Source organism: Hemicordylus capensis, chromosome 5 (genome assembly GCF_027244095.1).
Source record: "Hemicordylus capensis ecotype Gifberg chromosome 5, rHemCap1.1.pri, whole genome shotgun sequence".
Classification (NCBI taxonomy): Eukaryota; Metazoa; Chordata; class Lepidosauria; order Squamata; family Cordylidae; genus Hemicordylus; species Hemicordylus capensis.
The window spans coordinates 7,404,393-7,548,571 of NC_069661.1; the positions used below are offsets into that span (position 1 = coordinate 7,404,393).

The 144,179-nt window shown below is 45.9% G+C and overlaps 1 protein-coding gene across 6 annotated transcripts; it reads right to left on the bottom strand.

Moving 5' to 3' along the window:
* Window positions 1-9,441: 9,441 nt before the first annotated feature.
* On the bottom strand, window positions 9,442-110,982 carry RNF24 (ring finger protein 24). 6 transcript variants are annotated; one of them, XM_053257369.1, is made up of 6 exons: window positions 110,818-110,982; window positions 35,673-35,822; window positions 25,772-25,814; window positions 23,785-23,826; window positions 17,141-17,220; window positions 9,442-13,878 (listed from the first exon to the last, which is right to left on the bottom strand). In XM_053257369.1, exons 2-6 carry the CDS (start codon window positions 35,813-35,815, stop codon window positions 13,737-13,739), a joined length of 450 nt encoding a protein of 149 aa, XP_053113344.1. In that variant the 5' UTR covers window positions 35,816-35,822; window positions 110,818-110,982; the 3' UTR covers window positions 9,442-13,736. The 6 variants fall into 6 exon arrangements, with proteins under 6 accessions (XP_053113344.1, XP_053113345.1, XP_053113342.1 ...); XM_053257370.1 differs by lacking the exon at window positions 110,818-110,982 and adding an exon at window positions 91,177-91,219; XM_053257367.1 differs by lacking the exon at window positions 110,818-110,982 and adding an exon at window positions 91,051-91,188.
* Window positions 110,983-144,179: the final 33,197 nt, after the last annotated feature.

Here is a 144,179-nt window from a genome sequence, read left to right on the forward strand (position 1 = left end):
CTAAGTCAGGCAGTCAAACCAAACCTGCACTAAAACCAGAACAAACTTTTATTTTCCCTTGAACCAGATCAGAAGCCAAACCCTAATCTGAACCTGAACTGGAACAGAACAAGCAGCAAAAATCCAAGTTACTGGTTCAGAATAAGGGTTTGATCAAACACAGCACCTGATATGACATCCTCTTTGGCTCCCTTGCTCTACCAGAACCAGAATAAGCTCATAAATAAAAATAATATATGGGAGAAGTTCTAAATTTTTGATTTGTACAGGCTCCTAGACTCCACCCTCTTCAAGGGCTGGATCAGGGAAATGTTAGGTAGGGGCTGGACCAAGGGATGTGACAAGGGTTTGGTCAACCTACAGTTTTTGCCTGTAACAGTTATCTCTGAGTAGACATTTAAACAGTATACATTTTTTAAAAGCCTTTGTTTGCTAAGGCCTTAGAAATTATTCAATAGTTTTTTAAAAACCTGTTTAAGAGCAGAGTTAAGGCTAACTCAATCTGGCTCATGTTTGAGAAAGCCAGGAAATTGGAACCTAAGGCTGACGCCTTACCAGATGTGCCACATGATCAGTCATGTTGTGCAACGCCACAAATTGTGCTCACTTACAACTTGCCCTCCGTGCACCCACACTTTTCCTTGGTCTTTGAGGCCCAAATCAAGATGGAGCAAAGATGCCCCATGACATCCATGAGGGTGCATCAAAGAAAAGTTGTAAGCGAGAACCATCTGTGATGTTGCACAACATCATTGCTGGACATGTGCCCCTTTAATCTTTTGTTTCATGCAGGTTTCCGTGTACTTCGTACCCATCTAGCCTAGTAATGTACACAGTCGCTGACATACTGCACAAGAGTATGTCAGCCTAGTAACGTTCTATTGTGCAAGAACAAAAATTGCATCACACAAGAGTAAGCCTGTTATTTCCAATGGGTTTACCCATGTGTAACGCAGTTTCCACAAATTGTACAATGGAATGTTACTAGGCTAACGCGCTCTTGAATGATCTGTCAGCCAGTTTTCCAAATGTGGATACATCATAGATGTATATAAAAGGATTATGACAGAGGAACTCCCATCTCCTGCCCCATGCAAACCAAACCAAACCAAAGTAAAATCGTTTGCAGTGGTGTAGCAATCCTAAAGTTAGGAGTTCCCAACCTTGGGTCCCCAGATATTATTGGACTTCAACTCCCAGCCTCCCCACCCCCAATGACCTTCACCCATTGTGGTTGGGGAGGATGGGAGTTGTAGTTCAACATCATTTGGAGACCCTCCAACCTAAAAATCTTGCAGGGCGTGTGTGTGTGTGTGTGTGTGGTGGAGACAGATTATATGGCAACAGCCAAAGACCCTACCCTCTTTGCAGCTCATAAGTCATGCCATTGTACATTGTAACACCCCAGGTCGGAGCATCACAGCAATGGTGTAAGCTGTGCATCATGTCCGCCAGTATTACTGTTACCAAAAATATTTATATACCACTCAACAACAAAAAAAATTCTGAAAGCAGTTTACATGGCTCCCTGTCCCCAAAGGGCTCACAGCCTAAAAAGAAACACAAGGTAGACACCAGCAGCCATTGGCGGGATGCTGTGCTGGGATTGGCTTGGAATCCTAACACGCACACACACACACCCCCCGGCTAAAAAGGGGCAGATTAACAGATAGGCAAAGTAGGCACTTGCCTATGGTGGCAAAATTTGAGGGGTGGCAAATTTCGCCACCTCTCTCTGGGGGTGGCGGCGGCAGCGCAGCAGCCATGGGGAGGCAAGGGGAAAACCCCCCTTTACCTTTTTAAAAATGCTGCTGCATGCAGTCTGAACAACATAAGGCTTTATTGCAGAACAGTTGCATTGATAAACAAACGTATGGCGATCCGTTTGCTACTCTATCAGATCTTGGAAATGGCTATATGATGGGACTTAAGGTGAAGATTACATACCTGATCTTTGATACAGCTGAATTTACCACAAATTCCATCAAATACAGATGGGCTTTACTTTTTTGGCATTATCCTTTCTCTGAAGTTAAAAAGATATGGATTCATATGTTTTTAGATTCAAAATAAGTCTTAACTGCATGTCCCCCCCCCCTTTTTCTTCAGCTTTTATTGGATTACTAATTGGACTGATTTATTGACAACGTTTTTGATATTTTATGTTATGGTTTCTGTATTTTTTAAAATTATTTTTTATTTTTTACTGCATTACCAATTGGCTTGGCCTGTTGATGAAGTTTTGATAGATAGATACTTTGTTTACAGCCAATGGCCAAAACAGATGAAGTTTTGATAAAAGGCCCTCCTTTTACTCTATCATGGATTACTATATTGTTCTAGTTTATCAGCTTCCCCCCCTTCTTTATTAGGAAGTAAGTTTCCAATACTTTTTAACTGGTAACTGGAACACCTTGGTTGCTTTTTTGTTCTGGCATTTTTAAATTTTTATTTTAGATTTCATTGAGTCTTTCAATGGCTTAAAACAATTGAAGTGGCCTACAGACAAATTTTTTAAACTTATTTTTAGTAGTCCCTTTCTTTTTATTATTTTAAAATTTCAATTAATTGGAGAAAAATGTATTTTATAATAAGAAGCATAGATTACTCTATTGTTGTAATCTATAGTCTATTATGTCATTGGTTATTTTTTCAAATACTTATTAGTTGCTAACCTGTATATTTCTGGAATTTATCTGTTTTTGTACTTTTTTGTTTTTACTTTGGATCTTTATGAGGGTTTTTGTTAATGGTATTCCAACTAATTTGATTGGCTGCTATACAAAGTTTTTGATACATTTTTGGTAGTCTTTTTTTAATTCTTACAGTAAATTGATTAGAGAAAACCTGTACTTAATTACAGATTACTTTACTCCACTGCTTTCCTTTATCTTTTTTCTTCTCAGTTTGCCTTGAAGCAGTCATAGAATACTTTTGGGTAGATAAAATGCTGGGCACCCAAACGATATATAAGCCAGTGAGATTCAGGTTAAATTTGATGCTCACAAGTACAGGGTTGCCACTTTTCCATTATCATACCTTTTGCTTTGGACTTTACTTAGAAAGGTTGTTCGGTCAGATTAGATAACTTTGATGATAAGATTGTACTTTATTTGTGGATAAGCAGTTTGCAAAATAAGTTTGTAAAACTGTTCTTATTTGTTGTTATTGTAAGTTTGGAGATGCACTCTATTCTTTGATTTTATACTATTCCTTTTTCTTACTTTTGTATCTTTGTATTTTGAAAATCAATAAAATCTATTTTTTAAAAAATAAAATAAAAATGCCACTGTGTGATGGGATGGGGTGGCGAGAGCTCCTTCCAGCCTCCAAAATGACTGCACGGGCCGCTCTGCAACGCATGTTGGGCCTTTCTCCGCATGCATGCACGTACAAACTAGGCTGCAGACTGGCCCGTGCAGTCATTTGAGAGCCAGGAGGGGAGCCGGAAGAAGCTCTTGCCGCCCTCACTACCCCATCCTGCCGCACAGCAACGTTTTTTAAAAAGGTAAAGTGGGGGGCCATTCCCCTTGCCTCCCTTCCCTGCAGCCGCTGCGGCCACCCCTGCCCCCAGAGAAGGTCGGCAAATGCTTGTCAGCCTGTGGGTGGCAAAAAGCTTACTCTGCCCCTGCCACGAAATATAAGAAAATTGCTCCTTTAAAAGGTGCCTCTTTGCCTAAGAACTGTATTCTTTGAATAAATAATATTAATACCATTACTAAGAATAAATGGGAACGGTGGGGATCAGCAGCAAAACAGGTGCAAAGGGCAGCTGTTGTCCAACCAGTATCTCCCCACCCGTGCCCCCCAGCCCCACTGTCCCTGCTGGCCCCCACGGTGCAAGGGCACAGGTGTCCCTGCGTGGCTTCTGTGGCGGTGGGTAGGAAGAGAGCCCCCTTACGCTGCTCTGCAGCCTTGAAGCTTCAAGTCCCGATGGCCATCTTGAGGGCAAGTGGGGGAGAGTAAGAATGTGTGCCCTTTCCCTCTTGCCTCTGAGATGGTTGTTCAGCACAGTATGCAAGGAGCTGTATTTGCAGAAGGGTGAAGTGTGACTGGGAAGAAAGGGCACCTCTGTTATTGGGGAATGGGGCCCTCACGCTAAGCCTTGAGTCCACCTGCTGCAAAATGAGCCATAATAGTGACTTGCTTCAAGAAGATGGTTATTGTGACATCAAAGTCCAGGAAAGACAATGTTATCTAAAAGATAAAAGCTAGGATAGTCACCTGGCAGTGGAGGCAGAACCCCCCCCTTGCAATAAATGAGAGAAGGATCCAATTTTGGTGTGTGCAAACAGTTACTCCCCGCTCACGTGATGACTTTAGATTGCCAGATAAGCCGGAGGCCTGGCTCCCACCGCTTCTTCCTCCACTGCCTGCCATCTGCTCCTGCTGTGCTGGTTAGAAGCACCCCAGGTGGGTCACACAGCAGCCAGACACAGGGGCAGACAGCCCTCCAACACACTCCGGGAAAGAACAGGGCTGAGAATCTGCCCCGCCTGCCTCTTCTGCGGAATGGGGAGTGCGGTCGAGTGCTGGTGCAAAACTCCAAGCTCCAATAGGGCAACCCTGTGTATAAACCAGCCTGGATTTGAGAGCATGCCAGTTTGGGAAGAAGCTGGAACATGACAACAGACATGCAATGTTGTGGAAAAAACAAATGTGGAATCCAGCCTCCTCTCATTTCTCTGAATAGTTTGCAGCATGTAAGTGACTGCCAAGAGTTGTCACCCTTTGGGGAAAAAGAGACTCATTGCCTTTAAGAGCAACATGGTGGGCAGAAATCTGGCAGGTAATGCTTCCCCATCACTTGAGCTCTATGCTGGGACAAATGGAATGGGGCCATGGCTCAAAGGTAGAGCATCTGCTTGCAGGCAGAACGTCCCAGTGAAGGAGAATGGGGCATTATTCAATATATACACACATATATCTCATATATACCATCGGGTTATGTTATCTCAATATGTAATCACTTTATCACGTTATTTCAATCATATTTTTCACATAAGGAGATCCTATGCTTTTAATACAGAATCCATATATGGATTAATATCATATATGGAGACTGCTTCATACTGACTGTTGCTAACAAATTGCTGACAGGTTCTTTTGAAAATCGTTTGGCAAGCTTTATAAAAAGGGGAGTTAGACTAGCTATGGATCAGATAGACAAATTTAGATGGGTACAGGTCAGTTAGGCAAATTAGATACTGTAGATAGCTTATTTTCTAATGGAAAATACCACAAGAACACAGATGGGTTTTTTAATGCTAAGAACCGGCCATCTGGTCCTAGTCAACTGACTGGTGAGGTCACTTAATCCAAATATATATTTGCAAACGATGCAACAGTCAGCAATTCATAATACTCGCAAACAAGGCAATACTAATCAATTTTTAATCATATGCTATAATGATGTCTTTTTGATTAAGATGGGTGTTATCTTCTAATTAGAAGTGGCCTATCAAAACTTAACAAGTATCCCAAAACCATCCCCTTGGGAAGCTACGACCTTCCCCTGAGACAAGGCACTATAGAAGTTTAAGCGATGGATTTTATTTTGGGATTCTTTCTCTCCCTTTTGGGGATTTCCCCCTCTTTTTCTCCATTTTTCTTCACTTTGAGCTACAAACTTTAGCTATACTAATTTGTCTTTTTCTTTTAATTTTTGATTGGGTCTCCTATTTGGGGTTCTTTTTGCTGCTCAGACTGATTTGCAGACTGATTCGGCAGGATTGGTGAGACGCCTACTGAATTCTTTAATATTTTATACTTTTTAAGAATAACTGCTATCCTAAATGTAACCCAAATAAAATGTTAACTTGATTTATGGAGTTTGTGCTTCATTTTCTGGGCAGCGGGCAAGCAGCTGGTCAGGACCCAATAACCCCATAGCTAAAATTTGGCTACTGGGGAATATTAGTAACCAAAATTCTAACACTAGGTTTAATCCTGGCACAGCATTTCCAGACAGCACTAGAAGAGACTCCTGCCTGAAACTTTGGAGAGTTGCTGCCCGCCTGCATAGACAATGCTGAGCTAGATGGACCAAGGGTCATCTGATTTGGTATACGGCAGTGTAATGTGTTCCTAAAGCTTCATCTGTTGAATCTTGCCTGCCACTGCAGGGCTTGAAGGCCCAAGGACCCGATCCATGAGCAGACGCAACCCTCCATCGGAACAGACCCATCCATGTGCTGCTACAGACACAGCAGTATTCTCTCCCACAAAGAAAGTGGCAATTTTCTTGCTGGCTTTGCACTTTGCCATTCCTGCCCCCCCCTCCCCTAAGTGGGAAAAATGTTCCTTTTTTACTTGGGACTCTGCATTGCAGTGTTAATGAGCTGGGACAAGAGAGTTTCTGTCCACTACTAACTGGGCAAAAAAGCACCTTTTTAACATGGTGATTCTCTTTATTGAGCAGGGGGAGAGTAACTGGCCCTATCCACCCCCAGCACAGGACCTCTAGTGACTGTTAGGGATGTGCACAAAACCGGTTTGCTCGGTTCGGTTCGAACCAGGAGGGGGTGGTTCGATTTTGGTTTTGCTCGAACCTCCCCCTGGTTCGGTTCGAATCGGAACCATTTCAGACATCCAAAAATGGGTAGGGTGGTATCTGGCACCCAGGGGTACCTGCCATCCAAACCCCAAAGCAATCAGACACTCGTACAATTTTTTTATGAATTTTTGAAATTTATTCCCCCCCATAGGGTATAATGGGACTTGAACCAGCCCATTATTCCCTATTTCAAATATTCATAAAAAACCATAGGAGTGTCCGATTGCTTTGGGTGGTTATGGGTGCTCCACAATAGGGAATAATGGGCTGGTTTGAGTCCCATTATATCCTATGAGGAAAAAATAAAAATAATTTTCAAAAATTCATAAAAAAATTGTACGAATGTCCAATTGCTTTGGGGTTTGGGTGGTAGGTACCCATGGGTGCCAGATACCACCCCACCCAATTTTGGATGTTCGAAGCAGTTCAATCCGGTTCAAATCGGACCACCCCGTTTGGTTCGAATTTGAACCTGCAGCTCGAACCTGATGGCTGGGCTGGTTCGAATTTGAACCACCCTGGTTCAAATTCAAACCAGTTCGCACATCCCTAGTGACTGTTGCTGGTGTCTATCTTGCGTTTCTTTTTAGACTGTGAGCCTTTTGGGGAGAGGGATCCATCTTATTTATTTATTATTTATCTCTGTAAAACTGCTTTGGAAACTTTTGTTGAAAAGCAATATATAAATATGTTGTTGTTGTCTAGGCCAGTGGTCTGTCTCCAACAGTGGACAGCCCAATGCCTTTGGGGAAGCTCACCAGCAGAGCATGAAGGCCGTAGCCCCCTCCTCAGCATTATTCTCCAGCTTCTGGTAATTTGATTAGCCAAATTATATAACCCACACCCAAGTATAACCCACACCCAAATATTCCCCATTGAGCGGGGGCGAGGTGGCCTGATTATCCGCACCTGGGTAAAAACCATGGGGAATATGCTAAGGAGCCACCTCCCCTGCCCTGGCAATGGAACCCGTTGCTGCGCCCGAGACCAGGGGATGTCTTGGGGATGCAGTTTGGGGAAATCTTAAGGGAGAGGGGGGGAGGATCTCCATCCATCTCCCCCTCTGCTTTGCCTTTTGCCCTCAGGGCTCCCCCCTATTGATGATCACATACTGAATGCAAGTGGTGGTGCTGCAGGGGGAGATGAATCCCGTGGCGGTGGTGACAAGGTTTCTGTATTTTAAAAGTTATATAGCCCACATCCACTCAGATCCCCACACCCCACAGGTTGTATGCGCAAAAATATGGTAAATAGAAATGGGGGACTTCTCTCTGGGATGCCCAAGTTGCCTTTGCCCTTAGGTTCCCCTTTGGAGTGGAAAAGAGCACAAACGATCACCCTGCTTCTGGGTGAGTTCTGGTATTCTGCGAGTGGCACCTGCTCGCATCCTACCAATCTCAGAAAGCAATCCCTGCAGGGAAGCAGGGCGGTCTGCAAAGAGGGTGCAGGGTTCTGCTGCTTGGTAGCATCAGGAGTGATCGCAGAATCCATTGCAGAATTGCAGCTGATGTAGAGACAGAGCAGATTCCAATCAGCCTCCCAACTCTCTGGTGGCAGTAAAGCTGGAAGACCAGCGCACAGAAACCCACACAGAGATGCCTGGGCAATGCACGGAGTAGGGCTATTGGGTGTTGAGGAGTTTTTTCAACCGTCTGTGGGTCTGAGTGAATGCAACAGGAGGAGGCAACTCCTTTGCCTTTTGATATGAGGTGTCCAAAGGGGCATTTCAGCCGTTCCAAACTCACAGCGCAGCCACACTTGAAATTCTGTGCACAGTTCTGGTTGCTCGCTGTGTCTCAAAAAACAAGATTGTAGAGCTGGAAGGGGAGTAGAAAAGGGCCGATCAAATGATCAAAGCGTTGGAGCACCATCCATATGAGTAAAGTGGGCAGCTGGGGCATTTTGGTTTACAAAAAGGGAACTAAAGCAGGGGAGCAGAACTGAGGGCTGTAAAATTATGCATGGTATGAAAAAAGTGGAGATAACCCCCCCACCCACCCCCGCATCTGAAGAGCCTCAGATTGGTCACCGCTGCTTTAGAAAGCTGGTTGGTCACTGTGGGGAACAGGATGTTGGACAAGACGTACCTTTGCTCTGATTCAGCTGGGCAGTCATGTTCGGAAGCACTTTTCTCACTTCTGCACAGCAAGCTGGACCAGCAACGGCACCCCAGTTTAAATAAACCACATAGCTAAACGGATCGGGTGCACTGTCAGTGGGCATGTCTGCCAAGGCTACTGCTTGCAGACTCTTCTGTCACTTCCCACCGACCCTCACCACAACCCTCCTGGAGGAATCTTTGAGGAATCTTTAAAGACCGTGAGCCCACGGAGTACCTGGAGAGCTGGAGTTATGGGACAACTTGTCTTGCCTGCAGAAGGGCCCGCTGACCCCTGAGATCATCTCTGCGCCCACAGACTTTTGGTATACTGAAGCCAGAGCTCTTACAAGCAACACCGACTTGTGCTTTACTGTTTTGTTTTATGTTCATTTTTAAACTTTTAAAATTGATGTATTTTTATATTTGAATTTAAAATTTGTGCGTTTGTGTATTGTGTTAATTATCTTGTAATCCACTTTGGGATTATTTTTAATGAAAAGTGATATATAAATTCAACAACAAGCAGCCAGCCAGCTATGGAGGTTTCAAAAACAGAAGCCTGTATTTACTACAAGCTCCCCTCACCCCTTCTGCTGAGTTTATCTGCTTTGGGGAGTAAATTGGCAAACTTGCCCCTTTTCTGGAAATCTCTATGCATTGTGGTTTGATCCCATCCCTCTCTCTACAACTATAGCAAGATGATCCCTAAATTATTCCCCAAAGCCGGTGCTGACTTTGCAAACAGACATATAGATTAGTAGATAGCAGATTCCACACACAGAGCTGTATTTTGAAAATCTGCCTTTATTTACATTTCAAGTCAAATCACATGCAAACTTTCTCTCCCCCCTCCCACGTTTTAAGAATAGTGTGATTAGCAAAAAAGATGCATTAGAATTTTAAAATAGCAATTAAATATACAAAAATATAGCTTACAAAATAAAAACCCAGCAAATGTTTTCTTTGTCCTTAAAAAAAAAATTCTGCTGCAGAATTAATTAATTTATTTTAGTGTACAAACGTGTCTATGAATCCGAGAGGATCCCCAAGGTTCATAAACATTCTTGAGAGTCGTACGCTATTTACAAGTACATTACAGAGGGGGAAGGGAGAAGGGGGAGAGAAGGGAACAGACTGATCCTACATGGCCTAGAACAGTAAGAGACCCTCTTAAGCCTAGAGACTGCCGCTACTGAAATGCATGCCACACTGTCAATTGACCACAGGAAAGTAACTCCATACTAAAAGGGCTGAGAAGAACAGTCTGTGCCAATGCTAGAATTTTTTTTTACACTGTACAATGTAATACTGAAAACAAATTCCCTTCCCGGTTTCCTTTGAATCACCACCAACATAAATAAAAACAGCCCCACAAAGGAAATAAAGGTTGGGGCATCCTGTCTCTTTCACATACACTGAAATGACGATACACCCAGATAAATTTTGACCAAAGATCTCCACCAATGTTTTTTTCTGGAACAATGAGGGCTTGCAACTTGAACTTATTTTTAAAAAGCAAGTTGATATTTTCAGGAAGCCAAAGTCAGAGAGAAGGGCAAACTGAGTTCTAATCTGTCCCAAGAAAGAGAGAACCCAGGAATATTTTTTAGAGACTACAGCTAACACAAGGTGTCTCCCCTCCTTTTTGTGAAGGGGCAAGAATAAAAGTGCCTAAATCCGATGCATTTCTACCTTTTTTGAACTTGCCAAATTAGATTCCAATATTACTAATGAGAGCCTTGACATTTTGTGACATTCAGATTTGGGGTCAGGAAACTGAAACGTCAATAAGATCAAAGGTTTTGCCCTAAAATTCATATTTGCTCATCTTGATTTGACAAATGAATTCTGCCAATATAACCAGCATTTACTATTACAAACATTTCAAATTTCAGGGCTCTAATATACATCATTTAGATGGTTTTAAAATGTCAGACCTATGTTAAGGTGTGCAAATTCCTAATTCCCAGCACCAAATGCTCAGGTGCTGAGATTTTTCTTTAGCCCTGTGGGTCTTTCAGCCCTAGGGGAGATATTGCTCATATGTTTTCAAAGCTTTCTGCTGCAACCCAGAAGGACTAAATACTTTAGTGCTATTTTGGAAAAACAAGATTATGTATGCCAACTCAACCTTGTTAGAATTATACTGGCTTTTAGACCTCACCTTTGGCTGAGGCCACCCTTTCCATCAATGTGAGGAAAACCACGGAGATAGCTAATTGCTCTACAAGAGTCCAGAAGGAGAGGGATATATGCCAGCTCTAGAACAGAAACATCCTTCAATGAAATAAAAAAATATTGGCAAAAATAAATCTGAGGGTGGCCTGGTCAAAAGATGTAGGGAGGAGATAGCATCCAAACACTCTGCTCCAGAGGTTTCCAACCTTGAATCCCCAGAGGTTTAAGACTATAACTCCCATCCTCTTTGGCCATTGTGGCTGTGGATGATGGGAGTTGTAGTCCTAAACCATCCAGGGAACCAAGGCTGGGGACCTCTGCTCTCCTCCACTGGCCAGTGGGGAAATGGAGCATGGAAAAGTGATGGCGAAGTTGGAGCAACATGATATAAGCGATTACTTTCTAGTCTTTGGCCTGTTGATCTTAACAGTGGAGACATGGGGCAAATGCAAGTGACTAGAGCAGAGTTGGGTGATGTGTGGCCCTCCAGATGTTGATGAAATGCCATCATCCCAGCCAAGTGAAACACCCAAGGCTGAAAACAGACATCCCATCTGAGAGAGCTGAAATTGGCTTCCGGGAGAACGAGGCTTCCCATGGGGGTACAGAGAGATTTCCACTGTCACTTCTAGTTAGACAGCTTTTGCAGGTTTACAATCCAAATTCCTGCACAACTTGTTTGTGAAAGGAAGGAGGAGCACACACACACACCAAGGCAGAATAGCACCCCACACACTTCTTCCTTGGCTTTATCTAGAAACAGAGTGCTTTCCTTATATTTAGCCCTGCAGTTCCGTTCTCCCACTTGTAGGCTCAGGTTGTACAGTCCAAAAAGGGCCCTCCCACCCCAACTGCCATCTGTGTCGCCTTTTGTGCTGACGAGGCAGGTCTCCACACTGACAGTCATCTAAGAGGAACACCCGGCCTTTGGCTAACTTCTGCCTTCTGCAAGCAGAACCAGAACTTGACCCTGTCACCACATGACTTTGTATCCAATCTGTTCAAGCCCCCCAGCAGGCTCCAGCTCCTTGGAGCGATAGATTTTTGCAAACTGCAGAGTAACACAGAACAAGTATTTGTAGGAATCTGAGTAGGACTCCATAGAGAACTTCACTGCGGAGAGGTCCTCAACTCCAGTTTCAAGACGGACACTATTATTCAGAACTTGTGAGATCGACAGCACTTGGAAGCATCTTCTTCACTAGAGAGATCCACTTTTTTCGCCAAGGTAAGCCAAATCCTGTAGCGAGAAAAGCTGTACTATGCCCCAAATAAGTTATGCAAGTTCAGAAATTTGTTGCTGAGAACTTAACCTCATCCCTATTTTTTTCTTCCCAGCCAATTCTGAGAATTCACTACAGACGACCAATATACTGTCTAGCTTCTTCCTACAGCAACGAGGGCTAGGAAGTTGTTTTCTTTTCTAAAAAGGAAAGAGAATGTGGAGTTCTGCACCAGATTTAAACAACAACAAAAAAAATCCTAACCTACTTGCCTTGCTCAGTGTGCAATTGCCCCAGTTCTGCGCTGGGGGAAAACAAAACTTTTCTGGCTTGCAAGTAATTTAGGCCTGGCATAAAGCAGCAGCAACATGACTGGATTGCGGGGAATTCAAGGCCTCCCTCGACACTGAAAACACTAAAGCAGAGAGCTGGAAAGTTCTTACATGGAGGAGCAAAAAACCTAAGGGCATTTTCACATGTGAGGCTCGTTCGAGCCTGTTGGACAATCTGTCTGAAGTGATTGGAAGAGAGCTGGAGGAGGAGTGGCATTTGTAACACAAATGAGCCTTCTAGCCAATGTAGATTTTAACACCCACATCGCAAACCCAATCGAAGCAAGAGCCACTTCATGAGTGAGAACGCCCTTTGTGCTGGCACGTGGCTCAAAAAGAATTCATACTGCAAGATGACTAGCAACGCTCCAGTGCCGAATCCGAGTCACTGATCATCAGCCCTTCCCACTGGAAGCTGAGAGGGGCTGGTTGTTTCCTTTGCTTCCCGTGGATGAGGAAGTTGTTTGTTAGGGTGACAGTCAACTGTGAGATTTTTCCCCCTGCTTCTTGTTTCCAGGGGCACTTAAAGGATCATTTTCCAAGGCAGGAATTCAGCAGCGGTGGGAGTCAGGTGCTCAACGGTACCAAACAGGCCACTGGCAGATAAACGGGGCTTGCTCTTTAACCGAGCAAGCTCTGTGCCTCCTTGCAGGAAGCCCAAACCTCGCTCTCTAGGCACTCCGTCTTCCTCAGAGGCTGGAGTGGGTTCTGCTAGTGCTCTCCAAGCGGAGAGAGAGAGAGACACAGAGAGTTGTTGGACGCCCTGGAGAACCCTACAACAGGGTCAGGATTTGGCCTCGCTGTTCTTAATCCCGGACGCCACAGGCAATACGGTATGAGGTAACCAGGGGGTGGGTGGGTGGGTGTGGAATTGCAGGGCCCAGTTTTCCCAAGGAGCGTGCAGAGTCTCTTCATCCACAGACAAGAAGATGCCCACCTGCCCTCCCCGGGCTGTGCCTCTCGGCTCTCTACTTTGGGCTTCCTCTCTCTCTCCTGCACCGTCTGTGTCCAGCTCAAGTCAAAAGACAGGCAGGCACTCAACCGGTGCACAGCCTTTGTAAAGTGCTCTGCTGAAAAGGAAACTCATAAAAGCCAAAGCACATTGGCTTGCCTTCTTGTTGCACGGGCGGGCGTGGCACCACGGATGTTTCTGCCAGCCCAGCACCTGGGCCGCCTCCTCGTCCTCCTCCTCCTCCTCCAGGGGCATCTTGGGAGCTCTTCAAGAGACAAAGGGCATCCTGGCGAAGGCTCCAAGGCCATAAGCAGCACGGTCACAGAATGGCGAGCCTCTGCAGGGGTCTGTCAGGCTACGGGTTGTGTTGGAGAAGCGGAAGGCCCATGGGGAGCTATACGATGTTGGCTGCCCCGGGGAGGGGCTCTTGGGAGGGCCCGTGATGGTCCTGCTTGCTGTGAAGCTGGGCCAGCTGGAGAACCGGCATGTTGCAGAGCGGGCAGACTTTCCGCACCTCCAGCCACTTGATGAGGCACCTGGGAAGGAGGCAAAACGGCAGGCTGAGTGAGGTGGTCCGTGGAAGAAGCCCGAGAAGTCGGGCCTGCCAGCCCCACGGAAAAACAGAGAGGCCAGAAAGCAGGAGATCTGGGGGTGCGGGGGTGGCCACAGCTTACTTGCAGGGCACTGGTTTTGCATGCAGAAGGTCCCAAGTGCCACCCCTGGCAGCATCTCCAGGGAGGAGTGGGAACGGCTTCTGCATGGTACCTTGGAGAGCTGCTGCCAGCCAGTGCAGACAACTCTGAGCTAGATGGATCAGTGGTCTGACTCAGTAGAAGGCAGCTTCCTGTGTTCCTCAGTGCTGGAGCACCTGCTTTGCCTACAGAAGGCCCCAGGCACCATCCCAGGTAGGGCTGAGAAAGACCCCTCTCCCTGCAAGTATGAAACCCTGGAGAATGGCTGCCAGTCAATACTGAGCTAGATGGACCAACCGTCTGACCCAGTAGTAGGCAGCGTTGGGGCCGGAGGTCAGGGGAAGAGCATCTTCTCTGTAGGCAGGGAGGCTGCAGGTGCCATCCCTGGCTGCGACTCCAAGCAGGGCTTGGACAGACCCCTGAGTCTGAAACCCGGGAGAAGCTGCAGCCAGTCAGTGTAGAGCGAGATGGACCGATGACCTGGCATGGAACAAGGCAGTTCCCTATGTTTATGTGCAAGTTAACAACAAGGAGCTGAAAGCAATTCACAATGAAGGAAGGGGGAACGAGTAATAAAAGAGCCACACACACAGACACACACACATAAGGACGGACAGACGGACGGACAGTGCAGGGTCAGTTACAGGGTTCACTCCCCACCCCCCGCCAATCTGTGTGTGGAATGAGTTTTGTTCTGGGCAGCAGTATCAAGGCAGTGTCTGCACCATGTGCCTTCAGAACGGGGCTTTCTTGATTCAACCTGAGCGGGATCTAAAATGAACTGAGCAATCATCAAAAAAACCTGTGAATGTGCGGCGTGCCTTAGAAGGAACACTGGTCAGTTAGGGCCTTCCAACGACTCTATCTGTAGGTGTTGTCTACTGTGGGAGAATCATTCTCTCAGCTGGCTCTCCTCTGCCAGGCCCAGAATTCCCGCTTCTGCAGGCCACCTCAGCAGAGGCTTGAAAGACAAATTCATGGGTAAGAGATTTGGCAGGAGCACGTGAAGTTGCCTTAAACAGAGCCAGACCACTGAGCCAGCTAGATCAGAATTGCTGACTCTGCCTGGCAGCCACCCCCCAGGGTCTGAGGCACTTATGACATAGGAAGCTGCCTTATACAGAGTCAAACCATTGCTCCATCTGGCCCAGTATTGTCTGCACTGACTGGCAGCAGCCAGCCTCTCCCAGCCCTACCTGGAGATGCTGCCAGGGATTGAATCTGGGACCTCAGAGCTGGTCTGGTGGGAGCAAGCATGACTTGTCCCCTTAGCTAAGCAGGGTCCGCCCTGGTTGCATCTGAATGGGAGACTTGATGTGTGAGCACTGAGAGATATTCCCCTCAGGGGATGGAGCTGCTCTGGGAAGAGCAGAAGGTTCCAAGTTCCCTCCCTGGCAGCATCTCCAAGGTAGGACTAAGAGAGATTCCTGCCTGCAACCTTGGAGAAGCCGCCACCAGTCTGTGAAGACAATACTGAGCTAGGCGGACCAAGGGTCTGACTCAGTATATGGCAGCTTCCTATGTTCCTACCTTCTGCATGCAAAGCAGATGTTCTGCCACTGAGCAACGTCCCCATCTCCTAAGGGGAATATCTTACAGTGCTCACATGTAGTCTCTCATCCAAATGCAAACCAAACTGGACCCTGCTTAGCAAAGGGGACAATCCATGCCTTCTGCCACAAAAGCAGCTCCTCTGGTCTTTCTACTCATATCTTAAGAAGGATACTGTAGAACTGGAAAGGGCAGAAGAGGGCAACCAACATGAGCAGGGGCCTGGAGCACTTTCCTCATGATGCAACACCTGGGGCTTTTAAATTTAGAAAAAAGACCACTGTGGGGAGACATGATAGAGGTCTATTAAATTATGCATGGAGTGGAGAGGGGGGACAGAGATAATTTTCTCCCTCTCTCACCACACTAGAACCAGGGGTCACCCCATGAAACGGAAGGTTGGGAAATTTAGGACCGACAAGAGGAAGTACTTTTTCATACAGCACATAATTAATCTATGGAATTCCTTGCCATAGGATGTGGTGATGGCCACCAGCTTGGATAGCTTTAAAAGGGGTTTAGACACATTCATGGTGGACAGGCCTATCAATGGCTACTAGTCTGATGGCTGTGGGCCACCTCCAGCCTCAGAGGCACGATGCCTCTCAATACCAGTTGCAGGGGAGTAACAGCAAGAGAGAGGGCATGCCCTCAACTCCTGCCTGTGGCTTCCAGCAGCATCTGGTGGGCCACTGTGTGAAACAGGGAGCTGGACAAGATAGGCCTTGGGCCTGACCTTATGTACCCCCAATCCTTTAACTAAGGGATTCTCAAACTTGGGTTCCCAGATGATGTTGGAGTACTTTATCCTTTGGCCAATGGGTCTGGGGATTATGGGAATTGTAAGCCAATGACATCTGATGATCCAAGGCTGGGAATTCCTATGATAAGCTGAAGTCTACACATAGCGATAGAGGCACATGACCTGCCCCACATCCCTTATGCCTGCTCCCACCAAGTCACTGGGAGCAGGCCATGTGTGTCTATTGCAGGCTTTTTCCTGAAGCCCCCATGCTCATGGGACTTGGCCGTTAGAAACATAGGAAGCGGCCATATACTGAGTCAGGCCACTGGTCCATCTAGCTCAGTACTGTCTACACAGACTGGCAGTGGCTTCTCCAAGGTTACAGGCAGGAGTCTCTTCCAGCCCCATCTGGAGATACTAGGGAGGGAACTTGGAACCTTCTGCATGCAAGCAGGCAGATGCTCTTCCCAGAGCAGCCCCACCCCCTAAGGGGAATATCTTACAGTGCTCATATGTAGTCTCCCATCCAGGTGCAAACCAGGGTGGACACTACTTAGCAAAGGGGACAATGCATGCCTGCTACCACAGGACCAGCTATCCTCCTCAGTTGTGAGTGCGATGATTCTTGGAGAAGAAGGAGCCACTAGCCTCACAACTAAACCCCATCTGCCCAGATGCTCCTCTGCCTCCATTTTGGCTGTCCACAGGATTCCAACTGCAGAGAATGTCCAGGGTTTCCAGGAGAGGCCCAAGGGCTCTGCAAACATGCAGCCCTGATCTTTTATGCTGACCAACAGCATTGGCACTTACTTTCTGTGGAAGGCATGCTTGCATGGACAGATTCCCAGCTCATCTTTGGGCTTGAATTCCTCCAAACAAACAGCACAGATCTGGAAAAGTAGGGGATGAAAAGAAAAGAAAAGAACAGTCAGATGCACACAGAAAAATCATTTTGCTTTCATGATACACTGGATTAGATCTCAAAAGGGGTGTGTGTGTGTATTTCACATTATTGCCAGTAATAGAGCAATATTGCTATAAATGCAGCTAACAGGGTACTTCTTTGGGAAACTGCCCCTGCTAAGCTGAATTCTTTTCTGCATAGCAATAAACTACAGGAAGTTAAATACTCTTGCAAGTTTTGCAAGACTAAAGAACCTACCAGATATAAGCAACAGGTGAAACATTAAAAAGCCTCTTTAAAAGATGCCTCTATTTACCCAGGCTTTTAATGAAATATTGCTTAAAAGGTTTTAACATTGTTTAAAATGTTCTAAGGTTTGCATTGTTGTAGTGTTTTAACTTTTGTTGTATCATTTACTTTGTTTTAACTGCTGTTTTAATTTTTGTTGTCATTTATTTTAACTAATGTTTTAACTTTTTCTGTTTGCTTTGTTGTAAACTGCCCAGAGACGTGAGTTTTGGACGGTATATATAAAAAGAGTTAAATAAATAAATAGATAGATAAATAAGATGTGTTTTTAGTTGTTTTTTAAAAAACACTGAGGGAGGGAGCATATGCATGGATGACTGTGGCCAGGTCCTGTTTTCCCAAGAAGGGTCACAGATGGCACACCAGACAAAGATCGTTAAAAGGCTTCACGCTACAAACGACACTTGTGCACCTATCTGCAAATCTGCGTCAGGCAGCACCCCCAGTGGTGACCTGCATGTGAATGGGCCACAGATCTAACCTGTAAGGGGAGGAGAGCTGGTCTTGTGGTCGCAAGCAGGAATCGTCCCTTTTGCTAAGCAGGGTCCACCATGGTTTGCATTTGGATGAGTGGCTATATTTGAGCGCTGTAAGATATTCCCTTTAGGAGATGGGGCCAAAGCTCAGTGGAAGAGCGTCTGCACGCTTGCATGCATGTAGACTATACTGAGCTGAATGGATCAATGGTCTTATATTGGTCCCATATTGCCTCCCATGCGATGGTGTTCCTGGAAGTTGGCTCACATACGTAGCTGCACATCACAGAGAGCTGAATATCAGGTGGAGCATATGCACTGGTCCTTCGAGACCTAAACCAGTAAATGCAAATAAACGTGCCTAGGCAAGGAAAATGAAGCAGTTGACAAAAGGTTCTTGGATCCACCAGTGGCCAAGTGTGTTGGCCACTGCCAGAGGTTTCTAGAGGACTGGTCAGACTCAAAGAAAAACATACACTTGGAGAAAGGCCCCAAGGATACACTGTCACCCCCAGAAACCAGGCCAGCAAAATGGGGAATCCATGGTCATTCCTAACTCTCCATTTGTTTTTTTAAAGGGAGCCACATATTGGCTACACCCCTAAACACCCCCCACCCCTATGGCAGGGGAGAAAACCTTGCAAAGGACTCCGCATTCTTTGCAAAATGCCTGTTTATGCAGTCGGGCATGCCTGCAACAGCTAAAAACACGTTCAGCTCTCATTTTTATCAGAGGAAAGAGCAAAAATTCCAGATAGAGGCTTGGAAACTTAGAATCTTGTACATGCTGCCATTAGATAAGGACTGTTCCATCTACAAATGCAGTATTTCTAGTTCGCCCCTGGGTCAATCCGTATAATTAGCTCAAGTGATAAGCATGTTCAGAATTTTGAATGGTGGGGAGGAGTTTAAATGCTGTTTATGAAAGGAGCTAGTTACTGAAGTCTTGTTATTCCTTTGGTTAGCTAAGGGCCAGACTACAAGTTTTGATAAAAAATCTGCAGTTTGGCCCTGAGTGGTTTCTTTTTTAAGCTAAAGAGCAGCCAGCCACCAGGCAGAAGGATATTAGGATCAGGGCTATGGCATGCAGGGAGAAAGCAGTTTGATCCTTTCTGAGGTCCCATGGTCCCAACAAGAACTATGCCCCCCCCTTTCCCAAAGGAGCTTCTGTTTGAGGGAAGCTTCCACTAGCTATGTACTCTTGGATATTTCCTGTTATTTCAATGATACGTTCTCTGTGCATTTTGTTCTACATTAATTAGCAAGGTGCGTGTTTCCTGCCTCCAACACTAAAATCTCTCATGCCGACTCTATTCCAGGACCTCAAATGGCAACTTTAAAAGCCATAAGGTCGAAAAGCAGTTTGTGAATTAGACCCGGAAGCTTTTCCAAGAGGAACATAGGAAGCTGCCATATACTGAGTCAGATCATTGGTCCACCTAGCTCAGTATTGTCTGCACTGACTGGCAGCAGCTTCTCCAAGGCTGCAGGCAGGAGTCCTTCCCAGCGCTCCCTGGAGACGCTGCCAGGGACTGAACCTGGGACCTCCGGCATCCAAAGCAGATGCTCTACCAGTGAGCTACGGCCCCAGCACGGAGGGAAATGGCACCAGAATATGCTAACCCCACCCCCACCGTGACTTTCACTTTGGAAAAACTCATACCTAGTTCCCAAGGAGCATTTTGAACCTCGGAGGAGTGTAAAGCCATTTGGGGGTTGCTCGGGACCCCCTTCTGAAAAGGCACAGGAACGCCATGCCCTCGGGCCGACGTCTGCCCGGATCTCATGGTCCAGACACAGTTTCTTCACTAATAAACTGTACTAGAGGGAAACCTGTGCCTAGATACAGCCAAGAGGAGAGCTGGTCTTGTGGGAGCAAGCATGAATTGCCCCCTTTGCTAAACAGGGTCCACCCTGGTTTGCATTTGGATGGGAGACTACATGTGTGAGCACTGTGGGATATCCCCCTTAGGGGATGGGGGCCACTCTGGGAAGAGCACCTGCCTGCTTGCATGCAGAAGGTTTATTATTCATTTAAAATATTTATACCCCGCCCCTCCAGTGCACTACTGCTTGGGGTGGTTCAAAACAATAAAATAGATACAAGATACAATAAAAATAATAAAATTAAGCAAATTGAACAAACAAGTTAAAAGTCAGATTAAAAACCACAACCATTATTAGGTTTAAATTAAAAGTTACTTTAAAAGCTAAAAACTGAAAATTATAAAAAGCTAAAGAACCTACCAGATATAACCAAAGATGGAGCATTAAAAAGCTTTCTTAAAAAGGTGTGTTCTAAGTTGTTTTTTAAAAACACTGAGGGAGGGAGCATGGCGAAGCTCTTTAAGGAGGGCGTAGCAAAGCCGAGGGGCCACAACTGAAAAGGCCCTGTCTCTAGTCCCCGCCAAACGGATCTCTGTTAGTGGCGGGGCCATGAGCAGGGCCTGAGACGATGAGCGGAGGGCCCTGGCAGATTCATATCGGCAGATGTGGTCCGACAAGTACCCCGGCCCCAAGGCGTGTAGGGCTTTAAAGGCCAAGATCAGCACCTTGAATCTAGCCCGGAAGCGGACCGGTAACCAATGAAGGTTCCAAGTTCCCTCCTGGCAGCATCTCCAGATAGGGTTGGGAGAGACTCCTGCCTGCAACCTTGGAGAAGCCGCTGCCAGTCTGTGTAGACAATACTGAGTTAGATGGGCCAAGGGTCTGACTCAGTAGAAGGCCGCTTCCTATAATCCAATTCCTCTGAGTCCGGTACAACTCCTTAGCAGCCCTTGCTGAGGCCCTCTAGGCCTCCTCGCCCCATGTCTCTACACCCTGGGAAGGATTTATAGCATATATAAATAGCCTCTTTGTCCATGTGACTCCTGGCAAGGGCAACCATGGCCCAGTTGCTTAATCAACGTTCCCCGCCTTCGCCTCCTCGGAGCAGGCTTATCACGGTGTCAGGTTCGTGCTGATGAAGGTACAGGGTTTCAAGCTCCCGCAGTCAGGAACAGCTCTCCCCTCTTTCCCTGCCTCTCCAGTGCCCCAAAGTTTAAATTTAGAGTTCCTGGGAACACTGTTGGCGCCGCAGTAATTCATAAGGGCTTGACTTGGCTCCCCGCCTTGCAAATGACACAAACAAACAGACCCACAACTTTGCAGATTTCAAGAGCTACAGCCCTCAGTGTTTTTAAAAGACACTTAAGAACACATCTTTTTAAAAGAGGCTTTTAAAAGTTTTATCTGCCGCTTATATCTGGTAGGCTTTTTCGTTCTTATAGTTCTCAGTTTTTAGCTTTTTATTAAAAAATCCCTTTTAATTTGAAACTTTTTAAAGATTTGTAATTTTAAATGTGGTTTTAGCCTGGTCTTTTCACTTGTTTAGCTTTATTAATCTTGTATCTGTCCCGAGTAGTAGTGTACTGGGTATAAATATTTTAAATAAAATAATAAAGTACAACACCCAGAACTTGACAGAGTATTCCAGATGACCTCTGACTAGTGCAGAATAAAGAGGAACTATTATTTCCTGTGACTTGAGAACTACGTTTCTATTTATACAGCCTAAATATCACATTAGCTTTTTTTGCAGCGGCATCATGCTACTGATTCACATTCAGCTTATAATCAACTGCAGTCCCAAGATCCTTTTCACACACGCCTACTGCCATGCCGGGTATTCCTCATTCCATTCCCCATCATTATGTTTATAGCTGCTAACTGAGCAAAGAGGCACCTTTTTTAAAGTGGTGATTCTCTTATATTTAGCAGGGGGAGAGCAACTGGCCCCATCCAACCCCAGCACAGCATCCCTCCAGTGGCTGTTGCTGGTATCTGCCTTGTCTTTCTTTTTAGACTGTGAGCCCTTTGGGGACAGGAGACCATCTTATTTATGTATTATTTATTTTTCTATGTAAACTGCTTTGAGAACTTTGTCAAAAAGCAGTATATAAATATTCACTTGTTTGTTTTTTGAACTACTGATATTGTGTTTATGGCTGATATGTTTGGATCTGTGTTGTGAGGGTAGTATATTGTGAGCCACTTTGAGAGCAACTTTGGTGGAAAAGTAGTATATACACTGGATTTTCAGTCTATTTGGGGCTTATTCAGATCAAAAGCAATGACAAAAGCAGCTGCATGAGAAGGGTAATTATTCCCAATGTGTTTCGAAGGCAATCCATCTCAAGGGGAATTCCTGAGTAGTGTGCATAGGAGTTTGAGAGCTAAGCATCCGTTCCAAGCAGTCTAGTAAGGAATTCTGTTTTTGTCTTTGCTATTATGGTGATCTTTAGCCAATACTGATCCTCCATTTCGTATTAGAGCACCAGACATTCAGAAAGGATTCTTCATTTATTTATATATACTGATATACATTCATCCTAAGATCCCAAGGCGGTTAGCAGCAAGAGAAAAAGAATCCAATCAAAACAAACACAGAACAAGTACAACTAAAAACTTGAGAAGTATGTCGCTTGGGAGTGCTCCTGGATCCAAAACTCTCTCTGGTTTCTCAGGCTGAGGTAATGGCCAGGGGTGCTTTTTACCAGCTTTGGCTGATATGTCAGCTATGCCCATCTCTGGAGGAAAACTTTATTTATTTGTTTGTTTGTTAGCCACCCCATAACATAGTGTGCTCTAAAACTAGCTTAAAACAGTGGTACATATGCTGGTAACCTCCAGGCTTGACTACTGTAATGCACTCTATGTGGGGCTGCCTTTGTATGTGGCCCAGAAACTACCGTTGGTGCTGAATGCGGCAGCCACGCTGGTCTCCGGGATAACCAGAAGAGACCATATAACACAGATCTTAAAAGAACTGCACTGGCTGCCAATATATTTCTGAGTGAAATGCAAAGTGCTGGTTATTACCTATAAAGCCCTGAACAGCTTGGGTCATGAACCCTCCCGCCTATTAAGATCATCTGGGGAAATCCGGTTATGGCTACCACCGGCTCATTTGGTGGCTTCTTGGGACCAGGTCATCTCTCTGTGGCTGCTCTGGAATGCACTCCCTGTTAAAACCAGAGGTTCTCCATCTCTGGCTGTTAAAGTGCACCTGTTTTCTCAGGCTTTTAGTTAATTTTAATTGGTTTTATATCATAGTTGTTTTAAGCATTTTATCTTGTTTTAATATCTGTTGTATTTTAACTTATGTACACCACCTAGGGATGCACATGTCCGGCAGTACAGAAATAGGATAAATAAGTAAATAGAGCAAAGGATAGCTCATTAGCCAAAAGCCTGGATAAAAAGGGGCAGTTTTCACTTTCCTCCTAAAGGCTGGGAGAGAGGGACCCATGTGGGTCCCAATAGAGAGCAGGTTCCACAGCCTGGGGGCAACAACTGAGAAGGCCCTGTCCCATGTGCTCGACAAACTGGTCTCAGCAGGTGTCGGTACATGGAGCAATGCGCTCTCAGCTGATCTAGTCAGGTGGGCAGATTCAGCTGGGTGCAGGTGGTCCCTAAGGTACCCGGGGTCCAAGCCATCTTTGTCTCGGTTTGGTTTTTATTCTTCTTTGCTTCGGTTCTGAGCTCAAGTAATACTCACGTGATCAGAGGGGAGGACAAGCAAATTTAAAAGCCAAGGGAAGAGTCTCTAGATCTCCCTATCCCCATTTTTGATGCAAGCCTACATATAGATGATCATTTCTGAAAAGCTATAACAAATGAACTTCTTCCTTAATGATACTGCGGTGCTGGAAGCTTGCAAACTCTACACAAATAATGGGGTGGGTGGGTATTTTGCCCACTGTTGGAGGAAACAGCTGCCTTACCTCGTGTAAGTTGAGTTCTTTGACTTTTTCCTTTAGAATAACCTGTAAGGAAAGAAACACAAGTGAACAGGAGTGGGACTATACCAGTGCAGAAAACTGAATTACAAATACATACACACAGCTTGACTTTTGGCAAGAAGCAGGAGGCTGGAGAAAAACAGAGCTTACACCTTTGCTCAAAAGCCTCGGGCCACAGCCATTTCAAAACAGCTTCAGATAGCGACAGCATGACTGTATTATAATGTTAGCACTGGGCAGGCTAAAAGGAGCCCAAAAGCTTGGCTAAAAGGGGTCCAGACCCACATTTCCTGTAACAGGGATTCCCAGATGATGTTGATGTTGACTACAATTCCCATTACTAATTATTATTTCTTGCTTACACAGTCAGACAGGTGTTATTGACTGGTTTGTTTTATCCAGAGATCGAGTCCTTCCCAAGGACCTGGGATGCCTGAATTTTATTATCAATATTGTTGTTGTTATTATAGGTATCATTGCAAAATGTAGGCTGTTCCCAGTAAAGCTGCTTTCTGTAATTGGCTGATGGTGATTTCTGTGGCCCCTATGGTGTTGAGGTGCTCTTCAAGGTCTTTTGGAATTGCACCTAGGGCGCCAGTTACTACTAGGATTATTTTGGTCTTCTTCTGCCATAGCCTTTCAATTTCAATTTGTAGATCTTTGTATTTTGTTATTGTTTCTCTTTCTTCTGTTCTGAAAAGTTGTAGAAAATGAAGATGCAAAAATATTATGGGACTTTCGACTACAAGCAAACGAACATCTGCCACACAATGCACCAGATATAACTGTAGTCGAGAAGAAAAACAAGTCAAAATAATTGACATAGATATTAATTATTATTATTATTATTCATTAATAATACTAATAATAAATCTATAATATAATATCTATAATAATAACAGCAACAACATTGATAATAAAATTCAGCCATCCCAGGTCCTTGGGAAGGACTCGATGTCTGGATAAAACAAACCAATCAATAACACCTGTCTGACTGTGTAAACAACAACAACAACAACAACATTTATATCCATCCCTCTGGTACAATACTGCTCAGGGTGGCTCACAACAGTAAAAGTAATAGAAAATTTAACACAATGTAGAATAAAAACAATCAAAACAAATCCGATTAATATTAAACACTCACCAGGCTGTAATAAAACACATTAAAAAGCCTCTCTGAACAAGCAGGCTTTAATTTTTTTTAAAAAACCCAACCCCTACAGAAGGGAGCATGGCGAAGCTCTTCAGGGAGGGCATTCCAGAGCCGAGGGGCCACAACTGCAAAGGCCACTGGATGATAGGAGTGGTTGTACTCAACTACATCTGGGAATCCTTGCTATGGGGGAACACTGGTCCAAAACATATCTGATCTATAAAACCTAAGACTTGTTCAGTGCATGGAGTGGCTTCTGAGGGACTCTGCAAGAGAGGCAAAGCACACAAGTTACGTTGCCTGGCATTGGCTATATCATCACAGGAATGGGCAAACATCCATTGCTCTGCTAATCAAGGAAAAGATATGAAGCTGCCTTGTACAGCTGGAGAACTGGTCCAGCATCTAGGCTGCAGGTTTCCAACCTTGGGTCCCCAGGTGTTGTTGGATTACAACTCCCATCTTCCCCAGCCAAAACAGCCAAAAGCTGGAGATGATGGGAGTTGTAATCCAACAACCTCTGGGGACTCACGGTTGGGAAATCCTGATCTAGGCCACTGTCATCTGTTCTGACTGACAGCAGCTCCAAAAACGCTAAGGGAGAGTGTCTTTCCCAGCTGTGCTATCTGAGCTCTGCTCCACCATCCTTTAAACAGGATTCAAACCTTGGACTTTCCACATGGGAAGCATGCGCTCCACACCATGGTGTGTGCGCTTGTCTCTCCAGCCTGCAAGTCCCAAGATGTCTTCTCAGTCCTATTTAAAGTGTCGGGAACAAACCTAAAAATAGGGAGAGAGGCAGGCACGACTCACCTGTTTGTAGGCGTAGAGCTCTTTATGGGCTTGATGTCGGAGCCTAAAAGCCAAGAACAAAATATGAAGGAGGTAGACATGAACAAAACAATACCGCCAAAGAAAGCCACACTCCAGAAACAACACCCCAGGGAAGATGATACACCAGCAAGCAGCTCTTAGACCTGGTCTACTCAGACAGCCGACGACATGGTGAAATGTTCCTGCATTGTACCATTTCAAACTGAAGGTGGGGGAATGGCAACATTGAATGTTTCCCCCATTGTTTTAAAAGCCTCCTTGCACATAGAAAATTAGATGCTAGGAAGAAACATTCCAGTTTAGACCTTCTCCTTGACATGCTGGCTTTCCGACTACAAGGATTGTTGCCCCCCCCCCCCGAGGAGCATTTGAATATGCAACTCTCCCCAACATTCTAAGGTAGTATAGTCCAGGAAACAGTTTATCACAGGATTGATACAATTTTATCAATTGTTTTATCACAGGAAACATTTTATCACAGGAGTATAGTCCAGGAAGAGTTTTATCACAGGATTGGTTGTTTTGCACAAATTGGGCCTTATTTTCAGTACAATTAGACAACAAGCTCTTGCATTGTTTGTGACAGGAAGGGGGGGGGGGACGACATTTAATAAAGCAGTACCCAGTTTCCAAGGAGTCACCACCATGACACTTTACAAAACACTGCAAGAATATATGTCTATAATATATAATATAGTATATATAATATAGTATATATTAGTATATAGTATATAATAATTGTCTATATCTTGGCTTTTAAAATGCTTTATAACTAAGGACCGGCTATCCCTTTGGTCACTAAAAAGATGCTTGCCAAAGTCTTCAGTAGGGTGGCAAAGCCATTCCCAGCAGATTGCTTTTAACAGCCAAAATACTACATTGGCTGCTGCAAACCTTACTTTCGAAGGATATCACAACATCCGTCCTAATGGTTTCGCTTTTATTCCAACTGGAAGTTACGGTAGGTAGGAAAACGAACATTTGCGAATTACTAATGGTAAGAAGATGTAGAGCGGGGCGGGGGGTGGGGGGACAACATTTGTTATAGATTTACCTCCATTAATTGTACCCTTAACCTCTCTGAGTTCAAAGACAGAAATCTGTAAAACAGGCAGCATACTCTAGTCTAGAAGAAAAAACCTAGTCAAAATCTGGCTGTTTGCAAGAGAGGCTCCGTGGGGCAGGGGAAGAGTTACAAGCATCCTCGGGAGCTGAGTTTGCCCTCCGCCTTCTGTTTCAGTAATCTAACACTTGGGGGGCAGCTCACCCACCCGGAAATGCATTTGGCCCCTCCTGTGCCTCTCCTTCTCATTTGTTTCTGGTACTGCCACTGTTTAAAGGTGCAGTATCTCTGTCTCAGCAGGCTACACCCCAGTCCCAGGATGGAAATGAGTCCTTTCTTGATCACCATGCAAAGCAGCCCCTAGGCTTTTTCTTTCCTTTTCTAAAAACGCTGCTATTATTTGTTCTGCCCTTTGAGTCACTGGCTCTTGAGCAGGCAAGATTTTTGAAAACCCAATGTACCCTTTTAAAGGCCATGGACCCGTTTGGCTATAAAAATACCTTCTGCTATTTAAAAACCTGTGAACATTCTATGAGTTATCCCCTGCTAACGGAGCAAAGAGGTGCTTTTTAAAGTGGCGATTCTCTTATGTTTAGTAGTGGGAGAGCAATTGATTCTATCTAACCACAGTACAACATCCCTTGGGTGGCTGTTGCTGGCGTCCACCTTATGTTTCTTTTTAGACTGTGAGCCCTTTGGGGTCAAGGGAACTATCTTATTTATTTACTTTAATTTTCTATGTAAACCGCTTTGAGAACTTCTGTTGAGAAGCAGGATATAAATAGTAATAGTAGTAGTAGTAGTAGTAGTTCTTTCTCATAACTGGGCAGGCAGGATGCTAACCCAGTTAGAGGAGTTAAATTCAGTGGTTGCCATCCAGGCTAACTTAGTGAATAGTACTACTCACGGAGTAGTTTAAACGACTACTTAATTTCAGCAGGACTACTCAGGAGTAGCTCAGTCTGGTGGTCAGCCAGTATTTTTATTCCAGGTAAGGGAAATCCATATTCTCATACCCCCTTTACCCACCCAGAGCCTGGGGTAGAAGCTGCAAACTAAGAGACTAGAGGAGGCCATGAGTGTGTGTGTGTGTGTGTGTGTGTGTGTGTGTGTGTGTGTGTGTGTGTGTGTAACTCCCCAAGTCAGGAGCGTCCACAAATAATGTGAGGTCCTGGAATTCCCTGCTGGGTGGTGGACTGACTCTCAAGTTTCCCCCCCAGAGATAGTCTTCCCTGTTAAGACTCTGAGAAGGATTCCCGCTGCAGCTTCAACAGAAAAAGGGTGCTGCATTATACACACACACACACACACACACACACACACACACACACACACACACACACACACCCTTCCCCCCGGGCACCACTTGCAGGCAATCTGTACTTCCTACGCAGGCAGGCAGACGTTTTTACCTGTCAAAACATAACATGGATATGATGCTTTAACATGGCAGTTAAAGGATGAACAATCCCAACAGCACCTCCAGTTAGAGGAGGAGGGCTGGGGAAGGTTTTACCAGAGCCCCTAGAGAGCCCTGCCAGCTAGCACTGACAGCACGAGACTAAAAAAAGGGTTGAGAGGAGGGGTACCCAACCTTGGGTCTGCAGATGTTGTTGGACATCTCCTCCTGGTGGGCAGAGGTGCACGGAGAGGAGAGCTGGCCTTGTGGTAGCAAGCATGACTTGTCCCCCTAGCTAAGCAGGGTCTGCCCTGCTTGCATCTGAATGGGAGACTTGATGTGTGAGCACTGGAAGATCTTCCCCTCAGGGGATGGAGCCACTCTGGGAAGAGCAGGAGGTTCCAAGTTCCCTCCCTGGCAGCATCTCCAAGATAGGGCTGAGAGAGACTCCTGCCTGCAACCTCGGAGAAGCCGCTGCCAGTCTGTGAAGACAATACTGAGTTAGATAGACCAATGGTCTGACTCTGCATATGGCAGCTTCCTATGTTCCTATGTACCTAGGTAAACTTTTGGTGGTGGGACAGACCTCAGAAGGTACACAGGGGAGATCACCCATGCCAGAATCTGCTTCCATATATTCTGTATGTAAGCAAGGTCACCTTAAGTGGTGCAGCAGAGAAATGCTTGATTAACAAGCCAGCGTGGTGTAGTGGTTAGAGTGCTGGACTAGGACTGGGGAGACCCGAGTTCCAATCCCCATTCAGCCATGATCCTTGATGGGTGACTCTGAGCCAGTCACTTCTCTCTCAGCCTAACCTACTTCACAGGGTTGTTGCGAGGAGAAACCTAAGTATGTAGTACACCGCTCTGGGCTCCTTGGAGGAAGAGCGGGATATAAAATGTAAATTTTAAAAAAAACAACAAGCAAAAGGTTGCCAGTTCGAATCCCCAATGCTACTATATCAGGCAGCAGCGATATAGGAAGATGCTGAAAGGCATCATCTCATACTGCGCGGGAGGAGGCAATGGTAAACCCCTCCTGTATTCTACCAAAGAAAACCACAGGGAGACTGCAACACAAGCGTGTGTACACACACATACACACACACATCTATCTATCTATCTGAGGAATATTTATATACCACTTTTCAACAAAAGTTCTCAAAGCAGTTTACATATAAATAAATAAATAAATAAGCAAGCAAGCTCCTTGTCCCCAAAGGGCTCACAATCTGAAAAAGAAACATAAGGTAGACATCAACAGCAGCCACTGGAGGGATGCTGTGCTGGGGATGGATAGGGCCAGTTGCTCTCCTCCTGCTCAATAAAGGAAGTCACCACTTTAAAATAGGTGCCTCTTTGCTCAGTTAGCAGGGATCAGTTAGTAATCTCTGATATACCCTTCAAGGTGGTACAGTCCTGAGCAGACTGTACAATGCACCTTTTCTTGAATGTCCAAGAAGGCTGATGCAAACCTATTCACAATCCATGAAGGAAAATGCTACTGAACAAGCCTACTACACACTTTGGAATGAAGACCTCTGTAGTATTTTAAACCAGACACACTCTTTTCTGTGTGAACGAAGAGAATGCCATCTTTGTGGAAGGAGTCAGACCTCAGTGCAATAGCAGCACATCTGCCGAAGAACTTGATTAACAGTGAAAGGGAAATTACATCAACGTACCATGTGGGGCGAAGAGATATTGCATCTTTAGCTTTGCAAAACGAACAATGAATGACTTGTTTAGTCTGAACATGGTTTAAATTAGAAAGAAATCAGCTCTCTAAACAGCTCTATGTTCTAATGTGCAGTTGGCTGAGCTTCAGCAAGAGATATCCGATGCAAAATGAGAATGTCTTCAAACTGTAGCAGTGCCTGGTTATCATGGTGGAGAAATGAAAGAAACAGTCTGAAGATTAAAATATTTCCCCCTTCACGCATTTCCCCCTTTTCGGAGAGAGGGATCTAACGCCTCAAAGCACTTCAAGTTCAGTCATCCTGCAGAGAAACCTAGGTCAAATGAACCTAACATAAGAGAACATGGCCACCTTAAAGTGAGCTCCAATGCATTGAGACATGGAGTCCTGGTCTGGTCCAGTAACTTCTGCATACCTTCTAGAATCTCCTGTGCAACATCAACCTTGAAAGCATGGGCTATTAAATGGACACAATTAGATGATGAAGTTTCTAAAATAAGGCCACTTATTAGACTTATGAATAGTTCTAAGGGCAAACTATGACATCCGCCCTGTTCTCAGAAAATTTCTATTTGTCAAAGAAATGGGACAGGGACAGGGCAGGATGGGGCCTTCTCTGTTGCTGCACCCAGACGTTGGAATGCTCTCCCAGTGGCTATTTGCTCCTCGGTCTCCATCATGGCTTTTAGAAAACATGTGAAGACTTGGCTTTTTACTCAGGCTTTTATGTGATTGTCTCCATTGCTGCTTCTTTGTATATTGTATGTTATTTTTATGTATGTATTTAAATTTTTTTAATTAGATCTGTTTTTATATTTTTAGCATATTTCAATTGTGTAATTTTAATAGTCTTTTAAAACTTTTTCTATGTGAACTGCCTTGTGATTATTTTAATGAAAGGCGGTATATAAATTTAACAATAAATAAAATAAATAAATAAGAAGTGTGCTTTCCCCCCCTGGCAAGCAGCACTTCTGGAGATATGTCTGGAAGGCTTTATGATCTAGAGCAGAGATTCTCAACGTTGGGTCCCCAGATGTTATTGGACTTCAACTCCCATAATCCCCAACCAAAGGCCACAGGGGCGGGGGATTATGGGAGTTGAAGTCCAATAACATCTGGAGACCCAACATTGAGATTCCCTGATCTCAGAGGCTTTCCCATCAGTTGTCCTGCATCAGGCGCTGAATCCAACTAAACTATGGGTTTGTCTACATTAGAGATGCAAGCTGGTTAAGCAGTCAGGGTCTCTCTCCTGGGAACAATCCTTAATATTCTTAAATTTTAAAAATTGTAATGTGTTTTTATTTATTATGCTTTTGATCTTTTTTAAATGAATTTTTAATGTCTTATACTTTATATTATGTTTTAATTCTGAACCCTGCCTAGAGATTTCTATATATTAGGCGGTATATAAATTCAATAAATAAATAAATAAATAAATAATATCCTTAGCAGGTAATTCTTAGCAACCTTACCAATTATAATTCCTGGAAGCCACAGCACTTAAAGTGGTATAAAACCCAGTATATTTGTACAGTGCAGAAATGCCCTTTAAAGTGTCTCTCTCCTCTTTTTAATCCTATATCAAGAGGATAAGCCCATAAACATTTTGCCCTACGCTAACCTGCAGCATCATAAAGGTAAAGTGTGCCGTCGGGTTGGTTTTGACTCCTGGCAACCACAGAGCCCTGTGCTTGTCTTTGGTAGAATACAGGAGGGGTTGACCATTGCAGTCTCCCGTGCAGTATGAGATGATGCCTTTCAGCATCTTCCTATATCGCTGCTGCCTGATATAGATGTTCTCCATAGTCTGGGAAACATAACAGCAGGGATTCGAACCGGCAACCTCTTGCTTGCTAGTCAAGTCATTTCCCTGCACGCCATTATGTGGCTCATTTCCCGCCATTATGTGGCTCATTTCCCTGCACACCATTATGTGGCATATGTAAAGAGAAACCTTGTAGAGTGGTGGCCTTCTTAGATTTAGCAGGAAGAGAGCAACTGTCTCTATTCAACAGCATCTCTCCAGTGGCTGTTGCTGGTATTGTCTATTGTGTGTGTTTAAGACTGAGAGTCTTTTGGAGACAGGAAACCGTTTTCTCATACCTTTTGATATTTAAATACAGTAGCTTTCAGAACCATTTTTTAAAGTTGAAAAGCATAATATACAATTTTAAAAGAAGAAGAAGAAGAAGATGTTAATAATAATAAAAACCTTCATTCATCTAACATAATGAGTACCCAGAATGTTGGGGGCAATATGCTAAATCATTGTAAACCGCTTAGAGAGCTCCAGCTATAGAGCGGTATATAAATGTAAGTGCTATTGCTATTGCTATAGTAGGCTGCTTCCTAGCTGAAGGCTGCACGATGCCTTCACCGGCCTTCATTTATTTCCCCCACTAAACTCCACCATCTTTGTGATCCACAATATCTAAGGCTACAGCACAAAACCTTTTTGGCATGGGGCCCAGCCAGTGTGTCATGGCGTGACCTCACAGCATGATGTGTGTAGAACTCAGGAACTGCTTCAGCCCCACCCTCTTTTGGGAGAACCGGGTGTCATTTCCCCTTGGAATTCCTAAGCCAGATGTGTCCTTTCCAAGGGTGACACAGAACTGCTTCCTTCCTGTCCTGAGTGAGTTTATAGTCGTGGAACCTTACAATGAATTTCTGATGCTACAAGTTCCTTGGAATGTGGATGACCAAGAATGAACACAACAGAAGTAGCTGCAGCAGGATTCTCCAGAGGGACATCAACAGCTCCATTGTTTGAATGCCTTTTGTATTAAAAACTATGAATATTTATATTATTACATCTACTCTCTCCCACGCTTATTACTTTCCATAGAAATAAAGTGCAATCTGTTTTGATTTTGGTACAACCCTTGCTAATAAATATCAATCCATACTCCAATGGAAGCATAACTTTTTACTGGAATTCTAAAAATTCCAGTGACCAGCTGCACCAAATCTGTGATCAGAAAAGTGCAATTTAAGAGGGAGACAATAGAACAATTATATATTGTGAAAGCTAGTTAGAAGTAACTCCACTACTGTTTTCCGAGCATAATCTCTATGTGCTATGTCTAGACCACAGGGGCACATTTATAGATATGTGTTAGCTGTCCGACAGTCATGGAATTCCTTTCCACTGGAGACTTGCCACACTGAACATTTTCCAGAACGGTTGCAAGAGAATCTGGCTCTAGATGGTTTTTCATGGCAGAGACAAGGCCATCTTAAATCCACAGATTATTTGCATTAATTGTTATTTTAGTTTAATCGCTTTTAGAGGAATTGCTATCTTCATGGGATTGAATGTCTCAAATGCACAAAAAATAACAAAAATCTCAAATGATGTAGTACTTAAGCACATGTGAAAAATAATAATTGATTCATAGGTGACTGAAGAGTAAAGTGTTTTGTCATGAAATCACTGTGTTCTATCTACTACATAGTTCATGAGAGTGAATGACCAAGGGATTTCTTCAAGCCATTTCCCTGCTTAAAAATAAAAAAAGCCTCCCTTTTAAAATATTGACACTTTCCAAGCAGGATACGTCTTACAGACGTTTAAGTTTAATTAATTAAATTAAATTAAATTAAATTAAATTAATTAAGTGCTCTCCCCCACTTAATTCAGATTCACAGGTCAAGGCTGCTTCATGCACTTCTAGACTGTGCTGCTGAGTGAGCATTTTGTGTATAACAGCACACGAGGGATGGAAGGAAAGATACCAACAATTTCTTAAACTAGGGTTCTCAAACTTGGGTCCCCAGATGTTGTTGGACTACAACTCCCATCAGCCCCAGTCACAATGGCCAAAGTCTGAGGATGATGGGAGTTGTAGTCCATGAACATCTGGGGAACCACATTTGAGAACCACTGTTTTAAGCACAAAATAGGAGTGCCATTCACTGGAGGGATAGATGCCACATGTGAAACCAACACACAGAGGTTGTTTGTGGACCAACTGGTAGCCTTCTAAAAAGGCCACATAAAAAGAAATCAAATGAAAACCACCACCACTCCCATACATTGGAGAAAGCAAAAAGAGGAGGAGGAGGAGGAGGTGGCAGAGGAGAAGGAGGAGGAGAGAAAAAAAGACCCATCTACTTAAAAATGCAACATCGGTACAATGGAATTGCTTTTCTGAACAAGGCAACCTAAGATCACTACTTTGAACACCAAAGTAGTTACTGCACCTGCTCTGGGTAGATCTAATCTTTCAAAACAACAAAGAAGGAATCTAGATGAATCATTCTGCTTCAAAAATGGGGTTGGGGGTGGGGTGGGTTAAAACAATTTCTCAAGTGTCAAAACAGAACAGAAACCAGGGATCGAAATGCAAACTGTGAAAGGCTAATGCAATCAGCTGTAACTCTCAAGCCCTATTCATGGACTTCCATGGAGAGCAGCACACAGTAAACAGTTTGTGTGTGTGTGTGTGTGTGTGTGTGTGTGTGTGACTGTGTGTGTCAGGAACAAAATCCTTTCCAGTAAAATCATGAGGACAGTTACTTATCAAGGATATGCAATCATATCCTGATTAATGCCATTGAAGATGACCTGCACTGGGTTGAAATGTGTTTGGTTGGACCAAAGTGATTTTCCATATGAGACATCACAAGACAGCTGAGCCACTTAGAGACTTTTTTCTGTCTGGATAAAGCGCTTCTACATTTCCCCCTTGGGACATTATAAGGCAGTTGGACTGACCTAAAATCTTGGAAGCTATTCTTGATGTTGTCTCCTTTTCTGAGAATGGTTATTAGATACTGGTAATTTTATCTTTATTATCATATGAGAGTTTTATTTGAGTATTATATATTTGTCTGCATACATACAATTTTAGCTTTTTCATATTTAACTTTTATATTTGGTGAGAGTATGTATGGACAAACCTGTAGAGTTTTACCTGGATACAATCTGTAATTCAAATATACTACTATAGGAGACTTGGATCATCTCTGGATGATCTCTATGTTCAATGCACCTACCATCTGTGTACAGGGTACAGATGTACAGTTATTCACATTAGTGCATGCACAGTAGTATATTTCCTATCTGTGCTCATGCATTTGAGGAAGCCCTGCACCCAGGTCCACTTTTAAAACAAACACAGATACAGTCATCCACACAAAAGCACATACATGTGTACAGACATGTACACATCCCCTTTCCACAAATGAACACTTCATTTCTTCTGTGCACTTCCCCTCTTAATTTTGCAATACCTTGGCCAAGAAAATGTGTGAGGTCCTCTCTCTCCATGTAGTCTTCACACTCCAGAAAAGTTATTGGGGGATGTTGATGCAAAAGCTGCATTAGCATCTGCATACATAATTTACATTATTATTTTTGTTTCTAAATATGACAGGAAAGTACAGCACCCGCAGTCCTAAGAAGAGCAAGTGTGTGGGAAACGGAAACAAAAAGGGACAGAGACAAACCCTTAATTTATGAAGCTTGCCAGCCCCTTAAGAAAATGTGAGACCAAGGGTCCATCTGGCCCAACATTCTGCATCCAACTGCAGGAAGCTCAAAGGCAGGGCATAGACTTGTATTGGGTCACGAATCTGAACATGTGTACAAGATCATCCACACACTGACTGCAAAAGCCATCTTGCGGTGGAGGAGAAAAAACAATTGCGTGAATCAACCCAGCCCAGACCTGGGTTTGCTTCAGGTAGGAAGAAGAGGGGTTCTTACCTGATTAGGTAGCAGCAGAAGAGTAAACTAAGGATGAACACAAAAATGGCAGTGCCAAAGACCACAATGTATATGTTGAGAGGCAGATTCTGGAATCCAATGTTTGGCATCCTGAAACTGTAATGCTGGAAATCTGAGCTCATGGATGGTCTGCCAGGAAACAAGGGAGAAGAACAAAGGGTAATGGTGAGAACTCTACTGAAAACATGTATTAAGACATTATACACCCCACCTTTTAATTCAATGAACCCTTAAAGTGGCTAACACCAAAGCTGACTAAAAACAGTTATTGAAATTAAAGGGCACACACCACAAAAGCAGTGGAAACAACCAGAAGGATATTTGTTATGTCAACAGGAGCAAGATGCAACTAGAGCAGGGATAGGCAACACTGGCTCTCCAGCTGTTGATGGATGACAACATTCATCATCCTCAGCCCAAATTTTGTGGCTGGGAGTGATGGAAATTATCGCTCAACAACAGTTGGAGAGCCAAGGTTGTCTACCCCTGGACTAGGGCTTACAAAAATTGGGACGCGTCAAATGCCCTCCAAAAGAATAGTTCTTCTGTGTTGGATTAGGACCAGGAAGACCCGAGTTCAAATCCCCATTCAGCCATGAAGCTCACTGGGTGACTCTGGGCCAGTCATGTATCTCTTAGCCTAAGCTGCCTCGCAGGGTTGTTGTGAGGATAAACATAACCATGAGCTCCTCAGAGGAAAAGCGGGATATAAATGTAAAAATATATATAATATAAAATATATATAACACCAACAGGGAAAGAATGCAGAGCAGGCAAGCATCCCTAGGGCTACAATGATGATGCCGACCCTCTCCCAAATAACCACCCACTGTATCCTCAATGGTGGGATACCTGGAGCAGGGTGTATTATTATTATTTTATTATTATTTATTACATTTCTATAATGCCCCATCCAAAGGTTCTGGGTGGTATACAACAAGTAAAATACTACAACGAACAGCATTTAAAACAAACAGGTTAAAATAGTATAAACACAAATCTAAAACAATTCAGAGCCATTTAAAAATACTTAAAAGCAATTTAAAAACCTGGTTCTGAGTCGCCACCTGACATACTGGTGATAACTGGAGATGGACCTCTCCAAATGAACTCAACGGGATCATACAGAAGAAGGCGCTCTCTAAGGTAACCTGGACCTAAGCCATTTAGGGCTTTAAAGGTAATAACCAGCACTTTGTATTTTGCTCAGAAACATATCAGCAGCCAATGCAGCTGTTTGAGAACAAGCATAATATGGTCTCTTCGGGATACCCCAGAGATCAGTTTGTCTGCTGCATTTTGAACCAACTGAAGTTTCCGAACGACATACAAGTGCATTGCAATAATCAAACCTGGAGGTTACCAGCGGATGCACCACTGTTTTGAGATCGTTCTCTTTAAGGAATGGAGGCAGCTGTTGAATTAACCAAAGCTGATGGAAAGCGCTCCTGGCCATGGCTTCCACCTGGGATACCAGAGTGAGGCCTGGATCCAAGAGCACTCCCAAGCTGCATATCTGTTCCTTCTGGGAGAGTGTAACCCCATCCAGGACAGGGAGATGTAACTCATCCGGATCCCCCACAATAAGCACCTCAATCTTGCCTGGATTCAGCTTCAATTTGTTGTCCCTAATCCAGCCCATTACCGCCTGTAGGCAGGCATTTAGGGAGTGAATGCCATTCCATTCCATTCCATGATGATGATGATAATAAGGAAAAATAGATTTGGGTGTCATCAGCATACTGATAAAACCCTAAACCAAATCTCCCGATGACCTCACCTAGCGGTTTCAGATCATATGAAGATGACCTTAACGTGCATACAGGAGAAGGCAGTCCTTCAAGTATCTTGGGCCAAAACCAGAAAGAGAGCCCAAGGAGCACAACAACATTTACTTTTTAATATAATTTAGGAGGTTATTGAACCATCCTCAATTGTAGGAGGGAATGCTACTTAACAGAGTTGCAAGCAGCTGCGGGAGAAGGCGGCTGTTCACTCACTCCTCCCTGTTCCCCCATGCTGTGCGGAATGAGATCCCACGTGGTGGCCAGAGTCCCTTTGAAGAGAGTGCAAAGCACCCCCAAGTTTCATTTTAGGAACTAAAACACAAAACCAGGCTTACAAATAGTTGCCAGCAGCAAATAATGACAACCTGCTTCAACTACCAGGCAGCGAAACTTCGATATCCATATACCAATTTTCAACAAAGAAGTTCTTAAAACAGTTTCCATGGCAAAATAATTTAAAAAAAAAAAGGCTCCCTGTCCCTATGCGGCTGACAATCCAAAAAAGAAACACAAAGGCGACATCATGCTAGGGCTGGATAGGGGCAGTTGCTCTCCACCTGTTAGATGTAAGAGAGCCACTATGAAAGGTGCCTCTTAGTCCAGCTAGCAGGAGTTATAAGAACTGGATCTCTCTCCTCCACACCCCATGCCACTAATGAGACAGATGGGAGCAGGCAAGTTAGATAACAATTGTACACTTATTTGTGAGCAAAAGAAAAATGCAAAGAAATGCTGTCACACTGCAGAAATCACTTAAGCCAGGGGTTCTCAAACTTGGGTCGGGTCCCCAGCTGCTGGACTACAGCTCCCATCATCCCCAGCCAAAATGGCCAACAGTCATTGTGGTTGGGGATGATGGGAGTTGTAGGCCAACTACTTCTGGGGACCCCCGGCTGAAGTGGCACCTCTTGCTGACCTAAACTTCTGAAATCCAGGAACAGAGGTTTCCGTTCTGACCCAGAGTTCGGCAGCGATCCAACAACATCTGAGAACCCATTCCTAGAGGCATAGACTACAACTTCCATCAATGGCCTTTGGCCACTGTGACTGGGGATGATAGCACTTGTTTAGTCTAACAGCATCTGGGGACCCCAGCCCTAGGACATCCCTTCTGCCCAGAGGAACAATTGGTCGGGCACTTCTGCCTCAAGAGACTTTTATCTAAAAATAACCAGCAACAGATGGCCCTTCAGCACCGTAAGAAACAAGCGTTTGGGGTCCCTTCCAAGGGAAAGGCCTGGATGCAGGATATTTCACAGCTCGCCCCATCTGTATTCCATTATTTAAAGCACAATGGGAGATACATGTGATAAAGTGCCGTAGTCCAACGCACACATTTTGCATGCAGAAAGTATAGTCTTAGGTTCAGTGCTAGCATTTCCTGCTAAAGGGATCTCAGGGCGGCCTTTGCCCATGATTCTCAAGAGCTGCTCCTAGCTACAGCAGACAGCACTGGGTTAGATGGACCCATGGTCCAGCTTAGTATCAGTTAGTCACTCTGTGTTGTTATTGGGGAGAGTCAATAGCAGAGGAGAGGCTTTGCTTATAGAAGGTCCAGGGTTCGATCCTCGGCTACAGTACCTCGTGCAGCAGGGCTTGGAAAATACCTTTAAGAGTAGCCACAATCAAAGCAGACAATGCTGACTAGAAGGACCAATTGGTCCACTTCATATGCTCATATGAGTGCAATGCAAATTCAGTTCTTTGTTTTGTTTTTAAAGCAAAATGCACCAACAATGAGAGGGAAGGACTGGGACAAGATCAAAAAGAAAAGCAAAACAGGTTTGTCTACCTTCCCACCTGAGGGAGCAATGCCCTACTCAGAAATTCAGAGACAAGCCAGGCATTACTGAAACGCACAGAAAACAAACCCATTTGCAATGAGAAATAACTGAACCCGAGACCGTCTGTATGCAAAGAAGCTGTGCTCTGCCAGTGAGCTGAGCTTCTTCTTTTAACATTTTCCTTTCTAGACTTCCATGCAAGCACTTTGAAAGAAAGCAAGAGTGGAGAATGAAAGAGGAGGCTATTGAAAAGAATCACTGCAGAATCAGACTTACATGCTGTGAGGCATGGTGGCGATGGCAAAGGGCTGTCAATACCAAAAAATAAATAAAACTTACAAAGCGCAAAGAAACAAATCCCCACTAGGGTGAGAAACTTTGTTCTCGAAGTTGCAAGGAACGGCCTCTCCTCCGGCAGAAACTCCCTTCGGCAAGCGTCAACTTCCCTGCTCTCCAGGACTGCCAAAGCCTCTGAAACGATCCCTGGTTTGGCCAGCTTGAAAGGTCCTATAGGCAGAGAGCACTTTCCCTTTTGTTCCCAGGCGTGGTTTCCTTATCGTATGAATTGCAGATGGGGGAGGAGGAGGAGATTTCCACCAGCCATGTGGCGGAGCCAAAGGAAAATTACAAGCATCTTAACAGTGGGATTTTACAACTTTCACACGGCTCTCCCAAGCGGAGGGCTGCACAGCTGCTCAGCAGGTTTTCAGCAGCATTCCTCCCTCCTCAGCTCCTATCTAAGCCTGCTTAACTCCAGCGGGCCGCCTGCCCAAGGTGCTGCGTTTCCTCTCTCTGGGGCCTGTTGCACAGGTCGTGGGCGCCAGGTGGGAGGGCATTTTGCTCCACGAGGAGAGAGATTCACACACAGAAACTTGCCACGTGCGTTGGCTGCGGCCACACCTTTTGTTTCCACACCACCCCAAACACAATCCTGCCAGATTTGACTGAACCATTACCAGGGTTGTTGTGGCTGCTGCTAAAGAATTATTATAAGTCTCTTACATACCACCCCCTCCAAAGACTAGGCGGAGAACAACAAAAATACCAATAACAATTTCAAAAAGAATTAAAGAGCAAACGCCTGGCGAAAAAGGTAGGTCTTAAGAAGGGCCTTAAAAGCAACTGAGGAGGGGACTGAAGGAATCTGGGGGTGGGGAAAGAGTTTCCAAAGAAGAGGGGCAACCACAGAGAAGGCCCCCCTATGGGCCCAGACACTACACACACTACACCAGGGCCCGGGACACTAAAGAGGGCCAACTGAGCAGACCTCACAGGCTGGGATACAACTGGCCGAGAGGCGACCCCAGAGATATACAGGTGCTAAGCCCACAAGGGTTTTGTAGGTGAGAACCAGCACTTTGAATTGGACCCGGGAGCGAACAGGCAACCAGTGCAGCGACCGTAAAAAAGGTGTGACACTATCAAATCTACAGATAGCCACCCATGAGGAGGCGGGCTGCTGCATTCTGGACTAGTTGAAGCTTCCGAATTGTTTTCAAAAGGCAACCCTAGGTAGAGTGCATTACAGGAATCCAAGCGAGAGGCAACAAAGGCATGAGTTACCGTTGCCAGGGCCTGCTGGTCGAGAAAAGGCTGTAACCCGTGAACCAGCCGAAGCTAGACAAAGGCACCCCTGGCTACAGCCTCTGCCTGCTGTCCCAGCAGCAGCCGCAAGTCCAGAAGGACCCCCAGATCACAAACCATCTCAAGGGAAGCGCAACCCCGTCAAGAGATCAACTCACACACGGTAGTTGGCCAGATCGCAGATTGAACAAGAGCAACTCGGTCTGGGAGGGATTGAGCCTGAGCTTGTTTTGGCCCATCCTGGTCTGCCTTCCATGCGGACAGGACTCTGTAACATACCATGTTAGCTACCGTGGGCCAGGTTATGGAGTTTCCCACTAGTGAGCCTGAGCGGAGAAGCGGCATTGGAGAAGGGGAAGGATCTGGTTTGATTAATCATTCCCTCCTCTTTTAAAATAAGCTACAGAAGCATCCCAATTAAATTGGACATTTTTTTTTTTAAAAAATGTTAATTATTTCTAATTTAAGTAGCTATCAAAGAGACAACAGGCTGTTCTAGATGAACAATGGCCCCGCAGCAGCCCTACACGAGTTAATGTCAGAGCTACAGTCCAAGTGCACCTGCCCTGATGTCATTCAAGGATGTGCCAATGTGATCTTGACTCATCCTTTAATTGCATCTGAGGGGTGATCATCTGAACCGTTTCATCCAAATCTTGGCATGTGATTAAAGGACGTGCTGAGATCCCGTTGGCATGTCTTGAGTGATTTCAGGTTGAGTGTGTTCGTACGCTGGCCCCGACATCATCAAGTGTAAGGCTGCTACGGGGCGGTTGTTCATCAGAACTGGCTCACTGTCTTAAAAAGAGGTATTTCCCCACAAACTCTCATCAAAGGAAGACCTCTTCAAAGGCAGCATCTTCTGCAACAAATATACATACCACCTAAAAACAAAAATAAAATTTCTTTGCAAATGTATACAGATTTAGTTAATTAAAACTAATTTGATTGACTATGATCACAGCCTTAGAATGAATTATGCAATCCAAGCCATCCTTGTGGCTACCACTTCCATCTCTCTTGGCTGCAACACAAAGGCCCCATCTAATCCACGCGTGGGGTTTTCGGTGGCAATCACTGCAGTAACTCACAGGAACATTTTGTGATAACATCAAGAGAGAAAAGCAAAAACTGCTGGACAGTCCATGTTATGCTTGTGGTGCAGAGTGGCTGGCCTTTTTGATGATATTTCAAGCAGTCGCCAGCATGGTAGCCACTATGAGTTATGTAAACCTCAGGTTAAATGGGGAGAATGGTGATAGCCACCCACCAAGACGAAGCAATAAAGAACTAGGCCCCGAACTTGTCTTTTATTTATTCTTCCTAATTGCATAAATGGAGCACACACACAGCCTCCCACGTTGGCAAAGCAGAAAACCAATGACAACAGCTATTATCTTAACAAGACACTGAAAGTCAGATTGGATGATGAACCCTTTTTGAAAGAATGGTTAAGACATTACAGTTGGGGGTCGTCACCCGGAAGACCAGCAACCTACAGGCACTATAAGAACCAGCCTGTTCATGGGAAGGAAGCATTTTGTAATCATAAAAAGGGGAAGATGATTATGTGGTATCCATGAAATCACTGCAGAAGTTTTCTTTCCAATTTGTGGCAAAATAAATATCAGACAAATGATCACAAGTGTTTTGAAATTCACAGAGAGTCACAGAGAGCTTTAAAGCAAGCTCTAGTAATGAAAATCAAGGAGCACAGTGAAAAAACAAAACTACGACTAAATTTAAAGAAGACTAAACTAATGACAACGGGTACAGCAACCAGCCTCAGAATTGATAATGAAGACATTGAATTGGTGGATAGCTTCTGCCTTTTAGGATTGACCATCAACAGTAAACGGCCCAGCAGTCAAGAAATATGCTGCAGACTAGCACTTGGTAGGGTTGCAAGGAAGGCCTTGGAAAGGATATTTAGATGCTGTGATGTGTCTACACCTACAAAGATTAGAATCGTTCAGACAATGGTTTTTCCCATGACACTCTATGGATGCGAAAGCAGGACTTTGAAGAAGCAAGATAGAAAAAGCATTGAGGCTTTTGAACTTTGGTGCTGGAGAAGACTTTTGAGGATACCATGGACAGCCAAGAAAACAAACAAATGGATCATAGAACAAATCAATCCAGAATTTTCACTCAAGGCACAAATGACCAGGCTCAAATATCATACTTTGGACACAATATGCAAAAACCCAGCTCCCATGAGAAGTCCATAATGCTGGGAAAAGTGGAAGGAAAGAGAAGAAGAAGACGACCAACAGCAAGGTGGATGGACTCGATCACGACAACAATGAATGCACCACTGAGAGACCTTAAAGGCCAAGTTGAAGACAGATCATGCTGGAGAGAATCTATCTATGTGGTCACTGAGAGTCGACACCGACTTGATGGCACTTAATTAAACAATCAATCAGGCAACCTTGGCTCTCCAGCTGTTGTTGAATACAACTCCCATCATCCCCAGCCACAATTTACTGTGGCTGAGGATGATGGAAATTGTGGTTCAGCAACAGCTGGAGAGCCAAGTTTGCCTACTCGTGATTTAAATGTTTTGAGAATTGTGAATCTCACCTTGAAAAGCTGTGCACTTGTATACATTTTAGCCAAGACACTAAATTGACCTGCACGCTTCCAGCTGAAAGGAGGAAAAGCGGCATTTCGCATACCTGCCAAAAAAACTGTTGGCCAACATGCCTAGAGTAATTCTTTATTCCTGAAGCTCACTCCTCTGCAATTTCTAGGAGCCTTTCCTGAAAGGGTTTATCTGGCAGAGCGCCTGTAAACAGCTCTGCAACATGCAGACAACTGGCAGGTGAATCTTCCCCAGGCACTGCATGTGACCTCCAGGAAAAGCTTCACACTTTTCTGCATAAGCACACAGGAGGGGAAAGCACCACACTCACATATAGGAAGGAAAGAAGCAGGAACGATGCAGTAGCAGTTTACTGAAGAGTAGATCCCGACACATTTCGAGTAAAGACTCTTCTTCAGGGGAAGTGGTCCACAAAACAGAATATCTGCAAGTAGCTTAGCGTCAGGCTCAACTCTTTAATAAACTGCTACTGCAGCATTCCAGCTTCAATCCGTCCAAACTTTCCACCATGTGGGAAAGCTGTTAAAGTCAAAGCAGCCTTGCTGGGGCGGCGGGGGGCGGGGGGGGGGGGGAGGGAAAGAAAGAAAGAAACTGGCAACATTATTCCCAGACTCATTTCTGCAATGAAGAGGGAGGTAATTGACAGCTGAACAGAATCTTTTTCCAGTTTTAATTTTCAAGCAGAAAAAATTGTGGCAGGGGAGAAGTTATTCTCAAAATGTGCTTAAGAACATAAGAACAGCCCAGCTGGATCAAACTCAAGGCCTATCTAGTCCAGCACCCTGTTTCCCACAGTGGCCCACCACAGTTTCCCACCAGGGCACTTTCCAGGCAAGCTGCTCAACAGCAGCAAAATGCCTCTGTTCTGGCAAGTTGCATTCGAAACGTAAACAGCAGGGGGAGCAATCTCGCAGGAACTAACAACCTGAAAAAAATAGCAACTTCTTTACATCGGATATATATCCTAGCTCTATTTTGCAGTGATTAAATTTAAGACAAGGCATTGGAAATGTGAACAGCACCCTGCTGTCCGTGTAGGGACTGCGGTGTCACAACGCAGGAAGTGTGGAAGCGCACTTCAGAGATACGATGCGACCCCGTTGCAGGGTCTAATCTGGAAAGCGCCCAGATGCCTCTGGGAAACCTCAACCTGGAGATGAAAGCATGCCTCCTCTCCTGCTGTTGCTCCCCTGCAACTGAGAGCCATCTTGCCTGTGAGGATGTAGGTAGCCTATAGCCACTAGACTAGTCGCCTTTGAGAGACCTGTCTTCCATGAGTTTGTCTAAGCCCCTTTTAAAGCCATCCAGGCTAGACCACATCCTCTGGCAGTGAATTCCACAGACTAATGCCATAGACTAAAAGTACTTCCTTTTGTTGGTCCTGAATTTCCTGACAACCAGTTTCATGGGATGACCTCTGGTTCTTATGTGAGAAAGGGAGAAATTTTTTCTCTCTCCCACCCACTTTCTACACACCATGCATAATTTTATAAACCTTTATCATGTCTCCCTTTAGCAGACTTTTCTCTACACTAGAAAGCCCCAAATGTAGTAGCCTTATTTTGTAAGGAACTCTAGACAGGGGGGGTAGAGAGCTTGGTTGCGACCAGAGGACAAAGTCCTCTGGCAACTCCCCTGCCCGCTAGGCACGGACTCAGATGCAAGGGGCGGGGCCAATGCTTCTCAAGAATGCAGGGGGAGGAGCTCCCTGCAAACGATTCCACAAACCACTGACTGGGAAGGAAAGCTCTACCGGGGCTGACAAGCCCCGTCCTCAGCATTGGCCCCACCCTCTTGAGTCTGACATCAGATGCAGGGGGTGCAGCCAACACCCCTCCCATCAGTGTTTCACTGAAATGCTGTCTGGATGGGCTTTCCCCCCAGCACAGCCAGCATTTCAGTGAAACACTGATTGGGGAGAAGCGGGGCGTGCCTTGTGTTCCCAGGCGGTGAGCACTTGGTTTGCTGGCAGGGCGCGGGCGGGGTCTTGGTGGCTCCCGCCCCCAGACCCTGGCAGCCGGGGAATGATGGTCCCTTATGCCCCTGACTCTAAAATCTTGTTTGGTGCCTGTTTAATGCTGTTTGCCATGTCCTTCTACCTAGATTCGCCACACAGATGGTCCTATGCAGTCAGAGGTCATCGAGTGAGCTACAGGATAGCACAACACTACACAGTCAATCTGATCTGGCTACACAATGGAGCCACTATCAACAGGGCACTATAAAACAAGAAAGCCTACATTCCACAACGCATGCTGAAAAACTCCCAGGGGGAGGAATTTGATGGCACTGCGGAAAAGGTTTGTTGAAAGCTTTCAGTGGTTTTGCTCTCACCCACAGAGGATCCAGGTCCCACTCCACCTGCTTAATCTTGTGTGCATATAATCACATTTTCCCAAGATGCAAACCACAGTATTTATTACTGAGAAAATGAGATTCCCAACACCCCAACTCTACCCAAGCAAGCTGTTACACCCACTGCAATCACAAATTCTATGAGAAATGTGACTGCATGAGTGCCATAAGCACCGACTGGATAGTGTCTGTAACATCAAATGCGATCTCTCCTGCATCCCTTGCTTGCACCATTTTGCAATACATACTCCTGTGCCAAACCCCTCTACAGCAAGGAGTAGGGGGTGCTACCCGTACTGGATGAGAGTTAGCACAACTATAAATAGTGCAGAGAGAGAGAGAGAGAGAGAGAGAGAGAGAGAGAGAGAGAGAGAGAGAAGACATGGGATGAACATCCCTTAAAATAAAAAAGGCTTAAAATCAAAAAGGTTGCAGAGTAGCTTTTAAAATGACACCTGCAAGCTGGGCAGTATCCAGTTCGGCAGATGACATCCCTTAAGGTGCAAGGGTGTAAATGCGTCAGATAAACTAGAAGGGGACAGAGTAGAATCAGATAAAGAGCAAAGAGAAAGATGTGCTAGCTAGTCAAAGAGATCAAATGGCCATTAGAAAGATAGCACATACCAATTAAGAGATCCAGCATATAGGTGATTATATGCCAAATCCAGAAGCCTCCGAGCCAAGATGGGCGAGCTGGAGTGCTTGGTTGCTAACGCAGAAATAGATATAGCGGGCATAACGGAAACCTGGTGAAATGGTGAGAACCAGTGGGACACTATTATTCCTGGATAGAAACCCTATAGAAAGGACAGGGAGGGGGAATTATTATTATTATTAATTTATTCGGTTTCTATACCGCCCTTCCAAAAATGGCTCAGGGCGGTTTATACAGACAAATAATAAATAAATAAGATAAGATGGATCCCTGTCCCCAAAGGGCTCACAAACTAAAAAGACACATCAGATAGACACCAGCAACAGCCACTGGAGATACTGTGCTGGGGTTGGATAGGGCCAGTTACTCTCCCCCTGCTAAATAAAGAGAATCACCACATTAAAAGGTGCCTCTTGGCCAAGTTATTGGGAGTGGAGTAGCACTGTATGTTAAAGTAAGGATAGAATCCAAAAAGCTAGAAAACCCAGGAGGACTCGAGTCCTCCACAGAAACTTTGTGGGTGACAATACAAGGCGTGAAAGGAAATGTGCTACTAGGAATGTACTATCACCCTCCGGACCAAAATGCTGGCAGTGACTGGGAGTTGCAGCAGGAAATCAGGGAGGCAAAGAGAGTTAGAGCTGTAATGATGGGTGACATTATTAGTGAGATTGATGGAAAACATTCTCAAGGATAAAACTGTTACGCATATAGAAGAACAGGCCTTGCTGAAGGAGAACCAGCATGGCTTCTGCAAAAGTAAATCTTGCCTCACCAACCTTTTGGAGTTCTTTGAGAGTGTCAATAGGCTTGTGGATAAAGGTGATCCAGTTGACATAGTCTACTTGGACTTCCAAAAAGCTTTCGACAAAATTCCTCATCAAATGGTCTTGAGAAAACTTAGCAGTCATGGGATAAGGGGACAGGTTCATATGTGGGTTGGTAACTGGTTGAAGGACAGAAAACAAAGGGTAGGAATGAACTGACAGTTCTCTAAATGGAGGGAAGTAAGAAGTGGGGTCCCACAGGGGTCTGTACTGGGACCAGTGCTTTTTAATTTAATTTATTCATAAATGATCTAGAACTTGGGGTAAGCAGCGAGGTGGCCAGATTTGCAGATGACACCACACTATTTAGGATAGTGAAATCCACAACAGATTGTGAGGAGTCCCAAAGGATTTCTCCAAACTGGGAAAGTGAGCAACAAAATGGCAAATGTGGCTTAATGTTAGCAAGTGTAAAGTGATGCATATTGGGGCAAAAAAAACCCCAACCACATATATACTGCTAGGGTTTGAACTGTTGGTGACTAAATAAAGGTACATAGGAAGCTGCCTTATACCAAGTCAGACCATTGGTCCATCTAGCTCAGTATTGTCTACACAGACTGGCAGCAGCTTCTCCAAGGTTGCAAGCAGGAGTCTCTCTCAGCCTTATCTTGGAGATGCCAGGGTGGGAACTTGGAACCTTCTGCATGCAAGCAGGCAGGTGCTCTTTCCAGAACAGCCCCATTCCCTGAGAGGAATATCTTACAGTGTTCACACATGTCTCCCATTCAAATGCAAACCATTGCAGGCCCTGCTTAGCAAAGGGGACAATTTGTGCTTGTTACCACAAGACCAGCTCTCCTGGTCTTGTAGTATCATGGGGTCGTGGTAAACAGCTCACTGAAAGTGTCGACTCAGCTGTAAAAAAGGCCAATTCCATTCTTGGAATCATTAGGAAGGGCTTGAAAATCAAACTGATAACATACCACCTTCACTGCACAAAGGAGTTCCTCTGCCATCCTGAAATTTCTCCAGGCCAACTGAGGCCACTACATCCCTGCGGCACTCAAATTATTTGAAGCCAAGCCACTGGCACAGTTCCTTTATGGTGCACAATTAGGCCCCTCAATAACTTTGCCTCCTTGGAACTGGTGCAATCCAAATTTTTAAGAGCTGCCCTCCAAGTCCCATGATGCGTGTCGAATGCCACTCTGCGACTAGAGACAGGAATGATGAAAGGGGAGGCTAGAGAATGGCTGGCCACCCTTATCTACGGAGTTAAACTAGCTCGCCTTCCTCATGGACCAGCCCCCTGACTCTATAGGGACTCCTTCCTATCCTCTTGGGAAAGAGCTATCCAGACCAAACTGTGAAGCTTGGGATTCTCCCTTTGCCTTTTACTAGTTATGGGATATGACCAGGCCAAATCTGTGATTAAACAAAGGATAATGGACACAGAGCGCCAAAAAGACGTAGGGAGGGTCCCAGACTTGCCCACACTGGAAAGTCTGAGATACCTCCCGTCTCCCGCTGTGTACCTGTCACTGCTGGAGATCCCAGCCCACAGGAGGACCCACACTTTGGCACGTTGCCATGCCCTCCCGTCAGCTGTTCTAGAAGGCAGGTTCAGGAAGATTCCACCTGTGGAGAGACTATGTCCTTGTGACACAGGGCAGGTCAAAACCACTGTGCATGTACTCCTTTTCTGCCCCTTTTACAGAGATAGTCGCGCCAACCTCATCCTGCCAGTACTCCTCCAGTATCCTGGCCGCTCAAGAAAATTTTATACCTTGCTTCTGCTCTTGGATGAAGATCCCACCATCATGAACAGTACTGCAAAGTCCTGTGATGCAGCATGCAGAATATGCAGGGCCATGACAGCTCCCACCTAGAGGGACTGTGGGCTGAGCCTACAAAATCCACTCCCTAACAATTCCCTAATTTAAAAACAAAACAAAACCAACAACTATGGTGCAGCCACATTTGGAATACTGTGTACAGTTCTGGTCACCATACTGGAAAAAGTTCTCTGGTTCTATACAAGGACATTATATAACTGGAGAAGGAGCAGAAGAGGACAACCAAGATGATTAGGGCCCTAGAGCACCTTCCTTATGAGGCAAGGCTACAAGTCCTGGGGCTTTTTAGTTTAAAAAAAGGTGACTGAGGGGAGACATGATAGAGGTCTATAAAATTATGCATAGTGTGGAGAAAGTTGAGAAAGATGCGAAACAGAGAAATTTCTCCCTCTTTCTCTCATAACGATATTGGCGATATTGGGCTGGATGAGAGATAACAGGCTGAAGCTGAAATCAAACAAGATGGAAGTACTGCCTGTAGAGGGTCAGGATCCGAGAGGTGGTTTAGATCTGCTTGTTCTGGATGGGGTTACAATCACCCTAAAAGATCAGGTTCGCAGTCTGGAAATGCTCCTGGATCCTAAACTCTCCCTGGTTTCTAAGGTTGAGGCTGTGGCCAGGAGTGTTTTTTATCAGCATTGGCTGATACACCAGATACGCCCATTTCTAGAGACAAATGACCTTAAAAAGATGGTTCATATGCTGGTAACCTCTAGGCTTGACTACTGCAATGCGCTCTACGTGGGGCTGCCTTTGTATGTAGTTTGGAAACTACAATTGGTACAGAATGCGGCAACCAGATTGGTCTCTGAGTTTACCCGAAGGGACCATATAACACTGATTCTAAAAGAACTGCAATGGCTATGTTTCTGTCGATTAGAACTGCCAATATGTTTCTAAAAGAAATACAAAATACTGGTTATCCTCTATAATAATTCCCTAGAGTGTGTGCCCGTGCTGCCCATGTCTTTTTTGGCAGTTCTGAGCATGCGCGGAGCGCATGCTCAGAACTGCCAAAAAAGATACGGCCACCCAGACAAGGGCGGCCATTTGGCTAAGATTAACGGCCAAATCGGCCCATGTATTTGCCCCCGCGGCCCCGCCCGCCCTCCCAGCTGTTTTTTGCTCCAACCCCTACCCTCGATTAAGGGCCAAATCAGCCCAGGCACTTGCCCCCGCGGCTTCCGCCGCCAACCGCCCTCCCTCCCAGCTGCCGAGACCTCCTTACCCATAGCCCCGGACCACGTCCTTCGCTTGATCGCATTTTCAATTTACAGAAGGAGAGAAGAGCTCGCATGCAGAGCTCCTCTCTCTTTAAAGCCTCTTCCCTAACTGGCGCTATGGAAGCAAAGGACGCAATAGGCGTCCTTTGCGCCCAAAGCGCCAGTTCGGGAAGAGACTTTAAAGGGAAAGGAGCTCTGCATGCGAGCTCCTCTCTCCTTCTGTAAATTGAAAATGCGATCAAGCGAAGGACATGGACTGGGGCTGTGGAGGTCTTGCCAGCTGGGAGGGCGGGTGATTGGTCGGCGGCGGAAGCCGCGGGGGCAAGTGCCTGGGCCGATTTGGCCCTTAAACGGGGGGGGGGGGCGGCCCTGGATCACAAAGCAGCTGGGAGGGCAGGTGGCCGGTCAGCGGAGGGAGGGGGAATGGCGGCGGGGGGCCAGGAGCGCTGTTACTAGCGCCCGTTATTCAACGGGCCGAAATTCACTTGTCACCTATAAAGCCCTTAATGGCTTAGATCCAGTGTACTTTCTCTGTTGTGAACCCTGTCGCCTATTAAAATCATCAGGAGAGTTCCAGTTACAGCTGCTGCCAACTTATTTGGTGGCAACTTGGGACCAGGCCTTCTCTGTGGCTGCCCCAGGGCTTTGGAACGTGCTCCCTGCTGAAATAAGAGCATCTCCTCCTCTGTTTGATTTTAGGAGGACCCTGAAGATGTACCTATTTTCCCAGGCTTTTAAATGAAACCAAATTAAAAAAAAATTTAAAAAAATTTATTAATTATTATTAATTATTAGTTATTATTATTTCTTATTTACACAGTCAGACAGCTGTTATTGACTGGTTTGTTTTATCCAGACATCGAGTCCTTCCCAAGGACCTGGGATGGATGAATTTTATTGTCAATTGTTATAGATATCGTCACAGAATATAGAATGTTCCCAGTAAAGCTGCTATTTGTAAATGGCTGATGGTGATTTCTGTGGCCCCGATGGTGTTGAGGTGCTCTTCAAGGTCTTTTGGAACTGCACCCAGGGCGCCAATTACCACTGGGATTATTTTGGTCTTTTTCTGCCAGTCTTTCCGTTTCGATTTGTAGATCTTTGTATTTGGAGATGTTTTCTATTTCTTTTTCTTCTATTCTGCTATCCCCTGGTATTGCTATGTCGATTATTTTGACTTGTTTTTCTTTCTTCTCGACTACAGTTATATCTGGTGTATTGTGTGGCAGATGTTTGTCTGTTTGTAGTCGGGAGTCCCATAATATTTTTACATCTTCATTTTCTTCAACTTTTTCAATTTTATGGTCCCACCAATGTTTGGCTACAGGTAGCTTGTATTTTTTGCAGATGTTCCAGTGTCTCATCCCTGCTACCTTCTCATGCCTTTGTTCGTAGTCAGTCTGTGCGATCTTTTTACAACAGCTGATTACGTGGTCCACTGTTTCATCTGCTTCTTTACAAAGGTAGCACTTGCTGTTTGTGGTGGATTTTTCGACTTTGGCTCTTATTGCATTTGTTCTTAGTGCCTATTCTTGTGCAGCCAGTATTAAACCCTCTGTTTCTTTCTTCAAGTTGCCATTCTTAAGCCATTGCCAGGTCTTGGTGATGTCTGATTTTCCACTTATATTGTGCAAATATTGACCATGCAGGGGCTTCTTTTTCCATTTTTCTGCTCGGTTCTTGACTTGTTCTTTCTTGTAAGTTGACTTGTTCTTGTAACTTGACTTGTTCTTTCATTGGTGTTGAATAGTTTCGCATTATTGACCATTTGAAGTGCATCTTCTTCACTGTCCTTGATATATTCTTCAAGGCCTCTTTTCTCCTCCTCTACTGTTTGATGGACTTGCAGCATTCCTCTTCCACCTGAGCTGCGAGGGAGGTATAGCCTATCTACATTACTGTGGGGGTGCAGAGCATGATTGATGGTCATTATTTTCCTGGTCTTACGATCCAGCGTCTCTAGCTCTGCCTGGGTCCAGTCTATTATTCCTGCAGTGTATCTGATAACAGGTATAGCCCAGCTGTTTATGGCTTGTATGGTGTTCCCGCCATTGAGTTTGGACTTGAGGATTTTTCTAACTCTCCTGATGTATTCACTTCCAATTTTTCTTTTAACTTCAGTGTGTGCGATGTTATCAGCCTGGAGAATGCCCAAGTATTTGTAATGTTCTTTCTCTTCCAGGTTCTTGATGTTGCTTCCATTGGGCAGTTCTATTCCTTCTGTTTTTGTTATTTTTCCTCTGTTCATTATTAATGCAGCACACTTGTCTAGTCCAAACTCCAATGCTATATCGCTACTGAATATACGGACAGTGTTTAGCAGTGATTCGATTTGTGACTGGGACTTTCCATACAACTTCAGATCGTCCATGCACAGCAGATGGTTGATTTGACTTGATGTTTTAGATGTTTGGTATCCGAGGCCTGTTCTGTTTAGTATTTGTGAAAGTGGGGTCATGGCGATTACAAACAACAGAGGGGGTAATGAGTCCCCTTGGAAAATGCCTCTTCTAATGCTAACCTGTCCAAGTGTCTCGCCATTGATTGTTAACTGTGTACTCCACATGCTCATTGCTTTTTTAATAAATATCTGAATGTTTTTGCTGACACCAGTTGTTTCTAAACATTTTAGTATCCATGTGTGAGGCAATGAATCGAAGGCTTTCTTGTAGTCAATCCATGCAACACTTAGATTGGTTTTTCTTCTCTTGCAGTTTTCTAAAATCATTTTGTCAATCAGCAGCTGGTCTTTTGTGCCTCTGGTGTTCGGGCAATTTCCTTTCTGTTCAACTGGAAGCTGTTTGTTAGTTAATAAGTGTTGCATCACTTCATCTGCTATTATTCCAGTTAATAATTTGAACATGGTTGGCAGGCAGGTTACCGGTCTATAATTACTTGGAACTGCACCTTTTGCTGGGTCTTTCATGATGAGATGAGTTTTCCCAGTTGTTAGCCATTGTTCAATATCACCTCCTTGCAAAATGTGATTGAACTGTTTTGATAGTTGTTTATGAAGGCTTGTTAGGTGTTTAAGCCAAAAGCCATGCAGTTCATTGTCGCCTGGAGCAGTCCAATTTTTAATTTTCTTTGCTCTTTCACTTATTAATTCTGGTGTTATTATTAGATCTTGCATTTGTTGGTTACATTTTTGACCTCTTTCATCCAGCCTGCTTTTTTTATTATAATCTATTGGATTGTCCCATAATTTCCCCCGGAATTGCACTGTTTTTTCTTTATTTGGTGTTTCTACGTTTCTTGTAGTTTCTTCCTCTATGCTTTGGTAGAAACGTCTCTGATTCAACTGGAATTGGAGATTCTGCCTGTGTTGTGTAATTCTGGCTTCATATCTGCTAATCTTCTTTGACACTGCTGTTATTTGCTGCTTTATTATTTCCAGGACTTCTCTAATTTTCCTTGAATCTAGGTGGTATTTTTTGATCACATACTGTTTGGTGTTTTCATTCTTCAGCTTCTTGTCTTTCATATCTTTCAATTTACTAGCATCTGATCTAAGCCTGGAGATTTTATTTTCTAATCTAATCTTCCATTTAGGTGATGTACTACTTTCTTTTTTTACAGGTCCATTGATCTTATATCCGAGCTCTTGTGTTTTTATTGTTGCTGCACTGTACATTATTTGGTTTATTTCTTGCAAATTATTGGTTGTTATTTCTGCAAGTGCAGCATTGACATCTTTTAATGCCTGAGCAAGTTGTTTTTTGGCAACTGTTTTTAGAGCTGGAAGTCGAACTCTGGTGGTTGTTTGGTTCATGTGCTCAGTTATTTTTTGCTTTAGTTCTTGTTGCTTTTCTGTTAAATGGCATTTGGGTTTTTGAAGTGAAGGCAAAGGGGAGGTTGCCTGGTTTTGATTTTGAAACAGTTCAGCAACAGTGGCATCCTCGATTTCCGACACCTCCTCCACCTGCGCCTGAGCAACTGCTTCAGTTGGTGGTAATTCTTCTCCCATATCTTGCGCCTGTGTTACTCTTTGCAGTTCTTCCAGCTCAACTCCTGTGAATAGTTTATTTCTTATTATGAATCTTCTCTGGTCTGCTAGCCTTTGTTCTGTTATTTCTGTATCTGGATGCTTCTCTTTCCAAAGTTGGTACATTCTTTTTAAATAACCTCTTCTAGTTGGACTAGACTTGTAATAGCAGATCATTATTTCCTTGTTGGCATTTTTTGTATATTTTTTTCGGTTAAGCGACGTTTCTTCCAATAACTTTGCTGTCTTCAGCCCTGGTTGCTCAACTGAAGATCCTGAGTCCTGTTGCCCACTTGCCACCAGATGTTCAGGGACTCCAGCACCCGGCGCGGTCCTTGTTGACCCGGGCGATGACCGATCCGGTATAGATTTATTAAAGTTATGTCTCACCATATTGTTGATGGGAGAGGCACTCTTTGTCTGGCTCCTCTGGTGAGACCTGTCCAGTATGGTTGGACCTCTGGCATAGCTCTCACCTTCCTCAGAGCACACAAGCCCCACAACCAGTCCAAGGTAGTGCCTCACTGGGGAGGGGGGTTGTTGTTGTTATTATTATTATTATTATTATTTTAAATGTTTTATATTCTGTATTGTGTTTTAATTCTGTACACCGCCTAGAGATTTCTATATTAGGCATATAATATTAGGTATATAAATTCAACAAAGAAAAAAATAAAATAAAATAAAATAAAACTAGAACCAGGGGTCATCTCATGAAACTGATTGCCAAGAAATTTAGGACTGACAAAAAGAAGTACTTTTTCACACAATGCATAATTAACCTATGGAATTCTCTGCCACCAGATGTAGTAACAGCCACCAGCTTGGAAGGCTTTAAGAAGGGCTTAGACAAATTCATGGGGACAGGTCTATCAATGACTATTAGTCTGGTGGCTAAAGGCCACCTCCAGCCTCAGAGGCAGGATACCTCTCTGTACCAGTTGCAGGGGAGCAACAGCAAGAGAGAAGGCATGCCTTCCCTTCTTGCCTGTGGGCTCCTAGGAGGCATCTGGTGGGCCACTGTGTGAAACAGGATGCTGGACTAGATGGGTCTTGTGGGGGCCTGATCCAGCAGGGCCGTTCTTACGAGGGGGGAGGGGGAAGTGTCAAATCCAACCAGTTTGGGTTAAGTCGATTATGCATCTATTGATGTTTTGCCGGGTAATATGTCTAAATCTAAACTGGATCACAGGGATGTTGTTGAAAACACTTTATAATCAGCAGTGAGAAGGCTATGGATGTGTTATGGAAGGTTAATTAAACGGAGCAGTCAGGAAGAAGCACCTCCCTCCCACATATTACCTCCCTCAGATATTGTTTGGGTCAACAATCCGCAGCTGAAACACGAAGCCATTGCATATTCACGGCAATCAGGTGCCATGAACTGCATTATCTGCTGTTGTGATTAGTCCTACATTTAAAGATGTAGCCATTTCCTTTTTCAAGGAGTCTTAGTATCATAATTCCTCTCTCCACTTTGATTTCAGTTTCCATTGTTAGTCAGGCATTCCTACAGACACAGAATAGAGATTATATCCTGACAAACCCCCCACCCCCCGCCCTTCTCTCCCCACTATCAAATTTTCATTAGTAAGCTCTTTGGGGCAGGTTCTCTTTTTCCTGACCTTTTTTGCTTGCTCTATTGCAGGACTGGCCAACCTGAGGTTCTCCCACTGCTCTCACCAACCTGAGGTTCTCCCACAACTCTCACCAACCTGAGGTTCTCCCACAACTCTCACCAACACCAGCCACTGGGGATGATGGGATTTGTAGTGCAAAAACATCCAGAGAGCCTCAGGTTGGCTACTCTTGCTACAGAACATGCCATACCCATTGTAGGTGTTGCATTAATAATGGACAGAATTTGAGTCGACTTCTGGAGGGGCGTTTGCAGGATTGATACAGAGCTGGCATCCGCTCTGACCTCAGTTCAGAATTCTCCTCCAACCCCACTGAACTTGTTCAAGAGAACAGCTTGGAAATATCCCTAAGGATTGGTGATGCACTGCTCACATATTAAGAAGAAAAATGATGCCACTTCCAGGGAAATCAAAATTAGGTCTTAAACTCTGCTTGTGCATTTCCCATTTGTGACCTGGCTACTTTTCTGCTGCTTTTATACACACCGGTGTTTGGTCATTGGGGCTGAGATTGAAGGGGATTGGTAGCCCAGCAACATCTGGGGAGCCAAGTTTGAGAACCCCGGGCTTAAACCACCACACACCAGCGATTCTCTCTTGGCAGGCACTTTCGGAAGGACTGCGACAGAACAAGACATTTGGACTTGGAGGAAAATCTGATGTTTAATCCTCCTGCTCAGCTTTCAGTGCCTGGGCAAGCTTCCTAGGTTAACCCAACATGATCAGGAGGATGAATGAAGTAAGAATTATAAATGCATCCTCATCAATCAATAATAAAAGCACATACTTGTGTGAGAGAATGCACATGTGTTTTCTCGGCTGGAGCCATTTTTTTCAGAAGCCCCAAACAGAAAAATGATGACGACTCAGAGCTTACCTCCTTTGATGAGGCTACTGGGTGGAGACCCCTGCCTACAAATTCAAGATCCAGCTTGTGTACTTTTAAGCACAGCATAGTAAATGTGCCCTGTCCATTTAAATAAGTGCAGTTTAGCCTCCCCTCACTTCCCTTGGCCTAGGAAAAACCCTAGCAAAGGCCCATATTAGGAGCCCTGCCCAGGAGCTGCATATAATCCTGTTAAATAAATCAGCTAAAGCCACCAACTTCTGAATTCAATAGTCAATGTTCAACAGACACTCTCAGCTGTCCTAGAAAATAGTTCAAGAGGCTGTGTTTCAGTTCATGTGGCTTCACCAGAACACACGTTTCAGTCTTTGGAGGCTTCAACGACTTACATTTGTATCTCATTATTCCTCCTAACATGCTCAATGGGAGTACATGGGGTTACCCTACTTGGTACTCCATGAGGTGGAGAGCCGAGTTCAAGTTCAGACAGTGAAATTAACGGCCGAGCTGGAATTTCAACCCAGCCCTGTCCACTACAACCCACTAGCTCTACGACTGCAACAAATATTTGTATACTGCTTTTCAACAGAAGTGCTCAAAGTGATATACATAGAAAAATAAATATTGGTTCTATACTAGTAAGTGTGTGTCACGGTCTGTTCTGTCCTTTACTGGGCCAACTATTTTATTTTGCTTTGTTTTCCTTACAAACTGCCTTGTCCAATTTCAGGTGAAAAGGCAGGAGGATAGAAGTCACATATAAATACAGTATATAAAATAAACTTCAGTCGCTTAAAAACGTTTTGCAAGTTTGCAGCCCCTCAGTAAGCATTGAATCCAGCAAAGAAAAACCTCCAAACACAGCGCATAATTAATATATGGAATTCTTGGCCATGGGATGTGGTGATGGCCACCAGCTTGGATGGCTTTAAAAGGGGCTTAGACAGATTCATGGAGGACAGGTGTATCAATGGCTACTAGTCTGGTGGCTATAGGCCACCTCCAGCGTCAGAGCCAGGATGCCTCTCAATACCAGTTGCAGGGGAGCAACAGCAGGAGAGAGAGGGCATGCACATACCTCTTGTCTGTGGGCTCCCCAGAGGCATCTGGTGGGCCACTGTGTGAAACAGGATGCTGGACTAGATGGGCCTCCTTGGGCCTGATCCAGCAGAGCTGTTCTTATGTCACTGAATGGGTCTTGGAAGGTACAAATATTTATTTTTCAGATGTATATGCTGCCTGAAATAAAAATCTCTAGGCGGTTTACATAGTTATGTGATGTGATAAATGTAAGGCTAATCAAGGCTACGAACAGCATCTCTCAGGGCTTCCGAAACTTGGGTGCCCAGATGTTGTTGGACGACAGCTTCTCTCATCCCCAGCCACAATGGTCTTTGGGGGATGATGAGAGTTGTAGTCCAACGACATCTGGTGACCCAAGGTTGCAAACTCCTGGTAGGGCTTGCCTCTGAGTGGCTGCTTGGGCATTTCAGGTAAAATAACTGGCCTCTAGGAACACAAAAGGCTGCCTTTTACTGAGTCAGACCACTGGTCCATCTCGTTCAGTACTGTCTACACTGACTGGCAGCAGCTCTCCCAGGTTTCAGGCAAGAGTCTCTCCCAGCACGACCTGGAAATGCTGCCAGGGATCGAACCTGGTACCTTCTGCATGCAAGCAGATGCTTACCCCTGAGCTAGAGCCCCATCCCTTAAGGGGAATGTCTTACAGCAGACAATGCTTAGCTGTGGTCACTCATCCAAATGCAAACCAAGGTGAACCCTGCTTAGCAACAGGGGCAATCCATGCCTGCTGCTTCAAGACTGGCTCACCATCACCACAGGGAAAGAGAAGGAAGTCAAGCAAGGAGTGTGTTTTATGTGCATATATGTGCTTGTTTGCCAACACATCCCACGCAGCCTTATCTTTTATGAAGTGGGACGTTAGGAAGACCGTCAGAGGGAGGAGCAGGCAGTGAGAGGGCGAGTGCAAGCAAGTGTGGAGACACATAAGACCACGGAGCTAGGAGGGGTCCGGGAGGCCATCTAGTCCAGCCCCCCGATCAATGCAGAACATCCAAAGCTAGAGCACCCCCAGTAGATGCCTGCCTAGCCTCTGCTGGAAATCCTCCAGTGAGGGAGAGACCACCACCCAGTTAGCTTCCATTTCATTAAGAGGTTGCTCTTCACGCTCGACTCAAACCTGCCTTCCTGTAACTTAAGCCCCTTAGACCCAGTCCTCTTCTCTGGGGCTACACAGAACAAATCCCGGCCCTCTTGGAGTCAGATATCCGGAGACGGCCACCACATCCCCCCTCAGTCTTCCCTTCTCCAGGCCAGACACACCCAGTTCCTCCAACCTCACAGGGCAGGGATCTTTGCTATTTTCCAAGCAGGGGCCACATGGGCGCCCCTCGAGCCCCCTGGGCTGACCAGTCCTGCACTTTCCTTAGTGCTGGGAGAGCCCTTTAAGAGAGATGGCGCCATCTTGGAAGAGCTCTATGGGGGAAGTGCTGGGGAGGGAGACCCTGGCACTTCCAAGATGGTGCAGGGGTTCAAGAGGCTTCGCTCCCCTTATAAGAAGCCCCCTCCTCGACCTGGGCAAAGTGCAGCACAGCACAGTGGGAGGGCCAGCTCCACATGGCGCCTCTACAGAATATTCAGGTCTGAAGCTTCACACAGGCCCAATAAACCTGGGGCTGACGCGCTCGGGCTTTCCCAAATCTGGGTGCCTAATTTGCATATTATGCAAATTGGCTTGAAAATAATTTCTGAACAGAATAGCGACTGCACGTTTTGCTCCATAACTCCGCTTCTTCAAAGGCTAGAGCGTAGCTTTTTAAAAAAAAAAATAATAATAATAAAGGAAAGAAAGGTGAAATCCGGGCAAATCTGGGAGGGGTAAGCAATTTGGGTGAGGTGCTTAAAATCTGGGTGAAACCCAGAATTTCGGGGGGCATGGGAACTCTAAATAAACCGTTAGAGGGCAGCACTTATTTATTTATTTGAAACATTTAATATACTGCCCACTCCGAAGACTCTGGGCGGTGTACAAAAACATGTAAAGATAGCGAGCATTAAAATTACATTCTAAATTAAAAACTAAAGTAACTAACCAAAAGAAAAAACCAAATAGGTAAACTACAGGGCAAAAGCCTGGCCAAAAAAAAAAAAAGTCTTCAATAGAGATTTAAAAATCAATAAGGAAGGAGCTAAATGAAGGGGAAGGGAGTTCCAGAGAACTGGGGCAGCAACCGAAAAGGTCCTTTCACCAGATCCCCAGAGTTGCAGAGCTCCGAGGAGGAGGGCTGACAAGTGCGGGTTAAGAACATAAAGAGCATAAGAACAGCCTTGCTGGATCAGGCCCAAGGAGGCCCATCTAGTCCAGCATCCTGTTTCTCAAGTGACCCATCAGATGCTGCTGGAAGCCTACAGGCAGGAGTTGAAGGCATGCCCTCTCTCCTGCTGTTACTCCCCTGCAGCTGGTCCTTAGAGGCATCCTGCCTTTGAGTCTGGAGGTGGCCTATAGCCCTCCGACTAACAGCCGATGATAGACCTCTTCTCCATGAAGTTATCCAAACCCCTCTTAAAGCCATCCAGGTTGTTGGCTGTCACCACATCTCGTGGCAAAGAATTGCACAAGTGGATTATGCATTGTGTGAAAAAGTACTTCCGTTTGTTGGTCCTAGATTTCCCGGCAATCAATTTCATGGAGTGACCCCTGGTTCTAGTGTGATGTGAGAGGGAGAAGAATGTCTCTCTGTCCACTTTCTCCACTCCATGCATGGTTTTATAGTCCTCTATCATGTCTCCCTGCAGTCGTCCTTTTTCTAAACTAAATAGCCCCAGGTTGCTCCGCGTCTGCGGGCTTTAAGGAGCTTTTGTCATGGCTGGGGTGAGGCGTCCTCCTCCAGGTTAGAGTCCATGTACAGGTAAGTCACCAAAGCAGCTCTCTGGGTTTCAAGGCAGGGCTCTTCCCCAGCCCTACCTGCCCCTGCATTAATGCAAGGAGGAAAAACACAGGACTGAGAAGCCCATGTTTGCTGCACAACATGCAACTCTGCCCTCAGGCCCCATATGATCTGGCAGCCCTTCTCAGCCCCAACCTGCAGGGCACGAATACCGATTCTGACCACCTTCCATGGCAGGGTGGCCGTGCAGCAGATTCCCGAGACGATGTGTATGAGGCACTCCAAAGTGCCACAAAAATGCTAAGAGAATTATTATTCAATGGAAACGCAGCAGCTGCTAACAAAACAAAACTTGAAAATGAAACTCCATTCAGCTACTTTGTGAATTGCGGGGTTTGCCAGAATCACGTCGACGACTGAATGAGTGGACTTAAACAGGGCTTAAAACTACACCGGCAGAATTTGCCCTGGAATGAATGAGCACTTGTCAAGATTTATTACAGCTTCACATTATGGTCCTTGTTATCTTGCAATGCAGGCAGTCAGCAGTCCTTCTTGCGGGAGGAAAGGTCCACAGAGACCATCCCTCCGCTTGCTTAAGTACTGTAACTACTTCTTAATTATACTCTGGAAGCTGCAGAAGAAGCACTCGAAGCACGTATTCTCTCACATATTCTCTTGTGAGCTCAAGGAGCATTCTTTTGCAAAGCACGTTCTTGCATTGAAAAGAAAGATGACTATTGGAGCATATTTGGGGAATAATTCCGACCTCCACCAATAAGCTCATTGGCAGATAACATTGAACAGCAGCATGAAAATGCCCTGAGCCGGTGGTGATGGGGACAGACGTTTCTGTGACAATTGTAAAGAGGAACCAGTTGACCAAAGGCAAGTTTATGAGCAATGTGCCAACTATCTAATGCAAGGGGAGAATTTCCACACACTGAAGTGACACTGAATGGAAGTGTATCGCCATTAAGAGACTGTCTGTACTGTGAAATTAAGAATGTTTCCCCTTTAATTAAAAGACAACCCTCTTATATTTTAATTGTACCCCACTTTTCTGCCAGGAAAGACCCCCAAAGTGGCGTAAGATCTGAATAATGAATTTTAAAAGGTACAATAGGGCTAGGCAAGTTTCTTTGATGGAACACAGGGACATAGGAAGCTGCCATATACCGAGTCAGACCATAGGTCCATCTCACTCAGTATTGTCTACACAGACTGGCAGCAGCTTCTCCAAGGTTGCAGGCAGGAATCTCTCTCAGCCCTATCCTGGAGATGCTGCCAGGGAGGGAACTTGGAACCTCCTGCTCTTCCCAGAGCGGCTCCATCCCCTGAGGGGAATATCTTGCAGTGCTCACACTTCTAGTCTCCCATTCACATGCAACCAGGGCAGACCCTGCTTAGCTAAGGGGACAAGTCATGCTTGCTACCACAAGACCAGCTCTCTAGGATGCTAGGAGCTAGCCCAAAAATTTAGAACCCAGACTGCCCTCAGCTCCATGAAGCGGGGAAGAGACTCACCACTCCCCTCTTTATTGAGCCGGTGGAGAGCTACTGTCCCTATCCATCCCCAGCACAGCATCCCTCCAGTGGCTGTTGCTGGTGTCTATCTTTTGTTTCTTTTTAAGACTGTGAGTCCTTTGGGGACAGGGAACCATTTTATTTATATCTATGTAAACTGCTTTGGGAACTTTTGTTGAAAAATGGTATATAAATATTCAGCGTCACATTCGTAAACACTTCTCCCCTTCATATTCTTCAGTTTGCAGAGAGCATTGAATTCCTATAGGTCAGCTGGGTAAAGTGACCTGAAGTGGAACACCAAACTGAAGGATAAACACAGGTTTGTTTTCTACAAAACGCACGGCGTAAGTTCTTATGATGCTACACTGAACCACGAGAACTGCGCTGGTGGACCACGACCTGCCTACAGGATGGCAGCAAGCCACTCTGGGGAGGGGGGGGTTTTGTTCTCTTTGCTAAGCAGGGCTTACCTTGGTTTGCATTTGGATGGGCGACTACATGTGAGCACTGTCAGGTATTCCTCTCAGGGGAGGGGCCCACTGCTCAGTGGCAGAATATCAGCTTTGCACTCAGGGGCCCCCAGGTTCATGCCCTGGCATCTCCAAGTAGGGCTGGGAGAGATTCCTGCCTGGATCCCAGGAGGGCTGTTGCCCAACAGGGTAGACAATACTGAGTCAAATGAACCAATGGTCTGGATCGGTCGGTCTAAGGCAGCTTCCTGTGTTTTATCGTTTTTAGATTCTTGGCCCCCACCATCTATGGCAAAGAACCGTGCAGTGCTCAGTTGCCTCCCCTCGGCACGCACAATGCACTAAGCAGCCTTGCTTGCCACCTCCTCTCCCTGCCCCAGAACTCCTTCCCAAGCTGCAAGCGCACCAAGCAGCTATCTCTGCCCGCCTGCCCCGCCCCCTGTGTCACAGCCCAGATCATCACCGGCCTTGCCTTCTCTGGCAGCATCCTCGCCCTCCACTTCAGTCTCCCACTCTAGGAATAGAAAGGAGCAGAAGCGTATTGAGATCAGTAGAATGCTTGCCTTAACAGACTTCTCTGAAGTGGCAACAGCCAGGAGGAGGAACGGTGGTGGTGGGCAGGCAAGCAAGCGCAGGCAGCTGGGGGGTACCTCTTCTGGGGCCCCCGATGCCTCTGGACCCTGCACAGGAGGTCTGGCACCATCCCTCGTGGCCAGCTAGATGTTCTCCAGAAGTGTCCACCCTTTGTTTCTCTGCTACCTTCTTTGTCTCCCCACTCCTCTCTCCCCATTTCTCTGCCTTTTTGTCCTTTGCTTTTCTAGCACCTGCCCTGTGGCAACGGTTTCAGGGCAAGAGGGGCATGTCAACATGAATCAGGGCTGGTGAAAACTGACCACCCTCCTAGGTACAGCTGGAGGGATTCACAACTTGTTTAGGGAAAGTTACAACCCTTGGAAGGAAGATAAAACTTAAGACACTCGTGGCAGGAAGGGAAGCCAGCAGAACAGGGAGAAAATGCCAAAGAGCGCAACAGCAAGGAAAAGTACAGGGGGCTGTTCTGAAAGGGTGCTTATTTGGAAGCAAATTCCAGATTGGCCATGAGAAATATTGCACACTATGCAGCTTCAAATGAATTGTTTGCAGACACAGAAGCACGGCACGAAAGACAACTGAAGGGAACATCAAGAACGCATGCTGAAGAATTCAGCTCTTTGCACACTGATTCACTGAGGTTTCTTTCAAACGTCCGATATCGGGTTTAAGTTTAACATAAGAACAGCCCTGCTGGATCAGGCCCAAGGCCCATCTAATCCAGCATCCTGTTTCACACAGTGGCCCACCAGATGCCTCTGGGATGCCCACAGGCAAGAGGTGAAAGCATGCCCTCTCTCTTGCAGTTGCTCCCCTGCAACAGAGGCATCGTGCCTCTGAGGCTGGAGATGGCCCACAGCCACCAGACTAGTAGCCACTGATAAACCTGTCCACCATGAATCTATCTAAGCCCCCTTTAGAGCCATCCAAGCGGGTGGCCATCACCGCATCCCATGTCAAAGAACCCACAGATTAATGGTGCACTGTGTGAAAAAGTACTTCCTCTTGTCGGTCCTAAATTTCCCGACCTTCAGTTTCATGGAGTGACCCCTGGTTCTAGTGTGGTGAGAGAGGGAGAGAAATTTCTCTCTGTCCACCCTCTCCACTCCATACATAATTTTATACACCTTGATCATGTCTCCCCTTAGGTAAAGAGCCCCAGATGCATGGTTCCACTTTGTTAGGTGTTGTACTATCGTACTGCAAGCCTTGGTCACTCCACCTAAACACAGATCTCTGTGAATTCTGTGCAACCTGTTTTTTCCAGTCTTTACAATTCCCAGAGATCTGAGAGTTCATGTCTCAGTGCAGACTAGCATCTCTTATACTTTGGTCCACTTAAAGAATCTTATACATAAGGGACCATCACAATCTCTGTCCATTCACCACCTCCATAAAGTCTCCTCATTAGAGCTCCCTCCTCTCCTAAAGCAAGATTTTAAAACCTCTTTTAATGCATAGGTAAAACAAATAAAAACAAAGAAGATCTTACAAACTTGAGCCAACACGTTCCAATGTTAAAACATCATTGTCAAGGCTCTGTCTCAGACAGCTGGAAACTCTTGAGAATAAATTCAGCAACTGAAACTAAATAACCAATCTAAATAACCAACTAAATTGGTTACTTAGTTTCAGTTGCTACATTTAGTCTCAAGAGTTTCCAGCTGTCTGAGACAGAGCATTGACAATGATGTTTTAACATTGAAACACATTTACTCAGATTTGTAAGATCTTTTCATTTGTTTTATCTACACATTAAAAGAGGTCTTAAAATCTTGTCTGGAGTAAGGGAGAATGCGTATGCTATCGCCCCATATCACCTTTCTCCTAAAGCAGAGAAAAGTGATTTGAATATATGCAAATATGGATCTGTCCATTTGGAGGCAACAGTAAGGAAAGGAAAAAACACACACAAACAAACACACACACCCCCATAATGCAATTCCACAGCTATGAGTCAACCCTGTCATTTGAATTGCCATCAGTCCAACTTTGGGGGAAATTACCTGCTTTATCCGCTCTGCTCCTGGATTTGTGAGTGGAAGAAATATCACTTGCTTCTGGGGAGGGCTTGTTCATTTAAAATATTTATACCCCACCCCTCCACTGTTCAGGGTGGCTCACAACAGTAAATGTAAATAGTAAAAGTATATGAAATTTAACACAATTTTTAAAAATGTAGACCAAAAACAAAACAAACCCAATTAAAATTAAAAACCCACCAGGCAGTAAACATACAAACACACACACTAAGGGAGAGAGTCTTCTGGGAGGGCATTCCAGAGCCAAGAGGCCACAACTGAGAAAGTCCTGTCTGTCTCTTGTCCCCACTAACCGAATCTCAGTCAATGGTGGGGCCGCCCGCCGTGCGTGATATGACAAGCGAAGGGCCCTGTCAGATTCACATGGGCGAATGCGGTCCAACAGAAACCCCACTTCAGCCAAGGCTTGCTCTTTGCCTCAGTGCCCAAACACTGCAACAGTGAGAACCCAAGAAGGCATCAGACAAAGAGCAAGGAAGCCTCTTGCTTTGCTCCAGCGTGGAGGATGGACATGCTGATGACCACCCTTGCCAATACTGTGAGCAACCTCATTCCAACATGTTTGCAAGCTACCTTGAGACCCAGGTTCAAATCCCCACTCGGTAGTCCTGGGCTGAGCTCAGCCTACTTCAAAGGGTTGTTGTGAGGATCCAAGGGAGAGGGGGTGGGGAAGATCCATGGACACTGCCCTGGGCTCCTTGGAGGAAGGGTGACATAGAAGTGCATCAATAATAGTGGCAGCCAGGATATACGTCTGTTCAATCAATCAAAAGCCCAATTTCCTCTGGGAAGCTCGGAGGTGGATTAAGACCAACTATGCCACAGGTCAAACAAAATCAGCATCCTGATCTCAACTGTAATAAAGGGCCCCGCCTATGAACCAAAATATTATTAGCACTTTTCTAAGCATTGTGGAAAACCAAGGAAGGAACCAATGCCACTGGGTTTCAAGATTCAAAGAGGTCCAAGAAAGCCACCTTTGCCCTAAGGAATGAAAATTTCCACATAGGATTTCCTCAGACTTTTATCACAGGCCACAGAGAAGGTGGCCTATCATATAAGAAAAATATTATGGCGGGGAGAGGCGGGGGGTGGAGAGAGAAATTCGAGTCTGAAGAAAAATAAAGTGTTCGGGCTGAAAGAGGACTCTTTGAAACAGACGAAAGCTGTAACAGAAAATTTTCTACACACGTGTGCGCGCGTGCATGTGCAATTGCTTGCTTCCAAGAAATGCCAAATCAAGGGCCAAGAACGCACTACAAGTGTTATTTAAAGAAGAAGAAGAAGAAGAAGGGGAAAGTTCAGAGGCCCAGCTCCAGCTGGTAGCAATTTCTGAGTAACTATTTCTTAACTTGAACCAAGGAGCATTGCCCAGAGGGTTGGAGTGTGTGTTGGGGTGGTGAGTGGGAGGGGAAAGAAGAGCAGCGACAGTAAAACATTTACTCCTGTCAAGTTTTAAATATACTTAAGATTTATAAACAGGGCCTGGAAACAAACACATACACACACACTCTCTCTCTCTCTCTTAAAGGAATCATGACAACATGAAGTCTCTACTTGGTGCACACATGCAGATTGCTGCTACCAGATGAAATAGCCGCCTAGGACACATCTGAGAATATCTCATCCAGGACTGGCCAAGAGGTTACTTTACGTTCCCATCAGTCAGTGCCAAATCCTGGATTCTGTCCTCTCTCAAGGGAGAGGGAGATGACGAGGGAGTCTCATAGCAAGGTCTTACAAAATGAGAGTTGAAGCAATAATCGAAGAAATTACAGAGAACCATGGAGGTGAAAAACAGGTCTTGACAAGCGTCGAATCTAGGAGCCAGCCCCTAAATGAGGGAGCCAGACAGTGAACATTTGACAAAATTACCAGACTTAAGTGGCAGACACTGCAGAGGGGAAGGTTTAATGAGCTTTCCTTTATCCCCTTTACAAATAATGTACTTAGAAGCAGAGCTGCCCGGGACAAATAATAAATATTGTATTAAATAACTCTGTCTCTGAATATCTTAGTCTAGGCACCACGGTTAAATTTGTAGGCACCGTGGTTCCCTGGCACCTGGGATTTGTCAAGCCCTGGGGTAGAAGTATAAATCTACAAGCAAAGATCAGTATAAGCTGGTGGATGTGTTTGCTGATCATGAAATAACTTCTCTGCGACCATTACCCCATTCAATCGCTTGTACCCTTTCTATTAAGCTCACACCTTTTAATAAACATCCCACAACATCTTAACAGAATAATCCCTATCCTGGAGTCAGAGCTCTTACAATACAGCAGCTATGAAGGTTTCAGAAACTGCAGACTATTCAGCTCAGCAGTTCCCTCTTCAATTATATAGTTAGATATACAGTTAGTCTGGTGGCTATAGGCCACTTCCAGCCTCAGAGGCACGATGCCTCTGAGTAGTACCAGTTGCAGAAGAGCAACAGCAGGAGAGAGGGCATGCACATACCCCTTGCCTGTGGCGACCCCAGAGGCGTCTGGTGGGTCACTGTGTGAAACAGGATGCTGGACTAGATAGGCCTTGGGCCTGATCCAGCAGGGTGGTTCTTATGTTATGTTAGATAATTTGTGGGTAGACCAACCACTTTCCTGAAAGACTGAATCTTCTATGCTTTCATCAGATACCTTACTTGTGTCTCTAAAGTAAAGTGTGCTGTCAAGTCTATTTCGACTCCTGGCGCCCACAGAGCCCTGTGGTTGTCTTTTGGTAGAATACAGGAGGGGTTGACCATTGCCTCCTCCCCCACAGTATGAGATGATGCCTTTCAGCAACTTCCTATACTGCTGGTGCTCAATACAGTACCAGCGGGGATTCGATCCGGCAACCTTCTGCCTGTGAGTCAAGCATTTCCCCACAGTGACCACTTTAGGTCCACAAAAAAATCAAGCACGGACTGCCAAGCACAGAGGGCTAAGCCATTGCTGGGGATGCAAGCATTACAAACATCTGCACGGACATGGGTTGCCGGGAAATGCATGAATTAAAGGCACCCTGAGACCTTTTTGATCCCAGAGCAGCCTTGCGGGGTGGGGGTGGGGGTGGAGTCCAGAAAAACTGCCCTGCCCGTCCACCCACATAGCTGCTATCTTTGCCACTCCTGATCAGGGGAAGCATTAAGCAGCTAGCACGTAAGAAGCTTCCCGTTATCAGCTGGCTGATGTGGAAACTGCACGGCAAAGTTGCAACACTGTAGGTGGCAGTGATGAAATGCAAAGAACGAGTGACAGGGAGGGAGAGACCTCTGCACACATCCTGCACAAAAGGGGCATCACCATCTCCACCCCAGGATGAGCTCCGAGGTCATCTACAGGTCTAGGCCGCTCTGGTTCTGTGGGAAGCAGGTCTTTACCCTCTCTATTTGTGGTCCCACGGTGGCCTTTTGAAATGCACAGCATATAAACCCACCAGCCATTCATTCTGATGGGTGGGGGTGGTGGACACAGTTCGATTCCAAGGCAAGTGAAATGTGATCACAATAATTCTGCAAGTCAAGCAATTCTGCAAACTAATTGGCTTATTTCCTGCAAAACTTTTCACTCAGTATACTTCATTCTCAGCCTAGTATTAAGATTTTTTCATTTACTGGAATTTGGGAAATCTTTTACTTACTAAATAAAATTTATATGCTATCTTTCACTATAAATATTCTCAGGGAACAAGAGCGGGAAGGGGCCACTACCTTTGAGCACAGCCTTTGAGCATCCCAAAGGCACCTGGTTCTTGGCCACTGGAGAAAGCAGGGGGCTGCTGGGCTTTTCCCATCTAATGCAGCAGGGTGCGTCTTAGGACTCCCTAGACTGGAGACTTAAGGGACAGAGAGATGTTTCCTCCCACCGACAATTTAAAGTGAGCAAAAACATTACTAGAATTTTTACACTGCTTTCTTTTTACTAGGATTGCTTTCGGGTAAATTTTCACAGCCCTCCCTAATACAAAGCTGATTTTCTTTACACAGACACACGTCCATGTGGAAGGCATTCAATCCTGGGAAAGCCCTTCAGTACAAGTATCTTAACACCATCCGCCTTTAAACATGTGAACCCTTCAGAACAGAAATGCTGGTGCAGATGGCCAGGTCTGTGCCCAGAAACAGGTTTCAAGGGGCGCAGGAGCAGCTGCCTCAAAGGAAAGCCAAGCACTAGAAGCCTCCAACTATTCTAGGAACAGTGGGAGGTTCCTTCTACCATTGGTCCATCTGGCTCAGTACAGTCCCGTTCCGGGAAAACCTCATGGTTGGCAAATTCGCGGTTGGCAAGCAATTGAAATGTATTGGAAACAGGGGGTTAGGGGAATCGCAGTTGCAAACCCCCCCCCCCAAAATTAAATACCTGGAATAACTAAATCAGCAGCAGTTAGCAAGAGGAGTGAGGGGAAACCCCCAGAAATCACCCCTGAACCAGAAATCACCCCTTGAACCACCAGAAACCACACAAAAAAGCCCCAAATTATCAAGAAATTTCACCAAATCACAGATACTCGGGTCACGGTTGGTGAGACCTGTCACAACCTCCCAGTTGTGGATACTCAAAACCACGATTGGGAAAACCACAGGTGGCAAGGGATGACTGAATTGCCTACACAGACTGGCAGCGGCAAGGTTGCAGGCAGGAGTCTCTCTGAGCCCTATCTTGGAGATGCGTGGACCTAAGCTATTCAGGGCTTTGAAAAGGTAGTAACCAGAACTTTGTACTTCCCTTTTTTGCACTCCCCTTTTAGAAGGAAAGGTAGTTAATTTTAATACTAAGTTTTAAATGGACTAGTTATGTTAACTGCAATTATCTTTGTTTACAGATTAAACAGATACTGATTAAAGTGAACACGTTAAATATAGATAGAACGCTTGACTATGGCTTATTTCCTCTTAACCACAGTCAAACATTGAGGTGCTTCACATGATCAAAGCGAAGCGTCTCAAGGTGGTGTGCGGAGAGAGCGAGCTTCGCTCTGATGCTCACTAGAAACTAGGCTGGTCTCCCTTAGCCCGGTTTCTAGTGATCGTCAGAATAGCTTCATTATGTCTGAACAACTAAACAAAGGTTAAAGATTGGATGCAAACCATGGCTTCCTGGTTTGCAATCGATCTGCACCACGCAAACCATGCTCAAAGCATTTAATGTTTAAGAATCCAATATGCAGATATAATGCTAAACTATAATTTAGGATTGTAAGAACCAGCAGGCATGAGCTTCGCCTCATGTAGTCCCTCCTCCCCAGGATCAAACCCTGGTTTGCAACCCTAGCTAGTAAGTACAAACCATAGTTTGGCCATTCAGACACACTGTGGTTTGCTACGAAACCAGGATAAGAAGTTTCATAGTTTGGCATTAACGTCTAAATGGCCCCAGTCTGTCCCGGCTCTGGAGTAAGAAATCCCCGAAGACATCTGATCAGAGAGCTCTCTTTTTTGTTTCTTTATTTTCTGGCCCTTGGTTGGAAAGGAGGCGATTAGCACTGTTTTGTTTTCATCTCTCTCAGGCCTGGCAAGAAACTGAACAGCTCACGCCATTTATAATAAATCAGGGTTGATACTAGCAATTAGAACTGGGAAATGAACACTTCCAGAGTGGTCTGCACAATCAGAAGTTCACCACTGCTGGACCTACGGCACACTGGGAAGTTACATAACACCACAATTCCTTTGTACAACTTCGCTTCCTTTTTGAAAACAAGTTTATTCTTTCTCTTTAAATAAAGGAAAGGTGGGACCCAGCACATGGTTTGGGAGCATCTGGGGCTACAGCTTTGCTGAACCTAAGCAGGTTTGGATCTGATCAGCTGCATGGGTAGGAAACCACTAAAACTTCCACATATTACCAGGATATAACATGTTTTAAAAATCATGGCCGACAGAAGACTGAGCATCAAGGACCATTTACGGAGGAGAGCTGGTCTAGCCATGCCTTGTGGCATGAATGGTTCCGTCTGTTAAGCAGGGTCCACTCTGGTTAGCATTTGATGGGAGACTACATGAGTGAGCACTATAAGATATTCCCCTTAGGGGATGGGGCTGCTCTGGGAAGAGCACCTGCATGCTTGCATGCAGGAGGTTTCAAGTTTCCTCCCTGGCAGCATCTCCAAGATAGGGCTGAGAGAGATTCCTGCCTGCAACCTTGGTGAAGTCGCTGCCAGTCTGTGAAGACAATACTGAGCTAGATGGACCAAGGGTCTGAATCAGTATACGGCAGCTTCCTATGTTCCCATGACCCACGTGGGCTACTCTGCACCTTAAAGGCAGCCCTGACAGTGCAGAGACATGACTTTAAAGTGCCTCTGGTCAACAGTGCAGAACACCTTTCCATTGGAAACAATGACCAAAAACCATCGTCGCAGGGGATGATGGAAGTTGCAGTCCAACAACATCTGGGGACCTAAGGTAGGGACCCCCTGAACTATCTAATGAAGGCAGGGGGAGGATAAAGGACCATATGTTTAGGATTTTCATAGTTCTATCAGACAAAAATTGAGAAGTCCCTGCTCTCAAGAAGCTTACCATCTATAAAAACAACAATAGGTTAGAAAGCACGAAAAGGAGAGATGGTCTTGTGAGAAAGGAAAGGAAAGAAAGATTCGACATCAAATCGGCGTCGACACCTGGAGACCACAGAGCCATGTGGTTTACTTGGTAGAATACAGAAGTGATTTACCATTGCCTTCTTCCCGCGCAATATGAGATGTTGCCTTTGCCGTTGTCACTGAAGAGAGCATCTGCCTCCAGCATCAAGAAAGCATGAATGGTCCCCTTTGCTAAGCAGTGTCTGCCCTGGTTGGCATTTGGACGGGTGACTACATGTGAGCACTGTAAGAAATTCCCCTCGGGGGATGAGGCTGCTCTGAGAAGAGCACCTGCAGGTTCCAGGTTCCCTCCCTGGCATCTCCAGGTAGGGCTGAGAGAGACTCCTGCCTGCAACCTTGGAGAAGCTGCTGCCAGACCTGTAGACAATACCGAACTAGATGGACCAATGGTCTGACTCAGTATATGGCAGCTTCCTCTGTTCCTATGAGGGGAGGGAAAGGCAAGGATAGCACAGAGTGGACGTGAACCAACGTACGTATTTAACCTTGGCTGCGACCGGCAGTGAGGATTAAGGGATGAAGCCAAAGGCCAAAGAGAAGGAGGTGGAGTTTGAGGAGGGATCGGAAGGGAGAGAGAGAATTGGTCTCTTGGCATGGAGAGCTGGCTGGGAGTCCAAACATTAACTCCTCTGTACGGAGTAACTAGATTAAGTTACGTGCAGATGTTTTTTCTCCCCATCCTGCCTCCCTTGAAACACCAATTATGTTGACCTAGTGAGAAAATATTAACTTACGCCCTAAACAAATTGGCAAACAATTCAGTCCCAGAGAGGCACTTGGGAAGCTGTTTGGTGTGGATGCAACGGCTGCACCACGGACCCCTATGCCCATTCAACCGGCTAAGGAACTGGCTGACCATCTCAAATGAACCACTGTTATTTGCCTGCATTTCAAAGATGAGAAAAAGCGGAAAACGGAAGGCAAAATCCGGTGGGATATGGAAGATCTATGGCCAGATCTCCTGAAGTCTTTTGTTCAGGCTTAAAAGCGAGGGGGCAGGGAGGTTGGACAGAGCCCCCTGCCCTGGGGGAGGGTTTTTAAAAATTAGTCTCTCAGTTTATAACAGTTGCAGGGGGGCAACGTGAGATTGGGGGGGCATGACCCCAATCTCACGTGCACATCCCTCTGGTTGCTTTTAATCCTTTAAATTAAAATAAGCCATCACAGAAAGCAACTCTGGAGTGAGTGCACATGCGTACATGGCACATCCAGCCAAAGCTCAGCTCTGGGAAGAGGCAGCTGGACATCATGGCTGACACACGGAGCATGGAACGAGCACTATTACGCTACCACAAGAGGCTGGGCTTAGCGGCTCTAAAATCAGCGACTGCACAAGCGTGCTATTTCACTATAGTGCCCTTGCACAAAAGTTCCTGTAGAGACGGCAGGGAATGGAGAGCTAATCTGGGCACACAGGCTTCAGACATCAGGGTTACCAGCTAGTGCCACGGTCCTTCAACAAGCTGTTCACTGCTCTGGGTGTCAGCCATTGACCTGATTCATATGTACCTACAACCTACATTCTAGGAACTTCAGAACTGTATTAGGATCCAGACCAGCGATGTGGCATTTAGAGAAAATACGAACAGCTTGCTTCAGTCAGCATTTGGTTGCTCAAAGAAACATCCTATGCACATGGATCTCTGAAGGGCCGCCTTCTACCACAAGGTTGCCTGACCCTTGAATTCAACACCGGAGATGCTCTTCCATGTCCCCTTGCCAGCTGAACTTAGGCAGAATTTATTTATTTACTTACTTATTAATTTATTTTACATAATTTTATACTGCCCAAAACTTACGTCTCTGGGCGGTTTACAAGAGGATAAAAACAACATTAAAACAACAGTCAAAAACAAAAACAAGAAATTTAAAATATGACAATTTAAAACCACAATTTAAATTTTTTTAAAAAATATTCTAAAACAACAGTAAAAACAATCAAAACAGTATCAGTTAAAAGCCTGGGTGAACAGGTGCTCCTTTAAAGACTTTAAAAAAATTGTCAGAGATGGGGAGGCTCTTATTTCACTAGGGAGTGCATTCCCAAGGCAGAAGGTGCTCAGCGATGGGGTCTTCTTGGTCATGGCACCCTGCATCTGGAATGCCTTCCCCAAAGAAGTCTGCCTGTGCCCAGCATTGACCCTGACATCTGTTTAGCACCAGGTGAAGACTTGTTTATTCTCCCAGGCACCCAGCACCTCGTGTAATTAGTTATAGTTACCATTTTACTGACTATGCGGCTGATGAGCACTGCTATTTCAAAATAGAGCTCTTTGTGTTGTTCCATTGTTTTAGTATATATCCCAGGAGTTGTGTCCTGAAGAGTGGCTTACACATTTTGAACACACAAAAATAAAATAAAATGGAAACAGGCAGGGACACATGGACATCCACGTTCATGGATCAGGAGGCAAAGGAAGAAGTGTTGTATAATTTAAAGTACAGAGCTATCAAAAAGATTAGAAGAAATTCTATGGAGATTCAAAAACTTAAGAAGAGCCGGGGCCATCACTGAGAAGGCTCACCCATGCATCACCAACAACTGTGCTTCAGAAACCGCTTTGGGAATTTTTGGTGAAAGTGGTATATAATTATTTGTCATATATGCTGATGACACCCAAATCTATTTCTCCTTGTGAACTTCATCAGGAGAAGGCATATCCTCCCTGAATGCCTGCCTGGAGGCGGTAATGGGCTCAATGAGGGATAACAAACTGAGACTGAATCCAGACAAGACGGAAGTACTTCTTGTGCGTGCTTGTTGCTCGGGAAATGATATTGACCTGCCTATTCTAGATAGGGTCACACTTTCTCAGAAGGAACAGGGTATGCAGTTTGGGAGTGCTTCTGGATTCACGCCTCTCCCTGGTTTCTCAGGTTGAGGCAGTGGCCAGAAGTGCTTTTTATCAGCTTTGGTTGATACGCCAGCTGCATCTATTTCTTGAGATTCATGACCTCAGAACAGTAGTACGTTTGCTGGTAACCTACAGACTTGATTACTGCAATGCGCTCTATGTGGGGCTGCCTTGTACGTAGTCCGAAAACTACAATTAGTACAGAAGGCAGCAGCCAGGTTGGTCTCCGGGTCATCTCGAAGAGACCATGTTACTCCTATATTACAGGAGTTACACAGGCTGCCAATAGGTTTCCGGGCCAAATACAAAGTGCTGCTTATAACCTATAAAGCCCTAAACAGCTTAGGCCCACGGTATTTAAGAGAGCGTCTTCTTCTGCACAATCCCTATCGTCCACTGCATTTGTCAGGGGAGGCCCGTCTGTGGCTACCTTCAAGTCATTTGGTGGCCACTCAGGGACGGGCCTTCTCAGTTGTCGCTCCAAGACTTTGGAATGCACTTCCCGCTGACATAAGACTCTCCCCATCTCTAGTGGTTTTTAAAAGATCTTTGAAGACTCATTTTTTAACCAGGCCTTTTAGCTTTTGTAATTTTAAATATTGTAAATTGTTCTCATTTTAGGCAGCTTTTTGGAGTTCTAATTGATTTTAAAGTTTTTTTTATTTGCATTGTTTTATTATTGTGAACTGCCCTGAGACTTTGGTTTGGGGTGGTATAAAAATCCTCTAAATAAATAAATAAATAAATAAATAAATAAATTTCAACCAGTTGAGGCATGGTAGAGACTGCACGGGAAATAGGTAAGCAACAGAATTATGTAATGAGCGTCTCTATGCCTCTCGGTCATGTTTCATGCCAAATGTCGCTCTTGGCTCATAAGTTAAAATGCAGGTGGAAAAAAGTGTCAGGCAGATAAACTGTCTCTACTCAGGTTTCCCACAAGGCACCACCTGCAAGCCAGCTGCTTCATTTACCTAACTGGGATCATACTTTGTATATGTTGAAAAGATCCCCTGAACTGACCATTGCCACTGCAGATCAAAGTTCTGTACGAGCATATGAAGCTGTCCTCTACAGAGTCAGACCACTGCACCATCAAGCTCACTACTCTCTGCCAGAATTCCCTCTAAGGCGTGCACACATGCGCACGCTCACACATTTTTTGATGTCCGCTCAGTTAATTTTAGATCCCGCTCAGGTTAAATCAGGAAGGCCCCACACTGATTGCATGTGTGCACACACTGCCTTGATACTGCTGCCCAGAACAAAACGCATTCCGCACGCAGATGAAAAGAATGAGAGAGAACACTGCTGTCTACACTGACCGGCAGTGGCTCTCCAAAGAAAAGTCTTCCCAGTCCTACCTGGAGATGCTGCCAGGCATTAAACTCGGGACCTTCTGCAGGCGTAGAAGATGTTCCCCACAAGCTAAGGCTCCACTATATCAGTACTGAAACTATATCAAGAGAGGTTGCAACAAGACATAAACCTGTACTTAAAAATCATTTTGAAGCATAATTAAAACCAAACAAGCTAATTTATTTCAGGAACAGACCCTAGTTCGTAAATACCATCGGAGCCACGCAGACTTGGCAATAAACAGGAAAAGTCCCCAATGTACAAACTGGAGTCAATCAGAACCACTGTAGTAATGAAGGAGATAATTAGCCACGGGGTGAAAATTTGCTTCAGTTTCCTTTTACTAAAATGCAGGTCAACTGAAATTAAACTTTAAAAGCTGTAGATGAAGCGGTTAGGGAGGGAAAATTGAAAGGAAAGGAAAGGATGCAGATAAGCTTTATGGGCTACCTGCTTACCTATGGGCTTTATTCTGCTTTTAACAGAATTTTTTTTCTGTTTTGCTTTATGGTCCCAGGACCTGGTGTGAAGGTAGGCGGTCTTGCTGAAGCTCAGCAGGATTAAGTCCAGCCTTAATCTTCCCGTATGCTGCCTTGAATTCCATCAAGGAAGCAAGGCAGGAGATTCATCTAATAAATAAGGTAGACAGAGATTGGTGGCTATCTTCACAAAAGTGGGTATGATCGTGAATTGGGAGTCAAATCTCACCCCCAGCAACAAGCTACTAGGGGGCAGGCTGCTGTTCAATCAGCCTGATTTGGGGAGGAGAGCTGGTCTCGTGGTAAAAGGTGAAGTGTGCCCTCCAGTTGGTGTCGGCTCCTGGCGGCCACAGAGCCATGTGGTTTTCTTTGGCAGAATACAGGAGGGGTTTACCATTGCCATCTCCCACGCAGTATGAGATGATGCCTTTCAGCACCTTCCTAAATCACTGCCGCCCAATATAGGTGTTTCCCCATAGTCTGGGAAACATACCAGCGGGGATTCGAACCAGCAACCTCTTGCTCCCTAGGCAAGTTACTTCCCCGCTGCCCCATTAGGGTCTTGTGGTAGCAAGCACGAATTGTCCCCTTTGCTAAGCAGGGTCTGCCCTGGTTTGATTTTGGATGGGAGACTACATGTGTGAGCACTGTAAGATTACAGTGCCCATCCTTAGGGGATGGGGCCGCTCTGGGAAGAGCACCTGCATGCTTGCATAGAGAAGTCTCCATGTTCCCTCCCTGGCATCTCCAAAATAGGGGTGAGAGAGACTCCTGCTTAAAACTTTGGAAACACTGCCAGTCTGTGTAGACAATGCTGAGCTAGATGGACCAATGGTCTGACTCTGTAGAAGGCAGCTTCCTATGTTCTAGTCTCACCACCTTCCTTATAGGGGTGTTAGGATTAATAGATATAGCTCTGAAATACTACATCTGTATGTCCAGAGGGTCAGGAAATGACTGGGGAGACCTGAGTTCACTGAAGCTCACGTGTGACCATGAGCCAATCACGATCTCTGTTTAATCTACCTCGCAGGGTTGTTGTGAGGCTCAAATGGTGGCAAGAAGCCCCATCCATGTTGCCCTGAGTTCCTTTGATAAGCATGCGATCAAAATGCAACAAGCTATAGCAAAGTTTAAAATTACAAACAATTTACATGCATAGCCAGAATTCTAAAATGCAGTTTTCCACATCCAAAAGTTCATTTTCTGCCACTGAAGGAGAAAGTTCGTTTGTTCACATTTCTGTACCACATCAGTAAGCACACAGCGTGCCATGCAATTGAAATAGCATCTTATCCTCCCAACAGTCCTACAAATTAGGTTCAAATGATTTATATGCACATGCATGCACACAAACACACACACTTATTGACTTGGTGAGTTGTTCCTGGATTTCCCCACCTCTCTAATCACACTGATCCAGAAGAAGTACACCCTGATCAGTATCACAAACCTTTCCGAGGTACGTGAGCACATAAGCATTACATAAAAGAGACTGACCTTGCGCACAACAGGTCTGAAAGTTCCCGCCTTGTCACTCCGCTGTGCTCTTCGATACTGCGGCGTTGGCCTGAAGAAGCCAACGTCGCATCTGTTAATGCAGGCGTTTCCGTGATTGGGAGGCAGGGTAGGCCAGCCTCACGATCACGAAAATGTCCACATTCACATATCCACAAGTGCCGTGGTGATGGGGGTGAGTGACAGGGCCAGGGCACAACTTTCAGCACTGTTTTTGGTTTAGACGCTGTACGCGAGTACAGCAACTTTTATTTAACATCTGAAGAGGGTTATTAAGCGAGCACAAGCTGGCATGAAGCTACCAACAACTCCAATGAGAAATGAGTCTTGTACAGTGACTATTTTTATAGTCCGTCCTCACAGAGTTGCACGTAACCAGAAACCTGAAATACTGGAAGGCAGAACAGTATTACTGGGACTAGTAACCAACATGCCAGAGGCAGCGCGATCTTGCTTTAAAGGTCAAGGCAGCATATGAATCTGCGCTCAAGTAGTAATACAAGCTTTTAATGCAGGCTCCTCGTAAAGGATACTTTACGAGGAGCCGTTTGTCAAAGTGCACCAGCCTGTCAGCATTCTCAAAGCACGGTGTTCCTCTTCTACAACAGCCTAGTTCTCACAAACAACAGCTGAGGCGGCAACCATGCGTCGGGGGGGGGGGGGGGGCTGAAGCACTTCAGACCGTCGCGGAAAGCTCACGATGGAACGGTTTTGCAAACAAAAAATTCCCTGCAGAGAGAAGGCTTGCGTGCCCCAAGGAAGGGTTCCAGCTTAGATTTCCCCGGGACATGCAGGTTTTATAAGCAGAGGGTGAAATTTGCGGCACAGATGTACCCCTGAGCCCAGGACAAGCAAAACATTATTGCGACCTACAATGTGGGTTTTGGAAGCTTCCACGTTAAAGAGACACAGGGAGAATTCAGTGCGCGAGAGTAGATGAATGGCAACCCTTCGGGCGAGGAGGCCGGCACCTCCCCTCGCTTGGATAATGCTGGTGCGGTGTCTATTTTGGAAAACGAAACAAAGTTTTTTTAAAAGCTGCTTGGCATCAGACTGGCAATTCAGCCCTAGTGCGAGGGCATATCTGCAATCGGAACTCAACTTGTGGAACAAGCCAGCTAAAAATACCTTTGTGGAAACTATTGGCACGGGTCCACCTGACTTTGCACAAACCTGTATACAAAAGAGAACATCTCATGCCCTAAAACGTGCATCCGCTTTTTATATGTACATTAAAAACGCACACACACCCATACACACAACCAACAGGATGGGCAGGTTTGGATTTTTTCTTCTTCATTAGCCAGCAAAATTCAACGTTCCGATAGGCAGAGCAGGTACACAGCCTTCTAAACTTCTGCTTGCTTTATATCTTCATTCTCTGGGCAGAGTTTCACACCCTTGTTCCCATTTAAATCACTTTTACATGGGGACTGGATAGACCAGGGCTGCACAAGTGGGCAAAAAGACAGGGAGGACCCCAAAACAAATCTCACCTGTTGGGGTATTGGCCATGCCTCAGTAGATGCAGATGAGTGAGAGATTTAAACTATCTCTCACTCATCTGCATCTACTGAGAGATTTAATACTGAGAACCTCAGTATTCGTGGGGGTTCCGTTCTCCGCAATGACTGTAGATAAGGAAACAGCAAATACTGACTAATTGAGTCTAAGAGATTGCAGGGGTTAGGTTCCCGGAAGTTTAGAAAAATGCCCCAAATGGGTTAAATTGCTCTAAAATCATGGGGGAAAGTGCCCTACCATGCTCAGTCTGTCCCCAGCTGTCCAGCAATGCACTCCCAAATGCTGCAATTGGCAGGTTTTTTGTTTCTGCAAAAAATGACGTTCCCTCACCCCAAAGAAATGAGCCAGAAAATGGTTCCCTCACACAAAACAGCAGCCAGAAAGACCTCAGAGATCATTTCCGCCCACCCCGACCTGAGGATATGTGAAAATTAACCCTTTTCTTGCTGTCTCTCTCCCCACCCCCCATATACTGAAGTCAGGTGCCAATTACCCAACCTCAGATATGCGAAACCACAAATGTCGGGTCTGCGATTAACAAGGTTCTCCTATAAAGTTTAATGTATGTAGTCTGCACCACGAAACTCAAGGGAACTCGCAAATCTCTCTAACCAACAGAAACAGTGAGATTCTTAATTCCCTGTTTCCCCAAGTTTCAGCCCATCCAAACTGTGTTTCTTCTACAAAATTAGAACTCATTTTTTATACCAATAAGCCATCAATATCTATATCTATCTATATAACACAACATCTACTGGGTGCTTTCCAGATTAGGCCCTGCAACGGAGTCACGATGAATCTCTGAAGAGTTCTTCCACATTTCCTGCGTCATGACACCGCAGTCCCTACGCGGACACGACGGTGTCATTCACATTTCCAATGCCTTGTTGCAGATTTAATCGCTGCGATATAGAGCGAGGACGCCGTATATCCGGCATAAAGTAGTTGCTGTTTCTTCAAGTTGTTCGTTTCGGTGAGACTGCTCCCCCGGCTGTTTACGTTTCAAATGTGACTTGCCGGAATGGAGGCATTTTGCTGCTGTTGAGCAGCTAGACTGGAAGGCACCCCGGTCTATTCTGCCACATCTCTCCCCCACAACCACTCTTACGGCAACCAAAATGTGCTACCTTGCAGCAGCTACTACTGCCTACTCAGAAGTGTGTGTTTGTGGGGGGGTGGGAACCAAACACCCACAGTGCACCACAATGATTGTACATGCATGCATTTCACTGCACGTACACATCCACCCTTCTTTTCATTCTCTCTCACCCTCTTGTACCAGAACTGCCGCACTTCTCAGCCCTAGCTCCCTCTTTGCCTTCGGAGGGATGCAAGTCACGGTTCTTAAACAGAAGCGCAAAACCTTGCAGTGTGGGCAGGAGCAGTGCTGGGCAGATCTGAAATGTGTCTCCAGGGGGTTTAAACAAACAGATGCCTCTCACCCTTTGATGCTACAACTGAAGCAAGAATCTCCCGTCAGCTTCAATGCCTGGAATTATCAAGAGAGGAACTAATACCAGTTCAACGGAAGCGTTGCCACCTTGGCTGTGCAGGTGGGGTGGAGAGGAGCGGAGAAGAGGGAGGTTCTTTGTCCTTGAAGCAGCTCCAGTTGTACCTTACTGAAGGCTTTCAACAACAGCACCGAAGAACACGCGGGCCTTCAAGCATGCAAATGAGGTCTGAGAAATAGACGGGCATCCTCAAGCACCCATGAGAATATGAAGCTGCTTTATACCACATCGGTCTATTGGTCCCTCTAGCTCAGTATTGTCTATATTGGTTGCAGGTGGCTCCTATAAGGAGTCTTCCCCAGTCCCGCTACTCAAGCTCCTTTTCAGCTGGAGATGCTTAAGACTGAACTTGGGACCATCAGCATGCAGAAGAGGTGCTTTACCACAAAGCTATAGCTTGCCATGCATGACCTCATCCTCTGGTTACATCAGGCAATATCACGACCAGCGCAGGTGGAAGCAATGCTTCCAGTCCACAGAAGTACCATCATACTGAGAGTGAGGGAAACTATCATGCAACAGCTCCATAAGGCGACAGGCAAGCTGCTGACCTAAGCCAGTTCAGAGTGACAGCAAACGACTACCAATATTAATGCACGTCTGAAGTCAAATCAAATAACTGTCCTCATCCAGCCTTGCATACGGGGCAGTCCCTTCATGAGGCTAGATGAGGTGGTTGCCTCAGGCAGTAGATTAGTGGGATGCCGGCAAGGTGCCCCCTGCTCCCACTGGAGCAGCAGTTCAGGACCAGTCAGACCCCCACAAGCTTTGCAAGGAGTGGCTCACGCTTCTTACAAGGTTTGCAAGAAGCACAAGGAGAGAAGAGGAGGCCGCCAGCAATCTTCCCTCCTCCCACCCTTCACATCACTTTCAAAGCTTGCAGGGATCGTTTTTTCAAAGGGGGCTACCTCCTACCAGGGGCACATTTGGAGCTCTGCCTCAGGCACCACAACTCCTTGAGCTGGTATTTCAGAAGACAGCCAGACAGCCTGCCACCCCCATTCCACATCTCTGAGATCTCTCTCTCTCCATTCCAGTTGTGGTCTCCAATGAACCTGGCTGAGCAGTTTAAAGCCAGACCTGGAACATAGGAAGCTGCCTCCTGTCGAGTCAGACCATTAATCCATCCAGCTCAGTATTGTCTACACTGACTGGCAGCAGCTTCTCCTCCCAGGTTTCAGGCAGTAATCTCTCTCAGGCCTACCCTGGAGATTCTGCCATGGATTGAACCTGAGATCTTCTGCATGCAAGCAGATGCTCTACCACTGATCTACAACCACATCCCCTTAGGGCAAGGGTTCCCAAACTGTGGTACACCAGATGTTGCTGAACTACAACTTCCATCATAGGAACATAGGAAGCTGCCATATACTGAGTCAGACCATGGGTCCATCTAGCTCAGTATTGTCTTCACAGACTGGCAGCGGCTTCTCCAAGGTTGCAGGCAGGAGTCTCTCTCAGCCCTATCTTGGAGATGCTGTCAGGGAGGGAACTTAGAACCTTCTGCTCTTCTGCCTCATCTCCTGAGGGGAATATCTTGCAGTGCTCACACTAGTGCTCCCATTCATATGCAACCAGGGCGGACCCTGCTTAGCTAAGGGGACAAGTCATGTTTGCGACCACAAGACCTGGGTTTCAGAAGGTCTACTAAAAATTTTCAGGGAGGTGCCATGCCTCAATCAGGGGTTCCCAACCTCAGGTCCCCAGGACTTCAACTCCCCTCAGGCGTTGTAGTTGTCAGACCACAACTCCTATCACCCCCACTTTGTGGCTGGGGCTGATGGGAGTTGAAGTCCAACAACATTTAGGGACTTGAGCTTGGGAACTGCTGCCTAGACACTTGGGCCTTCCTGCAGAAGGGTCTCAGATAAAGTACAGTTGGTTTTGCAAAGCAAAATCCTAGTTTCACTAAGACTGAAATTTTATTTCATTACATGCATCTCCCGTCCCGCCTCTCTCTAACTGAACTCTTTGCATTCTCCCATCCACGCTCAGACTTGCTTGGGTTTAGCAAGGTTGTTTGGACTGGGCCCTGGGATTGAATCCTTGTGAAATGCTGGCTCCCTGCAGTGCGCTGAGGACATTCTTGTGGCGTGTTTTCTTCTAAGAAATCGCCCTAATGACGCTAGAGAGGTTCTCATGCTACCTCACATATGGCAGGAATTCATCTAGGGTGCATTCCTGGATGTGTCTGTTCCCTGCCACCCCCACTCCCCCGCCCCCCATTTCTGGACTGAGCTCAGAAGCGATGCTGGTGTGCAGGTTTGTTGCATGCCAGTAATTTAAGGAAGGGTGTGGGGGTGGGTAGGAGGTAATTCTCTGCCTTGAATAAATTTCTGGGCGTTGCATCTGATACCCAAAATAACCAGCCTTACTATTCCAGAATGGTAGCCCTGTTAAGATCTGCTAAAAGTAAATAAGAAATTTGGTGGCACCTTATTTATCGTAGCCTAAGTTTATGCATCTGATGAAATTTAGTCCATTTCATCAGATGCATAAAGCATAATCCACATGTGCGCATCTAATTAAAAAGAAATGAAAATGAGGGAGCCAAAGGGTAAGAAATGCAAGAGACATGAGCTGTATCCGCATGTTATGCTTAACACTCATACAATCTGTTTACACTGTATGTAGGTACCGATCTGTATGCAGGTACAGTTATTCGCATGTTATGTTATGGTGTACTGCTGTACCTGCATTCAACATAACATGTGAATAAATGGATGTGCATACAGAAGAGAACCTGTCGCCCAGATGTGCACTGATCATATCTAGACCTGCTTAGCTTTGGCATGGTGGCTGCATCATTTGATTGATTGACTGACTGATAATTTTTATACTGCCTATTACAAAAGTCTCGAGGCAGTTCACAAACAAAAACAGCCAAAAATTTAAAAGCAAACATGAAAACATATACAAAATTAAATTTAAAACAATGTCAGTAAAAATTCAACTAAAAGCCTGACTGAACAGGCGCGTCTTCAGTAGTCCCCGAAAAGCCACCACGGATGGAGCAACACTGATTTCAACTGGAAGAGTGTCCCACAACCCCAGGGTGACCATAGAGAAGGCTCACCTCTGAGTTGCCACCAGACAAACCTCTACTACAAAACGAGCTGGTTCTGGGCAGCAAGCATGAATTTCTCCCTTTAATAAGCAGGGTCCACCCTGGTTTGCATGTAGTCTCCCAATCAGTGGGAATGGGAAGAGCATCTTCATTCTTGCATGCAGAAGGTTCCAAGTTCTCTCCCTGGCATCTCCAAATAGGGCTGAGAGAGGCTCGTGCCTGCAACCTTGGAGATGCCGCTGCCAGTCTGTGTAGACAATACTGAGCTAGATGGACTCATGGTCTGACTCGGTAGAAGGCAGCTTCCGATGTTCCTCATTTATTTATTTATTTTATTTTATTTTATCTGATTTATTTGATTTGATTTCCCAAATTTGTAGACCGCTCCAAACTTCTGGGTGGCTTACCATCTTTGACAATCTTAATAGGCAGTGGGGTTCATAACAAAGACGGCGCTCTCTTAAATTGCCTGGGCCCAAGCTGTTAAGGGCGTTATAGGTCCTACCGTGCCCTGAGTTTGGCATCTCTCGTAGAACACTCTGAGTGGTCTCGCCACACTACAGTTCCCAAGATCCTTTGGGGGAAGCCATGCCCCAAAACTAGCATAATGGTTTAGCTAGCATAAAACCAATAGATAGTTGGTAATGTAGATGAAATCGAATTAATAAGAAGAAGAAGAAGAAGTCACCACCCTCATGCAAAAGTGGCAGGGGGTGTTACATGGACAGCTTAGTCTGCAGGGACTGCATTCCACTTTATCGTGCAGTGTTATCCCTTATCATGCTTCTGAGTAGGGATGTGCACGGAATCGTGGAGCTGCGGTCCAGCACTGGGGTGGGGGATCCTTTAAGTGTGGGGGGAGGGTGCACTTACCCCTCCCGCCGCTTTCCCTCCGCCGGCACGCGTATTTTAGTAAGCATTTGGTGCGGCAGGGTACCTCCCTGCTGCCCCTTCCCCCGGTCATCTGCAAAAGGCTTCAGAAAGCCTTTTGCGCATGCGCACGTTGCACGTCTCCGCGTCACACGCATGTCGTGGAGACGTAGCACGTGCATGACATGCACACGCTTAAAAGGCTTTCTGAAGCCTTTTGCAAACGACCGGGGGAAGGGGCAGCAGGGAGGTACCCTGCCGCCCCAAATGCTTACTAAAATACACGAGCCAGCGGGGGGGAAGCGGCGGGAGGGGTCAGTGCACCCTCCCCTCGGCGCCAAACCGCCAAATGTCCGGACCGGTCCGGTGGCCTTTAGAATGGCCTCCGGACCGGTTCATGCACATCACTACTTCTGAGCATGCCTCTAAAGTACTAGCCTGGAGTAAGGGGAAGTGGCTTGGTGGCCTTGCCTTTCTGCAGAAGGGCGGTCTGGAGCTCTTTCAAGCATCGCCAGATGAGGGTTCTTCCGCTGTGGTTGTCCTGTTGATTTATGAGAAGGTTCTGAGGGAGGTTACTTACTTCTTGGCTGAAAACTTCCTCTTTATTTTTATTTTTTATTTTGGCAAAAAGGTAAGAAGGGCTCTAATCCCTTACAATGAGATCAAGGGATTAGCAGCTTAGAATGTTTAGAAAATTGCAAGGATTAACACAGGCCCATCCCCTCGTCCCTATGTAATAACCCACCCACCCCTACTTAAAATTTGATTCCCGCCCCCCCCCCTTTCAAATCTGTCAGCATGATGCTGCCGGTGCAGATAAACCAGCTGTGTTCCTTATGGGGCTAGACATGCAAATTCTGCTGGCCTGTGGTAACGGTTCCCACCGTACCCCCACAGCGAGCAGACAAAATAACAAACTCTGATCGCACCCTCTCTGTCCATTCCTGCCACAGGACTACACAAGGGATTTAAAGCTGGGACCGGCAGCATGAACTCTGCCCACAGGGCAGCAGTTTGAAATGTGGAAACCCACAGAAACACTGTCGGTTGTGTGGTCGGCTTGTGTTGCTCGGCACCGTGCCTCTCTGGGTTTCGCAACACGGCTTCCTTTTCAGCTGTACGTGCAGCGGCACTGAAATGTGAGGCATAGCCCTGGATCTTTGAAGGACCAGGAGCAGAACTGTGTAAGCGGCACATATAAAGCTAGGAATATGGAGTTGCCAGGCGAGCTGGTGCTTACACCAGGAGGAGAGCTGGTCTTGCAGTAGCGATCATGAATTTGCTGAGCACGGTCTCCCCTGGTTTGCATTTGGATGGGTGATTACATGTGAGCAGTATCTGCTCTAAGATATTCTCCTGAGGGCAGGGGTTCCCCACCTGTGGTACTCGAGATGTTGCTGAACTACAACTCCCATCCTCCCCAGCTCCAGTTTATTGTGGGAGGAGAGCTGGTCTTGGGGGAGCAAGCATGACTTGTCCCTTTAGCCAAGCAGGGTCCGCCCTGGTTGCATTTGAATGGGAGACTCCATGTGTGAGCTCTGTAAGATATTCCCCTTAGGATAGGGCTGAGCGATATTCCTGGAAGATATTCCCCAAGCTAGGGCTGAGAGAGATTCCAGGTCCTGACAGCCTCTAGGCACTGAGCCAGCATATGGGACGGCATCACCTGTTTTTATCATGAGTGAACGGAAAGAGTTTTGTTCTTGGTGGCAGTGTGCACATATAACTCTCTCTCACACACAAGGGAAGAAGTAATGCGCTGTGCAATGCGTGGCATAAAAATTTTTTAACCCCACCTGCCCCCGCCAGTGTTCCCCCAATGTGTCCCCCCTAATTTTCATAGGTGAGTTCTCTTATGGGTGGCCAAACACTTCCCCACTCTTTTCCTCAGGAATGCCTCACATGCTTCCGTGTAAGTGTGTGTGTGTCACACACACACTCCCCACTTCTGTCCCCACCATTCTATTAAAACAGTGATTAGCAGCACCCAACAGAACTTCATGGTTCAAGTGTCCAAAAAATGCAAACTGCAAATAACTGCATCTATGCATATAATAATCAAAACCAGATTAAAACAGAAAAATAGAGCACTTGTTTCCAAATCTAAAGTTGCGATCAGGCAGATAACGCTGGCTGTCATTAACAATAATTACTTAAATTAATTCCAGCGAGAGGCCAGCCACTGTCAAAACAACTAGAAATAGCCTAATTGGACTGGGGGCAGGGGAGGTGGTGTGTGTGTGGAGGGGAGAGGACCTCAAAATATATTTCAGAGTGTGGAAGAAGCTGGTTGGAGAGGAGAGCTGGTCTTGTGGTAGCAAGCATGACTTGTCCCCATAGCTGAGCAGGGTCCACCCTGGTTGCATCTGAATGGGAGACTTGATGTGTGAGCACTGCAAGATATTCCCCTCAGGGGATGGAGCCGCTCTGGGAAGAGCATCTAGGTTCCCAGTTCCTCCCCTGGCAGCATCTCCAAGATAGGACAAGATTTTATTTTTTTAATAGGACAAGATTTTTTTATTGAACCAACAAACTACCAAAGCATACAGTACGTTGCCAAAGCACAATTATATACAAAGTGGTGGTTTGTACATGATATATCTACAAAGATTTGCTGGTCAATGACCGAATAAACTTATAACTAACTCTACAGAGATTTACACACAATGATTTGGAAACCCACAAGGTTATGAAGTATATGCAGGTAGTACTGTAACTCGGGGGTGGGGGATTTCAAGGCACATCAGGTAATTGGGGGGGGGGGTTTACATCTGACATTCATTTCCACAATTTGTCCCATTGCTGTTTAGAAGAGATACTCTTGTCTTTTTGCACATAACCATACAAACTTTTCCAGGATAGGGCTGAGAGAGACTCCTGCCTGCAACCTCAGAGAAGCCACTGCCAGTCTGTGAAGACAATACTGAGCTAGATAGACCAATGGTCTGACTCAGTATATGGCAGCTTCCTATGTTCCTAAGCTTTTCCAATGCCTTGCCTACACAGCAGAGACTTCTAGATTTCACAAGCAGGCGGCCTTTCCCTTTTCCTTCCCCCTACTGCTTGATGCAAGCTCTGGGTGTGTGTGTGTGCAGCATTTCTTTCTTCCTTTTCCAAAAAACTAGCTCTCTGCCCAACCGTTTCGCGCACACTCATTGCCGCCTTCCCCCCAACTGCCACCACCACCACGTTGTTACCGGGAGGAGAAGGGAGACTGTTCACTCCCCACAGCTGCCCCCTTGCCCCATAGGGAGATCTGTTGGGAGTGGGGTGGGGAAGGGGTGACAGGGGACCCACCTGCCTCTGGCTGCCAGGGAAGGAGCTGGAGGGAGGGAAGGAGCGAAGCGCAGAGGAGCAGGGAGAGGAGGAGTCAGAGTCTGTGCAGCTGCTATCATCAGCGGCACGGAGGGCTGCCGTTTTGTGCGCACAGGCGCACTTTAGAGGGAAGCCTGGTCCGCCATCCTGCCCAGCCCAGCCCACCACCAGCTCTTTCAGCCTCTGCCCGCCCCAAGCGCAAGAAGAGAGAGATTTTTTTTTTTTAATCGTTTTACATGAGCGGCAACATTATTTATCTTGGGATTGTTTTTAATGAAAGGCGGTATATAAATCTAACAAGAAATAAATAAATTAAATGAGAATTGTCACACTGTGATTTGAACCATCCACACCACAAAGCCCTGCAACGTGTTAAAAAATGGGGCAAGTCCCCTAAAAATGGGAAAATACAGCTACTTTTCTGCAATGCATTTACAACGTGGTAGGGATGCAACACAGCAATAAAATCCGAAACAGGGCATTGGGAAATATGGACGGCACCTTGCTGACAGCACAGTGAGCACGATGTCAAAACACTGGCAATAGGGAGGGGCACTTATGGGACACGTTGCGAATCTGTGGCAGCGTGTAATCTGGAAAACGCCCAGGAAGGGCTGGGAAAGACTCCTGCCTGAAAACCTTGGAGAGCCACTGCCAGTCATTGCAAACAACACTGAGCTAGATAGACCAGTGTTCTGACTCAGTATACAGCAGCTTGCTATGTTCCTAATTCAGCATTAATATTCAGAAAGAAGCACGCCTTGGCTATTAGAAGTTTGGGGACTTTACAGATTATGTCTGAAAAAAGTCTTATGATGCCCTTATGTTTTTCGGTAATGCATTTTTATAAAAACACAAAATCGCATATGCCCACAATACTTGTTCTAACTTCCATAAGAGAGAGATATGAAACAAACAAGTGTCACCAAACCAAATCTCATGAACTAAAATTATCGCCCCGATAGAAACCGCAACATCCTCTTATTTTCTACTCACAACCCAGAGAATTGCGTAAGTGAAGGAAGCACACACAATGAATCAGTCAATCATCTGGACATCGGAATCCCGGATGGAACAATAAGTTTCATTTCCTTAGTGTAACAGACTTGCGTATTGCCAAATGACATCATTCCATAGTCCACATGCCAATCAGAGGTGGATACAGCAATTTACACCCTTGTAGAACTAGCCTCTTTGCAGCCAAAACTCATCTATTCCAGACAGCATGGTCATCAGTGAAGTCCCAGCTGGCCAGGATGAGGCCAAAACACCACCACATGAGTAGGCAGAGGAGCAACAGACTGCTAAACTAGATTAACTCATGCATTAACTTCATCCCCAAAGGTGGACACAACACTACAAGACCACATCATGCGGCTAAAAGGTGCCCTAGCCCAACTTACATTGCCAACAAGTCTGTCATGCATTTGTCAAATAACCATGACAGTATCCAATAAACATGAAAACTGGCTGTTTTGAGAACTACATACCCTACAACATGTGCCAGGATAAAAAGAGATCTGCTAGTTTTATGTTAAGGAACCCAGGGCTTCAAGCTGTGGAGTGAGCAACCCAGCCAAGAAACCTCTCTGGAATTTGGCAACAAACTCTACCTAGGATTTTTGGAAATACAGACATTGATCCAGGGAGCTCAATTAGGATGCTTAGTAGAATCATAAATACCCATAACTGGAGAACTGTAGAGCTCAGGTAGTTGGGAGAGCGCAAAATAGGAGCATACAGGTTTTGTTGGTGATCATGGCAAGATACAGGATGACATTTCCTCCAGTCTATTACCTCCCTCTGGTGACTTGCCAGTCCGTGACGCCAATATAGAAGCCCACAACTAGACGATACATGACTTCAGTTGTGCCCCTTATAAACCTCAGAAGTCACACACTTCCCCTCCATGGCTGGTTTTCTTTTTCACACAGAAGCAGTCTTGCAACCGATGATTATGATTCAGTTTTAAAGTTATGTTGATTACAGATTTTAACACATTTGTGTCTGATTCAGATTTTAAATTAGCTTACTTTTCAAAGAGCAACACTGTAATGGACCTTGCTTAAAAATCCAGTTCGATTTTAAAATTGTTACAGATTTTTATTCAACCGTCTAAGCACAAAATGTTTCATAATTCAGGATACTAGCAAAGATGTGCAATCCAGTTTTCAAAATGCACAATACTGTGCCAGTCAAACTAAGAACAAATACCAGGTAGACGCTAGCATTCAGTATGGTACTAAAAAGCAACTGGAAACAGAGGTAAAGATAGAGGCCAACCAGACTTGCTAAATCAGTGCAGCTGGAGAGTCTGCAACCACAAAAGCTTCAACTATTCTACATTCTGTGAGATTATTGAGAAGAGCAGCATGTTAAACCTGATTCTTCTCGCTCTATAATCCACACTCGCCTCTATTCTTTGCAACTAAGATTGAGAGAGGTTTGCAATTATACAATATTTTAAGCCAGCCACCCCAAATAAATCCAGACACACACACACACACACACACACACACACCACCCCAAGATCTGTTGGATCCCCAAAAGCCAGCTTCTCTTGCTCTTTCCAGTGCAACTCCAGCAACCTTTTCCTTTGGTCCTCCCTGTATTTGAGTAAAGATCACAGGACAACTTACAGGAGGTTGGAGATCTGAATGGAGATGGACATCTGTAAAGGTTAGCAAAACAAAAACAAGAAAACCCTAAAAGCTCAAGAAGCACAAAACAATAGCAGCAAACATCAAAGAAAGAGCTCCACTAACCCCGAATCCCACTGGCCGCAAGAAGACAGCTGCGGTGAAGAGGCTGGCAATTAATACAGGCGACAGGGAAAGGGTCTGTAATTGACAGGCCCATCTGCTCTGAGCCAGGGTCACGGCCAGCTGACCGGAAACAGGACGCGGTGGGGATTTTCCAGCACCACTGCTTGTATTCTCAGGATACTCTCCTAGAAACCATCAGCCCTTGATCAACTTGAAAAGCTACGATACCCTCCCCTACAAAGGGCAGAATAAGAGCACTGAAAGCCAAGGGGCTGCTTATTATTATTTCTTGTTTACACAGTCAGACAGGTGTTATTGACTGGTTTGTTTTATCCAGACATCGAGTCCTTCCCAAGGACCTGGGATGGCTGAATTTGATTGTCAATGTTGTTGCTGTTATTATCATAGATATCATCGCAGAATATAGGCTGTTCCCAGTAAAGTTGCTTTTTGTAATTGGCTGATGGTGATTTATGTGGCCCCTATGGTGTTGAGGTGCTCTTCAAGGTCTTTTGGAACTGCACCCAGGGCGCCAATTACCACTCGGATTATTTGGGTCTTTTTCTGCCACAGCCTTTCCATTTCAATTTGTAGATTTTTGTATTTGGTGATTTTTTTCTATTTCTTTTTCTTCTATTCTGCTATCCCCTGGTATTGCTATGTCGATTATTTTGACTTGTTTTTCTTTCTTCTCGACTACAGTTATATCTGGTGTATTGTGTGGCAGATGTTTGTCTGTTTGTAGTCGGAAGTCCCATAATATTTTTGCATCTTCATTTTCTACAACTTTTTCAATTGTATGGTCCCACCAATTTTTGGCTACAGGTAGCTTAAATTTTTTGCAGATGTTCCAGTGTATCATCCCTGCTACTTCATCATGCCTTTGTTTGTAGTCAGTCTGTGTGATCTTTTTACAGCAGCTGATTACGTGGTCCACTGTTTCATCTGCTTCTTTACAAAGGTGGCACTTGCTGTTTGTTGTGGATTTTTCGACTTTTGCTCTTATTGCATTTGTTCTTAGTGCCTGTTCTTGTGCAGCCAGTATTAAACCCTCTGTTTCTTTCTTCAAGTTGCCATTCTTAAGCCATTGCCAGATCTTGGTGATGTCTGATTTTCCACTTATATTGTGCAAATATTGACCATGCAGGGGCTTCTTTTTTCCATTTTTCTGCTCGGTTCTTGACTTGTTCTTTCTTGTAGGCCTGCTTTCTTTCATTGGTGTTGAATAGTTTCTCATTATTGACCATTTGAAGTGCATCTTCTTCACTGTCCTTGATATATTCTTCAAGACCTCTTTTCTCCTCCTCTACTGTTTGATGGACTTGCAGCATTTGTCTTCCACCCGAGCTGTGAGGGAGGTATAGCCTATCTACATCACTGTGGGGGTGCAGAGCATTATTATTATTATTGTGATGATGATGATGATGATGATGATGATGATGTTTTTAATAGCTCAGAAACAAATGCAAATGCACCTCTGGTTTTAGCAAAGTTGGTGCCACTCTGTGCTGAGTGAGGCTGGGTGGGTTGGGAATATTATCTATTTTTCCCTTATTTTTAGGGATGGTCCTTATTCCAGTGGCTTGGTCCATAACAATCAGAACACTTACTACAGCAAAAGTTTGTCTCTCCTGAAAAGGCAGACTTGAGCACTGCTTTCCATTTTCAAAGTTTGTGTTCCAGTAGGAAAAAGAGGGTCCTGGAAGCAGAAGATGGCACTAAGTTTACTTAAAGCCAGGGGTCCTCAAACGCTCTTGGACTACAACTCTCATCATCCCCAGGCCTTTGTGACTGTGGATGATGGGAGTTGTAGTCAACAGCATCTGGGGACCGAACTTTGAAGATCGCTGGCTTAAACCATAGATAAGGGCAGTCCTATCTTAACAGTGATCTCTACAACTTGTGGGGGCGGGAAGAGATTCACTTTCCATTTCCCTGCCATGCAAAATTGGCTTCTTCAAAGTCAAGCAAACTTGGAGGAAGAGGAGAGCTGGTCTTGGGGTAGCAAGCATGACATGTCCCTTTAGCTAAGCAGGGTCCACCCTGGTTGCATATGAATGGGAGACTAGAGGCGTGAGCACTGTAAGATCTTCCCCTCAGGGGATGGAGCCACTCTGGGAAGAGTAGGAGGTTCCAAGTTTCCTCTCTCACAGCATCTCCAAGATAGGGCTGAGAGACATTCCTGCCTGCAACCTTGGAGAAGCTGCTGCCAGTCTGTGTAGACAATGCTGAGCTAGATGGACCAAAGGTCTGACTCAGTATATGGCAGCTTCCTATATTCCTATGAAGGCAGCCTGGTTAAAAATGTAGGTAGTCAATTATTGTTCATTCCTCTTGTAATTTGAAAATGGCATGGACATCTTAAGATCTACTTCAGGCTGGCTTTAGAAACAGGACTGACAACCATCAACGCAAGAAGGTGAGAGCCGCTGCCAGTCAGTGTACTAACCTAGATGCACCAAGGGCCTGACTCCGTAGATGGCAGTTCCCTATATTCATATGCAAGGCAGGAGGCTACCTGTAAAATTCTAGATATTTTAGACAGCATGGTTACATTTCAAAGTGGTACTGGGAAGGTTGGTTCCATCTCTTATCCAGTGCTCACGTAGATCAGAGTTCTCCACAGCATGGCCTGGGGACCCAATGCATGCCAAATCTGTTTTTAAATGCGAGTTCCGGCAGCCACTTGTGATACGGCACGGGATCTGCTGTTCAAAGTCAAACCACCTACTTGGCACGCCCAAGGCCCAGCAGCCAGTATTCTCTGCATCCCAGCCAACATTTGCAGGTATCGCTCATTTGACCATTATTTTTAGCCTGGTTTAAAGAAAACAACTAAGCAAGGCAAGATAAGGCCATATCAGACAGCAATACCTGAGCAAATGGCAGAGTCCTGCAAGACGAAGAAAGATTGCTGAGTTCGCTTTGCATGTCTATAAGGGCAGAATGCTTGCTTTGACAAATATGGCCACTGTCCTGGGCAGGGTGGAGCTGGTATATTGGCTCCCGGTCAACATGTGGATCCAATCAGATGGAACACTGCCACCGAGCTCTAACTAAGCAATCTTGGGTTCAGCCAGTGAGAATATTAGTGGCTTCACCATTGTCATTTGATGATCAACCATTTGATGATGGGAGTTGTGGTCCATCAACATCTGGGGAGCCAAATGTGGAAACCCCCGATATAAGCCATTCTATATCAGCAATGGTTAGATTTTGCTCTAGTAATGGGACCCCTTGCCTGAAGCTCCCTTTATGTTTGGTAGCTTGCTCTGAATGCATTCTTGAGAGCACATTAAGAACATAAGAACAGCCCTGCTGGATCAGGCCCAAGGCCCATCTAGTCCAGCATCCTGTTTCCCACAGTGGCCCACCAGATGCCCCTGAGAAGCCCAAAGCCAAGAGGTGAAGGCACACCCTCTCTACTACCATTGCTCCCTTGCAACAGGTATTCAGAGGCATCTTGCCTCTGAGGCTGGAGGTGGCCTATCGCCACCAAACTAGTAGCCATCGATAGACCTGTCCTCTGTGTACAGGCCCCTTTTAAAGCCATCCAAGCCAGAGGCCATCACCACATCCCGTGGCAGAGAATTCCAAAGATTAATTGCTTGGGGAATCACATAACTGGTGGCATTGGCTCCAATCCACCAGTCAGTTTAACAGTTGCTTTGCACGGATATGCAGCTAAACTGCAATCGGCACCCCTACCGTGGAAGGGAGGTCAATCAGTTGTATGGCAGCTCCTTCTCAGCATATGCATCGTGCTCCAGCTGCGTAGCATTGGGGTCAGCAAGTGAGATTGCTATTAATTACTCAGACCATGACTATCACTAGACTAGGCACTATACAGAAATTAAGAGATTATTCTTTAGTTGGAGGATAGCTCTAGGATAGCTAAAGAGGTTTTTGGTTTTTTTTAATAAGCATTGGCTGCTAGTTATTGTGTGGGCTGGGAAAAAGAAGTTTGGCAGGCTGAATGTGACCCCCAAAGGAGACCAAAATCTGTGTTTTGCATCTGGCTGTGGGTATGTAGTTGCTTTTGGGGAAGTGAAGATATTTTTCACTGTCGGCTTGCCTGCTCTCCCACGATCAATTTATACAGCTGTACGCAAACATCTTGAGCAGTGCCCAGTCCCATCTGATCAGGTTTTCCCCCTTACTTGGGAAATCTGGAATTTGTTGTTTTAAGTAGGTGGTGCTGTGGTCTGCTATGGTAACTTCACCCCTTTGCATCTGCCAGCAAATTGGTGGGTTATGGCAGCAGGCAAGCCCTGCACATTTCATGCAGCAAACTGCCCCTAAGAAGGACCATACAATGATGCAGCTTCAGGCTGCTGTGTGATGTTTTGCAGGTGTGTGCATGTGCGCTTTAATTGCACCCTTCCTTCAGAGAGCCCAGAGCAATGTATATAATACTTCCTCTTCCCATGTTATCCTCACAACTGCCTCTTGAGACAGATTGGGCTGAGAGACAGTGACTGACCTCAGGCCATCCAGTGGTCTTCACAGTGGAATGGGGATTTGAACCCAGGCATCCCCTGTCCTAGTCTGGTACTCTGACCCAGAGAGCCTCAAGCTGGGGTCCCCAAACAACACCTGGGAATGTAGGACTTTCTATGTGCATAGCCTGGGCTCTGTCTCAAGGCTTCGCCTTCATGAAATTCTTAACTGTGGAAACAGAGTTACTGTAGGGCATTTATTGGTCCACATGTGCTAACAGCTGAACTTTCAATACCTTATAATTTCTCTAGCAATAAGTGTGCAACCATGAATTCCAGATACCAGTTATATATTCTTAGAAGCTATTCCACCCACTTCATTTGCTTTTTATATCTGCTCACAGAAATACTTTGCGCTGAATTTGCACACAAAATCCTCATCTCTGGAATCAGGGCTGAGCAGCCCATGGGGGGGAAAGACCCCCATGTTGGATTTGTGAGGCATTTGTCCCAGCCGGCCAACACATTTGTGTCACACCCCTTCTTTGTAAGCTGAAGAAAGAAAGTTTGGCACCATACCCCTTCCAGCACAGCAAAGCTGCAACCCGTCACATTGACGCAAGCCAGACTCCAGTTCCCAAAATGCCATTTTGAAATGTTTTGGGCACGGGCATAGCTAGGGGAGAAGGGGCCCGTGTTCATCCTTCTCTCTGGCGGCCCCCCAGAGTGAGGGAGATAATGAAAAAAATAGGGAGGGATGGAGCTAGAGGGTCCCCTCAGGAGCTGGGGGCCCGTGTTCTTTGAACCCTTTCGCTCAATTATAGCTTTCGGGTTTGAATTGGTTTCCTCTCCAGCTGATCCCGGCAAGAGAGATACGCAGTCCGTGGATTTCTTGTCCTGGGATGACTTAGTCTAATACAAATATTATGCAGTCAGAGACCTGTAGCCAAAAGTGTGGATGGTTACTTGGAAATTGTTGTTATTAATGTGAGAAATTCAGTCCAGCCTGCTCCTTTAGATCCTTGGCTCTCTGTCCCAGAAGTTGTGTGTGTTTTTAGGGCTCTTTGCCACTCAGCACATCAATCACAGAGATCCCATCATTTCCCTGGGCCCTGCTTGTCATTTCCTTCAACCCCCTGTCCTGTGGCACTCATGGCACCTCTTCAAACCTTTGCCTTCTCTTAATTCCCAGCTTTTGCACTCCCCTTCTTGCCAACAGCCCCTCTCCTATCCCATAGTTCAGCCCCCTCTCCTCACAGTGACTGTGCCAACCGTCAGAAGATCTACAGCTGGCCTCTTTCCCCTTCATCTAGCATCTGTGAACATTCCATGACATCACAGAAGCTCAAGCTAATGGCAAGAGGGAGTGCTTAAAAGTTACAAGCCAGCAGAGTCTAGTCCTATTCTTTATTATATTATGTATGCAGAGAAATGTTTTCCTTCAGTTACACCATAGCCTATGGTCCAGCTGCCCCCCAACAGTTGCTTTGTGTGCCTTCTGCCCTTGCTAAATAGCCAGTTCTTTGTGATCTATTCTCTTCTTCCTCTCTGCTATCGCAAGAAAAGGGGTTAAATTTTTATGACCTATGGCTTGTGTAGCACTCTGAACAAGAACACCTGGAGTGGAATATTTTGTAAATAAACTGCAAAGATAATCAAGCAGTTCATTGGAGTGAATTTTATGATGCACCTGCTCCAGTTCACCGAAACAGGAAATTAGCTCCCAAAACTATCAATACAGTGGTGCAATGCTAGGTAGAAAAGCAACAGAACCCATGAGTCAAAAGTTGACTCCCTTCCCAAAGAGGATGATTCCGAAAACACCCGCAGACGCTGAGGCAGGGAACTCTTACGTCAAGAGTGATGCGGCAGAGAATGATCCAACAGTGATACTGTGCCCAATCTTCCGTTTCACACTTCTCAGTTCGGAGTTTCAGGGGCAGCTCTGAACAGGGTCCATTTCCCAGTGGGGAGGGAACAACAGAGGCCTGTGTTGTCTTTAAGACATCTGTTTATTTGCAGCTATACAAACCGATCATGGGAGAGCAGGCATGTGGGCAGTGCTAGCCTAAAAAGTAGCATCACTTCCCCAAAAGAAGCCACATACACCTGTCCTCTCCCACACCCAAATGTAAAATGTAGATTTTGGTCTTCTTTAGGGGTGCCAAACTGGGTTTCCCCCAGCCCACAAAATAGCTAGCAACCACCAGCCACCAATGTTTATTACAAAACATATTTCGCTATCTGCTAAAGAAAAGCCCAGACGAGGGGTTTCTTTTTTACTTTGCTGGAACGCTCTCCCACCATCAATCCACACAGCTTTTTCTCTCTCCATATTCCTGAAAACTCTGTTCTTTAAGTTTGGCTTTTCCTCCAAGATACAGGAAAGCCTTGATATTTGCAGGGGTGCTGTTGCCCTCTAAAACTGAAGACACAGAATCCACAAATATTGATCCATTGGGGGGCAGGTTCCCGGAGGCAGAGACGGTACCTTCTATAACTGCGGCTGGGTTGGCTTCAGAGGCGAGGACAGTAGGCTGTCATCCTGGGGACAATGGGAATTCCTCTCTCCCAACCTCCCTCCCAACTGACTGCATTGGGCCTCTCTGCATTTGAGCAGAGAGGCCCGAAATGGGATGCAGACCGGCCCACACGGTCAGCTGGGAGAGGTGGGTTGGGAGAGAGAAGGAGTCCCTGCTGCTTCTTCTGCCCCGAAGCCAACCCCACCACGAAGCGGGTGTTTTAGACGATTCCTCTGCCGCTACCTCGACCCATGGATACATAGGTCCCACAGGGTATTTTTTCACGTCGGGTGCCTATTCCCCAACCGCGAATACCCAAAACCATGAGTGCTGAACCCACAGATAATGAGGTTTGCCTGTACTTCTTGCGTTTCCTCCATGGTTATTTGTCACATTATCCCTCCAAATCCCTGTTCCCTAGTGTGCTGTGTTTTACTAGATAGAAGCCCTGAGATCTGGATCAACTGCTGGCTGGTATCAGGGGTCCAGCATCCTGTTTCACACAGTGGCCCACCAGATGCCTCTGGGAAGTCCACAGGCAAGAGGTGAGGGCATGCCCTCAATCCTGCTGTTACCCCCCTGCAACTGGTACTCAGAGGCATCCTGCCTTTGAGGCTGGAGGTGGCCTGTAGCCCTTCGACTAATAACCGTTGATAGACCTCTCCTCCATGAAGTTATCCAAACCCCTCTTAAAGCCATCCAGGTTGTTGGCTGTCACCACATCTTGTGGTAGATCATTCCACAAGTTGATTATGTATTGTGTGAAAAAGTAGTTCCGTTTGTTGGTCCTAAATTTCCTGGCAATCAATTTCATGGGATGACCCCTGGGTCTAGTGTTATGAGAAAGGGAGAAGAATTATGGGAAAGGGAGAAGAATTTCTCTTTATCCACTTGCTCCATACCATGCATGATTTTATAGACCTCTATCATGTCTCCCCGCAGTTGTCTTTTGTCTAAACTAAATAGCCCCAAGTGTTGTAGCCTTGCCTCATAAGAAAGGTGCTCTAGGCCCTTGAGCATCTTGGTTGCCCTCTTCTGCACCTTTCCCAGTTTTACAATGTCCTTTTTCAGATGTGGTGACCAGAAACTGTATGCAGTACTCCAGGTGTGGCTGCACCATCGTTTTGTATAAGGGCATTATAATATTAGCCGTTTTATTTTCAACCCCCTTTCTAATGATCCCTAGCATGGAATTGAACTTTTTCACAGCTGCCGCACACTAAGATGACAATTTTAATGAGCTGTCCACCATGATCCCAAGTTCCCTCTCCTGGTCAGTCACTGACAGCTCAGATCCCATCAGCGTATACTTGAAGCTGGGGTTTTTCGTCCCAATGTGCATCACTTTACACTTGCCAACATTGGACTGCATTTGCCATTTTGTCGCCCACTCCCCCAGTTCGGAGAGATCCTTTTGGAACTTTGAGAACCCCTGAATTAATCTTTCAGTTATCAGCCTTTCTCCTGCTGCTTTTACTAGCATATGTTTTACTGTTTCATTTGCTGCTTTTACTGTGATTTGTTTGTTTTTGCACATTCGTATTGTAAGCCACAACAGGATGCAGTATTTCCCCCTATACTGCACATTTATTTATTTATTACATTTCTATACCACCTCATACCAATGTCTCATGGCAATTTACAAAATAAATGAAAAAAGCAGAATTAAAACATGAAAACAGTTAAAAACTTAAAAATTTAAAGCAGCAGAACAACAATAAAAAACCAACATACAGGTGATCAAAGGCTTGATGGAACAAATGTGTCGAGTGCTCTTTTAAAACATATTAGCCCTTGGAAGCTTCAGCTGGTCCAGAATGCTGCTGCAAGGATGCTCGTGGGTGCAAGTCGCTTCACGAGTATTACACCCACCCTGCGTCAGCTTCATTGGTTACTGGTCCGCTTCCGGGCAAGATTCAAGGTGCTTGCATTGACCTTTAAAGCCCTACACGGCTTGGGAACAGGACCGCATTTGCCCATATAAACCTGCCAGGGCCCTCCGTTCATAGCCTCAGGCCCTGTTCATGGCCCTGCCACTAACAGAAATCCGGCTGGCAGGGACTAGAGACAGGGCCTTTTCGGCTGTGGCCCCTCGGCTTTGGAACGCTCTCCCTGAAGAGCTTCGCCATGTTTCCTCCCACAGTGTTTTTAAAAAACACCTTAGAACACACCTTTTTAAGGAGGCTTTTTAATGCTCTAATTTTTTTTTGTTATATCTGGTAGGTTCTTTAGATTTTTTTAGTTTTTTGCTTTTAAAATAACCTTTAATTTGAACCTAATAATGACTGTGGTTTTTAATCTGACAACCTTTTTGTTTAATTCAGTTAATTTCATTACTTTTATTGTATCTATCGTATTGTTGTGAGCCACCCCCCCAGGGGCGGGGTATAAATATTTTAATTAATTAATTAATTATTAGAAGTGGGGAAGCTCTTACAACAGCAGGGACTTCATTCCAGAGCCTCGGGGTGACTACAGAGAAGGCCCAGCCCTGAGTCGCCACCAGATGAGTTGGGGGCAGCCGCAGGCAGCTCTCTCTTGAGGATCTTAATAAGCCGTGGGGGTCCTGAAGCAGAAAGCACTCTCTTAAATACTCCGGGAACAGGCCATGTAGACACCGCAATGCTAGAAGCAAGGAGTTCCTTGGATGTTTTTAAGATTACACAGCAACATGCCTTAAGGCGGGAGAGACCAGATGAGCAGCGAACAGAGGAAGCTGCCTTATTCTGAGTCAGACCACTGGCCCATCTAACTCAGTACTGTCTACACTGACCGGCAGCAGCTTCTCCAAGACTATAGGCAGGAGTTTCTCCCAGCTGTACCTGGAGATGTTGCCAGGAATTGAACAGTCAAGACCCTTTGCATACAAAGCAGATGTTCTTCCACTGCAGATGCCCCATCCCCTAACGGGAACGTTTTACAGCAGCGTGCACTCACCCATCCAAAAGCAAACCAAGGCAGGCCCTGCTTAGCAAAGAGGACAATTCATGGACGCAACTGCAAGACCAGATCTCCTTCCCAAAGTGGAGATGATTCCTCCTCTGACACACTAGCCCCATGCATATTGACTGAGAGACAAACCTCATGGCTTTGCTAATCACTTCTATGTAAATACATTATTTATTTATTTATTTACTTATATACCAACAGACTTTTAAGTTTACAACCTGTTAATACAATAAAGCAAGATAATGTAAAATTTATTTCAAAATGCATAAATGTTAAAAACGCAATGAAACCGTAAAAACAAAACACAGGTGGGCCATACAGCAGGTTTTCCTGTCCTCCAAAGATGCACCTGAAAAAAACAGTATTCAGTTACCTATAGGTGGCTAGAAGGGAGGCAAGGGAGCAGATCTCCCTGGGCAGAGAACTCCAAAGCCTGGGAGCAGTGAGCAGCCACACAGAAGGCCCTGTCTCACATGCTCTGCAACTGAGCTTCCAAATGGTGTTGGTACATGGAGCAGAACTGCCCCAGCAGATCGTGTTGCTCAAGCAGAATCCCTTGGGGGAAAGTGGTCCTTAAACAAGCTTAAGATTAGGCCTTGATCTCTTGCCCATGGACTTCCCAGAGGCATCTGGTGGGCCACTGTGCGAAACAGCATGCTGGACTAGATAGGCAGGGCTGTTCTTATATAAAATTCCTATGGGTTGATGGTGCTGGGATTGCAGTGGTAAAACTGCCGCCCTGTAACCAGAAGGTTGCAAGTTCAATCCTGACCAAGGGCTCAAGGTTGACTCAGCCTTCCATCCTTCCGAGGCCGGTAAAATGAGTACCCAGAATCAGGGTGGATTTGATTTAAATCAAACTAATTTAAATCACGATTTAAATCACTAGCAGGGTGGATAAAAATCAATGATTTTTTAAAAAAAAATAAAAAAATTGGATTTTTTTTACTTAAATTGATTTTTTTTAATTTAAATCGGATTTTTTTGATTTTTATCCACCCTGCTAGTGATTTAAATCGTGATTTAAATCGTGATTTAAATCAGTTTGATTTAAATCAAATCCACCCTGCCCAGAATGTTGGGGGGCAATATGCTAAATCATTGTAAACCGCTTAGAGAGCTTCCAGCTATAGAGCGGTATATAAATGTAAGTGCTATTGCTATTGCTATGTGCTGGTGTCAGAACACAAAACATATCTCATGCATGTCAACAAAGCAGTACATATGAACTTAGGAAGCTGCCATATACTGAGTCAGACCCTTGGTCCATCTAGCCCAGTATTGTGTACCCAGACAGGCAGTGGCTTCTCCAAGGTTGCAGGCAGGAATCTCTCTCGGCCCTACCTTGGAGATGCTGCCAGGGAGGGAACTTGGAACCTTCTGCATGCAAGCAGGCAGCTGCTCTTCCCAAAGCAGCCTCATCCCCCGAGGGGAATATCTTACAGTGCTCACATGTAGTCCCCCACTGAAATGCAAACCAGGGCAGACTTTGCTTAGCAAGGGGACAATTCATGTTTGCTACCGCAAGACCAGGCCTCCTCTTCTACAACGAGCTGATATTGCACAGAGGTGAGGATTCTCTTTTCTCTAGCACAGGGAGAGCAACTGGTCCTATCCAACTCCAACACACCATTCGTTCAGTAGTGGCTATCTACCTTGTGCTTCTTTTTACCCTGCCAGCCTTTGGGATCCAGGAACCATCTTAATATTTGTCTTCTTTTTCTATGTAAACTGCTTTGAGAACTTTTTAACTGAGAAGCATAAGTAAATAATAGAGGCAAGCAAACAAGAGATAGAGTTGCCTGCAAATCAGGATTTCCCAGTTCAAATCTTGCCTCTGCCATGAACTCACGAGGTGACCTTAGGCAAGCCGCTCCCTTTCAGCATCAGCTGCAACATGGGGTAATAATGCTTGCTTACTTTACAGGGCTGTTGTAAAGGGTTACATCATGAATTCACATGAAGCATTCTGCACACTCAAGAGACACCACACAACTATTATTATTAAGCAGAAAGGAAATGGCATGCCAAATCTCTCTTGTGTTTCAAAATAAAATCTCAGGACATGTTTTATAACTTCAGTTTCAACAGTGCAAGGATACTCCAAACTACTGGTTAATCTTTAATACGGCATCAACCCTATGATGCAAGTTATCAGTGGTCAGATTAATGCAGGTGCAAGGAAGGGATTTTGCCCCCTCTTGCTTCAGTAAAGGTAAAGTGTGCCACTGAGTCAGTGTCGACTCCTGGCTCCCACAGAGCCCTGTGGTTGTCTTTGGTAGAATACAGGAGGGGTTGACCATGGCCTCCTCCCGCGCAGAATGAGATGATGCCTTTCAGCATCTTCCTATATCGCTGCTGCCTGATATAGTACCAGCGGGGATTCGAACTGGCAACCTTCCGCTTGTTCGTCCAGCATTTCCCTGCGCCACTTAAGGTGACTCTTGCTTCAGTACAGCTGTAGAAAGCAACTGCAGCCGGGGGGGGGGGGGGGAGTGATACTGTGCACATAAAGTCTGGAGCAGCAGAATCCAGAATGGTCCAGGACAGAGGCAGGCAACCTGGGCCCTCCAGCTGTTGTTGAACAACAACTCCCATCATCCATTCACCTATCCATTGGAAACCAGGGGTGGTGGGAGCTGTAGTGCGACAGCAGTTGCAGAGCAAAGACTGCCCACCACGGTCTGGGATAAGAATGAATAAAACTTCCCGAATCCGCTTCAGAACTAATCTTGACTCCAGACCAGGTCTTGACTGGACCCCAGGCTCTGACATGCGGACGACATCCCTGGACATCCCTGTTCCGCACTAGGGTTTAGGAGGCTGATACTGCTGCATGCCTTCAAGCTGCTGTGTTCAGGGCCTTCCCTCCCATACATCCGTTGGCATTCCTTACCAGAGGTGGCAGAGAAAGGCTCCACCATTTGTCCCTGAAGGCCTCTGCAGCATGTTGGAACCTGGAGAGCCCTGTAAAAGCACAGCAAAGCCAAAGATGCCAGGATGCATGGGAACTTGGAACTCCCATGGTTCCCAGCATTATCCAAGGCCATGCCACAACCTTCAAGCCTTGAACGGAGCCCACCCTGCTCCTTCTGGTAAGTAACACACATTGTACTGCAGAGAAGAGACATTCATGGGCTAAAGGCGGGCCTAGTGGTAGCAAGCATGAATTGTCCCCTATGCTAAGCAGGGTCCACCCTGGTTCAATTTGAATGGGAGACTAGAAGTGTGAGCACGGTAAGATATTCCCCTCAGGGGATGGGGCCACTCTGGGAAGTGCAGAAGGTTCCAAGTTCCCTCCCTGGCAGCATCTCCAAGATAGGGCCGAGAGAGATTCCTGCCTGCAACCTTGGAGAAGCTGCTGCCAGTCTATGTAGACAATACTGAGCTGGATGAACCAAGGGTCTGACTCGGTGGAAGGCAGCTTCCTATGTTCCCTATGACGTGGCACCCAGTATTTTTGTTATCACCACATGCCAGGACCTGGAGGCCTGAAAGAAGTTAGTCTGGGTCAGAACAAGACCCCATATAGTCTGGTCAAGTTCATCTTGAGGAGAAGAGCTGGTCTTGTGGTGGCAAGCATGAATTGTCCGCTTTGCTAAGCAGGTTCTGCCCTGGTTGCATATGAATCGGGAAACCACACATGTGAGCACTGCAAGATATTCCCCTTAAGAGATGGGGGAGCTCTGGGAAGAACACCTGCCTGTTTGCATTCAGAAGGTCCCAGATTCCCTCCCTGGCAGCATCTGCAAGATAGGGCTGAGAGAGATTCTTGCCTGCAACCTTGGGGAAGCTGCTGCCAGTCTGTGTGGACAATACTGAGTTGGGTGGATAAATGGTCTGACTCAGTATATGGCAGCTCCCTATGTTCCTAATTTGTACGGCTTCAGTCTGCAGTTAGAGGAAACTGTGTGACTGAATGCTTCTTCACCCACCCAAATGGCATGGCAAACTGGAATGTCAGAAAGAAGGCTAGGGACAGAAACCTTCTCCCCAGAACCTCATTTCCTACATGCAAGGAGTTCTTTGTTTTGCTTTTCAATGGAGGAGAATTCAACCCGGCAATCATCCCACTTGTAATCTGAAGTTGTAGAGTCCAGGAGCAGCCTTGCAATGCAATCCAGCGCTTGCACTGCAGTAGCTGAAGTGACAACAGAGCAAGAACCATACAGCTGGGGTGGGTGGACCTTAAAGCCAGCTTTCTCTGGCCTCTCCACTGAGACAGGATCCTCTGCAACCAAATATGCCAAGTGACGTAGCCACAGAGTGCCCAGAGCAAAGAGCAGGAGGGCAAGGACAGACCACATCAACCACACTGGGAGGAAGAGCCACACTTCTTGTAAGAATAGTCAGAGCCCAGGCTTCTAAGCAGTATCATGTGCTTAGTATCATGTAAGACTGAAATGTTCCTTCGGGTGTTCGGTCGCTGAGATAGCTGGTCGTAGAGTGATCTTGTAATCCATGGTTACTATGTCATGTGGAATGAGTACTGTATGGGGTTGGGGTTATGACGTTATGTAAGATGTATTTTACAGAATTGTGTTGCTGTGTATGTTATTGCTTGTAAGCCGCCCTGAGTCCTATGGGAGTAGGGCGACATATAAATCTAACTAAATGAATAATAATAATAATTAATTAATGTGCATCATTCTAAGCACAGTATCAGGTTCCCAACCAGTAGTACTCTGAACGTTGCTAATCTACAATTCCCATCTAGCCCAGCTACAATTTATTGTGGCTAGGGAATGATGGGAGTTGTGTTTTGGCAACATCTGGAGTACCACTGGTTATGGACCTCTGTGCTATAGGACAAAAGTCTGTCCTGAAAGGATATCTATTCCCAGCCCCAAATTCAGCAGCCACGGTTCACCTGAGTGCTAGCCCAGCTCCAGAACCTTAACCTGAACAATGAGAGTGGTACCTGCAGAAAGAAGCACAACTCCAAGTGTTGCCTTATCCCTCTCCTGGAAGTGCACACCACACAGACCCCTTGCATCTGCCAGGCAGGCAGAGGAGCGAAGTACACTACAATTATCACCCTCGGGGGGCTCCCCTGCAGGTGCCCCCACCATCAGGCTTCTACAAATCCACTTGCCAGCTCACCAGTGGTGAATGCACTCAGCCCTTTGGTGAGTAAGACACCTGGCACCACAGATCTCCTCCCTAGAGGTCTCTTTTCCATTGCCCTTTTTTAAGAAGGTGAGAAACAGTAGGATTTCTTTCTGAGCAATAGAAGAGGGCTCCCCCTCTTTCTTACCATTTCCATGTCCCAGTTCCAATAAGAACAGAACTGCTTCTCCCTTAAACCCTTTGCCTGTGTGCCAGAAAATAATCTGAGAGGAGAAAGGGGATTGGTGCAGTGTCCCCTCTAACAGGGATTCCCAGATGTCGTTGACTACAACTCCCAGAATCCCCAGCTGCAATGGCTTTTACTTGGGGATTATGGGAGTTGTAGTCCACAACATCTGGGAATCCCTGTTAGAGGGGACACAAGATTGGTGGCAATCACAAATAATGGCTGATTAGTGAGCTAAGCCTAAATCTGTAGATACCTGCAGGGTGCTGCTGACTGGAGGCAAATTAGACAAATTCATGGAGGACAGGTCTCAATGCCTACTAGTCTGTTGGCTGTGGGCCACCTCCAGCCTCACGGAGGCACAATGCCTCTCAATACCAGCTGCAGGGGAGTAACAACAGGAGAGAGGGCATGCTTTCACCTCTTGCTTGTGGGTTTTCCAGAGGCATCTGGTGAGCCACACTGTGTGAAACAGGATGCTTGACTGGAGGGGCCTTGGGCCTGATCCAGCAGGGCTGTTCTTATGAGAGATGGTATTCTCTATTGTGGTGCTCTGTCTATAAAACTCCCCTCTCCAGAGAGGTTCATTTGGCACCCATGCTTCAATTTTTTCAGCACTAGGCATTCTCTTTGCCGATTCTCCCAGGCTTTGTAAGGTTTCAGATTTTAAGCTGCCACTTTTAATTGCTACAGTTTTATTGATTATTATCATTTTATTTGTAAACTGCCTTGGGATTTTTATATTTTTTAATGGAATAAAGTGAAGAAAGGAGCCAGCAAGGTGTAGTGGTTAGAGTGCTGGACTAGGACTGGGGAGACCCGAGTTCAAATCCCCATTCAGCCATGATACTAGCTGGGTGACTCTGGGCCAGTCACTTCTCTCCGAACCTAACCTACTTCACAGGGTTGTTGTGAGGAGAAACCTAAGTATGTAGTCCACCGCTCTGGGCTCCTTGGAGGAAGAGCGGGATATAAAATGTATAATAATAATAATAATAATAATAATAATAATAATAATAATAAATCCCCTGAATAAAAAATAAAATGTGGGCTGTACATAGGCACAGAGTAAATTGCCTGGATCTTCTGAGTGAGTGCATCCAATGCTCATGTGCAGATAGACTGTCGCATCAGATTATTTGTCAAGCTGGTTCTGTGTGGTATGGATACATGTACGCCATGTGGAAGGCCATCAAATGTGACCATTTATACACAGATTTTGCACACATTCCTTCAGAGAAAAGGAGTTCATACTCTGGGCATAAGTAGTTGCTCCCCACAAAAAGTTTAAAGCATCCCTACATTTTGCTGCACTTTCCAGATTCCCAACCTAAATATTAAGCATAGTACTTAAATTTAGATCAATTGTTATCGATATTCCCCATAAACCCAGAAATGTTTATCCTTTTCTCTTTACATCATTGCCTTTAATTCAGAATCCCACAGAAGTCTACCAAATAAACACATAGCAATTTACAATGACCCCTCTTTATATAAACACACACACACACACAAACAAGAATCAGCAGCTTACAAGTGGCTAAGGTTTGACAATTAACTCACCAGTGTCTGTTAAAACAGCTACACATCTACTCCACGTACCACAGATTAATGATTACTTTCATCAAAATATCTAGGCTCAAATTAACAGAGTACTCGTGTGCAGAAAAGTCAGCCACAAACAAAGAGGAATTTGGGTGGGGGCGGAGACTGAGAAGAGATCTGGAACCAAAGAGCATTGCAATTAATACCATCAACGGTTCTGCACAGCTCCCCACTCCCTCCAGGGAAACAACTTTTTTTTTTTTTAAATGACAGCTCAGATGGGCTCAGATTTGGAGAGACATTCCCCAACAACGTACATCTACTAGAAACCAGCCTCACCAATTAAACAGTTCAAAAACACACACAAGGGCAAACTTGACCACACAGAAGAATCTGTGGGAGTGCAGAGCAGATACCAGAATGCAAATCCAGGACAGCGAAGGCAGCAGGAATGCATGCTCCCCATTTTAAAGAAGTCCTCCAAGAGGAGCCACTGAGCTAGCTGTGCGTGTTGCTAAGCACGTTACAGGCACGGCCAGGAAAAGGGGAAGGAGGGGAGGAAAAAACCAGACAGAGAAATGTGCAATCAAACCCTATTGCCAAAGGTTCTTTAAACACACACACATACACACACACACACACACACACACACACACACACACACACACACAGGGGACAAAGATGTTGAGGGTTTGGCACCTCCTCTGCGATATTTGCAAAAGGGAACGGAGGGTGCTGCTGCTAGCACAAAAGCGCAAGCTAACCAACTTGGCATGAAACATTCATAGAATCAGGCACTTGACAGTTTCCAGAAACACCTCTTGAGAAATTTCCAAACCTCATTTTTGGCTAAATGCACTATATTTTTGTTTCCAAATCCAATCTCTGAGACTCTCCTTCAGCCCTACGGACCTTTCAAAACCTCACACTAACCAAAAGGTAGTAGAGAGCTTTCGTAATAAATTGCAACTTCTCTCTCTCTCTCTCCCCCCTGTATATCTAGACATGCAGTCTTATGATCTTGTCTGACTTCCTTTCCACAAGGCAGGGGAAATGCATACCAAGTCCTTCCTTGCAGGATCCTGTCACTTTGGAAAGAGTCTCTGTGTCCAGATCATTTGCACTTAAATAGGAGCTGCACACCAGTAGATTAAGGTCTACCTTTGCAGTGTAGAAATATGCATCCCAGCCCCAGAGGGGAAAATCCATATAGGCACTCAATGATGCTCAGGCATTTGCAACCGCCTGGCTCAATACAAACCAGCAGAGAGCAGGCACTGCACCCCGCAATGCCGCCAAATCAAAGAGCAATGACTGGATTAGAAACTGGGTCAGTACCTTGGGGAGCTGGCCTTTCCCCCTCAGCCAAGGCGGGTAGGTACACAACGGCCATTAACCAAAGACTGCCAGGCACTGGGCCATTTAAAGCAAGGGATGCCACATGATCTCCAAACACATGAACACACACCTTCTCTCTGCACAACACTACCCCACAGCAGCCCCATATTGTCACGTGTGCTGGAGAACCCACTAGGAACACCTGCTAGACCATCAGAGGATGGAGAGGTTCCATCCAACCGCCTTGGGATAGTTTTATGAAAGGCGGTATAGAAGTCTAACCATAAATAAAATTGCTTACAGAGACCCTGGACATCATTCCAAACCCACCAGCTTTACAGAGTCCCACGGACTGGGTGTCGCCCTCAGCGGCTGCTCAGAAACACTGCAGCCATCCCCATAAAGACCCACCGAAAAGATCCTTCCTCCACATGGGACAAAAAAAACCCACAACTGCCTCATGGGAGAGATCCCATTCCCACAAAAGCCCCAGAACAGAGGTTCTCAATCTCGGCTCCCCAGCCCCAAAGGCCATTATGCCTGCTGGGGATGATGGGAGTTGTAGTCCATCAGCATCAGGGGACCCAAGCTTGAGAAACCCTGACCTAGAGAGATCTCTAACACGGGCATCTCTCTCCCCACTTCCCAAACAAAACACTGTCAAGGAGCACATCGGCACAGGACCCCAGCAAGTGCTACAGACTCCTCCCTGCATCTTCTCACAGTCCCATAGCAGAGACCCCCACACTCAGCTCTACCTCAGCAGCTCTATGAGAAAGCTCTGGGAACCAATGCAACCCCCCACCCCAACCTCAGCCCCACAGGGAGGCCAGATGGCCAGAACCCTTCAGCCAACCCCCCCATACATGCCTCAGCCCCACAAGACCTCCCAGCCTGTGTTGCCTGAAAAAGACCCCCCCCGCCCACTGCCAATCTGCAAATCAGCTCCGAAGTCCCCCTTCCCTTTCAAGGGGTGAAAAGGCACCCCACAACAGGCCCCCCCCGATTTCTGACATTATCTTTTTATTCTCTCCCTCCCTGCCCCAATTCCTCAGCTAGCCTAGCCGGTAGCAAAGACAGAGAAATGTCCCAGGGCGCGCGGGGGGGGGGTAGGCTGAGCCCCCTCCCTCCTCTCTTTCCTCCCCACCGCAAGCCCCACACAGGTGCTGTAAACTGAGGATGGGGAAGAGGCAGTGGGAGGGGGTGGGTGGAGAAGCCCCCTTCTACCTTTTGGTTGCAAGACTTAGGCAGGACAGCTCCAGGATTAGCCAGCCCTGACAACACTGCTTAAATTTAAAAGATCAACCCCCTGCCCCCAATTCTGCATTGGGACCGGACATCACCCCCCGCCCCATTTTTATTTTTTTTTGCACTGGGGCTGGAAAGCATTCCTCTCTCTCTCCTCCCCATTCTGCATGTGAGACTGGAAACAATGCCTGGCTGCCTCCTAACTTTGCATTGAGACTGGGAAAGCATTCCTCTGAACCCCCAACCATCTTGGAATTTAAAAAATAAAATAAAGGGGGGGGGAGGCACAGAGCTAGCCACTCACCCAGAGGAGATGCGCCGGCGGAAGAGTCTGGACACCTCCGAACGTTGGCAGCCGCTTCACACAGTCAGAAACGCCACTCAATGCCAGCCTAGGACAGACACACAGCAGCGGGAAAGAGACCCGGATGTGGAACACTCCACCCCCTTCGTTCATTTCTGCGAGTCTTTTTTTTTTTTTTTTTTTAACTTCTCCAGCCTGTCCACAGACTCTGCCCGTGGTAGGGCAGATCTGTAATGGGCTTCGCGTCCTGAACTGCGCAGGCGCTTGAGAGCAGCCCTGCTTGAACTGATGCTAGGGGAGGAAATGCTTCGGAAAGACTCCGGCGTTTTTCGGTGCTACAGACCCGGTTTGAAAGCGACCTTGGCTTACGTGCCCCCGCCCCCCCGGCACCCAGCAATAGTTGCATCAAGAGTGTATGCATGCTGCTTACTCGCGGACTGAGCCCTCTCCCGCTATTACTCCCCTGCAAGCGGTATTCAGAGGCAGACTGCCCCTGAACATGGAGGCTCTATTAAGCTACCACAGCGAAACGAGTCCTGCTGCACCACGTGTAGGGCCCATTTAGTGCTGCAACTCTCTGCTGCGATGGCCAGCCAGATGTGTCTATGTATTTATTTTTTATTTTTATGTTTTATTTATATTCTTCACCGTCCTTCCCAAAGTCAAATGTCAATAAAAGCAATAAACAACCACAGCATAACAACTAAGCAATCTCCAAACCCTGGTGAACGATACAGAAAGAAAGATCCACAAACCCTGGGAGAGATAAAAGCAGAGCATTTTAGTCCACTGGTTGCAAAAGCTTGCCTGAACAAAACTGTCCTTATCAGACATTTAAAGCAGGAGTGGGAAGGAGCCAGCCTCACCTTCCTTGTGGGAGCATTCCAGAGGGAGGGGGGCACCACAGAGAAGGCCCGACCTTGGAGCATGCAGGAGACCCTTTCGGTCCAAGAAGGAACCGGAGAAGCCCAGAGGTAACAAGAGGTGTCCCCTGCTAACTGAGCAAAGAGGCACCTTTTAAAGCCCAGAGGTAACAAGAGGTGTCCCCTGCTAACTGAGCAAAGAGGCACCTTTTTAAAATGGTGATTCTCTTGATTTAGCAGGGGGAGAGCAACTGACCCTATCCATCCCCAGCACAGCATCCCTCCAGTGGCGGCTGCTGATGTCTGTCTTATGTTTCTCTTTTAGATTGTAAGCCCTTTGAGGACAGGGAGCCATTTTGTTTGTTTATACCTATGTAAACTGCTTTGGGAACTTTTGTTGAAAAGTGGAATATAAATATTTGATGTATTTGTAACAAGAAGCCCAACACCACCCAAAAAAGCTCCATTGGACAGCAATCTGGGGACATATTGTTGGCAAAAAGGTGATTTATCTTTGCTGTAATCAAAACCACAGAGTAGTAGTCCTAATAATGGCCAACAAATTTGGGCAGTTTTCTCCGGTACTTTTACAGACAAGATCTCCAGACTTCCACACTTAGAAATCGAAAAACACAAAAAGGTTTGCACTAGATACCTTCAATCATCTATCTATGGATGAGCTGGTCTTGTGGTAGGAAGCATGACTTATCCCCTTAGCTTAGCAGGGTCTGCCCTGGTTACATATGAATGGGAAACTTGATGTGTGAGCACTGCAAGATATTCCCCTCAGGGGATGGAGCTGCTCTGGGAAGAGCAGAAGGCCCCAAGTTTCCTCTCTGGCATCTCCAAGATAGGGCTGAGAGAGATTCCTGCCTGCAGCCTTGGAGAAGCCGCTGCCAGTCTGTGAAGACAATACTGAGCTAGATAGACCAATGGTCTGACTCAGTATATGGCAGCTTCCTATGTTCCTAGGTTCATCCAGTCTCCTAGAATTCGTATTTTTAGTGGATGTTGGCAGCAACAGTACTGCATGCTCAAAACAAAGCAGTTCTTCTGGTCATCAGCCAGCAAGGAGTGAAGGGAGAGTGCATGGTCATTTTGTGGTACAGGAGGAATGCTTGCAAACTGCAAGCCCATTAAATAGAATAAAAGTTGCATCCTATTGTTGGGACGGCATCCTCCAAAACTGGCACACCTTACCAGCATTTGTCTGATGGCTGCTCTGGATGGATTTTGACAAAGAGAGGAGCTGAAACAGGGAAGCAGTTCAATTCCAGGCTGGTCAATGAGCACAAAAGAGCAAAGGGGGCTGATGCTGTGTGCAAGGGAGTGTCTGCCACCCTGATGGGAGAGACCGCTCTGTGGAAACTGCTGGAGGCATTGAGTGCTGTGAAATTGCTTTTGTGCATTAAACTTTCCCCAGCAAGCTCATAAAAAACAAAGATCAAACTTGGTTTCATCAGATGTTCCCAATGCCCCATAGATTTGCTCTGAACTGACCGCATCGATCCCACTGGTGCCAGAAGCGCCACTTATTTCTCTTGCAGCTTTCCCAGGGTGATTTTCATCAATGCATTCAGCGACTAACAGTGATAATCAGCATTTGTGTGCAAAAAGTAAGTCCATATACCCTTGTCTCCATGTGGCAGATGAGAGCTAAGGTTGAGAGATGACAGTGCACCTAAGGCTGTCTCCAGCATAAAGATAAAGTGTGCTGTCGAGTTGGTGTCGACTCCTGGCGACCACAGAGCCCTGTGGTTTTTCTTCGGTAGAAAACAGGAGGGGTTTGCCATGGCCTCCTCCCACGCAGTATGAGATGATGCCTTTCAGCATCTTTCCTATATCACTGCCTGATAGAGGTGTTTCCCATAGTCTGGGGAACTCACCAGCGGGGATTTGAACCGGCAACCTCTGGCTTGCTAGGCAAGTCATTTCCCACTGCACCATTAGGTAGGTTGTCTACAGCATACTCTTATGTAAGTCTGCTTGAAAGCAACTCCTGCTGTGATGTTGGGGGTTGTTAATTTTTACCCCCAGTAGGTAAAACAGCAGAGTACTAAGGAATGAGCACACATTCCAGTTACAGAGTAGATAACAGAGGATGGTTTAGTTGTTGCATCTATTTAGAGAAAACACATGGAGATTCTTGTAGAACTAAATACTAAGTATTTATTAGTGAAGTTCACTTGGATAGGAAAGACCTAATCCTAATCTAAAGGACTACATAATGGATAGGTAAGGACGGAGAGAGATGTTTCCATCTTTTCTCTAGAGGAAAGGAAGGATTGTGACTCAACACAGGAAGTGCGGAAGAGTCCGTAAAGGGGCCAGTTCAGGGCCCTATCCACCCCCAGCACAGTACCTCCAGTGACTGTTGCTGGTGTCTTATGTTTCTTTTTAGATTGTGAGACCTTTGGGGACAGGGATCCATCTTATTTATTTGTTAATTCTCTGTGTAAACCACCCTGAGCCATTTATGGAAGGGCGGTATAGAAATTGAATAAATAAATAGAATCATCATCATCATCAGCCATCCCAGGTCCTTAGGAAGGACTCGATGTCTGGATAAAACAAACCAGTCAATAACACCTGTCTGACTCTGTAAACAAGAAATAGAGTAGAGACAGTTAGAACAGTTATTTATTTATTTATTACATTTTATATCCCACTCTTCCTCCAAGGAGCCCAAAGCAATGTACTACATACTTACGTTTCTCCTCACAACAACCCTGTGAAGTAGGTTAAGCTGAGAGAGAAAGTGACTGGCCCAGAGTCACCCAGCAAGTATTTGGCTGAATGGGGATTTGAACTTGGGTCTCCCCGGTCCTAGTCCAGCACTCTAACCACTACACCATGCTGGTTCTTAGGGAGACCCCCTTACTCACTGCTCCTACTGCCCCTAGTGGTCATTAGGATAGTTGGTGCAAAAGGTCGATGCACTGGAACTGCATCTCCAACATGTGCTCAGGTATAACTTACTCCCAGGCAAGGGTGTATAGGACTGCAGCCTTAGCTTGCTTATGGCTGCACTGAAGTTTGAAGCAACATTCAGGATGTGATTGTCCCCACCATATTTCATTTCAGAAGGCGATTTCCCCCACTGTTCCCGTGGTGGGGGTGACGGGATCAGCCAGACTCAGATGAGGAGACCTGTGGTCCATGGGTCGATGCACCTTGTGGGGAACCACATGAGGCTGCTGTGGGGTGGAGGAGAGTGACAATATTCTTGTTCCAACTGGTTCCTCCTTACCTGGCCTGACTATAAATACTTCTTGGTCAGGCGTAAGTCGTATTTGTCATGGAATCTGGACAACTTTTTTTTTTTTTTTTAAAGAGGGATGTGTTTGGACTGTCATCTCCAAATGCTCTAGTCAATGAATCACTGAGTTTGAACTCAAGAACTCCGGAATCAACTGCTGGGTGTAGCAGAACACCAGCGAGGTTTGTTTTTAATCACTGTCATCTGCTCCCGCACGTAACCATTTACACAAATAACAGAGTTGGAAGGCAAGGAGTCCAAAGCTTTGCTGTGTAATGTGAGGCAATGGATTCACCTGCCTGCTTACCTTGGTTACCTTAAAGAAACCAGAACACCCGCATTTGGCAGAACAAATGCTTAAAGCTGGTTTCCTGCAGGGGATGGAGAAACAGGATTTTCCAGCAAGATTGGGACCAGAATGGGACAGTGTGCTTGGACAGACAGGAACATAGGAAGGTGCCAAATACTGAGTCAGACCATCGGTCCATCTAGCTCAGTATTGTCTCTGGCAGTGGCTTCTCCCAGGTTGCAGGCAGGAATCTCTCTCAGCCCTATCTTGGAGAAGCCAGGGAGGGAACTTGGAACCTTCTGCATCCAAGTAGGCAGGTGCTCTATCAATGAGCAATGGCCCCATCCCCTAAGGTTAATATCTTACAGCGCTCACATGTAGTCTCCCATTCAAATGCAAACCAGGGCAGACCCTGCTTAGCAAAGGGGACAATTCATGCTTGCTACCACAAGACCAGCTCTCCCCCACACGGGAGCGGAAAAGGCGATCTATAGGAAAGCCCATGCAGAGAAATATGACAGAATGAGTGGGACCAGCCCTAGAGATTTTTGGTGCCCCAGGAGAAGTATGGCTTTGGTGCCTCCCCCAACCAAATTCTATTACAATTATACTCTGTACCATACAGAATATAATTTTGCCTGAATGAAGGGGGGTCAAACTTGACGGTGGGCAGTGGCTGGTTGGGGAGGGGTCAGTGAGGAAGCAATTATATTGAGGCCAGATGGGTCTCTGGGACAACACAAAGGGAGCACATAACACCGATTCTAAAAGAACTGCACTGGCTGCCACTATGTTTCTGGGTGAAATACAAAGTGCTGGTTATTACCTATAAGGCCCTTCATGGCTTGGGTCCAGGCTGTTTGAGAGAGCGCCTGTCATAATCCCTGCCGCCTGTTACGATTTTCTGGAGAGGTCCGGTTACGGTTGCCACCAGGTCGTTTGGTGGCGACCCAGGACGGGGCTTTCTCTGTGGCTGCCCCAGGGCTCTGGAATAAGCTTCCTGCTGAAATAAGAGCATCTCCTTCTTTGTTTTCAGGAAGAACCCCAAGACCCTCCTGTTCTCTCAGGCTTTTAATTCGAATTAATTTTAATATTTTTTTTAAAAAAACTTGTAATAATTTTAATCTATTGTTTTTCTTGTCATGTCTTTTAATTTGTGACTTTTAAATATTTTAAATTTTGTACACCGCCTAGAGATATATGTATCAGGCAGTATAAAAATATGATAAATAAATAAATTATACAGTATCGTTAAAAATCCGCGAGATTTCCCACGGCTGCTGCCTCATGCCACTGCTCAGCTCCCTACGCAGTCTGCCCCCACCGATAAGCTGGCCACTGTGCATGTGTAGTGGCTATCTGCAAGGTCAGTCCAGCAAAGATTTTTTTACTGGGCTGGCCCTTTAAATAGCTGCCCACCATGCATGGGCTTGGCCGCCTCAGCAGTGGGGCTGGAGAGCATGGCAGGGCCCGACTGCATGGGCACGGGCCAACAGGGGAGGCACATTTTACAGATTTCCAAAGATATAATCTGCTTCCTCACCACTGTGAGGCTGTCCACTGTGCGGGCAGGAGTGGCATTTCTATTACACACCCTTGCGATCTGGCATCCTAGACGACCACCTAGGTCTGCCTAGTGCATGGTCCCGACGGCCCTGAGAATGAGATAAGAGCCACAGAGCTGCTGTTGGATTGTGCCTCTTCCTTCTCTTTTCTCGGTGGGGAAATGTCGTATGACATATTACATGCCATGACTTCATTGCCTGACATCACACTGTGATGTCATCGATGTTTCATCGCATGGAGTGGGGAGAGACACCCCCACGATGACATCAGAGTGTGTCACAACTGGGTGTTACCAGGAAGAGGGGAGAAGGACAGAGAGGAGCAGAAGCTTCCCTTCTCTTTTAACGCCTCGTTCTGCCCAGAGTTCATTGAAGGCCAGAGACGTTCATCTGAAAGAACAGACGTCCCCACCTGGAGACAAGCCTAAGCAAGTTTCAGACTGGCTGCTGCTCAAGCAAAGTAAATATAATATATTTATCATACTTGTATGTATCTCTAGGTGTCACACGGTCCAAAATACAATATAAAAACATAATAAAATCAATTAAAACAATTTCACAGAATAACAATTAAACAACTTAAAATTCATTTTAATTAAAAGCCTGAGAAAACCGGTGTGTCTTAAGGGTCTTTTAAAAAGCAATCAGAGATGGAGAAGCTCTTCTTACAGGGAGTGCATTCCAAAGCCCTGGAATAAATAAGAAGTTCTTATTTAATTGAATCTATCTATCTATCTATCTATCTATCTATCTATCTATCTATCTATCTATCTATCATATTTGTATACTGCCCAAAATGAAAGTCTCTGCGTGGTTTACAACAAAACAATAAAAACAACAAATAAAAAGGTTAGAGTTTTAAAGGTTAAAACTATTAAAATTCAAACAATTAAAACAGTATCTAATTAAAAGCCTGGGTGAACAAATGCGTCTTGACTGCCTTTTTAAAAATTGTAAGAGATGGGGAGGCTGTTATTTAAGCAGGAAGCGTGTTCCAGAGCCTCAGGGCAGCAATGGAGAAGGCCCGTCCCCGAGTAGCCACCAGACAAGCTGGTGGCAACTGCAGATAAACCTCTCCTGATTATCTCAATGGGCGGTGTGGCTCATCATGAAGAAGACGCTCTCTTAAATACCCAGGGATCAAGCTTATTAGGGCTTTATGGGCAATAACCAGCTTCTTGTATTTTGCCCAGAAACGTATCAGCAGCCAGTATAGTTCTTTCAACACAGGAATAATATGGTCTCTCCGAGATGATCTAGAGACCAACCTGACCGCCGCATTCTGGACCAACTGCAGTTTCCGGACTATGTACAAAGGCAGCCCCACATAGAGCACATTGCAGTAGTCAAGTCTGGAGGGGACCAGCAGATGTGCTACTGTTCTGAGGTCATTTATATCAAGAAATGGACGCAGCTGGCGTATCAGCCAAAGCTGATAAAAGGCACCTTGGGCCACTGCCTCAACCTGGGACACTAGGGAGAGGTTTGTGTCCAGAAGCAAGTTTTGTGGTCCCAAGATTGTGTACCTGTTCCTTCTGGGGAGGTGTGACCCCATCCAGAACCGGCAGTGCCCTTTCCTTCCTAAATATTTTAACACCATAGATTGAACAACAGCATTGAACAACACCATTGTGGTGGAGAGCTGGTGTTGTGGTAGCAAGCAAGAATTGTCCCCTTCGCTAAGCAGGGTCTGCCCAGGTTTGCATTTGAGTGGGACTACATGTGTGAGCACTCACTGTAAGATATTCCATATAGGGGATGGGGCCACTCTGGGAAGAGCACTTGCATGCTTGCATGCAGAAGGTTCCAAGTTCCCTCCCTGGCATCTCCAAAACAGGGCTGAGAGAGACTCCTCCTTGCAACCTTGGAGAAGCCGCTGCCAGTCTGTGTAGTCAATACTGAGCTAGATGGACCAATGGTCTGACTCAGTATATGGCAGCTTCCTATGTTCCTATGATTCACAACAGAATGGGCAGCCAATGTTTGAAAATTGTTATAATGGTGTACTAAATCAGCACCTGGGCCTCTGATGTACTTCTTAGAGCTGCCAGCCCAACATCACATTTTAATTTGGGCTGACAAGGAAAAACCACCGTGGATGGAAAATAAACCCTCACAAGTGGCAATGTAATAATCTGCCATAAACGCAGAGCTCATAAATGTCCTTGAGATTTTACGCAGGTAAGCATTTGGATCAACCCCAAGAAATCAGTGGGGCTAAAACAGCTTAATTTGTAATAGTTCAGCTTAACTGGGCTGCCTGAAAGACGCACACACAGCGGCGTGCTTTAAATCCTTGGTTTCTAACCTCAGGAATGCATGCATTATAGGAGAGGGTGTCAAAGTGTTGGACAGCCTTGTCTAACAAGAGTCGGATTACTGCTGTGGGAATCCCCTGCTTAGACTTGCGAGGGGCTTTCCCAGCAGTATGTTTTCCAATTGGAATGAAAAAGACTCCAATGAACAGTAGCCAGTAGCTGATGTTGGCAGCAAGGGTCCCCAGATGTTGTTGGACTACAACTCCCATCACCATCATCCCTGGGAGCTGAGGTCCAACAACATCTGGGGACCCAAGCAATGATGTAGTTGCAAATCAAGAAGCCCAGGCGTTCTCTATGACAGCAGCCCCCATAGTCTCACCCACCCTGACAGCCACGCCCCATGGCCACGCCCATCCCACTGGCTACACTCTTCACTTAGATGCAAGAATTTGCGGGCTTCTGCTACAAGAAATCAGTGATCATGTAGGCCCTAGGGAATATACCAGAACGAATTACAGGGAATGCAACGATTCCTTCCACATGGCCATAGGAATGCATGGAATTTCCGGGTGGCTAGAAATTCAGTGCATGAATTTCCATGGCTATTTGGAAGGAACAGTGCATTTCAGTGGGCATTCCGTCATTCGTCTGAGCATGTCCTGACACTAGACCACGCTAGGACTTGCATGCTGACAGTTCCAGGTTCAATCCTTGGCAGCATCTCCTGGAAGGGCTAGGAAAGACTCCTGTCTGGAATCAAGGAGATCCACTGCTGGAAGACAATTCTGAGCTAGATAGGGCAAGAATAAGGCAGCTTCCTATGTTCCTAAGACAAGAGGAATGGTAATAAAACCAACAGTAGTCCAATATTCAGTGATATCACTAATGGTTGGAATAGCAAGAGCAGTGCATTATTTCCATGTACATAGGAACATAGGAAGCTGCCATACACTGAGTCAGGCCATTGGTCTATCTAGCTCAGTATTGTCTTCACAGACTGGCAGCGGCTTCTCCAAGGTTGCAGGCAGGAATCTCTCTCAGCCCCATCTTGAAGATGCTGCCAGGAGGGAACTTGGAACCTAGATGCTCTTCCCAGAGCGGCTCCATCTCCTGAGGCGAATATCTTACCGTGCTCATACATCAGGTCTCCCTTTCATATGTAACCAGGTTAGACCCTGCTTAGCTAAGGGGATGGGTCTTGCTTGCTACCACAAAACCAGCTCTCCTCTCCATAAGAACATAAGAACAGCCCTGCTGGGTCAGGTTCAAGAAGGCCCATCTAGTCCAGCATCCTGTTTCACACAGTGGCCCATCAGATGCTGCTGAAAGCCTACAGCCAGGAGTTGAGGGCATGCCCTCCCTCCCGCTGTCACTCCCCTGCAACTGTAGAAATGTAGAAAGAAAGCCAAGAGCTTTGCGTCCCTGCTGAAACCCTGGAGGGGAAAAAGTACCGGGACTGAGTCCCTGCAGCACAACACCACTGGCCAAAATTAGGAGCCCCTGTCTAAAGACTGTGGATGCCAAGACTGGGAATCCCTCGTTTAAAGGACAAGGATGCTAGAGTGCAGTCTCACCTGGAAATAACAAATAACATAGAATCACTCCCCCTATCCCCAATCCTAGTGACATGGTAGAGAGCGCTGAGAAAGTGGCAGTGATACATGGTAGAAGAACCACATTCTGAACATGCTTGGCTGCATTTTCTCCCTTGTTCCTACTTGTGAGCAATGGCGTTTGAAGGCTATCAGGTGTGCATGCCGCTGGTGGGTCAGCAGAGATACTGTGAGATTCCACTGGGTTTCAAGTACAATCCTGTCTTTGCCTCCTGTGAATGGGGCCATCCTGGACTTTTGGCAGACCCTGCAGGCATTTCAGACCAGACCACCCCGCTCTGTCATTTCCACTCCACATTCCCATGGTTAAGCTACAGGCTTTACAGTATACAACGTTAAGGACAGTGACTAAGAGGCTGAGTGGCCACTGGAAGCGCCTTGCTGGGCTCACATCTCTGCTCACATCTATGAACTCATAAGGTGACCTTAAGCAATAAGGCAAAACACACTCTCTCGGCCCCACCCCGCCCTGTAATAGGCCCAAGGAGAGGAAAGCTGGCCTTGTGGTAGCAAGCATAACTTGTCCCCTTAGCTAAGCAGGGTCTGCCCTGGCTGCATATGAATGGGAGACTTGATGTGTGAGCACTGCAAGATATTCCCCTTAGGGGATGAAGCCGCTCTGGGAAGAGCATCTAGGCTCCACGTTCCCTCCCTGGCTTCTCCAAGATAGGGCTGAGAGAGACTCCTGCCTGCAACCTTGGAGAAGCCGCTGCCAGTCTGTGAAGACAATACTGAGCTAGATAGACCAATGGTCTGACTCAGTATATGGCAGCTGCCTATGTTCCTAAGATGCCAGAGTGTTGTAGTGTTGGAATAGGAGCAAGGAGACCTGATTTCAAATCTCCAGTCAGCCATGAAACTCAGTGGGTGACTCTGGGCCAGTCACTTCTCTCTCAGCCTAACCTACCTCACAGGGTTGTTGTGAGGTGACTATAGACCACCTTGTGTCTGGTGGCTATAGGCCACCTCCAACCTCAGAGGCAAGATGCCCCTAAATAACAGTTGCAGGGGAGCAAAAGCAAGAGAGATGGCATGACTTCACCCCCTGCCCGTGGACGTCTCAGAGGCATCTGGTGGGCCACTGTGTGGAATAGGATGCTGGACTGGATGGGCCTTCTTGGGCCTGATCCAGCAGGGCTGTTCGTATGTTGGGGAAATAAGCATAACCATGTACACCATTCTGGGCTCCTTGGAGAAAGAGTGGGAAAGAAACATAAAATTAAATAGCATATGAAGTGCATCCGGTTTTATTCCGGAGTCTTTTTATGCTTTGTTTTCTCTTTCTCTCCTAGGTGCAGGAAATGTCCTTGAGTCAACATGTATCCAAATATCCCTTTGCTCAGGGCTGGCTAAATTGATGTTCTGCTGCTGCTGGACTTCAGCTCCCATCATCCCCTGCCACAGGTTCAGTTTAGAAAACAGACGCCCAAGGAGAGACATGACAGAGGTTTATAAAAGTATGGATGGTGTGGAGAGAGTGAAGAGAGAGAAGTTGTTCCCCCTCTCTCACGAGTCACGACACTAAAAAGTCCTCCCATAAAACTGATTGCCGGGAAATTTAGGACCACCATAAGGAAATACTTTCCAACGCAGTGCATAATTAGGTTGTGGAACTCTCTGCTGTGGGATGTGATGATAGCCACCAGCTTGGATGGCTTCAAAAGGGGCTTATGTTAGACAAATTCACAGAGGATAGGTCTATCAATGGCTACCAGCCTTGATGACTATAGACCATGTCAGAGGCAGGATGCCTTTGAACGCCACTCATAGGCCCTGGGTATTTAAGACACCGTCTTCTTCGCCATGAGCCCCACTGCCTGCTAAGATCATCTGGAGAGGTTCTCTGCGGTTGCCGCCAACTCGTCTTGCAGCTACTCGGGGACGGTCCTTCTCCGTTGCCACCCCTGGACTTTGGAATGTGCTCCCTGTTGAAATAAGAGCCTCCCCATCTCTGGCAACTTTTAAAAAGGCACTGAAGACACATTTATTCACCCAGGCTTTTAGTTAGATTTATAGTTTTAAAGTTTTCAGTACTGAGTTTTAAATGTTTTTAATGTTTTAAATGATTTTAATTAATTGATTTGTCATTTTAAATGGTTTTAATTGTAAACCGCCCAGAGATGCAAGTTTTGGGCAGTATAGAAATATTTTAAATTATCTATATCTATATCTATATCTATATCTATATCTATATCTATATCTATATCTACACACACACACACACACACACACACACACACACATATATATATACACACACGTACCCGTCGCTAATCCCATGTGTGGCAGTTCTCGCGAGAGTTTGCGAGCAGCTGCCTGGGGAATAGCGACGGGGATAATAATGGTGGTGGCAGCCGGTCGGCCAGAGGTGGCGGGCTGGCCCAGCCAGTGCGAGCATGAGGCGACAGCGGGCTGGCTGCCGAAAGGAGGCAGCTGCTACCGGGAGTGGGTGGGCAGGCAGGTGGGAGGAGGTGATGGGCCGGCTTTCTGGCTGGCCCACCAACCAGGAAGCCCAGGGGGTGGGGCAGAGGAGAAGCGGGCTGGCCAGCTGCTGGAAACCACAGGGGGGGGAGAGGAAGTGGGCCGGCTGCCAACCAGAAACCATGGGGGGCAGGGGGAGAAGCAGCTGGTCGGCCAGAAAACCGGTCATGGGGGGAGCAGGGGAGCAGCGGCAGTGGGTGGGCTGGCCAGAGGCGTAGATGCTCTGTGCCCGGCCCAGCTTGTAATAAATAAATAATCTAGTCCAACCACGGCTTGGAAGCCTCTGCTTGGTCACTCCTGCGTTGCTACAGTATGTGAAAGGGCAGCTGTGCACGGCATCTCAGTGTGCATGTGCATGCATTGACACATTGACGCTAGAGACGAGGCATCTCTTCCTTCTCAGACGTAGCTGCTCAACACACTGAGGAAAGAGATGGGCCCTGAAGAGTGGCAGCTCACAAGGTCGGCCACTCAGCAGCTGCTCACACTTAAAATGGAAGAAGGTATCACCCCCATAAGCTGGATTTTATTTGCTTTCGGCTTGACCATGTGAGAGAGCAGCAACTCCCAATCGTTTCCTTCGTGTGGAGTCTTACCCTGTGTCATTAGAAGCTTTTGCAGAGAGACAGGTAAGCAAGCCGTTTGAAACATTTTAAACATCGCCTGTGGCTGTTTCTAATTTCTATTTCTAATAATTTGTTATGCTGACTCACAAACATATTGCACTCCTGACAGTACATGTAGTAATAACAAATAACAACAAATATTTATATACCGCTTTTCAACAAAAGTTTCCAAAGTGGTTAACACAGAGAAATAATAAATAAATAAGACGAATCCCTGTCCCCGAAGGGCTCACAATCCAAAAAGAAGCATAAGATAGATACCAGCAACAGTCACTGGAGGTACAGCACTGGGGGCGGATAGGGCCAGTTGCTCTCCTCCTGCAAAATAAAGAGAATCACCATCTTAAAAAGGTGCCTCTTTGCCCAGTTAGCAGGGGTTATCTGCAAAATTTATTTGGATTATATCCTTACATTAACCTTCCCCTGCCCCACGCAGACCCCCTGCAGTACCCTTGTGGACCCCTAGTGGTCCACGAACCACAGGTTGGGAATCCCTGTGGTAGGAGATAAGCAGGCACTGTCCACAATTAAGGAAAAAGAAATGAAAGGGAGACAGAGCACACTTCCAGATGGCACTGAACTGTGAGATCTGCAGATTTTTTTGCCTTGCAGGGGTAAGAAAAGCTGAAATGTCTTTGGCACTTTCATTAAGCATACGAGAGCAGCCATGGTTTCCTTTGCATGCATGTGGTTTGCCTGTGGGAGACTGCCTTGGTCCGACCTGCATTCCCATTTTCCTGGCTAGGGAAATTTCAGGAGCTGGTCGGCATCAGGCCCCAAACCGAGCCCGAGGCATAGGAATGTTTCTCTTCTGTGCTGCTGTGTTCGGCTTTTCTGTATCTATTCACACCAGAAGCAGCAACAGAAGGGCCCAGCTTGCTGACACAGGCCACTGAAGACAATACGTTCTGCATGAACATGCTGTTCCTTTGTATCAAGCGCCGATGCCGAAATTACCAAAAAAATAAAAATGCAGGGGTTTATTTTTAAACGCAAATAAATCAGGAATAATAGAGACCTAAAGAGAAAGATTTAGCTGATTTTAGCTGAAATGGCTCCTGAAATTAATTTCTCTGCATCTCTTGGCTCCGTGGCCAATGGGGAATCAGCCGTCAAAGGTCACTTTTTGTCCACTCTAACAATACACAGTCCCTTTTGTCCTCAGGCTCTGTATGACAGGGGTTCTCAAACGTGGGTCTCCAGATGTTGTTGGACTACAACTCCCATCATCCCCACCACAATGTAGTCCAACAATATATGGGGTCCCAAGTTTGAGAACCCTTGTCAGACAGTCTGAGGAGTGATGGGATTTGTAATCCAACAAAATTTGGGGACCCAAATTTGGGAACCCTTGTCATGCACCGTCTGAAGGGTGATGGGATTTGTAGCCCAATGACATCTGGGGACCCAAGTGTGGAAACCTTTGTCATACAGACAAGGGTTTGAGGGATTTGGGAATAGGTGGTACTGCATTGCAGTGGTTCCATTCCTATCTCTCGGAAAGATTCCAGATGGTGTCACTAGGAGATAGTTGCTCTCTGAAAGGGTAGCTATTGTATGGTGTCCCTCAGGTCTCCATCCTGCCTCCAATGCTTTTTAACATCTACATGAAACCGCTGGGTGAGATCATCAGGAGATCTGTAGCAGGGGGTTATCAATATGCTGATGACACCCAAATCTATTTCTCCATGACATCATCATCAGGAAATGGCACAACCCCTCTAAATGCCTGCCTATAGGCAGTAATGGACTGGATGAGGGATAATAAATTGGAGCTGAATCCAAGCAAGACAGAGGTACTCATGGTATGGGATCATACTTTGAGGGACTCAATAGATCTTCTGGTTCTGGATGGGGTTGCACTCCCCCTGAAGGAACAGGTACGTAGCTTGGGAGTGCTTCTGGGCCCAGGCCTCGCTCTGGTATCTCAGGCTGAGGCTATGGCCAGGAGCGCTTACTATCAGCTTCAGTTGATTCAACAGCTGTTTCCGTTCCTTGACGCTAATAATCTCAAAACTGTGGGGCACTCTCTGGTAACCTCTAGGCTTGACTACTGCAATGCACTCTACGTGGGGCTGCCTCTGTATGTGGTTCAGAAACTTCAGTTGCTCCAAAATGCAGTGGCTAGATTGGTCTTTGGGGTTTCTCGGAGAGACCAGATTATGCCTGTTTTAAAACAATTGCATTGGCTGCCAATACGTTTCCGGGCAAAATACAAAGTGCTGGTAATTACCTTTAAAGCCTTAAACAGCTTAGGACCTGCTGGCTTAGTGGGCCTTCTTCTGCATGATTCCCACTCCCCACCCACCCCCGCGCATTAAGGTCATTGAGAGAAGTCGCTCCTGGGCTGTGGAATGCGCTCCCTATAGATATCCATGGCTTAACATCTTGGTCAGCCTCTAAAAGAGTCCATAAGACACATTTTTAGCCTGGCTTTTAGTAATCTTTGAATGTTGTAAATTGTTTTAACTCGTTGTTGTTTTAATAGGTTGTTCTATTGTGCTTTTATTGTATCTGTGGTTGTGAACTGCCTAGAGCCTTTGGAGTCAGGTGGCATATAAATAAAATAAATAAATAATAAAATACACACTCTGAGGGGTGATGGGATTTGTAGTCCAACATCATCTGGGGACCCTGGTTTGAGAATCTCTGCTGTATGACGCTTGCCACCACTTCCTCTCCACACTGGCCCCTTCTTTCCTCAGCTCTTCCTCTTCCTCTCCCTCCTTCATCTGTCCATCTTCCCAACAGGTCTGAGGCCACATAACCCATGGTCTGCTCCATTCTGCCTCTGGGCCCTTGATCTTCTAATTCCGTGGCACCATCCGGATTGATTCCATGACTCCATTTCTTTGCCTTCCTGCAAAAAGCAGGCAACCCTCTCTGTGTCAAAATCCAGTGTGAGAAGCTTTTAAACCATATTGCGCTTTCAGTGCTGTTGCAGCAGCTGTGCTGTTTGTTTGTGTCCCATTGCTGATAGCTTGAAAGAGAGTGGTGGGGAGAGAGAGAGCACTGTCTTGGGCTTGAATTTGTAGGAAATATCTCTCTAAAATGCCTTCCCTCCTTCCTTCCTTCCTTCCTAGCTGACCCTTTCATGAGGCAAGGTGAGGCAGTCGCTTCAGGCAGCAGATTGTTGGGTACCAGCAGGGTGGCAAGATGCAGGGTGGCAAGCAGTTCTTTGGGACCAAGCGAACCCTTGCAAGGAGCACCCTTCCTTGAAAAGCTTGCAAAAAGCACAAGGAGGGAAGAGGAGGCAGCCCTCCCTCCTCCCTGTCCTCCATGGACTTTCAAAGCTTGCAAGGGTTGATTTCGAAAGGGGCATGGGAGCATCTTGTGCTTTGCCTCAGACACTGCTATACCTTGAGTCACCTCTGCTGTCTGTCTGTCTATTGCGCTCTCTCTCTCTCTCTCTCCCCCCATCGGTTGGGAGAGAATTCCTCATTTGGGAAGCTGGGAGTGCACCCATCCTCTCTCAGCCTCAATGATGTGGATGGGGCTCATTCCTGGGTCCGCTTAACCAATCAGTCAGATACAAGGATTGGGAATTATTAATTGAGGTGGTTATAGCTTCTGCAGATAGCAATAGGTAATCAATAGGCTCATGCTCTCAAACCGATCATAGTTTGGTTACAGGTGCACCTTACATTTATACAAACAATCTAAATGGTGCTGACACCCTAGACACAGTATGGTGGTCCAAGTACCTAGTGCACATGCGAATGCCTGATTCATTCATCTGGTGATTACTCCTTATTTGGTTAGATCCTGTTTTCTAGCAGGGGAAACCTTAGCTGTGTTAGAAAGTTTTATGGATACAGTTTAGCTAGAGAAAGATAATGACGTTAATCATGGGAGGCAGTGATGTCCCTGAGTTTGGGCTAGGTTACTTTTAAGTTTGAATGAGGTTTTCTAGGCAAATATGGAGTTTCTTTGGTTTTCTAAACACATCATCAAGAGTCTCCTGTTTAGCATCATTCCAGTGCTCACGGCAGCTCTTCCTGTCTTCACATGGATATTGGTTGCATGCTGGAGCTTGGAGGGGAAATGTGTACATGTGTGTGTGCTTTTATCGGGTTTGCATTTTGCCAAACTATTTTTGGTGGCAGAATGTCAATCGGGGTTGATCAGTTGGCTCCGGGATAATAAAGTGGAGCCTGCGATTGATTCCACTGGGACTGTGTTGTTCAGAGTGATAAGTCTGGAATGGAAATCTCCGAACAGAGCCAGCAGATGATCAGGGAAGGGGTGGGGGCTGATGGGAGTTGTAGTTCAACAACAGCTGTGGAGCCGAGATTGTCTTCCCCTGCTTTACAGGCAAGGCCGAGCTGAACTTAGGCATTGGATACACTGCACAGGCCGAGTCAGTGATTAATTTCTGAAAAAGAAAAGTGGTGGATCTCAAGACTATGTAGAAGTCATACTCTCACTATCAAATCCAGGGCTGCTCAACTTCGGCCCTCTAGCAGATGTTGGCCTATAGCTCCCATAATCCCTGCCTATTGGCCACCTTGGCTGGGGATTATGGGAGGTGAAGTCCAAAAACAGCTGGCGGGGGGGGGGCTAGGTTAAGCAGGCTAAAATCCCATATGGCAGGCGTTCTCAACCTTGGATCCCTAGATGGCAGTCCATGGGAGGATCCCCAGGTGATCTCTCATGATCCAGGCTCTGACCAGACCACTTAAGCTTCAGATAGCCTGCTGCATCAAACCAGCCTTTGGACCAATGTTCCCTCTAAGGCGTGCACATGTGTGCACACTCACAAGTTTTTGGATGTCCGCTCAATTAATTTTAGACCCCGCTCAGGTTGAATCAGGAAGGCCCCACTCTGAATGCACTTGCGCGTACACTGCCTTGATTCTACTGCCCAGAACTTAACTCATTCTGATTGCAGATGAAAAAAAGGAGAGAGAACACTGCTTTGGACTATGCTCTGGGATCCACTTAGGTGGTCTGCAGTGTGAGCACCCTCGGTTGCTTGAATCTCTCCCACCTGCATTGCGGATAACAGGACTCCACAGATGCAATCGCCATGGGTGCCTGGGAACCAATTCCCCCTGATTATAGATGTGCCCAGTGAGAGGACCAGCCCTCCATGGAGTTTTCTGCACTTAAGTTGGATTAAGTTGAGCTTTGGCAGGTTCTGTGTGCATGCAATTGCTGTCTGTGGTTCTCAGCAGATTTGCAGGTCTTTGCTTGGTGAGGGTCAGGGCCCGGGTCAAGCATGAGCCATAACTTCTGCTGCTCAAATAGCATGAGCCAAATTGCTTTAATTAGCTACAGGCTGTGCTGTGTTTTTAACCCCCATCCCTTTAATCCAGCCTTTCAGCAGAGGAAAACGTTTTCCACATCTGCCCACCCATGCTCTGCCTCCCTTGGATCATTTGTGCTTTAACTCTACATCCTCCTAGATCAAGAAAGTGTAAGAGAAACCTTCCAGCGTACTCCACAATCCACTTAAACCAGCCTTCCCATACTTGACGTCAGGGGAACTAATCCAGTGTATGCGCAAATGACTCTGGTTTAAGTGGTCTGCGGGTTCACCCGTTTGCTTACTCTGAAAAAATGCACACTGCCCACAAAGCTCTTTGAGGAGATCTTTGTGGGCTGGTGGTCGCAACGGGAAGAAGAAAACAATGGCATATGCTGGTTGATCCTCATGACACTTCCAGCACATGCGCACATTATGTGCACGCATTGTGCTCCTATGCACAATAGCAATAGCTTAGACATAAATCCCACTAAACCCAGTGGAACTTACTTCCAAGTAAACATGCATAGGATCAGGATACATATTATCAGAAGATCTGAAACTGTGCATGAATGAATTCTAAACTCTGCAACAGAAAACTGAAGTAAGAAACAAGGACTGTGCTGATTACGCCAAGGGTCCATCTAGTACTGTTTCCAACAGTGGTCAGCTGCACACTGACAAGCAGGGCACAGAGGGCAATACCCTCTCCTGTGATCTGTCCCCAGTATTGGGTATTCAGAAGTATACTCCATCTGAACATGGGGGATCCATTTAGCTATCATGAGCTGAGATTGTTCACACAGTCATTTGAAACTAGGTTTAATATGGGTTACCAACATTGAAGTGATTGTGTGTATTTTAAATAAAATACACAAAACTTAAAACAATTGAAACAATCTAAAAGTCAAAAACAGATTAAAACCTAAACATTTTAAAAGTCAAAAAGGTCAAGTGGGTTTTCAAATGCTTTTTAGAAATTGTCCGAGATGGGGAAGATCATATTTCAGTAGGGAGCGCATTCCACAGTCTCAGGGCAGCAACCGAGAAGGCCTTGTCCCCATGGGGCCACCAGCCGAGCTGGCGGCAACTGGAGACAGACCTCTCCAGATGACCTCAATGGGCGGTGAGGCTCATAATGAAGAAGACGTTCTCTTAAATACCCAGGGCACAAGCCCTGGGTATTTAAGTGTTATATAACACTTCTCAACAAAACATTCTCATAGCGGTTTACATAATACAAAAGAGGATGCTTCTCTGCCCCCAAAGGGCTCACAGTCCCCAAACAACAAACAACAACAACAACAACTACTACTACTACTACTACTACTATGGATATTTATATACTGGTGCAGCAGGGAAATGCTTGACTAACAAGCAGAAGGTTGCCAGTTCAAATCCCCGCTTCTACTATATCGGACAGCAGCGATATAGGAAGATGCTGAAAGGCATCATCTCATACTGTGTGGGAGGAGGCAATGGTAAACCCCTCCTGTATTCTATGAAATAAAACCACAGGGTTCTGTGGGCACCAGGAGTCAAAATTGACTCGACGGCATATTTTACCTTTACTTTCAACCAAAATATCTCAAAGCGGTTTACATAGAAAAACAAAGAATACATAAAAAAGATGGTCCTCTGTCCCCAAATTGCGCACAATCCAAAAAGAAACATAATGCAGATACCAGCAACAGCCACTGGAGGGATGCTGTGCTGGGGCTGGATAGAGCCAGCTGCTCCCCACCTGCTAAAGAAAGGGAATCACCCCTTTAATAGGTGTCTCTGCTCAGTTAGCACGGGTGACTGCTAAGGGCTCACAATTCCCATAGGGCTCAGAAAGGAGACTTTTACTTACCCCTTACTTGGTCCTTCCTTCTGCAAGGCCTGTCCTTGTTGTTTCCCATGTCTGGATGCTCACATGCATTCTTTGCCTTGGCTTCCAAGCCTGTTCAACATGTCAGTGTCTGCCTGCCTGTTTCTTTAGTGTGAAATGTGCTGGTTGCTAGCAATGCAAATAGGACTGAGATGAGGATAACAACTGGACTAATGGCTGCTGGCGTCACAAAGGCACAGATGCCTCACAGGGGAAAACACTGCTATTCACTTCCTAGGAGGAAAAGAAACGGAGAGTGCGGGAGCTCTCTCTCTCTCTCCCCCGGGGACTTTTACACACATGGCTTTTAGCTCACATCTCCTCCGGAATGGAGGGTGCAAGTTCACATATCAGCCAGGTTTACACAGGAATCTAGGAAGCTGCCCTACACTGAGCCAGACCATTGGTTTATCTAGCTCAGTATTGTCTTCACAGACTGGCAGCGGCTTCTCCAAGGTTGCAGGCAGGAATCTCTCTCAGCCCCATCTTGGAATGCTGCCAGGGAGGGAACTTGGAACCTAGATGCTCTTCCCAGAGTGGCTCCATCCCCTGAGGGGAATATCCTTCAGTACTCACACTTCTAGTCTCCCTTTTATATGCAACCAGGACAGACCCTGCTTAGCTAAAGGGACAAGTCATGCTTGCTACTGCAAGACCAGCTCTCCTCTCCTAAAGGAGAGGAGAGCCACAGCGGGCTATCAGGGACCAGTTCACACATGATTCTGGCTTTCCCTGAATTAGGGCTGCACATTCTAGCTTTGCCCAAATTATGTACAGGGTAAAATAAATCCTCTATTTGCAGCAACTTTTTCTGGGGGGAAAAAGAGGTTTCTGGTAATGTTCCATCTAGCAGGGACTCCCAGATGTTGTTGACTACAACTCCCATAAGCCCCAATGAAAAGGCATTGCATCTGGGGATTCTGGGAGTTGTAATCAACAACATCTGGGAATCCCTCTTAGAGGTATGCCCCGATGCTTCTCCATGATGTGTGGAGAGGCCGTTGCCAATAAACCAGCTTTTAAAAAAACTTGCACTTTCGTGATTTGTTTTGCTTTTTAGATATTTGCTGGGTGGATTTGAGGAACACTCTGAGTCAGCCGAGGGGCATGCTTGGCAACTTGTTCCACCGCTCTTCCACAAGGAAGGGGAGTTTGACAGCTGTGTTCCTTATTGTCTGCTTTTCCAGCCATGGCTAGCTTTAGAACACAGGAACATAAGACCAGCCCTGCTGGATCAGGCCCCAGACCCATCTAGTCCAGCATCCGGTTTCGCACAGTGGCCCACCAGATGCCGCTGGAAGCCTACAGGCAGGAGTTGAGGACATGCCCTCTCTCCTGCTGTTACTCCCCTGCAACTGGTCCTTAGAGGCATCCTGCCTCTGAGGCTGGAGGTGGCCTGTAGCCCTCCAACTAGCAGCTGTTGATAGACCTCTCCTTCATGAAGTTATTCAAACCCCTCTTAAAGCTTTGCTTGGGAAGAATCCAAGGTGTAATTGAAACGGGCTGAACGGAGAGCTGGTGTCCTTTCGGAATCTGTAATAAGAGAGATATAGCAAAGGGCTTTGGACACTTGGATGCTCCTGCTTGCTGCGGTGTACTTCTTCAAGGCTGCCTTCCTTCCCCCTCCCCAATAGCCTGCCTTTTCCCAGCAAGCTGGCTGGAAACCAAAGGCTGGAGGGGAGAGAAACTACCTGTCATCAATCATGCAGCTTTGGCAGTGTTTGCCTAGGATGGAGTGTGGGCAAAATAGAGCCAGCCACACATGCTTTTGCTGGTGATGAGGAGGCAATGTTGTAGTGCAGGGAGCACAACCTTCGCGGGTAGGCTTCGGGCACGGGGAGAGCACGTTTGCTTCTGGCTGTGTTAAGAAAGTTTGGTGAACCTAGAAGATCTGTTCCAGGCTGGGCTCAGAGAACTGAGTTGGCAAGTGGTGGTGGTGGTGGTGATTGGTGCAGGGTTCGTTGGTGGGGGGTGTTAATGGACGGGGCAGCTTTTCACCGTGTGTTGGAAACTCAAAGCTTAATTTTCAAAAATGAGAGGTGCTGGCCCGGGACTCAAATCTGGGACTTGGTTGTGATTGAAATGGCACTCTGCACATGCTCAAAGGGGCTTGTCTTGCTTCACATAGTTTGGAATGGTTCTAGGTGGTTCCTAGTACTCCTTACGCCCTGTCGGAATGTGAATTGTCAACAAGTCAGCCCCGGCTAGCGTCTCTCCAACTTCTCATTCATTTTTGCAAGTTGAGAAAGGAAATTTTGGGATAATTCCTGTGTGTGGTGGGGAAAGAATCACTGAAAGACAGAGCCCATTGATTTTGTTCACATGAATAAATTATCCTAGAGGATCCCTCAGTTGTTATGCATGCCTTAAGGATAAAAATGAACCACCCCCACCCCACAATTGGGAGGGGTTTCTACAAACATCCACACAGATACATTCACTGAGATAATGCTTTGGGTTAAGTGTTCTGTTGTTTTGACTAGTCAATCTTGCAGAACACCGACTGTCAAACTAACTAAAAACAACAACAACAACAACAACAACAACAACAAAAGGTCTCTTGCCTCTTGATTGGTTGGAGAAAAAACCCAGAGCATGCTGTGGGAATGCACACAGGAAAAAGATCTGCAGAGAATGCGGAGAGGAGACGGTCCTATGTGAACAGTTCATTTAATCCCCCGAATTAAACAGCAGCGAATCTGCTGCGAAGCAGATTTGCTCTTCAGATACCCCGTGGCATGAAGCTATGTTTTGATAACTTCCTTGTGAAAGATGCAGGCTCCAGGGGGAAAAGTCAGACAGAGGCGTGGGAAATGATTATATAAGATCTCTATGCATCTTTCATGGTCTAGAATGCTTAGCACTCAGCAAATACATCCCTTTGCAAATTTTCAACAGCAAATCCTTGTGCTCGTTCTGTTTACTTACTGGATAAATGGATCTCCAAAGCAAGTCCTATATAAAATATGAGCTATCTAGCCTTCTCTAGCATGAATCCTTTTACTGTTCTGTCAGTCACCCATTTTACGTCCAGTGGGAGTATATTCACATTACCATTCTGTGCCTCACCTACCTCATATAGGAAATCATCTTTGCAGTAAGCTGGGCTTGAATTGAGCCTGTGTCCCTTTCCATCCTGGCACATAAACAAGAATAAGCCAAGCAAGGATTCTAAACAAGAATAAAGAGCAGTACATTTCCCTTTAAAGCACAGCTCCTTCATCAATCTCATTGCAACGAGCAGTGAGAATGGGTGTTTTACAAATGCATGGAGTCAGGCTTGTTCGTGAGGGGCTTTATCCTCTTGACCCCACTAGTAGTTTCTGTCTTTTACATTGATTCCAAGCTAGTTAAGTATGGCAGTCGCTGATACATTCCTTGGTTGGTAGCTAGGCATGCAAATAGGTCTGAGATGAATGAAGGGACAGGCTGGATCCATTCCACATTGACTTGCCTGCTGAGGAACTTGTATCCCCCCGTCATGGAACCTTAGTTCAGCCGGAGAATTCTAAGGTCTATTCTGTGGCTAGGTCTCAGACCCCTGCACCCTGGCTCTGCTTGGAGGAGAGGCCTGCCCAACTGAGCAGTGGTTGGTGCCACCCAGAAGTGGCATCACTGGTGGATGCAAAGTACAGGCAGGCTAGGGGTCCACCTGAAAGCAGACAAAGGGACTGAGATCAGGGCCGGATTAAGCTAGTGCAGGGCCTGTGGCATATGTTATAAAGGGGCCCTACATTTAAAAAAATGCACATAAATATTAAAAGTTAAATATTAATAAATAATAAATAATAAATAAATATATAATTGATTAATTAATTAATTAATTAATTAATTAATATTAGCCTCTGCCTGCTCCCAAGGGTTGCTGCCCGCTTGACTAGGACAGCTGAGGGGGCCCTGCTCCGGGTGCCGACAATGAGGGAGGCCCGGCTGTCGTGCACTCGGGACAGGGCCTTCTCTGTTGCTGCTCCTAGACTCTGGAATGCTCTCCCGGTGGCCATTCGTTCCTCGGACTCCATCACAGCTTTTAGAAAGCTTTTAAAGACTTGGCTTTTTACCCAGGCTTTTACATAATCGTTTTTTACTGCTGTTCTTGTGTGTTTTTATCTGTTGTCTGTTTTTATGCTTGTTTTTAGCTTGTTGTTTTTACTGCTTTTTATTGTATGTTTTTAATTTTTGTAAACTGCCTTGGGGTTTTCTTTTAACGAAAGGCGGTATAAAAATGTAAAAATAAATAAATAAATAAATAAATAAATAAATAATTTTTTTTTAAAAAAAACATACATTGGGGCTATTCTCACTATCAGCAAAAATCGGGTTAGGAGAGCCTAGCCTGATTTTTGCTGATCCTATAAACCACCGGGCTTGCAGGAGAGCCTGGTGGTTTACAAGCGGGTCACCCGCTTCTGTAGCCCTCCCCTTAGCCCAGGTTTGCGGAGCTATCTGACCTGGGCTATCTGATCACAACTAGCCACGGCGCGGCTCCACGCCATGGCTACTCGCGAGTAGACCCCCAGAGGGGAGGCGAAAAGCAGCCTCCCAGCTCCGGGGGTCTCCCCAGTATGCCCTGCACGCTCACGCAGGGCATAGCATACTGGAGCTTCCGGGGGCCATGCGGCCCCCGAGCTCCCCAGCCCCCACCGGCTCTGTCAGGGATCCGGCAATCGTGTGGGCGGCCAATCCGGCCGCCCAAGGCTCCCTCCCCGCTCACAGTTCTAAACCGGGTCTCACTGATTGTGAGATCCGGCTCATTATTTACTTGCATAGTAAAGTAATTCATTTTTTTCATTTGCTATATTTTGGAGTATGGGGAACCAAGCTACAAACTCACACTTACTACAACAACAGTGAACATTTATATACCGTTTTTCAATCGAAATTCTCAAAGTGGCTTACACAGAAAAATAAAGAGTGGGTAGATGATTCTCTGTCTCCAAAGGGCTCACACTCTAAAAAGAAAAATGTGGTAGGCACCAGCAACAGCCACTGGACAAATGCTGTGCTGGGCCTTCTCTTAAAAGACACATTTAGCAGAAAAGGGATATTTTATCTAACATGGACCAAATAAAACAGGTGAAGCTTTAACTTTAATTCCTGGTTGGAAGCCGGGCGTGTGGGGCCCTCGAAAATGTGGGGCCCATAGCAAATGCTCCCTTTGCTACTACATTAATCCGCCATAGACTGAGATGCCCCAGAGCAGAAGCAAGGAGTGGGAGATAGGCATGATTCTCGACAGCAGCTAGGGCCTCAGTAGCCCTTTCTAGCACCACCTTTGTGATGCAAGTGACGTGCTGGCATCTCCACATAATTCCTCATAAGAAGGGTTAATTTGCTGCAATTTGTTAATGAGGTAAGAACTGGCAGCAAGTAAGCTGTGTTTACACTTCAGCTGAGAGTGTGTGTCAGACCTGCTGCCCTGCCGGTGTGAACAAACTCTTTTCTATATTTGGAAGGGCAAATGGTTTGTCTTTCATTTGGAGGAAATATCTTTCGGCCCAATCTACTGGGACCTTCATTTATTTAAGCATCTTGAAGGGGAATGCAGAATGTACATGAATACATCCAGTTTCTATCAAGGTTTGCGTTGTGCAGGTAACTGGAACAGCAGCAAATGCCTTTTTGAAAGCCTGTCTTTGAAAGTGTTCTGTGCCACTCAGAAGCCTGCAATCATACTTTACCGGACTGATCAAACCAATAGAAGAAATCATCTAAACTGAGCTGCAGCCCTTTAATGGCAGACGTGCACCACTAGTTGAGCATAGGATAACTGCAGGCAGAGGCTTATCTGCGTTGACTCTCGGTTTCTGGCGAGTCAGACATATGCATCTAGCTCAGGGCTGCAGAACTGCGGCCCCCTTGCAGATGCTGGACTACACCCCCACCATTCCTGAATATTGATTGCTGTGGCTGGAGGTTATGGGAGTTGTCGTCCAAAAATTATCTGGAGGGCCAGCGTTGTGCCACCCTGATCTAGTGGCTATGCAGGAATTGGCTTTTGCTTCCTGTCACGTCTGGAGAGCATCTCTGCCCAAACAGCAGTTTCTACTTGAGGGTGCAGGCAGAGGAATTCCATGGACTAAAGATTCCCCCCCCCCGTCCACACCCCTTAAAACACAAAAATATCTCTTGCAGAAAATAAGCACGCTGTGAAGGTGGGTTCTAGCCTAGCTTGCTCTCTTATCTCACAATCTGTCTTCCTATCTCCCAGGAGAAGCCTCCAAACATGCATTCCAGACTCTGGAATGCTCTCCTGGGAGTTCTTCAGACATGGCTTCATGCCGTGGGTTATCCGAAGGGCGAATCTGCTTCGCAGCAGCAGATTCGGAGCTGTTGAATTCGCGGCATTAAATGGACCGTCCCCATTTCCTCGGCTCCTCTCAGCATCTCTCTCTGTGTGCGTTCCCACAGCTTGCTCCGGGTTTTTTCTCCCACCAATCACATCCCAGGAGGAGGCGAGAGAGATGCCTCCCTTCGTTACACTTTTTTTTTTTTTTAGTTTGACAGCTTGCAGACAGAGGTTCCCACTGTGAGCTCGAGCTCGGAAGCATCCTGGGAGTGGGGGAAGGTCCAGCTCCCCACCCCGCACCTCCAGGCCCAAACCTGCAGGCAAAGAATATGTCGCAGTAATGCAACACCCCGCTGTGCTACAACTTAGCCACGAGCCTTGGGGTGATGCGAGTGGTGCCCCTTTTGCCACCACCATCTCCTCCCCTCCAGCTTCCACCCCTGAGCCCAGCGTGGTACTGGGAAGAAGGAGTCCTTGCCAAGGATGGAGTCCATTCTCTGGTGTGCATTGAGGCCCCCAGCAGCATGTACCCTCCTCAAAGGGGGCCACTTGATGGCTCAGAGTCCCAGTTCCCTTCCCCTCCAGCAGCATCTGCATATGTACAGCGCTCGCCACTGCAAATCACTCAGAGCAGACCACAGCTGTCAAACTCCCCTTCCTTAGCCTTGCGAAAAGGTGGAGACTGAATTACTGGCAATGGCCACCCCACACATCAAGGGAAATGCAGCGGGGCATACCAGAAAGCTCGGTTAAAAAAAAAAAAGCTGTTGCAAATAGAGGGTTTTTTTTTAACCTGGACATAATTCACACCAAGGTAGAAAGTGCAGCAGTAATTGGGGAAAAGCAGAATCCGGTGTGAATTGGTCCCTGGTAGCTCTCAGGGACTTTGGGGGAAATGCAGCTGATATCCCCTCCGGAATCCAGAGCTTGAAGGTGCCCTGCTTTCTCATTGCAAGGAGTGTTGGCAGCTGATGAGCCAAGCACTCTTTGGCACTGGCAAAGGGATCAACTGAGAGCCACAGCTCGGATGCTTTTCTGGCAGCTCCTGAAGAGAGGAGCCAAAGGGAGGCAGACATACTGGAAGAGCAGGGTAGGCAATTCCTGGTGAACTACCGACTCACACCCTCCATTCCGGAGGAGATGCGAGCGAAAAGCCCTGTGTGTAAAAGTCCCTGGGGGCCATCCGCTCCTCAGTCTCCATCACAGTTTTTAGAAAGTGAGCGAAATCTTGGCTTGTTATCCAGGCTTTTATATGATTGTTTCTGTTGCTGCTGCTTTGTAATTTTTTTATGGCTCTATTGTGCTGGTTTTTAATCTTTTAATTAGATTTGTATTATTATATTTTAGGCTAATATTTTACTGGTGTGATTTTTATAGTCTTGTTTTTTAACTTTCGTGTGAACCACCTTGAGATTGTTTTAATGAAAGGCGGTATAGAGATTTAACAATACAAACAAGCCAATTCTGCAGGCACACTATTACTGCAGGATGAGCTGTTTGTGCAGCCTGAGTTTGCTGTTGTGTTCCAAAAGTTGAACCCTGTGCATTGGGGTAGTCGCAGTGCACGACCTCCTCACCACAGGCTGAAGTTTCTGGGAGTCAATGTGGGAAGATCTTTCCTTATAGTTACACCAAGGTCTGCAGTGTTTAATCAATTAATTAGCGATGCCAGTCAGTTAAAAACAGGAGTTTGCAACCATAAGATATCCATAGATAGATATTGTTGATATCCATAGATATTATTGTCCATAGATATTGTTGTATCGCAATAGCTGAAGGCTGTTGTGGCAGGGGTATGATGGGTTTTGTAGTTCAACAACATCTGGAGAGCCAGAGTTGGAAACCCCTGCATTGAAAGAATGATTGATAGACTAGGAATGATTGATCAGATAGCATTAAAAAAATAGTTGTAATACAAGTCCTTATAAAAACCACAAATGTCAAGCACTTTCCCTTTTCTCCCTCACACAGAAGAGAATGACTCTTCTTAAAAAATTTCAGACTGCACAACTCCCCCCACAGCTGTTTTTGGACTACAAGTCCCATCATCTCCAGTCAGTTGTCAATAGGGATGATGGGAGCTATAGTCCAAAAACAGCTGGAGAGCTGAAATTGTTCAGTCCTACGTCACCTGAAAACAGTCTGCTTTTTGCTTCAGAATTATTTTTACCCACATGAAAATGTATGCAAAAATAATCAATTAATCACCAAACTCACTGAAGAAACGTATTAACAGGACTAAAGACTTCATTCCACCTTTTCCTTTTCCTGTTTGATGTGTTTGCTTGTCTACAATAAACAGCTCACCTTTTTGAGGCCTACAGTGAGCAGAATCTTCATTTCTTTTACTGTATTTACCTGAATTTAAGAAGAGGTTGCTCCCCAGTTCTTTCCTATTAAATATGGGGTGTATGTGTATGTCATCTTAGATTCAGATTCCTCTCTCTTTTGGCTAAATAGTTACAGTATTTAGCCAAAACTGAAGATAAGCATATTTACCAAATCGAAGATAATTCTGTATTTAAGATGGCCCCTGAAAAAAGTTAAAAGTTTTTTTTTTAAAGGTTAGAGTGTTGGACTAGGAGTGGGGAGACCTGAATTCAAATCCCCATTCAGCCTTGAAACTCACTGGCTGACTCTGGGCCAGTCACATATCTCTTAGCCTACCCTACCTCACAGGGTTGTTGTGAGGATAAACATAACCATGTACACCGTTCTGGGCTCCTTGCAGGAAGAGCAGGATATAAATGGAAAAATAAACAAACAAGCAAGCAAACAAAAAGTAGAAGTTAAATACAGGTTATACCTGCAGTTACTCGAAAGGAACAGGACTCCGAATTTAAGACGACGACCTGATTTCTAAAACCAAAGAACTTGGGGGGGGGAAACCCTATCCTTAGAGTCAGGTAAATACAGTACAGGTATAATATGCATTTAGCCTCTATGGCATTTTAAGAGTTGCCTTCTATTCAAGAGTAAGATCTGAACACCTATTAACGGACCAGTAGGATTTCTCCAATCGGATGGCAAGCCAACCGAGTGACAGCATACTCAAACTGCTATGTGACCCTCCCACTTCCCCCACCAATCAGAATAATGCATGCAAATAACTGTAGACAGATCTATGCAGCTAAGGGGGCAGCCCTAAACACATTTACTTGGGAAGAAGCCCCATTGAACATGATGTAGAGATTTACTTATGAGCAGACATGCTTGGGCTTGCACTGCATGATGCTGCATAATTCCAAGTGTGTCATTTTAATTGCAGGGCCACCAAATGCTTCTTAAAGAAGGAGGAATAAAATACTTGGATTTCTCAGAGAAGGAGGACATGGGCCTGATTCCAACAGCTTGCTTATCTTGATCCACGGAGGAGCTATTTCCAAAACTGCTCACTGACCCTGTGTTTCTCGAAAGAGTCCTCTGCTGGAGCCAGAGTCCGTGTTTCCTTTGTGCCCAGTTTATTGACAAACCATAGAGGGCAATTGATATCTCTGTGGCAGAGAGAGAAAGAGAAGAATATGTGACGTATTCCTTCCACCGTAACCAAAAGGACACTTTGGGTAATTTCCGCAATTTGTTTTTGTTAGGAGGAGCCCTCTTCTCCACACACACACACTTCCCAGACATGAATGGACACTTTTGAAGAAGTGACCGTAAGTGATAAAATAAGCATGGAAGTATTAATGGGTCCAGATTACTCTGACCTCACTCCTGCAGAAAGCATCAACCAGGCAGAACAAATATGCCATACTAACTTGTGTAAACATATCACATCAGTGGTGAATTTTTTAAAAACCTCACATAATCCAGCCTTAACCCAAATATTACAAGTGAGCAAACATGTTAGCCTAACAAGGGTGATAAGAAAGATCAGCAGCAGTGAGGGGTTGGATGGGTTTGTGTGAAGCCAGAGAGAACAAATTCTTGTTTTGAAGTATGATTTTCTGATGCCAGGCATAATATTTCTTGGAAAATCTGTTTGCATGTTTGAATGCCAACTGGTATTCTCACACGGTTGCACTGCCCTGTGGATTTTGTAGTCTTGCATAAATAATTAGGTTCTCTTACACATAGGTGAAATCATTACAATACCAATATGTGTTTCTATGTATGTATGTATGTCTTATTTATTTATTTATTTAATTTATATCCCACTCTTCCTCCAAGGAGCCCAGAGTGGTGTACATGGTTATGTCTAACCTCACAACAACTCTGTAGGTTGTTAGTTAGGTTAGGCTGAGGTTAGGTCAGGTTAGGCTGAGAGATGCGTGACTGGCCCAGACTAGTCACCCAGTGTGTTTCTTGGCTGAGTGGGGATTTGAACTCAGGTCTCCCTGGTCCTAGTCCAACACTCTAACCACTGCACAACACTGGTTCTCAGTGGAACGTTGGAAGAAACGCTATACCGAGTCAGACCATTGCTCCATCTAGCTCAGTATTGTCTTCACAGACTGGCAGCAGCTTCTCCAAGGTTACAGGCAGGAATCATTGTCAGCCCCATCTTGGAGATGCCAGGGAGGGAACTTGGAACCTTCTGCACGCAAGCATGCAGATGCTCTTCCCAGAGCAGCTCCATCCCCTAAGGGGAATATCTTACAGTACTCACAAATGTAGTATCACATTCAAATGCAAACCAGGGCAGACCCTACTTACCAAAGGGAACACGTCATGCTTGCTATCACAAGACCAGTTTGTGGTAGCATAACATAATCAGAGATCCTGCTCTAGGCGCTTAGTATATGTCAGAAATATGGAGAGCATGCCCCAGGAGCAGGGCCTCCTTGGTGGTGACATAGGTTCTTGGGAATACCCTCCCAGTTGAGGCTAGGCAAGCTCCCTCCCTATATGCTAGGGGTTGTCAAACTTGGGTCTCTGGGTGCTGTTGTACTACAACTCCCATCATCTACAACACAAGACTGTTGGAATGAGCAATGCCAGCTGGGGTGACCATGGTCACCCTCAGTATAAGGCAGTTTCATAAGTATTTATTTATTTATTTGAAACATTTAATATACCGCCCACTCCAAAGACTCTGGGCGGTGTACAAAAACATGCAAAGCAAGATAGCATTAAAATTACATTCTAAATTAAAAACTAAAGCAACTAACCAAAAAAGAAAAAAAAACAAATAGGTAAACTATAGGGCAAAAGCCTGGCGAAAAAGAAAAGTCTTCAATAGAGATTTAAAAATCAATAAGGAAGGAGCTAAATGAATCTGAAGGGGAAGGGAGTTCCAGAGAAGTGGGGGCCCTTTCAGAGGTCCGAGCGCCCCGAACCCCGAACTTCTCGGAAGTCAGGGACTGACAGATCTGACCGGACGGGATGTAACTGGATGGGAGAGGCAGATCTATAGGTAGACAGGCGCCAAATCCCGCAAGGCTTTGAAGGTCAAAACCAGGACCTTAAATGGAACTCAGCTGTTTAGTGAGCTTATAAGCTGCCCTGAAGACTCTTAGGACAACACACAATTCAAAGCAGAGCAATAAATAAGATAAACCAACACAAGAAAACTGAAGACCACTAAAACGACAGAAGCAGCAAAATGACAGAAGGAGAGATGGTCTTGTGGTAGGAAGCATGACTCGTCCCCTTTGCTAAGCAGGGCCCACTCTGATTTGCATTTGAATGGGAGACTATATGTGTGAGCACTGCACGATATTCCCCTTAGGGGATGGGGCCGCTCTGGGTAGACCACCTGCCTGCCTGCATGCAGAATTTCCGAAGTTCCCTCCCTGGCAGCCTCTCCAAGATAGGGCTGAGAGAGAGTCTTGCTTGCCTGCAACCTTGGAGAAGCCACTGCCAGTCTGTGTAGACAATACTGAACCAGATGGACCAGTGGTGTGACCTGGTAGATGGCAGCTCCCTATGTAGTCCTTGGTGGTCCTACCACCCTGGGTTATGTTTCATTTTCACCTCTCTTTTATCATGCAGCCCAACACAACATATCTAGGCTTCTCAGGTGGCCACCCATCCAGACACTGACCAGACCTGGAGCTGCTTAGCTTCAGCAATGTGGCTGTGCCATGTGCTCTCAGACCATGCCCTGTATCTCTGCTAGCTCAGTGGAGAAGACTGGTTGGGGCTCAGAGCCTAGCCCATCGCCCGACTGTCTGAATCGGCTGCAGTTGGCACACACAAGGCCTCTCCTCCAGTGTTATTTGCTTTTCTTTAATGCACAGTTCCAGATCTCAAGGTGAGCCTGCCTGGTTTATCAGCAGTGTGGCTTGGCAGCCCACTCCCTGTTATCTCTCCTCCTGCCAGAGGCTCGGACCGGAAATGCAGGTCACTCTGTGTATTGACTGCTGCTACAATGAATCATCTCCTGCCCAAGAGTTCTACAGGACTGAGTGGACGGAATTCCCTTCCTGCACTTTCCCCCGCTATAATGCCCACGAAGAGGTTGCCATTATGGGCCTTGAACCAGAGACCTTTGTTTTCCTGTCTAAAGTGACTCACATGCTGCGAACAGCAAAGTGATACAAGAGTTCCAGGGATTTTACCTGGCGTCTTTTCCCACTAGCATGACAGGCCTCTGGACTTTCCTTTGAAGCTGTAATGGCTGTGAATTCTGGGAAGTGTAGTTTGGTGAGGGTGCTGAGAATTCTATATTAGATATCCCCAAGCCCTCCCTCTCTCAGAGAACTACAGCTCCCAGAGAAAGAAGGCCCAAATAATTCTGTCAAATTATATAACATGACAGATCATAACGAAACAACAACAACAACAAAATAGAAGCTTATGCTATAAGATAACAAGTTGTCCTGGCAAGAACTGATCTGTCTGTTTTCCTTTCGCTATGCCTACAATTGTACCAAATCTGGTCCAAATTGGTTCCCACTTGCATCTCGGTTCTCACGCGTCCACCATCTTGAATTGGGGTGGATGACATCATCACAGACTACGCCATTGAGGTGTCCCTATGTGTCCCTACAGCTGTGCCCAGTTTGGTTCATATTGGTCTGTCCAGGCATTGCAAAGTTGATAGCGTGCGCACG

Excerpts from the sequence above, each read along its gene's own strand:
- RNF24 (XM_053257366.1), bottom strand. The coding sequence starts at position 47,304 with ATGTCAACTGGATCACCTTTATCCACAAGCCTATTGACACTCTCAAAG. Across the intron at positions 35,823-47,245 it reads CTCTCAAAGAACTCCAAAAG|ACCATCCATGAGCTCAGATT; the intron begins GTTGGTGAGGCA and ends GTTTCCTGGCAG. Across the intron at positions 17,221-23,784 it reads AAGAACTCAACTTACACGAG|ATCTGTGCTGTTTGTTTGGA; the intron begins GTAAGGCAGCTG and ends CTACTTTTCCAG.